General features: G+C 43.2%; 1 protein-coding gene across 2 annotated transcripts; it reads right to left on the reverse strand.

Moving 5' to 3' along the window:
- Positions 1-16525: 16525 nt before the first annotated feature.
- TBC1D19 (TBC1 domain family member 19) lies at positions 16526-89918 on the reverse strand. Of its 2 annotated transcripts, none has more exons than XR_014515371.1 (21): positions 89702-89918; positions 83410-83482; positions 81488-81533; positions 80094-80169; positions 78336-78410; positions 78104-78167; positions 75311-75357; positions 71520-71630; positions 69460-69532; positions 67603-67641; positions 62877-62989; positions 50510-50584; positions 47411-47473; positions 38791-38875; positions 35025-35069; positions 33360-33392; positions 31814-31923; positions 29107-29198; positions 26633-27122; positions 25924-26494; positions 16526-18462 (listed from the first exon to the last, which is right to left on the reverse strand). XR_014515371.1 is itself a non-coding variant. In XM_083458335.1 (21 exons), the coding sequence occupies exons 1-21, from the start codon at positions 89798-89800 to the stop codon at positions 18388-18390; spliced, it is 1581 nt and encodes a 526-aa protein (XP_083314461.1). In that variant the 5' UTR covers positions 89801-89918; the 3' UTR covers positions 16526-18387. The 2 variants fall into 2 exon arrangements, 1 of the variants encoding a protein (XP_083314461.1); XM_083458335.1 differs by having other exon boundaries at positions 25924-25994; positions 27007-27122.
- Positions 89919-114976: the final 25058 nt, after the last annotated feature.

Raw genomic sequence — 114976 nt, forward strand, 5'->3', positions numbered from 1 at the left:
CTAGTCTCCTGAACTTTCCTTCTGCCTGAAGGTCTGGAACTGGCTGCATGCTTGCTCCTGGCTCCGCCTCCTCTTTAAGCAGTCAAAACCAGAAGAAAATCCAAAGCCTCTCTTACCGCACCTACACACCTCTGTCCGCCTCTCCTCACAAACCCACAATGGACAATTGTAGTTGGTGGCTTTTAAGGGAGAAGCAGGTGATGTCACAAAGGAGGGCAGGCCATTGTTACCATGGCAACCCACCCACCTTGACCCTGGGCCCAACTCCCCCCCCCCCATGTTTCTTCAGAACTTGGAAGCAGCTGCTGTTCCGTCTGCAGGTGAATCTTCTCTTTTGGAGCTCATGTTTCTATACCGGATCTTTCTTCATTCAGCCCCATTTCCAAAGGGAGACAATCCCAACATCCCTTGAAATGCAGTAGAGGACTCCCAAGTCTAGTCTTATATTACATCAGTAATCATTCTCATATTACATTACAGGACTTACTATAATATAATTTCCAACATGTATACAAAAATTATATACAAATTTTATATACCTAGAAAGAAAATAGAAAAAAGAGAAAGAACAAAGAAAAAAACAAAAACGAATCCCCCCCAAATCATATACATACCAACACACTCGACTTCCTTTCTCCCCCGTTGTATATTCCTTTTTTACAAATGAATGTACTCTTATTATTGTATATTTTTTCAACTCCTTGTAAATTAAGCCCCAGAACACTTTGATCTTCCTACATGTCCACCACATATAATTTGTTGTTGTTGTTGTTTAGTCGTTTAGTCATGTCCAACTCTTCATGACCCCATGGACCAGAGCACGCCAGGCACTCCTGTCTTCCACTGCCTCCTGCAGTTTGGTCAAACTCATGCTGGTAGCTTCGATTACATTAGCCAACCATCTCGTCCTCTGTCGTCCCCTTCTCCTTGTGCCCTCCATCTTTCCCAACATCAGTGTCTTTTCCAGGGAGTCTTCTCTTCTCATGATGTTGCCAAAGTATTAGAGCCTCAGGATCTGTCCTTCCAGTGAGCACTCAGGGCTGATTTCCTTCAGAATGGAGAGGTTTGATCTTCTTGCAGTCCATGGGACTCTCAAGAGTCTCCTCCAGCACCATAATTCAAAAGTATCAATTCTTCTGCGATCAGCCTTCTTTACGGTCCAGCTCTCACTTCCATACATCACTACAGGGAAAACCATAGCTTTTACTATACGGACCTTTGTTGGCAAGGTGATGTCTCTACCTTTTAAAATGCTGTCTAGGTTTGTCATTGCTTTTCTCCCAAGAAGCAGGTGTCTTTTACTTTTGTGACTGCTGTCACCATCTGCAGTGATCACGGAGCCCAAGAAAGTAAAATCTCTCACTGCCTCCATTTCTTCCCCCTCTATTTGCCAGGAGGTGATGGGACCAGTGGCCATGATCTTTGTTTTTTTGATGTTGAGCTTCAGACCATATTTTGCGCTCTCATCTTTCACCCTCAGTAAAAGGTTATTTAATTCCTCCTCACTTTCTGCCATCAAGGTTGTGTCATCTGCATATCTGAGGTTGTTGATATTTTTTCCGGCAATCTTAATTCCGGCTAGGGATTCATCCAGCCCAGCCTTTTGCATGATGAATTCTGCATATAAGTTAAATAAGCAGGGAGACAATATACAGCCCTGCCGTACTCCTTTCCCAATTTTGAACCAATCAGTTGTTCCATATCCAGTTCTAACTGTAGCTTCTCGTCCCATGTAGAGATTTCTCAGGAGACAGATGAAGTGATCAGGCACTTCCATTTCTTTAAGAACTTGCCATAGTTTGCTGTGGTCGACACAGTCACAGGCTTTTGCATAGTCAAGGAAACAGAAGTAGATGTCTTTCTGGAACTCTCTAGCTTTCTCCATAATCCAGCGCATGTTTGCAATTTGGTCTTTGGTTCTCTGCCTCTTCTAAATCCAGCTTGCACTTCTGGGAGTTCTTGGTCCACATACTGCTTGAGCCTTCCTTGTAGAATTTTAAGCATAACCTTGCTAGCGTGTTGCTCAGTGATTCAGCTCTGCTCAGAGGGTGGCTGCAACTGGCTGTGCTCTGATGTCCATCGATCCCATCCTCGTCTCCAGTGTTAAGTTGTGGGCGAACATATCAGACGACACAGTGATTTCTCCAGAACAGCTCTTTATTGTAAGCTGGACAGACTGAACAGCAAACAGCTCAGCCGGCCTGCTTTTATAGGAGCTGGCTGTCAACATTGTAGCAACAACAACCCAGGGTTTCCCGCCTAAAATAACTGACGAGGACCTGAGTGAAAACTATCTACAGTATCCCCCTGCTGGCCCAGGGTGAGAACATCAGTACATAACAGTTATTTTCAAATACGATCTCTAAATCAATATGTTCTCTAGAAATAGGAAGAGGGCGCATGTATCTTAAAGACGAAAATATTTGGAAATGTATAGAAAATGCATAAAGGTAAAGGGGCCCCTGACCATTAGATCCAGTCGTGGCCGACTCTGGGGTTGCGGCACTCATCTCGCTTTATTGGCCGAGGGACCCGGCATACAGCTTCCGGGTCATGTGGCCAGCATGACTAAGCCGCTTCTGGCGAACCAGAGCAGCTCACGGAAACGCCGTTTACCTTCCTGCAGGAGGGGTGCCTATTTATCTACCTGCACTTTGACGTGCTTTCAGACTGCTAGGTTGGCAGGAGCAGGGACTGAACAATGAGAGCTCATTCTGTCGCGGGGATTAGAACCGCCGACCTTCTGATCGGCAAGTCCTAGGCTCTGTGGTTTAACCCACAGCGCCATCCGCATTCCAGAAAATGTATAGAGATACCTAAAATGTATAGAAACTTATTCATGTATCCTACTACAGCAGCAAGAATGTTACTTGCCCCAAAATGGAAAGAAGCAGAAGTCCCAGCAAAGGAAGAATGGATATAAAAACTTATGGAATATACAGAAATGGTGAAACTTACTGGAAGAATAAGAAATCAAACTTTTTATAAAAGAACGGAAATTGTTTATTGAATATTTGCAGATAAACAAATAAAAAACATTGGGAGGATAATCGTAATAACCTGCCGTTTTATAAGAGCATATATTTGTTCATTGAGTCATCTTCTTTAAATATTAAGTTTAATATTTGAATATTAAGTTAATTTGGATATGCAGAAGATATTAAAAACAAATTTAAGGAACCGCAGAAAGAGGGGGAAGGAAGTCAAGTTTTGAAATGTCTAAATTATTGTAAAATCAGTGAAATGTATAAATTTGAAAAGTATAAAAAAAAAATTCAGGGAATTCTTTCTGTGAGAATGCCATGCCTTGACCAACATCTCAGATGCTGGTTGAGAGGTAGGGTAAACCAGACAAATCTGGAGAAAAACGACGTGGAGAATTGATATCCAGCAAAACAATAAGCTCTTTCTTGCAGTTTTCAGTGTTCAAATGTTTAAAATGTTTTATGCTTTCTGTTCAGGATATACCCTGGCCCCCAAATTGCTGCAGCATCTTAGAACATGAAGAGTGGTTCTCTGTCTCTCTATCTTGCACTATCATCTCATTCAATTCCTTGTACACTATGCACTCTATCTTAACTATGGGGTTTGGCACTCTGGCTGGTTCATCTCAGCAGTTTAAAGCAGCTCACACTGTCAGCCTAGCCTTCCAGAAAGCACTCTTGAAACGGAGAAGATAAATGATGTTATAAGAATTCTTAGGTCCCAAATATAAACGTTCAGAAATGTACAAGGCAAACACATAAAGGTAAAGGTAAAGGTACCCCTGCCCATACGGGCCAGTCGTGTCCGACTCTAGGGTTGTGCGCCCATCTCACTCAAGAGGCCGGGGGCCAGCGCTGTCTGGAGACACTTCCGGGTCACGTGGCCAGCGTGACATCGCTGCTCTGGCGAGCCAGAGCCGCACACGGAAACGCTGTTTACCTTCCCGCCAGTAAGCGGTCCCTATTTATCTACTTGCACCCGGGGGTGCTTTCGAACTTCTAAGTTGGCAGGCGCTGGGACTGAGCAACGGGAGCGCACCCCACCGCGGGGATTTGAACCGCCGACCTTTCGATCGGCAAGTCCTAGGCACTGAGGCTTTTACCCACAGCGCCACCCGCACATACATAAGTATATAAACCACGTGTCTGAAATAGTACAGGATAGCAATTTTGACTCTCCGAAACCATTTTGACTCTCCCAAATTGACTTCAAATATTCCTCTGCAAGGAGGAAGGAAATGGGAAAGTCTCTCCATTGTGTTTTGCTTACCTGTCTTAAGGGCGTCTTTGTGTTTGAATAGGGTGAGCCTGTGACCTGGATTCAGGAATTAAACTATTTACCATCACAAAAGAATGGTCAGGCTGCTCAATTAAGCAATCACTGGCCATTGTCAGGTATCCTGGCAGACAGGATTTCTGCTGCAGACCACCTCCTGTGATGTATTTCTGCTGTAGACATACATCATCCTTCTGTGATGTATGTATGATGTTTTGAGGTGGTGGTCTTGGGCTACAGGGTGGGCAATTTTAAAAGTCTATATAAGGGCTTGCGCACCATTGTTCTGGGTTCCTCCACCCTCCTGCGTGTGGTGAGTGAGAACCCTGTTGCAACAGTTTAATAAAGATCAAGCTTACTAGCTGCTTTGCTTCTCAATATTCTCTGGTTGGCCTCTGTTATTTCCTACCAATAGGGAACTTAAGGACTCTATACGGGCTCTTGGGTACCCCATAAGGGAACAGGAGCAGGTTTTTCCTGTAGCAATGATGAGCTAAAAATCCAGAGAAGTTTGGACGCTAGAAAGGGAGCCTTTCTCAGCGGCCAAAGCCAATGCTGTTTGGGCACAAACATATATAGCTGCATCTTTTGCAGTGGGCTAAAAATTCAGGGACACGGGTGGCACTGTGGGTTAAACCACAGAGCCTAGGACTTGCCAATCTGAAGGTCAGCGGTTCGAGTCCCTGCGAAGGGGTGAGATCCCGTTGCTCGGTCCCTGCTCCTGCCAACCTAGCAGTTTGAAAGCACGTCAAAGTGCAAGTAGATGAATAGATACCACTCCAGCAGTAAACAGCGTTTCCGTGTGCTGCTCTGATTCCCCAGAAGCGGCTTAGTCATGCTGATCACATGACCTGGAAGCTGTAAACCAGCTCCCTCGGCCAGTAAAGCGAGATGAGCGCCACAACCCCAGAGTCGTCCGCAACTGGACCTAACGGTCGGGGGTCCCTTTGCCTTTACCTTTAAACATTCAGGAACATTGGCTCTCTGAAATCACTCGCTCCCATATGATTGTTTTGTTGCACTCATCTCCTAGATACAGGTCTAGGAATTATGGGGATGGGGTGCCACAGTAAATGATCTGGCCTTTATTCCACAATTCTTAATGAATACAGTGGTACCTTGGTTCTCAAACGCCTTGGTATTCAAACGCCGAAAACCCGGATGTAAGTGTTCCAGTTTTCAAACGTTTCTCAGAAGCTGAACGTCTGATGCAGCTGTCGGCTATTTTTTCCAGGGCGCCTGCACCAGTCAGAAGCTGCACCTTGGTTTTTGAACATTTCAAAAGTCAAACAGACTTCTGGAACTGATGAAGTTTGGTGCTTTTCTTTTTGCTATTTATTTTGCATTTTTGTTTTTGAGACTGTGTGGAACCCAGTTCAGCTACTGAGTGATTGATTGTGAGACTGCGAAAATGATTAAAATTCCCCCATCCAAACAATTACTATCATGAGGGCAGATAAGGAGAAAAAAAAAGAAATTTTTATTTTTATCATCTACAATACTGTCTTAATTATTTTATAGTAGAGTACATTGTTTATTAGGGGACACGGGTGGCGCTGTGGTCTAAACTACAGAGCCTAGGGCTTGCCGATCAGAAGGTTGGCAGTTCGAATCCCCTCAATGGGGTGAGCTCCCGTTGCTCAGTCCCAGCTCCTGCCCACCCAGCAGTTCAAAAGCACGGCAAAGTGCAAGTAGATAAATAGGTACCACTCCGGCGGGAAGGTAAACGGCGTTTCCGTGCGCTGCTCTGGTTTGCCAGAAGTGGCTTAGTCATGCTGGCCACATGACCTGGAAAAACTGTCTGTGGACAAACATCGTCTCCCTTGACCGGTAAAGTGAGATGAGCGCCGCAACCCCAGAGTCATCCACGACTGGACCTAACGGTCAGGGGTCCCTTTACCTTTACCTTACATTGTTTATTGCTTTCATTTTATGGATCAATGGTCTCGTTAGAGAGTAAAATTCATGTTAAATTGCTGTTTTAGGGATTGTTTTTAAAAGTCTGGAACGGATTAATCCGTTTTGCATTACTTTCAATGGGAAAGCACACCTTGGTGTTGGAACGCTTTGGTTTTGGAATGGATTTCCAAAATGGGTTAAGTTTGAGAACCAAGGTACCTCTGTATTGGCAACTACTGTTCCTCAAAAGAAGATCGCATAACCCTTGCAACACAATGGAATAGTTGATCCCATTTAACTCACAAATACCCTGTGTTGTATCAAGGGGAACTTAGGAGTATTCCCTGCTGACGTTATTGTGACATGAATTCTCAGAGAACTCTATGGAGGCAAAGGAACTGCTGTTGTCATGTTTCACATTATTTCTTGTTTTTAGTTTTGTCCATGTAGGAGTTAGGAAGTGCCTGACACTAATAAACTTATCACCCTCTTACATCAGGTACCTGTGAAATTATTCTGATTTTTGCTTTGTTATAAGCGTTTTTATTGCTTTTCTTATTTTGACCACTACCAGGATGAACAATAAAAACCAGAATAGAGAACAAACAGAATAATGCAACGTCTTATGCATGTGCCTTCTTAGAGTTCTTTAATTTTTTTTGCCCTCCACAATCGCACAGAGAAGACTTTAACTATTAATGGTGTTTGCTGTCCAGCTATAACTGCCAGAAGTATTGCCAAATGTGCCACGCCTGAAGTGCAGGATGTTTGAGATATGCAAGTCATGATATAAGGTCAAAAAATATTGCCAAATCATATAAAGAGAGTCCGGTGTGTCTTGACATTGACAAATCAATGACGTGGGTGGCGCTGTGGGTTAAACCACAGCGCCTAGGACTTGCCGATCAGAAGGTTGGTGGTTCGAATCCCCGTGACGGGATGAGCTTTGGTTGCTCTGTCCCTGCTGCCAATCTAGCAGTTCGAAAGCACGTCAAAATGCAAGTAGATAAATAGGTACCACTCCGGTGAGAAGGTAAACGGCGTTTCCATGCACTGCTCTGGTTCGCCAGAAGTGGCTTACTCATGCTGGCCACATGACCAGGAAGCAGTATGCCGGCTCCCTCAGCCAGTAAAGCGAGATGAGCGCCGCAACCCTAGAGTCAGTCACGACTGGACCTAATGGTCAGGTGTCCCTTTACCTTTACAATACTGTCTTATTTATTTTATAGTAGAGTACATTGTTTATTAGGTGACGTGGGTGGCGCTGTGGTCTAAACTACAGAGCCTAGGGCTTGCCAATCAGAAGGTCAGCAGTTCAAATCCCCGCGACGGGGTGAGCTCCCGTTGTTCGGTCCCAGCTCCTGCCAACCTAGCAGTTCAAAAGCACGTCAAAGTAGATAAATAGGTACTGCTCTGGCGGAAAGGTAAACGGCGTTTCCGTGTGCTGCTCTGGTTCGCTAGAAGAGGCTTAGTCATGCTGGCCACATGACCTGGAAGCTGTCTGTGGACAAACGCCGGCTCCCTCAGCCAGTAAAGCGAGATGTCATGACTTGCATATTTCAAACATCCTGCACTTCAGGTGTGGCACATTTGGCAATACTTCTGGCAGTTATAAAAGGTAAAGGGACCCCTGACCATTAGGTCCAGTCGTGACCGACTCTGGGGTTGCGGCACTCATCTCACTTTAGTGGCCGAGGGAGCCGGTGTACATGTGGCCAGCATGACTAAGCTGCTTCTGGCGAACCAGAGCAGCACAAGGAAACGCCGTTTACCTTCCCACTGGAGCGGTACCTATTTATCTACTTGCACTTTGATGTGCTTTTGAACTGCTAGGTTGGCAGGAGCAGAGACTGAGCAACGGGAGCTCACCCCGTCGCGGTGATTCGAACCGCCGACCTTCTGATCGGCAAGTCCTAGGCTCAGTGGTTTAACCCACAGCGCCACCCGCATCCCATTTCTGCAATGAAGGAACTTAAAAAGTAGGCTGCGCTAGCTGAGCTACCCTGGTGGGTTGACCCAAAAGGGTGACACCAGAGGGACATTGCCCTTTAGGAGTCATCCCTCTAGGAGTCATGATGAAAGTGAGGACACTTACGCTGAGATCTTGTTTATAGTCCACAGCCTAGAACAGTGTTTCTCCAGCTGTTTTTGGACTACATCATCGCTAGCTTGCGAGATCGGTGGTCAGGGATGATGAGGACTATAGTCCAAAAAGAAGCCAGAGACCTAAGTTTGGGAAATACTGGCCTAGACGAATGACGCTTGGTGGGAGAGCATGGAAGAAAGTTAATTGTCTGCTGCATGGGATGAGGATCATCAATAATGGTGGACATTATACCCGTCGGGGTGAGAACTGGTAGCAACGTCTGTGTTGGTCCAGGTGAGAAATGAAGCCTGGTTCGTGGATGTTGGGAGATTTGAGTCTCTGATCGATACTGGAAACTTTATGGTGTTTCGTATACCAGGCCGAGGGCCTTCTTGGTAGTGGCTCCCACCCTGTGGAATGCCCTCCCATCAGATGTCAAGGAAATAAACAACTAACTGACTTTTAGAAGACATCTGAAGGTTGTTTAGGGAAGTTTTTAGGAAGTTTAGGGAGGTTTAGGCTGTTTAGGGAAGTTTTTAATGTTTGATGTTTTATCGTGTTTTTAATATTCTGTTGGGAGCTGCCCTGAGTGGCTGGGGAAACACAGCCAGATGGGTGGGGTATAAATAATGTATTATTCTTCTTATTCTTATTCTTATTCTTATTCTTATTATAATACTATGCTTTCCTTGTGTTTGTATGTTGGTATGTACCCTTTTGAACAACATTGTATGGATTTATCTATTTATTTTGTATTCACATACTGATATTATTTCTAATTGTTTTTGATAAGTTCTTTTCATTGTTGTTGTTTGTTTGATATATTGCGAACCGCTTTGGTCACAATTTTGTGAAAAGGGGGGTCTAAAAAATAAGCAAGGTGGAAAGCATCGATGTCTTTTGGCTATAAATATTCTGCTGGACATGGGTTCTAATGTCATTTAGGAATGACAGCTGGAGCAGACAGGCCCCAACCCAATATCCTAGATTATATGCAATCATGGCTCACGAGGAAGTGTATCTCTCGTATCTAGCCAGATGGAATGGCAATTATTTCATATTAACTGGGCCTCTGCTTCCATAAAAGAGGGCGTTCTGTTTGCCCCGTGTCAACATTGCTATAGTTCTTATGGAGTACTTTAAAAATAAAATACCTACAACTACTTTTAAAATACCTTCCTTTCCCCCTTTTTGCAGTTTGATCTTTAAGGTGCCCAGCTGGGGCCTGCTGCTAATTTGTACCTCAAAATAGTATGGAACTGTACACACACAAAAAACCCTGAAATTTAGAATGAAAATAAGGAGTTCCATTTTATCATGCAATCTTTAGGCACTTGACAGCTGTAGGAATTCCATTGCCACGAGATGGGAGAGGGGCAGTTATTGGGTTGTTGTTTTTATTTTAATTATGTATTTTGTGGCTTTATATTTTTTTTTATTATGTGAACCGCCCTGAGACCTCCGGGTATAAGGTGGTATATAAATTAAATAAATATGTTCCCTTCTTTATTTTCAACTTTCTTGGGCACATGAAACTAACCACAATTACCTTGAATTTCTGCTTAGCCCTCAAGAAAGGGCATTTTCGCTGGCCAGGTTTAATTCAAATCCATCAAACCTCCTTTGGGGAAGGTTCTCCGGCAGGGTGGAAGGAGAAAGAACTTGCCCATGTGAAGACCACCTGGTGGAAACCTGAAATATACTCAGAGTCGCAAAGTGATTTCATGCTCTTTATTCAGCTCATAGTGGTGAGGAGGAATGAAAGTCCCCTCAAAGTATCTGCTTTATATACATTATTTACACAATGGGCTGCACATGATTGGCTAATTCCGGAATTCTACTGTAAGCCAATCAGGTTGTGGATTCACTTCTATCTGGAGCATGATTGGGTGGTTCCTGCCAACCAATCATACTGCTGCATTGTTCTAGGACCAATCAGACTGCTGCATTCTGAATCCTATTGTTCTAGGACCAATCAGACTGCTGCAGTTTGGATCCTATTCAACTCAGTACATAACAAAACCCTTACACATATGGTTCTTAATTGTATACTATATGCTGATCTGTGTCAGCAACTTCTAGATCAACTCTGTATCCCCAAATGGAAACCAGAGATGGAGGTCATTCGTTTTCTCTTACTGGGGAATAATCAGGAGCTCACCAAGTTAGTTCGCCGAAGAATTAACGCCTTTGAATTATGGTGCTGGAGGAGACTCTTGAGAGTCCCATGGACTGCAAGAAGATCAAACACATCCATTCTTAAGGAAATCAGCCCTGAGTGCTCACTGGAAGGACAGATCCTGAAGCTGAGGCTCCAATACTTTGGCCACCTCATGAGAAGAGAAGACTCCCTGGAAAAGACCCTGATGTTGGGAAAGATGGAGGGCACAAGGAGAAGGGGATGACAGAGGACGAGATGGTTGGACAGTGTTCTCAAAGCTACCAACATTCAAGGAAAACTGTTGCAACCGGGTCCCCACTCAACATACGCAGGAGGGAGGGAGAACCCTGAACAATGGTGCGCAAGCATCATCACTTCTGCCCTAGAAAATTTCCTCTACACTAGTCAAGTTTCCTAACCATTCCGTCCACCCCACCCCGCATTCTTGGATCGAGCATTATTTTGAAACCGAACGGTGCTACTGACATAGGTGCAAGCAGAAATTTCCAAATCATTTTAGGCCCTGTCTCTGTTTTCTCAGCCACACATACCGTGGTACCTCGGGTTACATCCGCTTCAGGTTACATCCGCTTCAGGTCTGTAACCCAAGGTACCACTGTAACCCGAGGTACCACTGTATTTTAAAATTCGTGTAGGCATATGCTAAAACAGTTTCGCTCAAATAATGCTTCTGCTCTCTAGATTTAAATAATGGGTTTGATCCTCTCAAAGCAAAGCACTTTTTAAGTCCTGCTAATTTCTTTTAAGCCTTATTGATACTAGGCAGAAGGGATGGGGGAGAGTGAATGATGCTTGGCTTTGTCATTAACTACCTGACATTTAGAATACATCTTAAGGCAGCCCTGTTCAGGGAAGTTTTTAATCTGTGATATTTTACTGTATTTTTTGTTTCTATGGAAGCCGCCCAGAGTGGCTGGGGAAACCCAGCCAGATGGGCGGGGTACAAATAATATATTATTATTATTATTATTATTATTATTATTATTATTATTATTATTGAAATCTGTCTTCACAGAAAGCTAAGGCAGGAAGGCAGTTTTGTATTGTGCTTGGCAGAATATCCTAAGATCCTCTTCTCCTTCCAGTAGAAGGTCTCAACTGATCCCCCCCAAAAAACCATGGCGTGCTCTGTTCCCCTTGATGCCCCGAGAGAAAAAGTGATGGCCCTTTAACTGAATGGGCAGCAGAGTTTTCACCACTTTTTATTCCCTTCCCTTCCTCTGCCTGATGTGACCCAGGGCATAAATGATCAGGACCTCAGACTTCCTTTCCCTGTCATAACAGCTGCATGGAACTTTAATTTGACCAGGGAAGTGGTTTGTGATTCGAAGACTCGTCCCCCGCTTGGGAATAATAAAGACACGTGGACACAGGATATTAGGTTAATGGGCTAGAAAAAGCCACAACTTTATTGATTACAGCATGTGAGAAGGTATTGGCTGAGGCATTGGACAACAGCAAATCTGACTCCACCCACTCGGAGAGGGGTGAGTCTGATGAGGGGTTAACCACCAGTAGGGGGAGCCTGTTGATGCAAATACAACTGTAAGCTCTCCCCTGATGTCACCGGGGGTCATGCCATGGCCCCCCGCCACACAGGGCATCGGACAGGATCCACGACCGCCGGATTCCTTTAACGGAATACCCATAAGTGAAGGGGTAGGCGATGGCCACACCTTGCCCTTCCACACACCAACAACACATTCCAATGCCTAACCGCCAAATACCAAGAAAGTTGTGACGATTGCTACGAGGTAGGTGAAAAAAACCAAGAGGCCGGTGCCAATTTGCCAATTGGAAAAAACTCCTACCAGGCCCCCTGCGCAACCAGGTCCAGCGAGAAACTACGCTCTAAAGGGAGTGGTGGGTGGGAGACTTGTGGAAATCAGCGGTGCAATGGCGGGGAGAGCTGGCGCGGCCGCATTTGAGCGGCCAGACCACGCCCCCGCGGTGTCACCCGATTGGGTGCCCAACTGGGGAGGCGTGGCGTGCCAGCTATGATGGCAGGACAGGGGGTAGAGCCCCCTGTGTGACGCAGGAATCGGCTCCCGCTCACAACCCCTCCCCTCCGGAAGGAGGAGAGGCTTTGCAAAGAGGGCTTAGTCCTTTTCTTCTTAGCCCTGATACATGACCTTTTCCTTCAGAAGCTCATCTGGGTGAAGAGGAGAATGGAGGCAGGTTTGGGTCCCGTATCTCCGCACCGCCCTGGAGAGAACATGCGAAAAGGAGTCGGCTTTTCCCTTCACTTAACGTTGAGCAACGGCAGGTTCAAACCCTGAGCCGCAAAGGACATGTGATGGGAAAGATCCGTGATGAGGATTTCCCAGAGACATTTTTACTCCAAAGTTGCTGCATCAGCTCCTAGTCTAACTGCGATAGTGGGTGGGATGTTTAAGTCCCTTCCCACCTCCGAAATAGATATGAAGTAGGATAATTACAGCAGGGAAATGCCATAGAAAGAAAGGGTTAAGCACCCAGTGATAGTTTGCCAGTCAAACTACCAGCCTCACACGACTGTTTTAAATTAAATCTACCTATCTGTGAGAGAACCGAACCATCAATCACATCCGCTTTGGTGCTCAGTATTTGAACTGTTGTTGCTAAATGGCAAGTGAAGTGAGAAAACCGCTCACTCACTTGGTCTGTGAGCTGCCCTGAGACCTCCAGGTACAGTGGTACCTCGGGTTACGTACACTTCAGGTTACATATGCTTCAGGTTACAGACTCCGCTAACCCAGAAATAGTACCTCGGGTTAAGAACTTTGCTTCAGGCTGAGAACAGAAATCGTGCGGCGGTAGCAGGAGGCCCCATTAGCTAAAGTGGTGCTTAAGGTTAAGAACAGTTTCAGGTTAAGAACGGACCTCCGGAACGAATTAAGTACGTAACCAGAGGTATCACTGTACTATCTTCGTATGGAAGTTGGGAGCTTGGTTTCTCATCACTTGGTTTCCTCAACACTTGATGTCTCAAAGCTGAATGTGTGAGCTGCAAAAGCTTTGTGAGATGTTATAAATGTTTGACCCGTGAGGACTCATTCGTACAAGCAAGCTATCACAAATTGTATACCACTTAATAAAAAAATTGAAGTGGCTGATGATAATAATAATAATACATAATGCACATCCATCTCTGACTTTTGTCTTCTGGGTTTCTGGGGGTTTTCCTGTTATTCTGTCTCTCACAGCTACAATAAACCTACCATTAAAATTATGGACTGGTCATTTCTTGGTCAGAGGGCCAATGGGCAAATTGAGCAGGGGTCAAATGCTCTGGTCAGACCTCACCTGGAGTACTGTGTCCAGTTCTGGGCACCACAGTTCAAGAAGGACACTGACAAACTGGAACATGTCCAGAGGAGGGCAACCAAAATGGTCAAAGGCCTGGAAACGATGCCTTATGAGGAACGGCTAAGGCAGCTGGGCATGTTTAGCCTGGAGAAGAGGAGGTTAAGGGGTGATATAATAGCCATGTTCAAATATATAAAAGGATGTCACATAGAGGAGGGAGAAAGGTTGTTTTCTGCTGCTCCAGAGAAGCGGACACGGAGCAATGGATCCAAACTACAAGAAAGAAGATTCCACCTAAACATTAGGAAGAACTTCCTGACAGTAAGAGCTGTTCGACAGTGGAATTTGCTGCCAAGGAGTGTGGTGGAGTCTCCTTCTTTGGAGGTCTTTAAGCAGAGGCTTGACAACCATATGTCAGGAGTGCTCTGATGGTGTTTCCTGCTTGGCAGGGGGTTGGACTCGATGGCCCTTGTGGTCTCTTCCAACTCTATGATTCTATGAAATACTTTCCCCCCTTAATAATAATAATATATTATTTATACCCTGTCCATCTGGCTGGGTTTCCCCAGCCACTCTGGGGGGCTCAAAGCACATTAAAAAATTGTAAAAACTTTAGATATTAAAAACTTCCCGATACAGTGGTACCTCGGGTTAAGTACTTAATTCGTTCCAGAGGTCTGTTCTTAACCTGAAACTGTTCTTAACCTGAAGCACCACTTTAGCTAATGGGGCCTTCTGCTGCCGCCGCGCCACCAGAGTACGATTTCTGTTCTCTCGCTGAAGCAAAGTTCTTAACCTGAAGCACTATTTCTGGGTTAGCGGAGTCTGTAACCTGAAGCATATGTAACCTGAAGCGTATGTAACCCGAGGTACCACTGTATTTCTATGCATGTTTATTCAGAAGCTAACCCAAGGAGGTTCAATAGAACCAGGGTTTCCAGGCTCTGGTTTCTAGCTGTTTTTGGACTGCAGTTCCCATCATCCCTGACCACTGGTCCTGCTGGCTAGGATGATGGGAGTTGTAGTTCGGGGGCAGCTGGGAGACCCGAGTTTGGGAAACTCTGAATTAGACTTACCCCAGGTTAAGTCTATATAGAATTGAAACCTATGGGGCTATTATGGGGCTACTTCATACAATGCAAACTGGCTCGATTTTTGTGGTTGTAAGTCGCTCTGAGTTGCCTTGGGCAAGATAAAGCAGCTAACAAACGTACATGAAGAAGAAGAACGTACATGAAGAAGAAGAAGAAGAAGAAGAAGAAGAAGAAGAAGAAGAAGACCTGTGCAGTCAGAAGTAAGCAAGCTGTGCTGAGTTCAGTGATGCTTACTCCTGGGGAATCATCATCATCATCTATTGGAAGCTGCCCAGAGTGGCTGGGGAAATCCAGCAAGATGGGCGGGGTATGAATTAATAATAATAATAATAATAATAATAATAATAATAATAATAATACAGTGGTACCTTGGGTTACACACGCTTCAGGTTACATACGCTTCAGGTTACAGACTCCGCTAACCCAGGAATAGTGCTTCAGGTTAAGTACTTTGCTTCAGGGAGAGAACAGAAATCGTGCTCCAGCGGCACGGCAGCAGCAGGAGGCCCCATTAGCTAAAGTGGTGCTTCAGGTTAAGAACAGTTTCAGGTTAAGTACGGACCTCCAGAACGAATTAAGTACTTAACCCAAGGTACCACTGTAATAATAAATTCATATCCCGCCCATCTGGCTGGGTTTCCCCAGCCACTTTGGGCGGCTTCCAATAGAATATTAAAAACACAATAAAACATCAAATATTACAAACTTCCTTAACCAGGGCTGCTTTCAAATGTCTTCTAAAAGTCAGGTAGTTGTTTATTTCCTTGACATCTAATGGGAGGGCGTTCCACAGGGCGGGTGCCACTACCGAGAAGGCCCTCTGCCTGGTTCCCTGTAACTTGGCTTCTAGCAGTGAGGGAACCACCAGAAGGCCCTCAGAGCTGGACCTCAGTGTCTGGGCTCAGCGATGGGGGTGTAGATGCTCCTTCGGGTACACTGGGCCGAGGCCATTTAGGGCTTTAAAGGTCGGCACCAACACTTTGAATTGTGCTTGGAAACATCCTGGGAGCTAATGTAGGTCTTTCAGGACCGGTGTTATATGGTCTTGGCGGCCACTCCCAGTCACCAGTCTAGCTGACGCATTCTGGATTAATTGCAGTTTCCGGGTCACCTTTGGGGTCTGTTGTGATAAGCTCCTGGACTTCAAACTTTGCCACTGGACCACTGGTGACATTGGCTAAAAAAAGTGCTATATGGCATATACACTTTTGGGACTGACTGCATTCTAACAGGATGTGGATGGTGTGGATCCCTACTCCCATTAGCCTTTGCTAGCATGGCCAATGGCTAGGGATGATGGATGCTGTAGTAGAACAACATCCCCATTTAAAACCTGCTTGTATGCAGAACTGTTTAGTTGTAGAGAGAGAGAATAGGGATGTATTTTCACCTCACAAACGAGGTTTTATCTATGGAAGGTGTAAAAATGGGGAATGCTTCACAGTGGTCTGTAAGTACAGTGGTACCTCAGGTTAAGTACTTAATTCGTTCCGGAGGTCCGTTCTTAACCTGAAGCTGTTCTTAACTTGAAGCACCACTTTAGCTAATGGGGCCTCCTGCTGCCACCACGCCACCGGAGCACGATTTCTGTTCTCATCCTGAAGTTCTTAACCCGAGGTACTATTTCTGGGTTAGTGGAGTCTGTAACCTGAAGCGTATGTAACCCGAGGTACCACTGTGTCCCAAAACTGAACAACAGATTCTGCAGCCAGCATATATATTATGAAAGAAAACACCATTTTTATTATTTCAGTTAACAAAAGGAGGAATTAAGCTCCAAGGTCAATGCAATGGAAGCTTCACAACAACAGAAAGGCTGTGTACAGTACAATAAATAAAATACTTTTAAAATATTCAACTCAACCTTTAAGATACACTTTCGGGAAATGGGCAAATCTTACATGCAACAGAGCATAAATTTAAATTTGGACTTGAAATCATTTTTCAGCTTTGTTGACAGCTCAAAATCTGGATGATGAGAGTGCCACACGTATCAGGTGGACAAGTGACTCTCAAGTCCCTGGTGCAAGTTTCTCTGCAGTAAGGTCTATGCTGGGGGGGACGGGGACATTTTGTGGATCTGCTCAAAAGCCATGCCGTTCTCTTTTCTACAAAGATTTGAATACTGCAAATGACAGACAACTTCTTAGAGCTGAGGAACGTTCATAAAACTTCCTTTTGATGGGAAAAAAAGTATTACAAGTTACGTCTTTAGGCCGCTGGGAATCGCGAGAGCAAAGTGGACCTCGTGAAACAAATTGGCCCAAAGTTAACGCAGCATATCAATGATACAGCTTTAGCGTGAATGAGGTCTCGACATCCAATCTTGGCCAACAGCTGTATGTGGTTAAATTAGAACAACCTGGTAATCAATTAGGATTTTAGGGAGGCTTACTGGAATCCCTGGAGAAAAGGGGGGGGGGCAAGGAATCATCATCGGTAAAAGACTGTCTGTCCCGACGGCAGCGCGACTCAAGTCACGCAGCAATACGAGCTTAGACTCAGCCAGTTGATACACAAGTTCCTGGACCAGCAGGGGCTAGGGAAATAGCAGATGAAGCACATTCAGCTCCTGAAGAGGAGGTGGGAGCTAGGGGGGAGAAAACTATTGACGTCATTCACAAGCAACTGCTTTGGCTCATGTTCAGAAAGGCTTTGATAGGTTCTGAAGAAAGCTGCGCCGAGGCATTTTTGTCTGTAATAGAAAGCTTTGCAAAGCAGAATCACCACGGACCAAGGATAAAGGGTTGAGAATAAGTTGGTAAAGGGCTGGAGGAGAAAGATTCGTTTCTTTCACGGCACGGAAGGTTCTATGATAAGGACAATTGTTGCCGGTCGGTCCTGCTGTCAGCTCCAAAACGAACAGGTTTTGGAGGTGTTTCAAAAACTTACAAGACCTGTTGGTCCAAAGAGAACAGCAGGGGAAAGGGGAAAGGGAGTATGTCACAGAAAAAAGGGTGCCTCCATCATACCACCTTCAACTCTAAACTCGGCCTCGGCCTCCAGCCAAGAACAATAAAACGAGACGCTTCTTCCATCAGGAATGATATAGAAAGGTTGCAAAGAGAGGTATTGCTGCGATTTTTTCAAAGGAAGCGTTATTATTACACTTTTAAAGTTAAATACTTTACAGAAATACTTTTTTTCAAGTATTGCAGGACTTTTAAGATGACGGATGGTGTGACTGGATAACAGATTATAACTGAAGACATCCTTTCCCCACCTTACAGCGTCAGAAAGGCAGAATTGAACTCTAGAATGATTATACGCTATTTCCTTTTTGGTGCTTTTAATTGCACATGCATTTGGGGGTTATCACTTAGGTGGATTGGCTGCTATGTGATTTGCATTACATCCAGGTACTGCAGTTTGGCTAAAATTCAGCAGCATGCAGCAGCGCTAACTTGATATGCAAAAAGCATTGGGGGGGGGGGTGTTTCCATGTCAGAAGTGCAGTTTTAACTCTTGCAGAATTCCGCCCATTAACGTTTGAGCTTGATTTTAATGAAAGCGTTGCATAGTTTATTATTAGCGTCTGATGAAAGTCTAGCAGCGCAGCACAGCAGCTCTGAGGAACATCAAGTGCCGGTGGCGAACAGAAAAATCTGAAGAAGAGGCATAACTTTCAGAGTCGAAAGATCAGCAAGTACAGCCTGGAATAAAAGGGAAAAATGTCACGTTATGTTTATAATTAAGAAATAATTGTCACTTTTAAAAAAAATTGCACCATTAACTAATGACATCTCCTTAATTTACCGTATTTTTCGCTCTATAAGACGCACCAGACCACAAGATGCACCTAGTTTTTGGAGGAGGAAAAGAAGAAAAAAAATATTCTGAATCTCAGAAGCCAGATTAGCGAGAAGGATCGCTGAGCAGTGAAAGCAGCAATCCCTCTTGCTGTTCTGGCTTCTGGGATAGCTGCGCAGCCTGCATTCGCTCCATAAGACGCACACACATTTCCCCTTACTTTTTAGGAGGGAAAAAAGTGAGTCTTATAGAGCAAAAAATACGGTACTTGCTTTTGCTTTTATCTACAGAAATTCTCTTGAATTCTGAACCGTACTATGAGAGTCCTATACATAGTGGGATCAAGTACACTGAATCCTTATTTTAGGATTTAGGCCTCATTCAAATATATGTGGTATCATGGGTGCGGAAGACAGTCTAACATTTCACCTTGTATCTAAAAATAATTGTACGTTTGGAATCCTTATCCCGCTTGTCTGGAGTAGTACTTGCGGAATAAGTCTTGATTTGTAAGAATGCTTCACAGTGAGCCTTCTCAGTGAGAGCGACATTTATTTTTTAAAAGCTTATTTTAAAGTAAGAGTGCTTAGCATAATCATGTACAGATGACCCACTTTCATAAAGGCAGCAAAATTCAAAGATCACTCTCCCCGATCCAAATATTTTGAGGGACATTTTGTTCAGATGAAAATGATCCCTGGACAGAAAAGGTTATACCATGCAATCTATACAATATCATGAAACTGTTAAGAAGTAGGACGGGCTGGGGGGTAGGGATGAATGGAAGGATCATTTATAGAAACATAATAAATCATAGTTAATCTTCTCATGGCAACAAAGGTGTTAATCTTTAAAGCTTTAGAGCCCAAGTCTTGGATATTTAAGTAACCATATCCTCTGACATTTGTCTCCCATTTTTTAAGTTTTGGAATATGGCCTTTTCGCAGGTGGCATCAACATCTGAAATAGAGATGATCACTACTGATATTAGGGACTTTTCTGTGGTGGCCCCATGGTAACGATATTTCCTTCCATTAGAAATATATGAGATCTGTATAGCCAAAAGTTGTAGGATGACCGTGGATCCCCCACAGCAGAACTTTAGATTGTCTGCCTTAGATAGGGAATTTCTGTTTCTGTATTGATAAAAGGTTAAGGTAAGGGGACCCCTGACCATTAGGTCCAGTCGTGGCCGACTCTGGCACTCATCTCGCTTTATTGGCCGAGGGAGCCGGCGTACAGCTTCTGGGTCAGGTGGCCAGCATGACTAAGCCGCTTCTAGTGAACCAGAGCAGCGCATGGAAACGCCATTTACCTTCCCGCCGGAGTGGTACCTATTTATCTACTTGTACTTTGACGTGCTTTCGAACATATAGGTTGGCAGGAGCAGGGACCGATCAACGGGAGCTCACCCCGTCACGGGGATTCGAACTGCTGACCTTCTGATCAGCAAGTTCTAGGCTCTGTGGTTTAACCCACAGCGCCACCCACGTCCTTCTGTATTGATCCATGCCATTATTATTTTTTGGGACAACAGTTTTTTCTAATCATAAAGTAAATGAAAAAAACCTGCTGTTTTAAAAAATGTTCTAATAAACCTAATCAAATGTGGGCCACTTGGGGACTAAAAGGGCTTAAAAATGTATTAGTAACAACAACAAAAAAAGCAATAGTACAAAACTAGCAAGGGGAGGGGGGAGGAAGAACCAAACACCATGAGCATCTGTGGTTTCTGAAAATATATGACGATGCAAATACTGGAAAGTGTACTCATCAGCTCAAAGTTTTAAATTGCATAAGGGCACGACTTATGTCCTGCAGAATGAGTATGGATGAACCTTTTAAATATAGCTCCCGTAATTGAGTTAGGCAAATAGCGGATGTGTGGATAACTCTTGAAGCATTGAACACAGAAAAAAGGTGATTGGTTATGAACTGTCTTTGCATTTTCTTTAATATTACCTTGCGCAGGGGTTCAGGACGATCCACTATTATTTAGTAATGTTTTAAAGAGTCTCTCTCTGTCTCTCTCTCTCTCTCTCTCTCTCTCACACACACACACACACACACAGAGGTTTTCTGGCTTATCACTGTTAACTGAGAACAAGAGCATTCCTGTGTACAGCCTGATCACTCCCATTTCATTTCCCCCCGCCTCTCAATATGAGTGGGATAAACCAGGGGTATTTCCAAAGCCCATATTGTGGGGGGTTTTTTTGCTCCTTAATAAGTCATGAACAGCAAGCCAACAACAAACCACGGCTGTGGCTTGGCTAGAAATTGTTGCCTGTTAAGAGAGCCTAGTATGATCCCTGGCTCAGAGATAACACAAAGCCAAGGTTTGTCTTGTTCTTGCCAGGGAGGAGCGAAGTTAGAGCCACCTGGCAGCCCATATAAACACAGAACTGATTCTCGGAAAAGCACAGTAGGTTAGAAATCTCCCTTGTTATGTGTGAATGGGGCTGTAGTACAGTTGTACCATGGAAGTTGAATGGAATCTGTTCCGGAAGTCCATTTGACTTCCAAAATGTTCAGAAAGCACGGCTTCTGATTGCCTTCAGTAAGCTCCTGCAGCCAATCGGAAGCCCCATCGGACATTCGGCTTCCAAAAATAGTTTGCAAGCCGGATCACTTCCAGGTTTGCGGCGTTTGGGAGTCAAAACGTCCGAGTACCAAGGTGTTTGGATCCAAGGCATGACTGTATATGAAAATTTTCTTGCTGTCATTGCTCATTAGTTCATAAGGTAAAGGTAAAGGGACCCCTGACCATTAGGTCCAGTCGTGGCCGACTCTGGGGTTGCGGCGCTCATCTTGCTTTATTGGCCGAGGGAGCCGGCGTACAGCTTCCGGGTCATGTGGCCAGCATGACTAAGCCGCTTCTGGTGAACCAGAGCAGCGCACGGAAACGCCATTTACCTTCCCGCCAGAGTGGTACCTATTTATCTACTTGCACTTTGTGCTTTCGAACTGCTAGGTTGGCAGGAGCTGGAACAGAGCAACAGGAGCTCACCCCGTCGCGGGGATTCGAACCACCAACCTTCTGATTGGCAAGTCCTAGGATCTGTGGTTTAACCCACAGCGCCACCCACGTCCCTACCTCAAGTTATATTTATTTGTTTGTAATATCACAGCCCAAAGGCAAAATGTCAAGAAGGCAGCAAAAAGTTGGACAAGATAAGCACCTGTGCACATATAAATTAAGCACAACCTACATTAAAGTTGATGTGGGTGGTGCTGTGGTCTAAACCACAGAGCATCTCCACGACTGGGTGAGCTCCCATTGTTCGGTCCCTGCTCCTGCCAACCTAGCAGTTTGAAAGCATGTCAAAGTGCAAGTAGATAAATAGGTACCACTGCGGTGGGAAGGTAAACGGCGTTTCCGTGCGCTGCTGCTCTGGTTTCACCAGAAGCGGCTTAGTCATGCTGGCCACATGGCCCGGAAGTTGTACGCCGGCTCCCTCGGCCAGTAAAGCGAAATGAGCGCCGCAACCCCAGAGTCGATCGTGACTAGACCGAACGGTCAGAGGTCCCTCTACTTTTACATTAAAGTTAAACCAGGGTTAGAACAGATTTAAGAACAAAGCCCTAAGAAGGTAATCGTGCAGCAATTTACAATTTTTTACCTCTACTCTAGCAATTAAGACAGATTAGCTACAGATAAGCCTTAACGGAAGCAAAGTCTGGAAAGAGTAAAGTTAGCATATTTGAAGTGAAAAGCTCCAAGTACAGATTTAGTTCAGCAGTAGAATATAGTTTAGCTGATTTCCTGGGAGATTTAAAAAACTGAAAACTAAAACTGTAAGTTTAGCCGAGGTGAAAGAGAGCCATGTTTCTGGGCTCTAACACGGGTGCAGTACAAACCTATGTATGTCTACTCTTAAGTCATAATCAATCAATTTATTGCATGTAGCCAAAGGCATTCACAATAAAATCTGCCCCATTCTTCCATGGGACTGAATGTGTTTGGATATGACCTTAATCATCTTTAGCTGTAATCTTGTTCATGCCTGTTGAGCTTCATAGCAGCCAAGCCACCTGAATAGCTTTGCGGCTGTAAACTAGCCAAGTAAAAGGACCCCTGACCATTAGGTCCAGTCATGATCGACTTTGGGGTTGCGGTGCTCATCTTGCTTTACTGGCCGAGGGAGCCTGTGTACAGCTTCCGGGTCATGTGGCCAGCTTGACTAAGCCGCTTCTGGCGAACCAGAGCAGTGCACGGAAACACTGTTTACCTTCCTGCCAGAGTGGTACCTATTTATCTACTTGCACTTTGACGTCCTTTTGAACTGCTAGGTTGGCAGGAGCTAGGGCTGAGCAACGGGAGCACACCCTGTCGCAGGGATTCGAACTGCTGACCTTCCGATTGGCAAGTCCTGGGCTCACAGCGCTACCCCTTTTTTGAAGGCCAGTCATTTTACCTAACTGGGGGAAAGCTAGCCATATTTAGTAAAAGTCTGGAGAGAGCTCTGCAGATGAGCTGGACCCCTAGAGATGAAGCATTGAATTAAGGAGTTGGGAAAGTTAAGAAATTTGGAAGTTTGCCAACACAGTGGGGCCAGGAAGCTTTTCAGAAAACCTCACCAAACCTCACTGGACTCAGCTTTAAAAAAAAAATCCCAGAAAGGAAAATCTGAAATTAGAATGTCACCCAGATTGCCACATGTGCAACTATCTGCCTGTTGGGTACAACTTGTGTCGACATGATGCAATAACTGAAAAACTGGCTCTTCAGGACAAAGTTCATTCCTTTGAAGGCAAGGTGACTAATACAGGTAAGATGAGAGAAACAAAAAGGGAGACCTTTAATGATACAGTAAGGAAATGCCAGTTTCCTGTTGGTAGTTCCGCTGCTCTTAGAGAGAATTAGGGTTTGGACAAATGGGGAATAAAATGGGAAAATGTGATTCAGTGCAAGTATGTATAAAGTGTCATACATTGGGGGAAAATTAATAATAATAATAATAATAGTAATAATAATAATAATAATAATAATAATAATAATAATAATAATATATTCTTATTTATACCCCGCCCATCTGGCTGGGTTTCCCCAGCCACTCTGGGCGGCTTCCAAAAAAATATTAAAATACAGTAATACATCAAACATTAAAAGCTTCCCTAAACAGGGCTGCCTTCAGATGTCTTCTAAAAGTCTGATAGCTGTTGTTCTCTTTGACATCTGGTGGGAGGGCGTTCCACAGGGAAGGCGCCACTACTGAGAAGGCCCTAACTTCATTATAAACCTTTAGGCGCCAGGGGAAAATGTTCCTTTTTAACTAGGTCTTTGGTTGATTTGATAGATATCCTATGCCAGGCATGTCCAAAGTCCGTTTGGGGGCCTAATCCGGCCTGCCAGTCAGTTTAATCCTGCCCCGGCAGTTTATTTCCTGGGGTAAAATCCCCCCCAAAACTTCAATCCTAAAAAAAGTCAACAACTTTGGTTGGCCCTCATGTATGTTCACTTCATCATATCTGGCCCTCTTTGAAAAAAGTTTGGGCACCCCTGTCCATTCAAAATGTTTGGGTTTTTTGGGGGGGCGCTATTGGGTTGTTGTTTTTATTTTGATTATAAATTTTGTGGTTTTATATTTGGATTTTGTTCTGTGAACCGCCCTGAGACCTCCAGGCATAGGGTGGTATATGAATTCAATAAATAAATAATAATAATATACAGTGAGCCAGCAGTGACTGGCAGGAATGAGATCTTGGGGTCATGTCTAATAGCTAGGTGAAAAAGTCCACACAGTATTGCAACAGCTATGAAGAAGGTGGATTCTAAACTATGGATCATCAGGAAAGCAGAAGAAAACAATGGTGTGACCAAACTTGTAATAACTATCATCAGGATATTGGAGACATGGAAACTGGCAACCGAAATGCTAAGGAAGCTGGAAAAACTCCCCTATGAGAAAAGGTTACAACATTTGCACACAATTTTGATGTGTAAAATTATGCACGGTCAATTCTGTGTTCACGGCAGCTGTCTACCAGCTCCATCTGGTACGCAGGTTGAGACCCTACCTGCTTGCGGACTGTTTCACCAGAGTGGTGCATGCTCTAGTTATCTCCCGCTTGGACTACTGTGATGGGCTACCTTTAAAGGTGGCCCGGAAACTACAACTAATCCAGAATGCAGCAGCTAGACTGGTGACTGGGAGTTGCCGCCAAGACCATATCACACCTGTTCTGAAAGATCTACATTGGCTCCCAGTACGTTTCCGAGCACAATTCAAAGTGTTGGTGCTGACTTTTAAAGCCCTAAACAGCCTCGGCCCAGTATATCTGAAGGAGCGTCGCCACCCCCATTGTTCAGTCTGGACACTGAGGTCCAGCTCTGAGGGCCTTCTGGCGGTTCCTTCACTGCGAGAAGTGAGGTTACTTCTGAGCAGGTGTTTAGAATTGTACCGTGAGAGTGTTATATTGTCTCTTGAAAACCTACACATAGCAGAAATGGTTTGTAGTAGACATATTTTTTTCCAACAAAGTTAAAAAGTAGTCATGTTGGCCCAGGAAAAGGGTTCCAAAATCCATTATTACGGCAGTACCATTTATTAAGGCAACTAACGTGTCCCAAAATAGCCTTTATCAGGCTAGATGGTAAAACAAAGCAGCAAGGGGGAAAGCCTCATTTGAACATTAGGAAGAACTTCCTGACAGTAAGAGCTGTTCGACAGTGGAATTTGCTGCCAAGGAGTGTGGTGGAGTCTCCTTCTTTGGAGGTCTTTAAGCAGAGGCTTGACAACCATATGTCAGGAGTGCTCTGGTGGTGTTTCCTGCTTGGCAGAGGGTTGGACTCGATGGCCCTTGTGGTCTCTTCCAATTCTATGATTCTATGAATACTTGCTACTTCCTCTAATATTCTGGAAGTCTCTTAGCAGATGAAGATTCAGAGCTTCACCACCAGCTAATTTCTATCCTCTCCACTTGCCTTGTTCAGCCTCTGCCCTGAATGAAGTTCAGCAGGACTCGAAAACTTCCACTCTTTGGTTGGCCTAATAAAAGTATTGCCCTAAAGTAGATTTAGGAATTTCTCTAGATATTCTATCATTCTTCTCAGAACAGTGGTGCACATTTTAAAAAGCGTACACTCAAAGTATATGAAAGGCCCTAAGTGTAATTGAAAAAAAAAATTCAATTATTTCCTAATGTTTATAACCCAGTTTAAACATTCTTCTTTGTATTTGTCATAGGAGTATCATGAGCTTCATCCATAGATTTTCATAACTTCCTTTGAATATTTAGCCGAGATAAGAATTTCAGCAGAGCCTCACATTGCATGCTATGTGCACACGAAGCTTAAATTACTGTGGTTGGCAAGATGTCACAAACTATTTCCATTTTCTCCCACTGAAACTTATCCTTACTTCAGCTGCAGCCAGTGATGTCACCTCCATTAGATTCACAGCTCGGAAAGCAAACACAGCAGCTGCCAGGACTGAAAAAGAATGCACAATATTTAGACTGGCGGCCTACTAATTAGTTGCTACAGATATTTTGGTCTAGCTATTCTTTACGTTCAATTCAGTAATCACTTAGTTTGGGAAATACTATATAGCCAGCTTAAATGCGCCATTCTAGTCAATTTGTGACAGTTTCATTTTAAAGAAAAGACGTACGAGAAAGTCATTTAAAGTGCACAACAAAATAAATATATTAAGAATTTCTTAAGTTAGACGTGATCTTTGCCTTCCTTGTAGTTCTATAAATCATGTGTCAACATGAATAGAAGTTATTAATATTGCAGCTGTTGTATAAGGGATTATTATTTTGACCAGAATACAATTGAAATGAATAAGCTTCTAAAATGCAGAAATAAAGAAAATCATCACACCATTAAATCTAGCACGCAGGGGACTACCTAAATTATATAATGCACTATTTGAATGTTTGGTATTAGTATTTGTATTATAAATGGGACACAGGTGGCATTGTGGTCTAAACCAGAGCTTCCCAAACTTCGGTCTCCAGCTGTTTTTGGACTACAATTCCCATGATCCCCAACCACTGGTCTTGCTAGCTAGGGATGATGGGAGTTGTAGTCCAAAAATAGCTGGAGACCCAAGTTTGGGAAACCCTGGTCTAAACCACAGAGCCTAGGGCTTGTTGATCAGAAGGTTGGCAGTTCGAATCCCCGCAACGGGGTGAGCTCATTCTTTGGTCCCTGCTCCTGCCAACCAAGCAGTTCAAAAGCATGTCAAAGTGCAAGTAGATAAATAGGTACCGCTCCAGTGGGAAGCTAAATGACATTTCCGTGTGCTGCTCTGGTTCGCCAGAAGCGGCTTAGTCATGCTGGCCACATGACCTGGAAGCTGAGTTGGAGGTCACACAATGAATAGCTACTGAAACCGTGCAATTGCACACGAGGAAACTGAAGCCTCTTGTGTTGATATCATTTTTCTTTATAAAGGGAGAATGTCAATACCATCAACAAAATATGTTTTCATTACCGGCAAGAATTTCCAGAGAGTTGTATCCCAGAACTCTGTCCCACAAAAGCAGAAGCTGATCTGTAGCTAAGTAGCCGGAGAATGCTCGTACCATCCATTTAAATGATATCCTTAGACTATGAGTGGAAAGAAACACACACTATTATATTTCCCCATAACATACAATCACGGTGGATTTGCCTTTTGACTTAGATGTGCTTATGTGGATTTCTGAGCCTTCAACGGAAAAGAGCACAGCTAAAGCCAAAGCCAACTAAAGAAAGTAATTCTTCTTAATGCTAAATCTGGCATGATACACTCAGTTCACTCATTCAGAATCTATTTGCTATCTGCTTCTTGAGCTTAACAGTATTTCAATATTCAAAATCGAAAAAGAAAGTACTGTTTAGCATCTATTGTAAATGCATTCTCCTTAGGGTAATAGCAAATGTTATGTGTCTCCACGCAGGTAAGCAAAGATGTCAACCTTGATTTTTGTTACTCTGAGTTTGTACCTTGAAGCAGGAGTCTTTTTCAGACCTGAAAAATCATCTTTTACCCAAAAACGTGTTTGGGGACCCGCTTCTTATTTTTTTTAACCTGTATTTGAATTGTGATATTTCTAGTGTTCCTACCCACATCTGATTCAATTGTGGATCCCAAGGGAGGAATGATATACTGTACTTTTCCGTGTAGACTAGGTTTTTTTTTTTTTTTTACTAAAAATAATGTTAAAAAGAGGGGTAGTCTTATACACAAGGGCAATCTCCCCCCATTTTCTTAATTTTAAGTCTCCAAACATAAGTCTCTTATACACTGGGGCGTGTTATACATGAAAAAATATGGTATATCGTTTTTATTTGATTTTACAAGTGTAAAGTTATAACAATACCAAATACATAGTCATATAAAGAGATTTCTCTGAATTTCGAGATTTCCCATCATCCCCTCCCTAGATCCTATTGTCAACATTCTCAATTGTTTATGACTAGTTATGTTATACAGTGGTACCTCGGTTTTCGAACAGCTTAGTCTGTGTTCCAGTTTGCAAACTTTGCTTCAAAAGTCAAACGTGCTCTGTTTTGAGTCCTGAGCTTCTGTTTCTACCGTTGCACTGCTAATTTGCGTCCCCCATTATAATTGAAACCTTCCATTTCTGTTTTTAACTGTTGCACTGCTAATTTGCGTCCCCCCATTGCAATTCAATCCATCTGTTTCCAACTGCAGTGTTCTGAGGTGATATTTGGAGCTTATATTTGGTGCTTTTGTTTTTGCTATTTATTTTGCATTTTTTGTTTTTGAGGCTTTTTCGGTTCATTTGTTTTTGTGACCATGTGGAACCAAGTTCAGCTACTGATTGATTGATTGATTGTGTGACTGCAGAAATGGATAAAAGCCCCCCCATCCAAACAATGACTAGCGTCTCCATCCCCATGGTTTTGCCCGGACGCTGAGGTCCAGCTCCGAGGGCCTTCTGGCGGTTCCCTCATTGCGAGAAGCAAAGCTACAGGGAACCAGGCAGAGGGCCTTCTCGGTAGTGGCGCCCGCCCTGTGGAACACCCTCCCATCAGATGTCAAAGAGATAAACAACTACCTGACATTCAGAAGACATCTTAAGGCAGCCCTGTTCAGGGAAGTTTTTAATGTGTGACATCTTAGTGTATTTTTGGTCTACGTGGAAGCCGCCCAGAGTGGCTGGGGAAACCCAGCCAGATGGGCGGAGTACAAATAATAAATTAGTATTATTATTATCTTCAGTGTAGGTCAGGAAAAAGTTTTTTTTTAATTTTTATCATCTATAATACTGTCTTATTTATTTTATAGTACAGCACATTGATTATTGCTTTCATTTTAGGGGTTCTTTTTAAAAGTCTGGAACGGATTAATCCATTTTGCATTACTTTCTACAGGAAAGCGTGCCTTGGTTTTGGAACGCTTTGGTTTTGGAACGGACTTCCGGAACGGATTAAGTTTGAGAACCAAGGTACCACTGTATTTGTAATTTAGTAAACCTTTTCAAGTTGTAAGCTGCCTCGAGCATGGGTTTAACTACAGAAAGTTGGCATGCAAATATAATGATGATGATGGTGTCAGTTTTTAAAGGTAAGGGAAAATACTTACGGCTGTGCTCCTATTTCTCGAAGGTGATAAAACAGCTGTGGTAGATGGGTTTGGAGAAGGGTTTCAAACAGCAAACATAATGATACAATGCCCTTTAAAAAAGAAAGAGTATAATAATTCACTTTTTTAAAAAAGCACAACTATACAACAAGTGTACCTCTTACTACTACTGAGTTTTAAATATAGATAGTGAAAAAATACCCAATGTAGTTCATGCATAGATTGAAAACATACATATAACAAGTCAAAGTAGTACAGTAAGATTTGATAAAGTGAGGTTGTGGAATTTTTCATATTAATACCTCGTCGGTTGCAGACACACACAACAGATTCTTTCCTAGATACATGCAATGAAGGGCAACAAACTGGCATTTAAGGCCAATAAAATTAATATATAAAGATAATCTTGATTTCAGCAGTTTTCAATTTTCTTAAATATAGGTTTAAACCACAAAATCAGCACTACATGCACTCCACACTAAAATAAGAAAAATTGAATTCTGTGATGGATATTAGTTTCCATTTTTTCCATTTTTTCCATTTTATTTTTCCATTTTTTCCTGTTATTTTGCCATTTTTCCTGTTTTACATAATTTATCCTGGTGTTGTTTGTCATGAGGAAGTTGGGATTCCACCCTACTTCCTAGGATTCAGTAGACATTACATCTTCCAGCATTTATTTGCAACCAAAACCATGAGAATTATGTTCTTGTTTTGTTTTTTAAAATGAAAGCTAAAAGATTCTTAGGAAGCCAAATTTAGTACCTAATGCTTTTTCTGAGTCCCTGTGAAATCACAGTATTTACATAGCCTTGCACCCTATACCTGCAGGTCTCAGGGCATCTACAACATAAAATCACAATATAAAAATGTAAAATACATAACAAAAACAAAAACAACTTAATAATCTCTTGTGCTGGAAAGTCTTCCAATGCTCCAGAGCAGATTTAGGGGTTGTGTCAACACACAAAGGGAGGGGAGAATCTTGTTCCGTGAACGCAAAAACTCATCTGAATCCCTCCCAGAGCCAGCCTAAATTAATCCCCTGGATAGAATATATCAAACTTCTCCAGAACATTTAATGCGTGGGAAACACTCTGGCCCGATTCAGACATAACACCTTTCTCCCTGCCTAGGTTTTAAGTTGCGAGCAACTCCTGTTAACCCTGGATAAAATTAACCTGGGTAATTTTGCATCAGGTAATTAAATTACAATCTCAAACTGAAGAGGATGTTGGCATTGAAGGCTCAGTACGTTAGCCGCTGTTGAACACGACCCAAGAACTGCGAGACTTCGTTTCCAAACTCACTCCCATTTCTGAAATTCTTTTGTATCCCTGTACGTATACATCTGTCAATTTTTTTACAACGCTTTACAAATCTCACAAAGTGGACCCGAGCTCAAAAAAAGCTCAGGCGGCAAGAAATGTGTTTGCCTTTTAAACCGACACATGGTAGCATAGTTTTGCATGCAAAATGACATGATAGATGGTATTTTAATATTCTGCTGAATGCCGCCCAGAGTGGCAGGGGAAACTCAGCCAGATGGGCGGGGTATAAAGGATTGGAAAAGACATCCAGCTGAGGCTTTAAACTGTTGCTTCTATAGCTCAGTTGGCTAGGGCATGGTTTACACCAAGGTTGCAGGTTCAATCTCTAAAAGGGACACCTGCATGTTGTTGTAAACAAAAATTGCCCTTTTCCCTTATGGGGTATCCAAGAGCCCATACAGAGTCCTTACATAGGTTCCCTATTCGTAGGAGAGAATAACAGAGGCCAACCAGAGAATATTGAGAAGCAAAGCAGCTAATAAGCTTGATCTTTATTGATCTGTTGCAACAGGGTGCTGCCCTCACCTGCAAGAGAGAGGAGGAACCCAGAAAAATGGCACGCAAGGCCTTATAAAGACTTTTGAAATTGCCACCCTGTAGATCAAGACCACCCCCAGAAACATCATACATACATCACAGAAGGGGTGTAACCTAAGACCACCCCTCAGATACATCATACCTACATCACGGAAAAGGCGGTCTTAAAACAGAAATTTGAATGTTGTTTTTCTCCTGTCGTTATTTATCTCCTGTCTGGCAGGTTACTTGATTGGATTGCCTGGCCATTCTTTTGTAGTGATAAATATTTAGTTTCTGGGCCTGGTCACAGGCTCACACCCTATTCAAACACAGACATACCCTTACGACAGGATTTGTGAAGGAAAAGACAATGGGGAGGCTTTTCCATTTTCCTTTGACATTGCAGAAAAAACATTTGGTCAGTTTGGGACAGTTTGAAAATCAAAATGGTCCAGGTCGGTCTTCCTGTGCTGATCTATATATGTGCTTGGTTGGTACACTTATGAATATTTAACATATATCTAAGACCTCACAATTCCTATCACAATGTTCCTGCATTGCAGGGGGTTGGTCTAGATGATCCTCAGGGTCTCTTCCAACACGTGTGATTCTATTATCCCTATGAAAAAGGCCAATAAACTGACAGTATAAAGCTGTCTTGTACATTCCTATTTAATAAGCAAGAGATTTTATCAACACAGAGGTCTACATTTTAAAATATTTTTGTACAAGTCAAACAAAGCGAAGGTTTACTTAGACAGCGTTCTTGAGTTTTTAGAACAGGCACAGTAAAAAGAGACAGGCATATTTTAGTTTGTTGCGTTTTGCATGTTCAGATTTGTTCAAAGCAAACTTACGGATGGGTGAGAAGAGATGGAATGAAGTCGGAAGAAATAGCGCACGTATATTTCGCGAAACATCTGATACAGCTTGGAAGGTTCGTTATACAGGAAACAAAGTGGAGCGACTGAAAGGATAAAAGACATTCGTTATCACAACACCACTACTTGTTAAAATCACAAGATGCATGTCAAACAAAACCTGCATATTCTGAATGAACACCAGTTCTTTGTGGAGGTAGAAATAAGAATAACACGTATGTTAATGCAGCCGCAGCTATGGAATAACCGTGTCTTTTCTTAATAGTCATTCAAGTATTGCCTTTTTATTGACAAGTGGAATAACAACAGGCCACTTTAAACATGTGATTACTTTGGGAATGACAGTCTCACAGTTAAGACATATTTGCTTGAAGGCACAATGCTGTTAATCAGGACCAAAGCATGGGTTGCACATACAAAGTCACACAAATTTATTTACAGTGGTACCTCAGGTTACATACGCTTCAGGTTACAGACTCCGCTAACCCAGAAATAGTGCTCCAGGTTAAGAACTTTGCTTCAGGATGAGAACAGAAATCGTGCGGCGGCAGCAGGAGGCCCCATTAGTTAAAGTGGTGCTTCAGGTTAAGAACAGTTTCAGGTTAAGAACAGACCTCCAGAACGAATTAAGTACTTAACCCGAGGCACCACTGTATTTATTTATTTAGTAAAATAACCAGTGAAGAAACTGGGGTAGCACATAAATACTATCCATAGGTAGGTACTTCCATGCAACCCCAACCTGGTTGCAAAATATGAACCACCCCAGAACCTGTGATCATCACCTGAAGCCCTTCTTTGTGTGCTCCCTCCATGATAGATCCCAAGGGCAGCAACACAAGAATGGACCTTTTCTGTGGTGGCTCCGTTTGTGGACAGTTCTTTCCAGGGAGGCTCGCCTGACACCATTATTATATCTCTTTATACACCAGACAAGAACTTTCTTCTACAACTAGGCCTGTGGCCTTTAACTATCTGTGGCCTTTTAGAAGTTGGTTGGGTGTTTTAAATGTATTTTTTAACCTTCATTTTAATGTATCTATGTCGTGGGGATGTTTGGTTGGTTACTTGGTCGGTTGTAGGTTGCTTTGAGTTATCTTGGGCAAAATAAAGTGACTAACATTTAATTCAGAAGAAGAAGAACAGCAACAATAGAAAAATTAATAAAAAATCAGAATTAGCCTCCTGGGCAGGGGGAGAATGGCGAAGAAGGCTCTTCTTCCTCCGACGATGAACAACAGGCCCCATTACTTGCCAAAAATTCCCCGAATCCTAAGGCTATGAGATGCAAGCCAAATATAGGAGCCTGACAGCTCAAAAAACTCCCTGGCCCCATTCTCCAGAAATCCCACCTACTGAAATGCTGGAACTAAGACCAGCAATCCAACTTAATCTCCACCAAACCTCCAGGTATGATAAACACAGACAGATATGATATTGCAACAATATAAACTGACTTACTTATTCAATTAATCAAACTTCCAATTTTTAGCTCCAGTGCTAGTATTGAAGAGCCACTTACCGTACATCGAAAAGCCATGGAAAGGGATTACACCTGCAAAACAGAGATATTCCAGTTTACTGTGAGGATTGTTCATGATTCCACAGTTCTTTATGCTTTGTAAGGGAAAAAACCCCAGACAAAAGTCTACCCAACCGATGACAAAAGCCATCAAAAAAAGCCACTGGTTAGCAATCATAAATCGGAGGCTAACCAGTGGCTCAATAAAATCTCCTTCTTCAAATGCCAAAAACAGAAAGCCTTACAAGCCTAACAACAGATGGTTGGCGAGCTGCATTCAATGTAAAGGGTCAGAAATTCTGCAGGCTTCTTTTAGTTCAGAGTTGATGGCTTTTTTGAGGCCATGGCCAAATGTAAAGTTAGCCACCCCACTAAGAGCTGCATGTCAACAATGTGCACACATTCATTGCACATGTATGTTCATCGCATACACTCGCTGCACGTGCAGACACACAGTGTTCTCTCATTGTCTTGCACTTCCCACTTCAATTAGGAGGAATAATAATAATAATTTTATTGTTTATACTCCGCCCATCTGTCTGGGTTTCCCCAGCCACTCTGGGTGGCTTCCAGAAAAAGATAAAAAATAATAAAATGTCAGACATTAGAAACTTCTCTGAACACGGCTGCATTCAGATGTAGTCTCGAAGTGGTGTAATTCTTTATCTGCCTGACATCTTATGAGAGGGCGTTCCACAGGGAGGGCGCCACCACTGAGAAGGCCCTCTGCCTGGTTCCCTACTGAAAACTCAGAAGTGGAGCCACTCATGACAGTTCAACTGTGAAGAAGTTCTAAGGATGTATTGGTGCTATTTGTCTGGGATTGTATTATACTGTCTTGCAAAGGCATCTCTTCTCCTTCTGGTGCAGCACCATCGCTAGAAGGTCTTAGCGCAGGGCTGCCGTATTCCAGACCCCGAAATACGGGTGGCCCGGTTTGCAAATTGTGCAACTCACTTGCTACTAATGCAAATTGCATGGTGAGTTGGGAAAGGGTTCAGCAAGCCCGCTCCCACAGACTTCCAACTCCAGACCATGAGCTAGTGGCAGAAAGGCCAGCTCGTGCTGTAAAAATTGTACTACAGCATATGCAAAATATGCTCAGCCAAAGACAATGGTGGGATTAAAGGTAAAGGTACCCCTGCCCGTACAGGCCAGTCTTGACAGACTCTAGGGTTGTGCGCCCATCTCACTCAAGAGGCCGGGGGCCAGCACTGTCCGGAGACACTTCCGGGTCACGTGGCCAGCGTGACATCGCTGCTCTGGCGAGCCAGAGCCGCACACGGAAACGCCGTTTACCTTCCCGCTAGTAAGCGGTCCCTATTTATCTACTTGCACCCGGGAGTGCTTTCGAACTGCTAGGTTGGCAGGCGCTGGGACCGAACAACGGGAGCGCACCCTGCTGCGGGGATTCAAACCGCCAACCTTTCAATCGGCAAGCCCTAGGCGCTGAGGCTTTTACCCACAGCGCCACCTGCGTCCCATTAATGGTGGGATTAAGCACGCCCAAACAGTGGCTAGAACATTGTCAGTTGTCTAAGAAAAGAGGGAATCTCCTTCCTGTCAAACCCTGCTGTGTTTCCAGTTGTCCGTTACATAAATTAGGAGAAATTATTGCAGTTTCCCCTTTCGCCACTAGAGGAGGCAACAAGATAACTGCTTTACCATTTGGTGGATAAAAGACAGCATATTCTTCCATGCCAAGCTTCCCTGTGAAAAGAACAGTCAATGGAAAAGAGTAAGTAACAGACGTACCGGACGAGAACACAGACTTTTCCAAATTGAAAATGTAGTTCTGATACAGTTAAGGAAGTGGGAGGTTAGGAATGATTATCGTGTAACGCTACAGAGCTGTAAAACAGACCAATCTACAAAATAATCTTCTAAAAGAACGAACAATGAATGAGATCTATGCAAATATGTGAAACATGTCTTACTCAAACTTTTAATAGCCACCTATTGGATTTCTTAATATGAATTTTGGGGAAACAATCCTGCTCTCCATTTCTGAGTTTGCACGCAGACAAGCAAGTTGGACAGGATTGATTAATTGATTGATTGATTTTATATACCACCCTATACAGTGGTACCTCAGGTTAAGTACTTAATTCGTTCCGGAGGTCCGTTCTTAACCTGAAACTGTTCTTAACCAGAAGCACCACTTTAGCTAATGGGGCCTCCTGCTGCCGCCGCGCTGCCAGAGCACGAATTCTGTTCTCATCCTGAAGCAAAGTTCTTAACCCAAGGTACTATTTCTGGGTTAGCGGAGTCTGTAACCTGAAGCGTATGTAACCTGAAGTGTACTTAACCCGAGGTACCACTGTACCTGGAGGTCTCAGGGCAGCTCACAGACCAAGTGAGTGAGTGGTTTTCTCACTTCACTTGCCATTTAACAACAACAGTTCAAATACTGAGCACCAAAGCGGATGTGATTGATGGTTCGGTTCTCTCACAGATAGGTAGATTTAATTTAAAACCGTCGTGTGAGGCTGGTAGTTTGACTGGCAAACTATCACTGGGTGCTTAACCCTTTCTTTCTATGGCATTTCCCTGCTGTAATTATCCTACTTCATATCTATTTCGGAGGTGGGAAGGGACTTAAACATCCCACCCACTATCGCAGTTAGACTAGGAGCTGATGCAGCAACTTTGGAGTAAAAATGTCTCTGGGAAATCCTCATCACGGATCTTTCCCATCACATTTCCTTTGCGGCTCAGGATTTGAACCTGCCGTTGCTCAACGTTAAGTGAAGGGAAAAGCCGACTCCTTTTGACATACTCTCTCCACGGCGGCACGGAGATACGGGACCCAAACCTACCTCCATTTTCCTCTTCAGCCAGATGAGCTTCTGAAGGAAAATGTCGTATATCAGGGCTAAGAAGGACTAGGCCCTCTTTGCAAAGCCTCTCCTCCTTCCGGAGGGGAGGGGTTGTGAGCGGGAGCCGACTCCCGCGTCACGCAGGGGGCTCTGCCCTCTGCCCTGCCATCATAGCTCGCGCGCCATGCCTCCCCAGTTGGGCACCCAATCGGGTGACACCGCGGGGGCGTGGTCTGGCCGCTCAAATGCGGCCGTGCCAGCTCTCCCGCCACTGCACCGCTGATTTCCACAAATCTCCCACCCACCACTCCCTTTAGAGCGTAGTTTCTCACTGGACCTGGTTGCCCAGGGGGCCTGGTAGGAGTTTTTTCCAATTGGCAAATTGTCACCGGCCTCTTGGTTTTTTTCGCCTACCTCGTGGCAATCGTCACAACTTTCGTGGTATTTGGCGGTTAGGCATTGGAACGTGTTGTTGGTGTATGGAAGGGCAAGGTGTGGCCATCGCCTACCCCATGGGGTATTCCGTTAAAGGAATCCGGCGGTCGTGGCTCCTGTTTGATGCCCTGTGTGGCGGGGGGCCATGGCACGACCCCCGGTGACATCAGGGGAGAGCTTACAGTTGTATTTGCATCAACAGGCTCCCAAGACTGGTGGTTAACCCCTCATCAGACTCACCCCTCTCCGAGTGGGTGGAGTCAGATTTGCTGTTGTCCAATGCCTAAGGCAATACCTTCTCACATGCTGTAATCAATAAAGTTGTGGCCTTTTCTAGCCCATTAACCTAATATCCTGTGTCCACGTGTCTTTATTATTCCCAAGCGGGGGACGAGTCTTCGAATCACAAACCACTTCCCTGGTCAAATTAAAGTTCCATGCAGCTGTTATGACCGGGAAAGGAAGTGTGAGGTCCTGATCATTTATGCCCTGGGTCACATCAGGCAGAGGAAGGGAAGGGAATAAAAAGTGGTGAAAACTCTGCTGCCCATTCAGTTAAAGGGCCATCACTTTTTCTCTCGGGGCATCAAGGGGAACAGAGCACACCATGGTTTTTTGGGGGGGATCAGCTGAGACCTTCTACTGGAAGGAGAAGAGGATCTTAGGCTGTTCTGCCCAGCACAATACAAAACTGCCTTCCTGCCTTAGCTTTCTGTGAAGACAGATTTCCATGGCCAAGCCAAGCATCATTCCCTCTCCCCCATCCCTTCTGCCTAGTATCAATAAGGCTTAAAAGAAATTAGCAGGACTTAAAAAGTGCTTTGCTTTGAGAGGATCAAACCCATTATTTCAATCTAGAGAGCAGAAGCATTATTTGAGCGAAACTGCTGTTTTAGCATATGCCTACATGAATTTTAAAATACAGTGGTACCTTGGGTTACATACACTTCAGGTTACAGACTCTGCTAACCCAGAAATAGTACCTCAGGTTAAGAACTTTGCTTCAGGGTGAGAACAGAAATCGTGCTCCGGAGGTGCGGCGGCAGCAGGAGGCCCCATTAGCTAAAGTGGTGCTTCAGGTTAAGAACAGTTTCAGGTTAAGAATGGACCTCCGGAATGAATAAAGTACTTAACCCGAGGTACCGCTGTAGGGTCATTTTCTCTCTCTGAAGTTAAGCAGGGACCTATGATGCGATCTGGAGAGAATGTAAAAGATGACAGTCATGGTTGGTTTTAGAGCCTTAGGTTTTATGGTAGATGAAAATGCTCTCTAGTTCTGCTTTTGATCTGTTTTCGTCTTTTCTGTGAACCGCCCTGAGACCTCAAGGTATGGGGTGATATATAAATTCAATAAATCAATCAATCTTTCATATATACTGTTCATGTGCAGAATGTTTAGCAGTGAAAATCCAATCCGCAACACTGAATCCTGTAGGAATTTTTTTTAAGCTGCATTATAAAACATAATTAGCATTTTTGAAATGCAGTAACAGTTGGGCACAAAGTCACAAGCATTCTGTTGGCCAGGGAATATACATTTGTAGACTTCCTACTTTTATGGCAGGGAGAGAAATCCTATTATATAGTACAGCTGTTTAAAGTATTGAACTGCCTCACATGTAGGCAACTGAAAAGAAAGCACAAACACACAGCCAGCTGCCTTTACAGTCACCATCAAAAAAAGTATGGGTACATGTTATTTTTCCCCTCCGCAGGGATAACAGTAGCAGTGGGTGAGACTTGTCAGGAGAAAAGCACTGCAAGAGGGAAAGATTAGAATGACCCCTCTTCCCCTGGTCTTCAGCTTCAAATTGCAGCCTCAGTATATAGAAGGAGGCAAAGGAAAAAGAAACACAGAACTACACATAATGTCTGGTTCTGCTCACATAATGTCTGGTTCTTGCCACACCGAATGTAGCCTACCGACTATGCTGCCAAGTGCTCAACCCCTGCAACAAAAAAGCCAACTAAAAAATCCACCTGTTTTTGCAGGCAGCACAAAAGTAGGTTATTTGTGGTGAGCAACATATACAGTTTGCATTGTAGTGTTAAGACTTGGACCAGAGAAATCTGGTTTTGAATCCTGCTCAGCCGTTGACGATCACTAGTGGAAGTCAAAGGCTGGTCACCAACAATAATCTTATATAAATACCATCAATAAATATTTGTTTCTTTACCTCGAACGTATGATTTGGGTGGAGTAGCACTATTGTACGCAAAGTGTTCCAACACTGAAGTGTCTCGTGAGAAACAAAGTAATACCTGTAAAAACAACAACAGGAATGTCAGAAACCTTTCAGTGAATAAGATCACCTTGAAGTTTGACATTAAACGGCCATTTCCTGCAAAATAAAAATACAGGCAAATAAATTGACTAGCTTAGCCTCTTCATCCTCTCAGGTTGTACTGGTCACTTTGAGAGAAAGGCAAGTTAAATCTTTGAATTTCTCTATAACATGCAAATTGTCTCGCCAATTCAGAGCAAGGTATATCTAACTCAGACAATAGATTTGTCCACACTTTTACAGCAAAACTAAATGTAATGTAAGAGATCCATGATCAGATCTCCCATTTTCTTGGTTTTCTTAAAAGCAGCTAACAGGGAACCTCAAATTGCAGAAGCGAGGGGGGGGGGGATATTTTCCATCCATGTCTCTGTATCTCTTTCTCTCTCACATACACACACCTGCTATTTGTCCAGCTGTGGAAAACACAGGTGAAAACAGAATTACATTTCCAGGAGTGCTTCCAGCTCTTCAAAATCTAAACAAAAGAACTGGTCTTTTAGACAACTAATGCAAGTTTGAGGAGGAAACAGTTTATCCTGCCTTCATTCTGAACAACAGCCAGAACTTCACTTTTCTCTTTGTATTCACCTCTGTTGTTATAAATTAGCTTTTAATTTTTCCTATTTATTAGTACTTTGAGTGTACCATGTTTTGATAGCTTAGATAGGATCAAAAGCTGGTAATGAATAATGTTGGTTGTAAAGTGTGTGTTTAAGATAAAGGCCCTTTGTCATCTGAAAAAAATGTTAATCTGCAAAATAGGAAGCTGCTCAAGGAGGTAAAAGACAGAAAATTATTATGTCCTCTGTCAGAAGCGCAGACATTTTCCCAAGACATTTTTGCTTTTGACAAATATAATTATCAAAAGGCTGTGTTTACAAAAATAATAAACAAAAAGGAGCTGAGTGGATGATGTACAGTGAAACATTACCATGGCATTCTAGGTAGAATGAAGGCAAGATAAACTGTGTTTCCTCCTCAAAATTGCATTAGTTGTCTAAAAGAACAGTTCTTTTGTTTAGATTTTGAAGAGATGGAAGCATTCCTGGAAATCTAATTCTGTTTTCACCTGTGTTTTCCCCAGCTGGACAAATAACAGGTGGGGGGGGGGGGAGAGGGAGAGACAGACGGACAGAGACATGGATGGAAAATATTAACCCCGCTTCTGCAATTTGAGGTTCCCTGCTAGCTGCTTTTAAGAAAACCAGGAAACTGGGAGATCTGATCATGGATCTCTTGCATTACATTTAATTTTGCTGTAAAAGTTTGGACAAATCTATGCAGCTGCATAGCAGATGTTGTAAATAAAAAATCTGCCCTTTTCCCTTATGGGGTATCCAAGAGCCCATATAGAGTCCTTACATAGGTTCCCTATTGGTAGGAGAAAATAACAGAGGCCAACCAGAGAATATTGAGAAGCAAAGCAGCTAGTAAGCTTGATCTTTATTGATCTGTTGCAACAGGGTGCTCCCCTCACACGCAGGAGAGGAAGAGGACCCCCAAAATTGCTGTGCAAGGGCTTATAAAGACTTTGAAATTCCCATCCTGTAGATCAAGACCACCCCCAGAAACATTATGCATACATCACAGAAGGGGTGTAACCTAAGACCACCCCTCAGATACATCCCACCTACATCACAGAAATTTAAATGTTGTTTTTCTCCTATCACAGTTTATCTCCTGTCTGGCAAGTTACTTGATTGGATTTCCTGGGGAGCCCGACCATTCTTTTGTAGTGGTAAAATACTTATTTCCTGGGCCAGGTCACAGGCTCACACCTTATTCAAATAGACATATCCTTGAGACAAGATTTGTGAGGAAAGAGACAATGGGGAGGCTTTTCCAGTTTAACCTTGCAGAGAAAGGATTTGGTCAGTTTAGGAATCAAAATGGTTCCAGGTTGGTCTTCCTGTGTTGATCTATGTATGTGCAGTTATGAACATTACCATATATCTAATACCATAAAATTCCTATCACACAGACAGGAAGGAAAGTGTATGGATCTGCATTCTACCTAGAATGCTTTCAGTGCCATGGCAATGTCTCCCTGTGCATCAGCCACTCAGACTGCTCCTTTTTGTTTAATATTTTTGTAAACACAGCCTTTCGATAATTACATTTGTCAAAAGCAAAAATGTCTTGGGAAAATGTCTGCGCTTCTGACAGAGGACATAATAATTTTCTGGCTGAGATATGGTTTTTACCTCCTTGAGCAGCTTCCTATTTTGCAGATTAACATTTTTTCAGATGACAAAGGGCCTTTATCTTAAACACACACTTTACAACCAACACTATTCATTACCAGCTTTTGATCTTATCGGAACTGTCAAAACATAGTACACTCAACAAAGTACTAATAAAAAGGAAAAATTAAAAGCTAATTTAGAACAACTGGGGTGAATACAAAGAGAAAAGTGAAGTTCTGGCTGTTGTTCAGAATGCAGATGCACACATTTTTGCTTCCTGTCCTGTTTCCTGCCATTTACATTCTCAGATTTCCCCAAGAACAGTGAAAGCCTTATATTTCTAGCAAAAAGCAAAGCTGGGATGGCCCATCCCTGGGCAGAAAGGCCTGGGCAAGCCACAAAGTCCTGCCAATTCGAGAATAGCTCTTTAGCAAGAACACTGTAACTCTTTAAACAAGAATAGTCAGGTTTTACGTCATTTTATTTATGTTTCGTGTAAATTTCATTTTACGTTAGCACTTGTTCAGATAGGGACCCATCAGAGAATACTGCCATTCACCAAGGAAATTCAAAATGTGAAGTTTGTGTTTTATTTTGGTTTGTGTCCATTGCTATTGGCTGGTAGGTTTTACACCGATATATAACTCCCTTGCTTTGTGATAGTCTGATGGCACCTATAAATAAATAAATGAATGAATCTGAACAACAGTCAACAGTGCAAAGCTACCTCTCCTGTTAAGCAATGACTTAGTTTTAAAGAAGCTGGGGAGGATATGACTTGATCAGTCCAGACGTCGCATGCAATCCATTCTCCCCAATCTTATCACTGCATTTGCTTGTATGAGACACAGAGAAACATCTGTAATGAGGCATTAAGAAAACTGGGGATGCTTCCTTTGCAGCTAAAACACGCACACAGACTTCATTATATTTGTATAGTTATTGTCAGGGAACTGCCATCAGAGCGGGAGGCGGAGAAGAGGCTCCCGGACGATGGAGGAGAGGGTCCTAGTAGAAGGAGGGATAGCCCATCCGCTGGGGAAGGTAATCAGCGTAACACCAGTGGAGAAGGGGAGGAGATAGAGGAATCGGAGAGGTGGCTCCAGGACTCTTCGCAGGAGACCAGTGGAGAGGGCACAAGTGCTCCTTTGCCCACACCCATCTTGCGCAGGAAACTTTCGCGCAGGCAACGGGGGAGGAGACTGGACGTCAAACAGCTTCTATGTTGGAAGCGGTTTAAGAAACGCCCACTGACGGATTCTGCCAGCGACTGAGGCAGCCACGGATTTTGAGGCTGTCCGGACAGAAAGGGTTCAACCATGCAACCTAGCCAGGAGTAAAGGCAACTTACGCACGAGCAACCCCTAGAACCATTACAGTTATCAAGGTGTTTGTGCTTAATCAAACCTAATGCCGTAGTACCACAAATGTCTGTATTTAGCCAAAATGAGATGGGAAAGACAAGTCCCTTCATTCTCCCCAAAGGCGTTGCTTCCAATAGAACTTATACATTAAACATGTGTCCTCTGATGCTTAAGGTGAATGTGGGAAGCAGATTTTCAAAGGAGAATCAAGTAGGCAGGAGGAAGGTACCTTGGTTCTTGAGTGGAATCCATTCCGGAAGTCCGTTTGACTTCGGAAAACATTCAAAAACCAAATCACGGGTTCTGATTGGCTGCAGGAGCTTCCTGCGCTCAATCGGAAGTCCCAGAAGACTTTCGGGTTCCAAAAAATGTCCGCAAACCGGAACCACTCACTTCCGGGTTTGCGGCGTTTGGGAGCCAAAACGTTCGAGTCACAAGGCGTTCAAGAACCAAGGTATGACTGTGCTTGCTGTGCCAGCCAATCGTTCCCTGAAAATTCCACTAGGCCGTTTTCGCCATAGGCGGGCCTGGCTAAACGAAAAAGAGCAAGAAAACAACAACATGTCTCCAAGCATAAAGTAACATTTCCAGGGGAATTTGGGAGGGGGGGGAGCATTCAGCAACCCCTCCCACCAAATGACTCTCTATTCTAAGTGATGTGTCCCTCCCCACAAGGCATATGCAGCTAGAGCCCCAGTTTTCACTATCTAATATGAATTTTTACTCTTAGATAGCTGCCTGCTATGAGGTATAGGAGTGACCACACCTACAAGAAAGTTTAATTCTGTTCATTTCCTGCCCATTCGTTTGTTCTCTGCACTGGTCAGTGTTTTCGTTGATGAATTAGATGAACAAGGAAACACACCATTTTTGCAAAATGATAACTTAGTACTGCCCTGCAGAGAGCAATTTACGGGTAACTGACTTATCTATATTTATCCCCAGGATTTTGAATGACATCAGATTATTTACTCTGACAGGAGAAGAGTTCGCACTGTCGTTGGCATTTCAGAGCTAACTGATTCAGAAAGTGGCGTTTTAGACTTCCTTCAGTCAAAACTGTCAAGCGACCACTGACTGGAAAATATTTTTCATTCTACCTGCTGCCAGTCCAGAAGCTCCTTTTGATTATGAAACAGATTTTTGGATTAATTTTGCCTGCCCAGGACTGGGCTGCGCTTCCCCTGAAATAGCAGGTCCAGAGTATGGGGGTACCTCTTGTTCCACCTTTGTCACTGGGAGCATAGGCAGCCTCAGTGGTTGAAGTGCCTTTTACCAGCTGCACTGGGTACAACAGCTACAACCAGGATAACTTGATCACAGCAGTTTAGGCATTACTGCCATGCACTCTGTGTGGGGCTTCCCTTCCACTTGACCCGGAAACTGCATTTTTTTGCAGAATACAGGTGCTGACAGCTGTGGGACTCTGTCACCATATAACACCTCTGCTCATAGATATTCACTGGTTGCCAGTTTGCTACCAAGCCAAGTTCCAGGTGTTACTGTTGGTAAAGGTTAAAAAAAGGTAAAGGACCCCTGGACGGTTAAGTCCAGTCAAAGGCAACTCTGGGGTTGCGGTGCTCATCTCGCTTTCAGGCTGAGGGAGCCGGCGTTTGTCCACAGACAGCTTTCCAGCTCATGTGGCCAGCAGGACTAAACTGCTTCTGGTGCAACGGAACACAGTGATGGAAACCAGAGTGCACGGAAATGCTGTTTACCTTCCCACTGCAGCGGTACCTATTTATCTACTTGCACTGGCGTGCTTTCAAACTGCTAGGTTGGCAGGAGCTGGGACAGAGCAATGGGAGCTCACCCTGCCATGGGGATTCGAACCACCGACCTTCCAATCAGCAAGCCCAAGAGGCTCAGTGGTTTAGATCACAGCGCCACCCACGTACCAACAGTAACGTTACTGTAGGTATATAAAACCGGTAGCCTGGGACCTGTTCAAATCTGTCTTTTAGTGTTGTGGTACCTGCACTTCGATACTCCCTGTTAACAGACATTTAGAGACGTGCTTTTGCTGTATTTTTTTGGCACATGATCAAAACATTCTTGTTTAGGGAAGCCTATCAAAACATCTATATGGGGACACACTGGGCTATTTTTGAGGTTCTTCCCCACATTAAGGTTGTTTTTAACTAACTTTTTTTTGTATTTCTGCAAACTGCAGGCTTCCCCTGAACCTGCTAATACTTGTATATAGGTGCTGCTGCTTTGACTAGATAAGGACTCGTGCTCAGATCATGAGCTTTCAATTAGTACATTAGTATTACTGGTAAGATGGATAGGGAGGTATAAATTCTGCTGTAGATTTTTAATATTAAAAAAACAGCATCATACATATCACACACAAAACAGGAGTCCTAATTTTTGTTAATTTCTAGCATTCAGAGGACTAAACAAATCAGTCTGTCCTCTAAGGAGGGATACATTCAGCCACCAATATATTTCAGCTTGTTTTATGTAGCTATAATCGACAAAATGACAAGCCCACCCTAACAGCTGTGACTAATCGAGTTGAAAGTGCCACGAAAATGTGAAGCCTCCCCCATGACATTTATGTAGACACTGCAATCAAATACACATTAGGAAATTTGCAAATGTAATAAGCTTTCATTTAAGGAGACTAAAAAGAAACAATATATGCAAGTCCATACAAATTAGTTGGCTCTCCTTTACTAGAAGCAAAGGTAATAAATTACAGATGCTTGTTTACTTAAGACTAGCACTTCCTCATCCTAAGTGTTCAAGGTCGGAAACAGTATTGTATAAATATAAGAATACAACATTTCCTGTACAGAACTTTAGGACAAGAGACTGCTTAATACTATTATATTTAAGTGGTATTTACCGTATTTTTTCCTCTATAAGACTCACTTTTTCCCTCCTAAAAAGTAAGGGGAAATGTGTGTGCGTCTTATGGAGCGAATGCAGGCTGCGCAGCTATCCCAGAAGCCAGAACAGCAAGAGGGATTGCTGCTTTCACTGAGCAGCGATCCCTCTTGCTGTTCTGGCTTCTGAGATTCAGAATATTATTTTTGTTTTCCTCCTCCAAAATCTAGGTGCGTCTTGTGGTCTGGTGCGTCTTATAGAGCGAAAAATACGGTACCTTTTAAAACTAGCATTTCTTTCTGGGAGTTCCTCCCAAAACTCTTATCTCACACCTTTCTCAAAACTCACCTTTTCTTTGCCGTTTAATCTTCATCTCCACCTGAAACATGGTTTTAGCACATCTAACTGCATTTGATTGCATTTTTTACCCTCCCATTTCCCTTCCTTCTTTCTGTTTATGATGCCGTCAGTGACAAAATCTAGGTTGCAAGGTCTTTGGGGTAGTCCATCAACCCCTTTTGCTCATGTCATTCTGTGTAGCACCATATCTGTAGCTCTCTATATAAATAATGATCAACAATACTACTTTTCTCCTGCAAGTCCCATAGGACTCCAATGTGTACATGGTTTCGGCATGCAGAATCTGCCCCAATATCTTTCAATATCTCTCCATGGTTGCTCTTAATAAGCTAGATAGCTTAGGGCTCATCCATACTGTTGTTTAATGTGGATAGGAAGCTGGGAGTGGCCGCTGAGACCATGTAACACAGGTCCTGAAAGAACTACATTGGCTCCTGGTACGTTTCTGAGCACAAATCAAAGTTTTGGTGCTGACCTCTAAAGCCCTAAATGGCCTCGGTCCAGTATACCTAAAGGAGCATCTCCACCCCCATCACTCAGCCCAGACACTGAGGTCCAGCTCTGAGGGCCTTCTGGCAGTTACCTCAATGCAAAAAGTGAGGTTGTAAGGAACCAGGCAGAGGGACTTCTTGGTAGTGGTGCCCACTTTGTGGAACGTCCTCCCATCAGATGTCAAACAGATAAACAACTATCTGACTTTTAGAAAACACCTGAAGACAGGCCTGTTTAGGGAAGTTTTTAATATTCAATGTTTTATCGTGTTCTTAATATTCTGTTGGAAGCCGCCCAAAGTGGCTGAAGAAACCCAGCCAGATGGGTGGGGTATAAATAAATTAAAATTATTATTATATTATCATTCCTGTACCTCCATTAATTCTCAGCTGCACAAATCACATTCTCTTACAAATTAGTGCCTTTCCACTTTCCTCTCCCTCAATCTGGCTTTTCTTATACCAGAGATACTCCAAGGAGGAGAGGGTATGAGAAAATTCACAGTGTTCTGAAAGAGTATGCCGTATGGCCAACGGCAAATCAATAGAGGTCCAGAATTACTGCTATAAGTATTCACCAGTGCACATCAACGGACAGTACAGAAAAATCTAGCATCTCAAAGTGTAACCCTTCCCAGGGGATTCAATTTTCAGAGAGTCTTAGATCCTTTTCAGCTAGGGCTAACTTAGTGAAACCAGTCATCCAAACATTGTGGCTGCACAAAATGACAATTTGAATAGGAGTTTGACTTAGCCTGCTAAGGATTCCGCTGCTGGTCAGCTTAAAAGGTAAAGGTAAAGGTACCCCTGTCCGTACGGGCCAGTCTTGACAGACTCTAGGGTTGTGCGCCCATCTCACTCAAAGAGGCCGAGGGCCAGCGCTGTCCGAAGACACTTCCGGGTCACGTGTCCAGCGTGACATCGCTGCTCTGGCGAGCCAGAGCCGCACACGGAAACGCCGTTTACCTTCCCACTAGTAAGCGGTCCCTATTTATCTACTTGCACCCGGGAGTGCTTTCGAACTGCTAGGTTGGCAGGCGCTGGGACCGAACGACGAGAGCACACCCCACCGCAGGGATTCGAACCGCCGACCTTTCGATCGGCAAGCCCTAGGCGCTGAGGCTTTTACCCACAGCGCCACCCGTGTCCCTTAGTGCAACTGTAATTCACTACCAGTTTTACTGGGCTTAAAAGATACCTAGAACAAATTGTACCTAATTTGCATGTCACTTTTTTCCACTGACAGGCTGCTGCAATAACAGTAATTACTTACCTGATATAAATAATCCTCAAACACGAAGTAGTAGTCATCATTGCTGGCTGTCAGCTTCACATCCTGCAAATGAAAAACCATAAAAATTTGAAGCTGAGAAGTATATTTTCCAGCTGGGAAGCTCCTGCGGTGCATTAGCATAACAAGATCTTATTGTTGTCATGCTACAGAGTTAATAACTATTCACTCCACCTGTTGTCAACTTCACATTTCCTGCACACAGAAAAAATCTATTAGTATCATCATAACACTAGGCACTGATATCCGCATGCTACATTTGATCACGTCACTTCTAATTAGTTTTCATCAATGGGAGTTTCCCCACTCTTTCAATGGGAGAGGGAATGCAAATTATCTCACAATTAAAATTTTAACTGCATTCTGCAGTCATCAAAGAACGGAAAAACTAATCATGCACCCCTTTGAGAGTTCTAGGTTTGGATTTCTCAGACAGTAAGCTTTCCTTTGCCATGACATGTGGCAAGAACTGAGGAATGGTTTTGAAGAAGTTTGAGACAATGCATGGAATCAAAGAATTTTAGAGTTGGAAGGGACCCGAGGGTCATCTAGTCCAGCCCCCTGCAATGCCATACCAAAAATGCTTGCGGATTCCAGCTGAAAAACAACAGTAAAACTATGCATTTCTAAAACAGCTTGCATTTCTATATGCCCTTCCTATCACACCTGAAACACAAAGAGGCCAAGGAATCTGTTCTTGGTGGTTTGTAAATTGTTACAGTGTCTGTGTCTTACAGTGTCTAATTTATATATATATATATATATATATATGTGTGTGTGTGTGTGTGTGTATATATATATATATATATATATGCATATGCATATGCATGTATGTATGTATATGTATGTAAATGTGTGTACAGTGGTATCTCGGGTTACATACGCTTCAGATTACATACGCTACAGGTTACAGACTCCGCTAACCCAGAAATAATACCTCAGGTTAAGAACTTTGCTTCAGGATGAGAACAGAAATTGTGCTCCAGTGCCGCAGCAGCAGCAGGAGGCCCCATTAGCTAAAGTGGTGCTTCAGGTTAAGAACAGTTTCAGGTTAAGAACAGACCTCCGGAACAAATTAAGTACTTAACCCGAGGTACCACTGTGTGTGTGTGTGTGTGTGTGTGTGTACTGAATAAAATAGCTGCACAAACCTATGATCCAGATGCCATTTCTCTGGAAACCACCTAAATAGTCTGAGCCAGTGAATTGTGAAGATACATCACAGTTTGTTCTAATGTACACTGCTGTGGCAGAATGTCACACTGGTACAACACCACCACAGACACAACAAAGGAGCATATCAGGGAGGAGTCAGACTCAGAAAATGTATATCCCATCCCAAAGTAATATAATAGAGAGCAAAAAACCATTTCCCCCCTCTATTCACCATGCCTTTCCTATCCATTCAGGACAAAATTACAGATGTCTGACTAACAGCCAAAGTAGACAATGTATAGGAGTCCATGGATGCTGTTATTGTTGGTTGTAAATTAAGGCAGGTTTTCAATTTTTAAAAAGTAGCTTCAGAAGGACTCTTTTGAATCAGGGCTGTATTGAAGGATGACATTTAAGACAGACCCTCTCTCTATTCAACCCCAAATCCACATCTGAGATCCAGCGCCGAGGGCCTTCTCGGTAGTGGCACCCACCCTGTGGAACACCCTCCCTTCAGATGTGAAGGAAATAAGCAGCTATCCTATCTTTAAAAGACATCTGAAGGCAGCCCTGTTCAGGGAAGTTTTTAATATTTAATGCTGTACTATTTTTAACATTTGACTGGGAGCCACCCAGAGTGGCTGGGAAAATTCAGTCAGATGGGAGGGGTATAAATAATAAATTTATCATCATCATCATCATCATCATAATCTTCTCACATGCTTATAGAAATCGACTCTCAACTTCTGAGCAAGCTGTGCATATAATTGTTATGCTGGAAGAGTTGAGGCAACATTTCTTTTCGGAGAAATTGTCTGAATATCTTCTCTCTGCATCAGAAAAATCCGTCCACTTTGCAGAAGTTTCTCCACCATTTATTGACGTGGCCGACCAACCCACCCACAAACGCTGTGAAACAGGACATTGTGAAGGATGCAAAATATTGGCCAGGCTGCCACCACACTTGCAAGATAACAACAACTTGCAATAGCGGCATGGGGGGGGGGGGGGCTAAGGGAAAAATGGAAGAAGCTGGGCTAATGCCACTGCTAATGGTGACCCAAAAAGGAAGCTTGCCCAACCCCCATCTGTTCTTTCTTTTCCTTTCCAAAATAATTCAACGGGGGAGGGGGGAGCAGCAGAAATATTAACTATTGCACTGAACTACTGCAGATATGCTTCAGATACATGCAATTTTAGAAGAAACCTTTCACAAACTATAACAGTTGTTTTGCATTGAAAGTACAGTGGTACCTCGGGTTAAGTACTTAATTTGCTCTGGAGATCCGTACTTAACCTGAAACTGTTCTTAACCTGAAGCACCACTTTAGGTAATGGGGCCTCCTGCTGCTGCTGTGCCGCCAGAGCACGATTTCCATTCTCATCCTGAAGCAAAGTTCTTAACCTGAAGCACTATTTCTGGGTTAGCGGAGTCTGTAACCTGAAGCGTATGTAACCCGAGGTACCACTGTAGTAAAATAGAGATTCTGACACTGTGGTCAGTCAGCAAATAGATACAGATACAGTGGTACCTCGGGTTACATACGCTTCAGGTTACAGACTCCACTAACCCAGAAATAGTACCTTGAGTTAAGAACTTTACCTCAGGATGAGAACAGAAATCACGCACCGGCAGCGGGAGGCCCCGTTAGCTAAAGTGGTGCTTCAGGTTAAGAACAGTTTCAGGTTAAGTACAGACCTCCGGAACGAATTAAGTACTTAACCTGAGGTGCCACTGTACAGAGACAGAGAGAGAAACCTTCTAAAGGGAGATCATTATCCCAGTTGGTATCTGCATTGGGCAAATTGCTTTGGGATGCCTCATGGAAAGAGACTCATTAGTAAAAAGTGATGATGATGATGATGATGATGATGATACAAACCACATCAACAACAGATAGCGATATATAAATTAGAAATACTCACTTTATAAATCAAATTGTCCACCAAAAGGTCATGCTGAATCACATTAGACTTCAGTTGCTCATAGTACAAAACATCCTAGAACGAAATAATGCTAAATATCATTCATTGTGTGAGACTTAAAAGAAATGACACACTTCATAGTCGTGTTTTGCTTATTTTAATACCATAAGATGTTGAACATGGAATAAACAGCTTAAAAAGAAGGATATCAGGACACAATCTGAAAGATACTGTTGAGTATATCCCATTGAAATAAATGGGATATAATTTGCACATAAGTCGATCAAAAACTAAAATCTTTTTCAAACATCCAAATATGATACTTCCTCAAGTCGCTTCCTTCCGCCCAACCAGGCAATGAAAACTATCAAGTCTTCATAAGCACATAAAATTGCTTCACAAAGGAAAAAAATATGGCTCCATCTTTGCAAGTTTTTAAATGGATCTTTAAAAGCATTTTTATTTCAAGATGCATTTAATTAGGATGCTATGTGTTAAGATCTATATTGTTTTAATTGCTATTGATAGTTTTGGATGAGGCTCCAATACTTTGGCCACCTCATGAGAAGAGAAGACTCCCTGGAAAAGACCCTGATGATGGGAAAGATGGAGGGCACAAAGAGAAGGGGACGACAGAGGATGAGATGGTTGGACAGTGTTCTCGAAGCTACCAGCATGAGTTTGACCAAACTGCAGGAGGCAGTGGAAGACAGGAGTGCCTGGCGTTCTCTGGTCCATGGGGTCATGAAGAGTCGGACACGACCAAACGACTAAACAACAACAATGTAATGGTTTTATATATTTTCTAAATATTCTCAGTTGAATGAATGAATGAATGAATGAATCTTTATTGCTAAAAGCTATAAGCCATCACAATTGGTCACAATGCGTAGGATACAAATAATTGATTTAAAACTGAACAACAGCGGCAGCAGCAGCAGCAAAGCAAACATGCAAAAATCATACTTGCATAAGCTCTCAACTTACTTGCAGCCGAGGCAAATTTTGCAACCCGTGTACAGTGGTAGCTCGGGTTACATACGCTTCAGGTTACATATGCTTCAGGTTACAGACTCCGCTAACCCAGAAATAGTGCTTCAGGTTAAGAACTTTGCTTCAGGATGAGAACAGAAATCGGGCTCCGGCGGAGCGGCAGCAGCAGGAGGCCCCATTAGCTAAAGTGGTGCTTCAAGTTAAGAACAGTTTCAGGTTAAGAACGGACAAATTAAGTACTTAACCGGAGGTACCACTGTAGTAATAAATACATTATTGCCAGCCAGGAAAATAGAGATTTTCTAAATAACTAATTATTATTTTTTACATGAGCCACCCTGGAGGGCTTTACTCTGAAAGTCAGCATACATTGGGGTAGCAATCAATCCATCCATCCATCAATAATATTCTAAGTATACAACAGAAGAGGGTGATTCTTAAAGAGCCTATAAAATAAAACTGCACGGGAAAAGGAATTCTGCTAAATTCATGAGGCAAGAAACTGGAGGGCAACAGTTAACAATTTTTCCCAAGAACGTCAGTGGTATTCCTCTAAATAATTTATGCAAAGCTATAGCCTCTTCACAAACATAGCTGGCTAGAAGCAGACTCTAGCCAAGCAAAACCTAGAAGCAGAGATACAGCCATAAACACCGCTCACATGGATCCTATCAGGAAGACAGAAGCCACAGCTGGAAGAATACAATTAATGACTTGGCATACAAATGTCATGATGGCTAACATAGTTTTGGAGGTGGTCACTGCCTGCACTTTGGCATAAAGAGGGGGGGAAAGAGAAAGATAATAGTAACTTGGTTCTCCTTTTAAGGCAGCATATGAAAATATAATAGTTGTACAATATACACATCACAACTGTGTTTATTGTATTAAATTATCTGCTTTTTCCATAAACACATTTTGTTCTATTTTAGGATTTTGAAGTTGATGATAGGCAATTGCACATCATTCCACAGATGGAAGAAGATGTAAAAAATTCAACAGTGCAAAGGGCAAGACTTAATGATGAAAAGGAATGTGAACTAGATACATTCAGAATATATATAAATACTTATCAGGTATACAAGCCTTTCTGCCAAACACAGTATCCTGTCCATAGAATGGGGGTTTGTATAAGTAGAATACAAGTTACGTATGTTGAGCTATGAAGAACTGATCTCCTGTTTTTGAAATTTAAAAAGTTTTCACATGAATGTGAAAGTGGATTTGTTATTTATATAGCATATCACATGAATAAGCAACACTATGTCGGTGCCCTCTAGACATGGCTTAATTTACAAGTTTTTTAAAAAATAAAGGTCCAAGAATGTGTGGCGGTGAGTCGTTGGATGTTACGGCAACCCTGCATTAACGGGAAAGAGCCAAGATCCAAAATATGAACCTGACCATGGGGATGAAAAAAATACAAGCTTCATAATTAAGAACAATATATACATACTACATTGCTAGGAATGTTTGTGGCATCTCTCAGCATAGCGTCCAAAACTAGGGGCATTTATTTTGTGCACTGGGGGGCTATTACGACAGCTTCCGAGGCGCTATTCCATGACACTGGCCATATTTGGTTTGCAAAGTCCACTTTGCTTACTAGAAACCCCAAACCCACCAACTGGAGTCAGGTGCAGAATAGTGGATGGGTAGAGGAAAAGCAAAATGCTAGATATTGGGTTAGGGGGCAGAACCAATTATCAACTGCTGATGAAATCACACAAGTGAAATACTTCAGATAAGGTCTGATGTATGTGCACTTTTAACTAGTCAATATACTAAGCTGCCTTATATGAGTCTAAACTACTGAGCCTCTTGGCCTTGCCGATCAGAAGGTCGGCGGTTCGAATCCCCATGATGGGGTGAGCTCCTATTGTTCTGTCCCAGCTCCTGCCAATCTAGCAGTTTGAAATCACGCCAGTGCAACTAGATAAATACATACCTCTGTGGCGGGAAGGTAAATGGCATTTCCATGCGCTCTGGTTTGCATCAAGGTGTTCCACCAGAAGCGGTTTAGTCCTGCTGGCCACATAACCCGGAAATCTGTGGACAAACTTCAGCTGAAAGCGAGCTGAATGCAGCAACCCCATAGTCACCTTTGACTGGACTTAACTGTCCAGGTGGGTCCTTTAAAAGGTAAAGGTAAAGGACCCCTGAAAGTTAAGTCCAGTCGGAGATGACTCTGGGGTTGTGCCCCTCATCTTGCATTACAGGCCGAGGGAGCCGGTGTTTGTCCACAGTTTTTCCGGGTCATGTGGCCAGCATGACTAAGCCACTACTGGCGCAACAGAACACCGAAACCAGAGCAGTGCATGGAAATGCCATTTACCTTCCCGCCAGACCAGTACCTATTTATCTACTTGTACTTTTGGTGTGCTTTCAAATTGCGGGAGCTGGGACCGAGCAACGGGAGCTCACTCCGTCACAGGGATTCGAACAGCCGACCTTCTTATCAGCAAGCCCAAGAGGCTCAGTGGTTTAGGCACAGTGCCACCCATGTCGCAGCCCCATAGTCACCTTTGACTGGACGTAACTGTCCAGAGGTCCTTTATCTTTACCTATATGAGTTACATCATTGGTCCATTTAATTCATCACTGACTGACCACAGTTCTCTAAAGCAAGCCATTCCAATAACAACTATAACATAATTTCCTTCCTGGACTCATAAGCTTTCAATTCTTGATATATTAATTTTTTAAAAAATTGAATAGGCTGTCCCACTTTTCAGTGGAATTAACATGGAATCACTGGAGAGCTTTACTCATGCAATGGTACTGTTGTTCAAAAGGAATGCTGGCCAAAAAACTACAGCTTTCCCCTGAAACCTTTAAAAACCCCAAACACACATCTTACTTTGTTCCCCAAAAATAACATAAAATAATGCCAGGAGTTTCACAGTTTCAATGTCACTTTTGGTGGCATCATGTGGCAAAAGGCAAACAAAAAAGTTATATAAATATTTATTATCTGCTTATCACATGAAGGACAGCTTTTATTATTAATTTCAAACTGAAGAAGCACAGCAAACACAATTATAAATAAATTACGGTATAGATAACAACCCAAAGAAGTCCTTCATGGTGACTAGTCAGTCTATAGTACAGTAGAAATACAAATCTAATCTCATCAGGTTTCCAGAAACTAAATTTGAATTATTCATTACCATGACAAATATCTTGTTATACTGTGTGTGTTTTCAATAATTTAAAGCTCCGTGAAATGCAGTTATAGCAGATCCATAGCTCCTTCGCTTGAATTCTACTTTTCACTGAAACTAAAATAAAAATAAAAACAGGGGCATCCTCTCAGAAAATAAAATAGATATTCTTAATGAAAGCACATGCAATGATATTACCATTGCTCAACAGCTTCCCTTACTGGGCTGGCTGAGGTATCCCAAATGTGGTGTTGGAGGAATCCCGAACAATAACTCTGGGTGATTTCAACATCCATGCCAAGCTGAGGCTGCTGTTGGATTAGCTCGGGATTTCATGGCTCCATGGCAACCATAGGACCATCTCAGGTTGTTCCCGGCTGAATGCACAGAGCACGACATACCCATGATTTGGTCTTTGCTTCAAGTGGGACGGGAGGTAATCTGGAAATAGAGGGGTCTCTGGGGATCCACTGTCATGGTCAGACCACTCCTGGCCACAGAGGTCACGTGGGGCTCTGGTGACAGAGGCAGATCAAGGAGGGTGCCAGACTGTGTACCTGCTCCTTTGGAGAATACAGCTCCAACCAGTTGATCTATCTCCTAGACACAGGAACCACATACCCGCAAGGCCATTGCTATTTGTCTTCTGAAAACAAGATGAAGTTATCTTTTTAAGCAACTGGCATGTATTGATGTTTTTAATTATGTGTTATGGATATTTATGGGCTGATATTCTACAGCGAGGGACGCGGGTGGTGCTGTGGGTTAAACCACAGAGCCTAGGACTTGCCGATCAGAAGGTCGGCGGTTCGAATCCCCGTGACGGGGTGAGCTCCCGTTGCTCAGTCCCTGCTCCTGCCAACCTAGCAGTTCAAAAGCACGTCAAAGTGCAAGTAGATAAATAGGTCCAGCGGGAAGGTAAACAGCGTTTCCATGCACTGCTCTGGTTCTGGTTCGCCAGAAGCGGCTTAGTCATGCTGGCCACATGACCCGGAAGCTGTCTGTGGACAAATGCCGGCTCCCTCAGCCAATAAAGCGAGATGAGCGCCGCAACCCCAGAGTCGGTCATGACTGGACCTAATGGTCAGGGGTCCCTTTACCTTTTATTCTACAGCCATACCTTGCCTTACATTTGCTTCACGTTGTGGCTTTTCAGGTTACGAATGCGGTAAACCCGAAGTACACTTCCGGGTTCACCGCAAGCACAGAAGCGATCTGCACACTTCACGCATGCGCAGAAGTGATCTGCACACTTTTTGCATGCGCAGAAGCACCCTATCGCGCTTCACACATGCACAGTAGCGGCGCTCTACTTACGGACTTTTCGGGCTGCGAAGAGCACCCCAAAATGGATCGCATTCGTAAGTAGAGGTACCACTGTATTTTGTATTATGTAAGCCAAATTGATACACTTTATGTGTGGCTTGTAAATATTTATAAAATAAAGTGGTACCTCAGGTTAAGTACTTAATTCGTTCCGGAGGTCCGTACTTAACCTGAAACTGTTCTTAACCTGAAGCACCACTTTAGCTAATGGGGCCTCCTGCTGCTGCCGCGCTGCTGGAACCCAATTTCTGTTCTCATCCTGAAGCAAAGTTCTTAACCTGAACCACTGTTTCTAGGTTAGCGGAGTCTTTACCTGAAGCATATGTAACCTGAAGTGTATGTAACCTGAGGTACCACTGTAGATACATCTGGGAAATTTGGTAAGGGGTATGACTGGATAAATGGTTGCTTCTAGCAAATAAATCATCCTGACTATTGTACAAAAATGATACATAATGAATTGAAAAGGATGTTTAAAATAACGTTTGTAAAACAACAACAACAACAACCCAGAAGCTTTTCTTTTGGGAATTATAGGGACAGAACGACCTAAAATGTATAGAAACTTATTCATGTATGCGACTACAGCCACAATAACGTTACTCACCCCAAATTGGAAAGAAGCAGAAGTCCCAGCAAAGGAAGAATGGATACAAAAAAATATGGAATATGCACAAATGGCAAAACTTACCAGAAGAATAAGAAAACAAGGTAACAAACTTTTTTAAAAAAGAATGCAAATGGTTTATTGAATATTTACAGATAAACTGTAAACAGATAAGAACACTGGCAGGATTACTGAAATAACCTGCAGTTTTATAAGAATATATATTTAACGTAGATGAATAAATGAAAAAATTAAGTTAATTGGGATATGCAGAAGGTATTAAAGATAAATTTAAGGAACTGCAGAAAGAGGGGGAAGGAAGTCAAGTTTTGAAATGTTCAAAATGATTGTTAAATTGGTGAAATGTATAAATCTGAAAAGCATAAATAAAATTTTAAAATAAAATAAATAAAATAAAATGTGTATATTTTAACAACACACAATTTGTTGTGATTATTTATATCTCATAATAGCCACAGAAGGGGAGACTGCTTTCAACCAGCCTGCCTCAAAGCTGCCCTAGTGAGCATCGATTCTTCAAGAGACAGTATGACATGAAATCTGAAAGGAACAAACCAGAGAGTGCTCCTTATTCTAGGCATTCAGTCATACCTAACAACATAATATGCACTTTTAGTGTTTTCCTATCAGGCTAAGACTTACAATACTGCCAGCAGGTGTACATGCACCAACTCCCTGAAATGCTATAATTCTTTGAGAACAATACATCTGGCGCTTTCAGTGTTCTGTTGTTAATTTCAGTGACAAACTGACTGGTTCAACTGAATATTCAGCTTCTTGGAACGTGGACACATTTTCTATTATTAGACATAGAGAAAAACCCTAATAGATTCTAGAGCTCCATGTGATTTTAATATACATACGGTACTTCCTGCTTTTCAAATACATCATGTCCTATGAACTTGTGTTCATATATCCAAAGAAGTCTGTAGCACGAGTAAGTTAGCCTTTTTGCTTATTTTTATATTTGTGCCCCTGTAAACAACCTATTTGTATAATGTTGTTCTAAACTGCAAATTGGCATCTGTACCTAAACTTCGTGGAACACAAATTGGTTCAAATTAGATGTTCTCCTCTGAAATGAGTGCATTTGAATGTTCACACAATTCTCCCAAAAAGCTTCTGCTGTACCTTTCAGTGTCTTAACAAAATCTATTTCTCTAAATAAGATTTAGAGGTTCAAAAAGTCTTCAGTTTATAAATATGGAGAAGGATAAATGGAAACTGACATACATTAACAAAGAAAAAGTAGCTCAGCCATTTAGTCAGTTACAAATGGCACAAGGGAGAATTCTAGGACCAAAACTTAACAGCACGGCTGAATTAGAAAGACAGACTTTCTGATTTAACTGCTTCTAAAAATTACACTATAAATATATATTTATAATTGCTGTGCAATAAATATACATCTCTATGACAGTCAAAATTATCATACTAAAATATACTTGATATCCATAGCTAGTGTGATTGGAATTTTTTAGGATGGGGAGGGGAGATGAGTAAGTGAAAGAGTTTTGTAAAATTATGCAAGGAATGACTCACCCTTTCTCATAATACTAGAATCCAGGTCAGTCGATAAAGAGGAATGGTGGAAGATTCAGGACAGATTAAACAAAATATTTATTTCTCTGGGTCCCTCAAGATGTGGTGACACAGTTTAGGAGGCTTTCAAGGGGCATTAGAAAAAGTCATGGAGGATAAGTCAATTAGGTCATGGTAGCTATATGCTTCTGCGAGGATCACAGATCCTCTGATTGCCAATTGCTGGAAAACACAAGCAGGAGTCTACTGCTACCCCCATGTCTTGATTTTGAGGTTCCCATTGGCTTCTGGTTATCTCCTGTGGGAAACAGACTGATGGGATTAGAAAGGGTTTAGGTCTTAATCCAAAGAGATTCTTCTTGTGTTATCAGATTAGGCATGCCAGAAGTTCTCAAACTATGGACCACTGGAGGTATGCAAGTTCCATTCAGTAGTCTGTGAAAAGGCTTCACAGTACAGTCGTACCTTGGAAGTCGAACGGAATCCGTTCCGGAAGCCCATTCGACTTCAAAAACATTTGGAAACCAAAGTACGGCTTCTGATTGGCTGCAGGAAGCTCCTGCAGCCAATCAGAAGCAGTGGAAGCCCCGTTGGACGTTCGGCTTCCAAAAATAGTTCACAAACCGGAACAGTCACTTCTGGGTTTGCGGCATTCACGAGCCAAAACGTTTGAGAACTAAGCTGTTCAAAAACCTAGGTACGACTGTAGTTGAGAATATCTTAATCCCATCTGACACAATTTATTTTTTAAAATCAGAGCAAGATTATCAAACAGCCTAAGGAGGCTTTAGTCTTGGGGAAACCTTTAGTCAAAAACCTAGGTACGACTGTAGTTGAGAATATCTTCATCCCATCTGACACAATTTATTTTTTAAAATCAGAGCCAGATTATCAAACAGGCTAAGTAAGGCGGCTTTAGTCTTGGGGCAATGATCTTCATAATATAAATGCTGGAACAGTTGACTTATTTCCCCTAAAAGACTATGGTAACCTAGATGTGTACTTTAATATGTTCAAGAAAAAAATATATGACATGGCCTGAAACTCTGGCAATTTTCAGTTGGTCCACAGAAAAAACATTTTGCGAGCTGACATATTGGGTTTTAGGTGTTTCACATTGACTTACAATGACTCCACCATAATCATTAGCTCCCCACCCCGTAACATTTCTTGCTCTGGGCTAGGTTTATACTTGGTTGCTTGTCTGCACAACACTGTAAACAGCTTCTAGCTATGATTGGCAAGATTAAGGACAGATCATCTGATAAGACAGAACTGCATGGCAGTGAGCTAGGGCACTGTTGGAGCAGTTTCAAGTAGTTGCTGTGTGGCAGTTCGAACTGACCATTTCTTTAGATATTTTACTTGACAAATTAAGACAAAAATACCACAAATATGGTATCACTACTGTGGTATGTAGTGAAGTCAGCCAATTACAATTAATCTCTCTCATCTGTTTACTATTAGAAAAGAGGAAATAAGCAAGGCTTTAACTGTCAGAATAATTTGGAACAATTCAGAGTTAATTAGCCATCACAACATTGGTACAATGTTTTTCATTATGACAAAAGCAGTGCTTTCTCTTTCAACAATGTATAATTTGTTACTTCTTAGATTATTTATTCTTGATGGTCTGATTTAAGTATATGCACCTAAAAGCCAAACATTTTCCCCTAAGCTTAGCAAAACGTTTCCAATAGTGCTTTTAAAATACTGAAATCTGTTTTCATCGTTAGATACAGCTATCATCTTATTGTCAATCCACTCCCAAGCATGTACTGTATAACAAGGAATAATATAAATTCTTTCTCTCTCTCATGCACCCATGCATGCCACTTATTCATCATCTGTCCATCCCTTACAGTACTCTTAATTTCAATTAACTGAAAATAATATCTTCATATCTACAGTATCAAGCATGTAGCACGATACTCTGCCTCTATTAAAAGGAAGACTAATAAAGTCATGATCTCTTTAGCTAGGATGTGTTGGGCATTTTAAAGAAAAATTAAGGCAACGTTTACTGCAGCGGAGAGGTAGAGCAACACATTAACCAAATAGTAAACATAAAGCAAAATGAGCAAGTATGAAGTAAAATGAGGAAATCAATTAAATATATGGTCATGCTGTGCGGATGCCTGATTATCGTCTTCCAAAGTAACTACTCTATTCCGAACTTAAAAATGGAAAGTGTAATGCTGGTGGTCAACAAAAGAAGTTTAAAGACTCTCTCCAGTCAAATCTTAAAAACTGTAGTATAAACACCGACAACTGGGAAACACTGGCCCGGGAGCGCTCCAATTGGAGAACAACCTTTACCAAAGTGTCATTGGTTTTGAAGACGCTTGAACTCAGGATGAAAGGGAGAAACGTGCTAAGAGGAAGGCATGCTTGGCAAACCCTCACAGTGATCAACTCCCGCCCGAAAACCTCTGTCCCCACTGTGGAAGGACGTGTGGATCCAGAATTGGCCTCCACAGTCACTTACAGACTCACTGTTAAAACCGTGTTTATGGAAGACAATCTTACTAGGCTACGAGTGATCACCAAAGAAGAAGAAGAAGAAGAAGAAGAAGACACACACACACACGAAACAGAATATGCAAGAAGGGGAGTTGTGTGGCTTATCAGTAATGATGTCACAGGCCCTACCAGATAGCTGAATGGCATACCTATGCCACTGCCTAATCTGTGCAGGTAGGCCGCATGAGTACAGGGACACATGAGGAAGACCTGCACATATTCAAAAGCAGAAGGAAGCAGCTACCCCACAGTGCTGTAGAAAGAAAGGAGAGAAGACCTATGGAGAAGCCCATTTCCAATAGGAAGAAGGCGTGATGTGGCAAGAAGGCTCGGGAAATTATCTGGAGCAGTAGAGGAAGAAAACAAGGCAAATGAATAGAAGCACAGGCTAGGTGGCATGTTCAGAAAAAATACTGAAGCAAAAAGTTGGGCAGCAGAGACAAGAACAGAAGTTGAAAAAGTATTGAGGAGGCAAGAAAAGTGGTTTTACTCCAGAGGGGAGGTCATTTATGTCATTCCATGGCATGCTATCACTAGCCAGTTTTTCACAGCAAGGAATAGGTTTCTCTTATTTGAAAGGTTCAACTTACACAGTTCTACATACAGACAGACATAATTTTATTTGTATGCTGCCTTTCCACAGTTCAAACTATGCTCAAGATGGCTTACAACATGAAAACAATACAGTGGTACCTCAGGTTACAGACGCTTCAGGTTACAGACTCTGTTAACCCTGAAATAGTACCTCGGCTTAAGAACTTTGCTTCAGGATGAGAACAGAAATTGCGCGGCAGCCCCACTGGCTAAAGTGGTGCTTCAGGTTAAGAACGGTTTCAGGTTAAGAACGGACCTCCACAATGAATTAAGTTCTAAACCTGAGGTACCACTGCACATAAAAACAATACGACCAAAGAAGTCATAAACACTAAATAAAACATTAAAAAAATACAAAACCAAACTGAATAATTTCTATGCGATCGCAACAAAATCTAAAATAAATATACAAAAAAACAAAACAAAAAAAACCCCAGCAGCAAGTTCTTCGACGTTGTAGAGACAGGACACACACGGAAAGTGTAACACAGCAGCCGTGGCCTATGGGGAGCGAGGCGTGGGGGCAGCGAAAGCAGCCTCAGCATCCTTGCAGAGCCTCTGCACTTGTGAGGATGGGAATGAGGCAGGGCAAAGTCATGGGAGCTCTAGGAAGTGGATGAGCACCTGCAGGGCTGCCATGCCAACTTCACAGTACAGTAATATGTGGTCCGAACGTCTTCCATGCTTGCAATGGCAGGGTGCCCTTAAACCTTCCAGACTGAACTACGCGGTGGTAAAAATCAACCGGGCCGTCCGCTCTGCGATTATATGTCTTGGCAGCCAAGTGGTTCACCATGAGGACATCAAACCCAGCAAGGTAGAATTATTCAGACCTGACGGGGTGCACCTGACCACCTTAGGGAATGAACTCTAGTTGGACGGTATCAGGTGTTGCCTGCAGGATTGGTTGTCAGGATGCTGAGGGGTTTTTTTCAGCTATAGGTTGTCTTGGCAGCGAGACCGCGATTTTGTGGTTTCGGGTGGTGGTTTTAGGCCTTGGGCGGAATCTTTTCATCTATCATTCCTAAAGGGAGGTCACACACACACACCCGCAGTGGCATTTCAGGGTTCCCTGTTAAAGCGTTTTGTGTGAAGGGCGTCACTGGCCGTACGGTGATAGGTTGTCAATAAACCAGTTCTGCAGGGCGCAGGGCTTGCTGTGTAAATATGTGTTTTGCAGTGCCCCCTCCGATCCGATTAACCCTGCTGTGCCTCAGTCCCCCAGGCTGGAGGTCTGAGAGGGATACACACCCAATGCCTAAGCCAAGGTTTCATAAATTTGAAACTGATAATAAAGTTGTGGCCATTTTAAATCCCCAAACACGTTGTCATGTGTATTCCATTGCTCTCAGGCTGTCTCTTGGGGGCGCAGGGGTCTCTACCTGGGCACGCAAAATAAACTAGGGAAAGAGGGGTTCAGATAAAAAAAGGTCAGAAAAACACTGTTAAATGAGCACAAACACCCTTGTGTGACCTTGTGTACAATAAACCAAAACTAGCATCACGCTTAATAACGCAGCCAAATGTTGTTTATAATTTAGCTATTGGGTATGTAGCTGCTGCAAGTCTACATTTTTACTACACTTTTGCTACTTACCTCGGGTTGACTGGAAACATTCAGAATCAGTGCCCACAACTCGGCTCGTAGCAAATTTGGACATCCCTGCCGGACATATTGTTGAGCCGCTGCACTATCCTGCTCCATTAAAACTACAAGAAATGCAGGTGTTAATAACACACACAAAAGACATACAAACACATTTCAGCTTTATATTTTATTAGCATTTCACTTAAGTGTTCCCCCGAGACAATTTAAGATGGCGGGGGGGGGGGACCTATCATTTTTTTTGGCTATTCCACAGATATAAATATGAAGCCTGTGCAGAATTGGAGGCTGAATCACACAAAGCAAGTTTTCAAAATTAAGGGGATTTTAAAGCTAAGAATACCATATTTGGTTAGAAGTCACATTTACAGCACGGTTCTATATACATCTACTCAGAAGTAAATCACACTGCATTTTGGGAGGCTTACTATGGCTAATATGTAGGACTGTACTCTCAGTTAAGGTAACGATAATAAATGTCTTGAATCACCAAGCTGATTGCCATGGATTAGTAATACTAGTTTCAGATATTATTTAGTATTTCTAAAAATAAATTCTGTGTGTTCTCTTCACTTCTGGCACGTTCTCATTATTTTTCAAACCTTTTCCAACAGTGGAACTACAGCTATAGAATCTGTTGCCAACTGTGGTACATAGTGCCTCGTTACAGCTCGCCTTTAGAAAATGCTTTAAAAACCTATTTGGGGGCTGTAGAACTGAATTTGATTTAGTTTTATTTATCTATTGGAGTTTGCTATTTTACTGGGCTGAATGCTTTTTAGTATTACGGCTGGTTCTATTATTGTTTATTTTAGTGCTATGTTTTACTGTTTTGAGGTTTTTGTTACTTCCACCCTGAAAAAGGTAAAGGTAAAGGTACCCCGACTGTTAGGTCCAATCACGGATGACTCTGGGGTTGCGTGCTCATCTCGCTCTATAAGCCGAGGGAGCCGGCGTTTGTCCGCAGACAGCTTCCAGGCCAGCATGACTCACCTGCTTCTGGCAAACCAGAGCAGCGCATGGAAATGCCGTTTACCTTCGCGCCAGAGTGGTACCTATTTATCTACTTGCACCTGACGTGCTTTCAAGCTGCTAGGTGGGCAGGAGCTGGGACCGAGCAACGGGAGCTCACCCCATCATGGGGATTCGAACCGCGACCTTCCGATCGGCAAGCCCTAGGCTCTGTAGTTTAGACCATAGTGCCACCCGCGTCCCTCCACCCTGAAAAGAGACCTATAAATATTTCAAATTAAATACTACTCTTATCCATTTCTTTTGTACAAATATTCCATTGTGTGAATGGCAGGTATTTCTGCAGCTCACCAATTCTCTACCATCTGCAAGTACCTGAACCCTCTGAAAAGTCACTTGCAAGAATCTCCAAATCTTCCATATCCATAGTGTCTGAGGTGTGTTAGGCTGCAGATGGTATGTGTGAAAAACTGGCAAGGCAACTGATTGTGCAATTTAGGATTCAAGCCATTGATCATAAGATTTCTGAAATACTTATTGGGTCTGGTGGGCTAATTAAAGTTTGGAAGTGCTTTCGTCCTTTATGTTAGGCCAAAGGAGTTTTAAGTAGAGGTGTGGAGTTTTATTAATGCCACCTTTCAAAAGCATGTGCCATATACACCAAAACAGATGTGCATGGAGTCATCACGTGTATGCCCAGTTTGCATATTATCTCCTAAACTGAGGGGCTCCGCTCACTCTCACTCTCCAGGCTTCAGGAATCTATCCGCAAGCCTTCGGAGTGCAGGAGTGTCCGCCGCGCTCCGAAGGCTTGCGGATAGCAGCCTGCAGCCCGAAGCCTGGGGAGCGCTGTGCAGGGTTTCAGGTAGATATTCGCCGGGCTCCCAAGGCTTGCGGATAGCAGCCTTCAAACCCGACCTGGTTTGGAGGCTGGCGGCGGCGGAAAGCAGCCCTTCTCCCCACCACCAGCCCCACAAGCTCGGGGGACAGCGGGGAGGCGGAGCGCCGCCTTCCCGCCATTCCCTGACCTGGTCTTTGGGGCTGGCGGTGGGGGAAAGCAGCGCTCCCCCTCCCGCCAGCCCCAAAGAGCAGGTCGAAAGGAACCCAAAGCCTCCAGAGCCCAGTGGGAACTCTCACTGGTTTCCGGAGGCTTCGGGTGAATGCACCTTGAACGCACAGAAGGCACCTTGTTTTAGAGGGGGAGAACAAGAAAAAATATTCCTGTTCTCCCCTCCAATGGTCCAGCGTGTCCTATGGTCCGGTGCGTTCAATAGAGCGAAAAATACAGTAATTTATACCCAGAACAAGAAGAGCAGACTGTGGGTTCTTGTGCAGAGCAAACTGCTGTCCCTTAAGGTCAAAAAGGTGGCAGAGCAGCTTTAAATTTTCTTTCTAGGGGGAAGACAAAAGGAACTGGGGGCCATTCAATTCAATGTGCTTAAAGTCCACTAAATGGGAACAGAGCAGCACTTGACAACAAGCTTACAGTAAGACATGACAGGCAATTAAAGAAACCGAGGGCATTAAGGAAATTGAACATACTAAAGGACTTTGGGGCAAGCGCCGAAATTCAGTGGCAGAGAACGTCCTGTCTGAAACCTTAGATAGCCACTGCAAGTTATGGCAGACAATACTGTACTGAGCTACATAGACCAAAAAATTAACTCAATGTAAGACAGCTTGCTACAAGAGGAATGCAACACACTGATGCTTATATCATTTAGTTTGGTTTTGCAGATCTCTACTCCGGAAGGTACCTTTGAGCCAATTAACTTGTTTCTTCCTAACATTTGGATTGCAAAAGGGAAACCGAGTATTGACCCACAAAGTAAAGGTTTGAAAGAGACAATGCTACACCTGGCAGTAGATAGGGATAGCACTGGTGAAAATGCTAACACGGGTATGTTTATGCTTTTCTGCTTCTTGGCAAGGTATACACAAACCAGAAATAATTTCCTGGGGCTGTCGGCCAAGATAATACATGGCACTTCCTGGCTAAGCAAGTGGCATGAATATTAAGGCTACCCAATTAGCAGCAAGTCAAAGATAACTCTGTTAGTAACAGATGCCTGCTTAAAGGCTATCTGGGTCCATGGAAGAGCTTCTGTTCAGTATGAACTTTGATGCCAGCCCCCAGTAATTAGGACATTGCTGGAAAAACAAAACAAAACAGAAGGCCTGTTTGAGAAGTTTAAAAGTGAAGATTAACACCTTTGATGACTAGTTTGGTCAAGCTTGCAGTGCATGAGTCACACAGTGAGATTATGACTCAACACAAATCACACTTCCTATTTTTCTGCTACCAGGTACCTCCTGCATCCACACATTTCATTCCATTCCCCTTCCCTTTTTTGCATTTTATATTCAGTGAAAAGTGATGATCCAATATTTGTAAAAAAAGGTAAAGGGACCCCTAACCATTAGGTCCAGTCATGGCCGACTCTGGGGTTGCGGCACTCACCTCACTTTATTGGCCGAGGGAGCTGGCATACAGCTTCTGGGTCATGTGGCCAGCATGACTAAGCCGCTTCTGGCGAACCAGAACAGTGCACAGAAACACTGTTTACCTTCCCGCCGGAGCGGTACCTATTTATCTACTTGCACTTTGACGTGCTTTCGAACTGCTAGGCTGGCAGGAGCAGGGACCGAACAACGGGAGATCACTCCGTTGCGGGGATTCGAACCGCCGACCTTCTGAGCGGCAAGCCCTAGGCTCTGTGGTTTAACCAACAGCGCCACCCGCCAATATTTGTATCATGTCCAAATTCAGTTTTTTGAGGAATTGAAACCATTTTTTTTTTAATGGCTTTGTACAGATCTGAAATGATGCTATTAAATCAAGGTCACGGATGTCTAGGTTACTTTCATTATCATCATCTACTATTATTTATACCCCACCCAGCTGGCCGGTTTTCCCCAGCCACTCTGGGCGGCTCCCAACATAATATTAATAATATTCTATTAATTTAAGTGGTTGCCAGATCAGAAGCATGTCATTTTGGGTTTTCTCCCCTCCCACTCCAAATTATCATAGTTGTCATGCTGTCTTTTAATATAATTTAGAAGAGGAGAATGTGACACGGGCATGGCCTAATTCCTTTCACAGTCACTCTTGTGAAAGGAAAGGCAGAGAAAAAATAATTTGTTCCATGTGAGTTTGATTTCTTTTAATTAAGGCGTAGGGTTGATTTCCTTTCAACTGGTAGAATAATGACCTTATTTGAAAGGGCATAACCATCCTGCAAGCTGACTTAGTGCTACGTGTTTCATTAGGTTTTGCACTAGCAACTAACCACCTGGAAGAATTAAAGTTATATTCTTATCTGATGCAGGGACATAAACTCCATTAACACTAATGAGAGTTCTTTGTGCACAGAAGCAACTCCGGTGATTTTAAAATAGAATTCAAACCAGGAATTCAGCAATTTGGAATAAAGCTGTCATAAACACACACACACACACTTTGTTTTTAATCTGCCAGCTGTGACACTCTTTATCTAGAACCTATAAATCTCTAGCAGTTCCATCACGTTAAAAAGGTACAAGTTACATTTTATTTTACATCATTTACAGTGCAGTTCTATGGATGTTTACTCTGAAGGAAATCCCAATGCATCCAGTGGAACTTAATTTTTAGTATTTAGAATTGCAGCCTTATTATGCTTCACACCAGACAAAACAAAGAAAACCCACAGAAAAACCTAAAACACTTGCAATTTGTTTACAGTCAGTATCCAATTCTTACCTTTCTGACCAATACGTACATGTTCATTTTCAAAGAGTTCTAAAACAGTAAAGCAAGAAAAGAGTGCAAACAGTTCAAAACTATTTAAACTTTACAGAAGGACGTTTGATTTAACTATCAAAACATCTTATCTGAAAGCACGGCACCATACGTGCACCAGAATTCCAAAGAACATGCATTCATAATCCACATGTGCAACATTTCTCTCCGAAAAATGGCACCCGTTTGCCTCCAAACTACTTTTTAAACCCTTACCCTTTTCGTTCGAAATGTAATTTGAAGCAAGAGTTTGGTTTTTTTTAAAGGAAAACAATGCTGGTCCTCTCTCTCTACTCTAAAAGGATTAGAGGGCAGTTTGAGGATACGGTGATCAGAACGCTGTATGAGATGGAAATTCAGAAGATGGGTTTGTGCATGTCCTTATCTTAGCTTCCCTGTTAGTGCACTATTTTAAAGTATCATCTTATTTCATTCTCTCCTTTTGTAAACCACCTTAGGGGGGGACAATTAAGGTTCCAAAAAAATTTGTCTAAAATAAACAATGTTCTTCAAATGTGCTATTTCTCATTCATGAGACAGATGCTTCAACTATAGTTATAGAACATCAGCAGTGTTATTAATTTCCACCCATTTAAATTTTGATGGCTATCTGCTCATTCCCATCATGAGACAGGTATTATTTCCAAGTGGTGAATGCATTACCAGCAAGGAGAGCTTCCTGTAATTTAGAAATGGAGCTGAAGAGGGCATATGCTAATCTAGTTAGATAATAAATAGAACACAAAAAGATGCCTTGAGGCTCTAACTACTTTGCTGTAGCACAAGCTTTGTCCTTCATCAGTTGAATAAAGATAAATCAAGATAATGTTAGGTATACAGAGTATTCTATACACAGTGTGAATGCTGCTGGAGATAAAAGCCCTAGCCGCAATAACATTGTTCATCTCTAATGCATTGCAACACTTTTCCTCTTGCTGTTCTGGATTAATCTGTAGTTCTAAACTACTAGAACCATTCTGCCTGACAGCTGGTTTTCAATATGCAGGGATTTTGTCTGAAGAAATTGCTAGTCATGTGATCCCACACCTGCACTCTGAAGTGCAGACCAAAGCTTTGTTGTTGTTGTTTAGTCATGTCCGACTCTTCGTGACCCCATGGACCAGAGCACGCCAGGCACTCCTGTCTTCCACTGCCTCCCGCAGTTTGGTCCAACTCATGCTGGTAGCTTCGAGAACACTATCCAACCATCTCGTCCTCTGTCATCCCCTTCTCCTTGTGCCCTCCATCTTTCCCAACATCAGGGTCTTTTCCAGGGAGTCTTCTCTTCTCATGAGGTGGCCAAAGTACTGGAGCCTCAGCTTCAGGATCTGTCCTTCCAGGGAGCACTCAGGGCTGATTTCCTTCAGAATGGAGAGGTTTGATCTTCTTGCAGTCCATGGGACTCTCAAGAATCTCCTCCAGCACCAGAATTCAAAGTAATAATTCAAGGTAGTAAGCCAAAGCTTACTACCTCAGTAACAATTAGTTCTAACTTTTTTGGACTAAAATATTTACACTCAGTCTAGGATCTGCTATTTTCCAAATCAGGCTTCTCACATTTGCTTTAATAAAAGCAGTGTTTTAAATTTTGCCAAATTCCGACCAAGAGAGGGCTCCAGGAATGAAGATACTGTACTCGGTAAGTTTTGGCTTTTCCTGCTATCATTACCATACAAGTTATACTTGCCAAATCTCTTCCTACCACAGTGCAAATAAAGACACAAGAATTGTCACTGGAACAGACGTTAGCATCTATATCTCACACGAATCCTTGTAAGAACCAAGAACAATTTTACTACTTTAAACAAAGGCACTAACCTGGAGGCACATGTGCAGAATCATCAATATCCAGCTGGCCTGTGTTCAAGTCTAGCTCATTGAAATATTCTTTCTTGAGAAAAAATGTACAAAAAGCCCACAAATATTTTATCAGCAAAGGATATTTCTTTAAATTTTAATTAGTTATCAACAAAACTCCAAATTGCTATCAATTAGAAATATGATTTATACTACAATTGTCATCTAGCCCCGTCCTCTGACATAGGTATGAGACAAGAATTGGCAGTGGTTGCCAATTAGGGGTAATATCACAAATGTTATGGTCTGTTTTAGTGCTGTGCAATTTTTCAATATATTGGCCAAATTCGGTTTTGAAATCACACCGCAATAACAATTTTGACCCAGTGTCAGGCTTTGGGGAATCAGCTCCCTCCCCTGTGGCCGTAGATAAGCAGAACAAAGGAAAAGGAGTCTTCTTACCCCTTAGAAACTTTAATAATCACAGCGAGAGAACAAAGAACACATCTTCTACTAATGGCGGTGCTCCCAATTAAAGAGCCCACCCGCTTCGGTCCCTATGAACCTACATCACTTCTACGTCTCGTAATCTGAGCTTGTCCCCTCTGTGGTTTCTGTTCTGCCACTTTCTGAGCCCTTCACGACTTTGGGGAAGGTGGTGGAGGAATGCTGTCTGTGAATCTGTTAACCTTCTCCCTTCCAGTGTTTTCTCCCCTAGCTGTTCCCCATCCAGTATATCCCAGCTTCTGCCTTCTGAACTATGTCCCTCTGCAAACCACTGTTCCAAATCTATATTGTCCTTCTGCTCCTGGGGAGATTCAGGAGCAGGAGCAGGAGCAGGGGGAGGCTCCCACTATTCCTCCTCAGTGCAGCCCTCTGCAACACAGTCCCTGACACCCAGCGATACGCAGCAGTATGTAGCTCCTTGCGCGAGGGGAGAGCAGGGCAGCCGATTTCATGGCACCACCAATGATCTCTGCTGATGACGCTGCCGATCTGAGCTGTCTTCCCTCACATTGAAGGAGACCAGGGTAGCCAATTGCAAGGCGCTGCCTTCCCCTCATGCTGATGGAGACCAGGGCAGCTGATCATCCTCATTTCAAGGCATCGTGGCACTGCCTTCCCTTGGCACTGAGGCGGACCAGCTCTTCTCAGTTGGGAGGAAAGCAGCGGCAGCCGCAGTGGACATGCTCTTTGCTAGCTGCTCCGCTGACGGTGGCTATCCCCATCCCCTCCCACTCAAACCATGCAGTGAGGTGACCCCACTTCCTCTCCTCCCCCCAACCATCCAATATCCGCGGTTGCCCCTTCTCTTATTCCCACGCCTGAGCTGCACGTACCCCCCCATCCGATCTCCATGACTGCTCCTCCCCTCATGCCCACGCCTGATCTCCCATTTCAGACATCGTGATATATTGGAATATTGCGATGTTTAGCTACTGATATATCACGATGCTGAAAACCAGATATCGCTCAGCTCAGCCCTAGTTTGCTTTTTAGCATACCTAAAATCCTTTGCACATTTTGGGTTACCCCACATTTTGTTCAAAAAAATTGCTTTGCAGAGGTCACAACCATAAAGTTATCAACATTTCAAAAAGTAGGGGGTCCGTGGCTTGGCTTTTGAAAAACAGGGGGTCCTCAGTAATTAGCTGATTGGGAACTGCTGCTGTAGGGCATTACTTAAACATATAAAGTAGTGGGGAAATTTCCACCAGGAAACTCACATTACCCCTGATGTAAATTGCTCACTTTGCTTCTTTCTTCAACACAAGGACTTGGGTCCTTTGCTCGGCAGCTCAGTAAACTCAAATTCTTCCCCAACCCTCCAATTGTCCTTTCCACATTCTCCCCTCCAAAATGTTGTTCAGAGCACTAAGCAGGCAGTAGTCACAATAAAACAAATGACAAGAACACCCACTGAAAACAATGCAACCTATCTGAAGGCCCAAACAGGAACTGTGAATGTTCAGTATCTCACAGTTAAGAAAATCTAGCTCTTTTGTTCATATACACTTATTTCTACTATTTTAGAAATGCCTTTGAATGAATGAATGATATTTAAAGATAATTATTATTACCAGTTCAGGGATGTCCTTCACTTTCAGTGGCACCTGAATTAATCCCAGGTGGTTTCTAAAACTAGGCTGCTCACTGTTTTCATAATTCGGATTGCGAAGGTTCATCAATACCTTTAAGAAAAGCAATACAAGTTAGGGTTTTCTATTGGCCTGATCAAGCAGGCTGTTCTTATGTTCTCATGTTCAATCATCACAGTAAGCCACTGTCAAATATTTCTGATTGCATGCTATGGTCCTAGGAAGCTTAGTGTTCATGCATCCCTAGATTTGTACTGTGTAAAGACAAGGTTAAAGAGACAGTTAGAGTCTGCTGTAGGTTTTTCATCTGGTCTCTTTTGTTTATATGAGACACTCCAGCTTGTACATGAATAATTTCTCCGAGTTAATACAGGATTATGGGCTGAATATAAATTTGTAGATGCAGGCCAAGCACTAAAAGGTTAACATTCAAAGAATGTCAAGAGATGTCAAGAAAACAATAGAAAACACAAGAGACATAACAAAACACTGTTTACTTATGCAAAGTGTTTTCATAAGGTTAAACTGAGACAGATTTAATTAGCCTTAATTGCAGATAAATGTTATAGTTACATTATAATTCAAGCCATCAGCAAAATAAAGAAACAACAACCCAAGAACATTTAAAGTTCAATAGTTCAGGCTCGAAACGTAAGCCTTCTATCTACATTTGCATGAGTGCAATAGAATGTTCATTAATATATGCAAATTAAGCTATGATAGAGTCAACCAAACTAATGGCATTTGCAATGCTAAAGTGGAAAGAAATTCCTATTTACACAAGGGAATTTTTCAAACATGAGACTTTCATTTACCTTCACAAACGACATATCCATTTGCTTGCTTTCTGTTCTGCTGTTTTTATTAGGCAAGCTAATACAGATTTGCACTGCCTTACGGAAATAGATCTTGGAAAATAAGATACCATACTATTTTCATGTTCAAAAGCTCTATCAATCAATTTTGTAGCCACTGGTTCAGGTTTCTTCTGCTCATGCTTTTCATTTTGGGTTTTATTTTTATTTTTTTGAAATAATTTTTATTAACAGGCCAATCATATCACATTGTTCAAATCACATTAATTCCAGATTATACAGCCAAATTTTAAATTTTTTTGGGGGGTACCCATATATCAAGCTCCGCACGGGTCCAAATTCCAGATGACTCCAGACATCACTTATTTGCTGCTTTTGTTCGACAGTTCCATCCAGTTCGATTCGGATAGACGTTTATTACCTTCTTTCTCTTCTTGTTGTTATCATTTATTCCTTTCTTTGCGATCTCTGATAATTTTCACAAACAGATTGAAAGATTTGGTGTCACTGTGTGGGTTTTGTAGTCTTCCAAACTCATATTATTCAGGAACAGCCTCTGTTAGATACTTCCATAAACAAAATTAATCTTCGGTCTGTCCATTATTATTCCTCAGGCTGGCCGGTAAATCAAATAAATTAATTAGGGGGCTCTGTCAGGTCAAACTTGCATTCCAGCATTCACACCGTCCTGATACTCCTCCCCCTCATCTTCTTCTCTGGCCGGCCTGTCTTGGCGAGACGCCATTTCTTTTTAACTGCGTCATAGAAATTCCTCCTTCTCACCGTTTGATCTTCTCTTGTTGTATTGTATTTCCTCCCACACAAATCTTAAAGTTCTGTTTATGCATTGTTAGAACGTAACGATCTTATTTCATTTTGGGTTTTAGTAGTTGTTTCCTTCTCTTCTCATTAAAATATGTCGCGCTCTTCCTTGTACAACTGGATTTAGACCTCTCTCACATGGTAAAACAAGCACATAAGACCTTAAATATGGGGGCAGGGCAAGCACACAGGAGGGGTCCCGCCAAAGGGGCACTCTTGTGTTATCCTTTAGCTAGACCAAAAGATTGAGGACATGGATTGTCAAACTGTTCTGGGAGCCATGAAAGTCCCTTGGAAACTTTAAGTGTTAACCACTAATAAGATTCGTAATGACAGGGAAGCTTTCATGAAAAGCATTTCCACTAATCACCACTATTGATCTTCTCCCTGCAGTGCGTAGCTACAATGTACAACAATGCAATCTATGCAGTGTTATGGTGCAATCCAGAAAGCTTGGCCACTACTACGCATGAGCTGAATGTTGTTTGGGAATTTGCCTTGGCAATACGAATGGGGTTTAATGAACAGAGAATGTGTGAAACTACTGACCTAGGATACAAAGAAGTAACACAAGTGAGAACAGAGATACAAGACGCAGTGGGTGGGATCCAGTGGTGACTGTCCTCAGAAAGGAATCTGTTGGCCATACAGGGGAAAAATTGCCCATACAGTGGTACCTCGGGTTAAAAACTTAATTCGTTCTGGAGATCCATTTTTAACCTGAAACTTCTCTTATCCTGAGGTACCACTTTAGCTAATGGGGCCTCCCACTGCTGCTGCGCCACCATTGCGCGATTTCTGTTCTCATCCTGAAGCAAAGTTTTTAACCTGGGGTACTATTTCTGGGTTAGCGGAGTCGGTAACCTGAAGCGTCTGTAACCTGAAGCATCTGTAACCTGAGGTACCACTGTATTCCATCTCAATCTGCTTCAGGGGTTTGGGGAAGATTTGGGGGATGTTGCAGAAGGGGTTCAGGGCACTGGAGGGGCAAGAAGGGTCATCAAAAATGGCCTCTGTTCATGTTCTGCAGCCAACTTTCCCATCTGATGAAATGCAGTCCTATATTGACAGACTACTGTGCAACATGGGACATGGGTGGCGCTGTGGGTTAAACCACAGAGCCTAGGACTTGCCGATCAGAAGGTCGGCAGTTTGAATCCCCGCGGCGGAGTGAGCTCCCATTGCTCGGTCCCTGCTCCTGCCAACCTAGCAGTTCTAAAGCATGTAAAAGTGCAAGTAGATAAATAGGTACTGCTCTGGCGGGAAGGTAAACAGTGTTTCCGTGTGCTGTTCTGGTTCGCCAGAAGCAGCTTAGTCATGCTTGCCGCATGACCCGGAAGCTGTACGCCGGCTCCCTTGGCCAATAAAGCGAGATGAGCGCCACAACCCCAGAGTCAGCCACGACTTTACCTTTACCTTTACCGTGCAACAGACTCTTGAATTGCGATTCTTACAGTTGTGCAGAATTTGAACGCCAACAGACCAGCTAAATTGCTAAACGTTTGTTTCATTTCTTTAGTCTGTGCCCAAATTACGAGTTGAAGCTTACTGGGTGGAATTCAACTTTGCACTAATTTGATTGTTCCAGCAGTGCAAGCGTTTCTGCTTGCCAGAGGAAACAATCTCCCCTCTCCCCTCCCCCCCCCCCATTCTGAGGGTTTTCCTGGCCCACCCAGAGCAGATCTGGCGGAGCTATTTTTTGCAGGGCGGGAAAGGAGAAGGGGAGGAGTAAGCCCATTGCACTAGCAGGAAGCCTTGCACTGTCTTCCACTAGCATGCCAGGTTAGCTGAATCCGGCCCAGTTTATGGAATTTATGGCAAAAATGCTCAAGGAGGTTATGAAACAGGGATGTTGAAGGAAGTAACCTGGCGAGAATGCTGAGGCCAGTCAGAGAGGAAATTCAGCCTCCAAGCCTGTGTTTCCCTACACCTGCCATAGAGGAACACCACAAACCTTTTCAGCTTTTAGAGATTTCCCAGTCCTTGTTTCCCCATTTTACCCCCATAACCATGCCTGTAGTTTAAGCCGTCGCTTTGAACTGGCAAAGTCTATATGAACTCCATAACTCCAATAAGACCCTTCATATTTTATTGTATAAATACATAATTGAAGATCTAACTTTATTTTTTTATTACCTCAAGAAAATCTTTAGGTGCGTAAACGGGCCTGAAGAGACTTAGATCTGAAATTAATAAGATACATAAAGTTATTTGATTAAAAAGAATTGTCTTTGTGGGGGGAAATATCGGGAGTGGTCCACAGCTTTCATCAGATTCTCAAAGGGGTCCAATTGGCCTAATACTAATTAAAGCAATATGTGTTCATATCGACATAAATTTTGAATATACATTCAAAGCAAGTTCTGAAGCATACAATCTTATCATCAAGTATCAACTGAAGTGCGCAGACAGCTGTTAAAAGCTAACTAAAGGCCAGATGTTATCCACATCTACATGAGATATTGCTGCTTCCTTCTAGAATTCTGCCAGTACCAAGGAGACACTAATTTAAGCAGTCTGCAGTCTCAATCTTAGGGTGCAGAACTAAATACAGATATAATGGATTTAACTACAGCTTAATCTCCACCCTGTTTTAGAAAATCTAGTCTAATGAAGTGTTCTGAAAAACTCAAAAGCTCGCTCACTGTTTTATGATGTTTTGGTAATGCTCAATGGTGAACTCTGGAATCCCTAATAAATTTCATCTCACCAAGAAAATATAAAAGAGCCTTGGCCCAGTATACCTGAAGGAGAGTCTCCACCCCCATCATTCAGCCCAGACACTGAGGTCCAGCTCCAAGGGCCTTCGGGCGGTTCCCTCACTGAGAGAAGTGAGGTTACAGGGAACCAGGCAAAGGGCCTTCTTGGTAGTGGCGCCCGCCCTGTGGAATGCCCTCCCCTCAGGTGTCAAGGAAATAAACAACTATCTGACTTTTAGAAGACCTCTGAAGGCAGCCCTGTTTAGGGAAGTTTGTAATGTTTGCTGTTTTATCGAGTTTTTAATATTTTGTTGGGAGCCGCCCAGAGTGGCTGGGGAAACCCAGCCAGATGGGCAGGGTATAAATAATAAATTATTATTATTATGATAATAAGATCCAGAGGCTTTTGAAATTAAGCTGAAAGCCACATGTGGCTGTAGGGCTGCCAAGCTGGACCTTCAGCAGACTGCTTTCCAGTCTGAGTTTGAGATTTGAAGCAACTTTCTCACCCTTGTAGGGTAACCTGCACACAAAGATGGAAAATGGAAGTGCAATTCCATTAGCTGAGCTGGACCTCTCAGCAACTTTAGATGCCATGGTACCTTCTGGGCTGTCTCCTGGGAGTGGATCAGGAGGCAATGAGCTTCGATGGCCCGAGCACTTCTTTATTATTTTTATTATAACATTTGTTAGGCTTCCACATGCACATTGACACTACACTGTTGAAGTACAAAGTACTGAATGATATCAATGAGATGTATTAATTTGTGTCCCTTCACTGTCAGGCAGCAGAGGAACCAACCCCCAGGAACGGACAATACAAGGGAAAGTCCTTACCATCCGCTTTTATTCAATATTCACAGAGAGAAGCTTGGGAATGCAGCCTCTTGGAATAACGGCGTTGTCCCAAGTGAATCTCCACCCTCTCTGTCTCTCACTTCCTCATGCATCATCACTATGGGTGCGCTCTGCCTTTGAGCTCTTTGCTCTCCTACTTTCAAGGCCCGCCAGGTTCTGGGAAGGGGGGGGGGTCTAGAATGCTTTCTAAAGACACTGAGTTTGTCAGCTGTCGCCCCCCTTCTGCTGCTGCTGCTTCCTCCTCCTCCTCTCCCATCATTTCCCAGCTTTTCCCCTCATCTGCCTCTGAGCTGTGACCTCCCTCAAACCCCTGTTGTAATTCTGAACTGTCTTCTTCTTCCCTGGAAGGGTCAGGCTGGAGAGGCGGTCTCCACCATTCCTCCTTTGCCCAGTCCCTGACATTCACTGACAGAAGGCTTTGTGAACTGGTGGAGGCTTCCATGAGCAGAAATGGGAAAGGTGGGGTAATTTTATACCAACCCTTTGGTAATCCTCACAGAACTCTAGCCCAATGGTTGCCATTAATTTGATTTTGAACTGATTTTAGAATGAATTGATTTTAGAATGCTGTATTACTTTACTGTTGTTAGCCGCTCTGAGCCCGGCTTCAGCTGGGGAGGGCGGGATATAAATAAAATTATTATTATTATTATTTTCACTCTTTCCCCTTCCCTCTGTGCCCCATCACCTACAAAGAGTTGTGGAACCTTTGGAAAAGGATGGGGAGTGGCTCGGGGGATGCAGGGGGAAAAGGAGGAATTTTGTTTCCCCTCCCTTTCTACTTACAGAAGCCTCCATCGTCTATGCCACTATGGAGCCAGGGCAGGTCCCTGGGTTTCTCAGAGAGCAAGAAAGCAAGGGCAGATGATAACTAGAATGCAGGAGGTGGAAATCTTACAGTGAATATGACAGAGTGTGGGTGCAAGCACATAATCGCGCCCACCAGATGGCATTGGCAGCGGCAAAGAAAGCTCTTGAGCTGCACTTTCTAGAAGGCTGGTTGGTTCCAACCTTTCTTCAGGGTCAATGGAACCCTAAGACCAACCACAATAGATTCACAGGAGGTTAATCCAGTTATGTTAGTACCTTTGTAATCTGGCCTTCAGGTCTTCTTGAAATCGCTGTTAAACCAAGCACAGGGAGCCTTTCCAGGAATGTTTTATCTTGCTGCTGATTTAACATTGCAATGATTTTTATATTTTAATTTTGTTATGTGATTCTGTATTTTATATTACTATTTGTGAACCATTCTGGCATTTTCTAAATTAAGAGTGTTATGTAAATGGATCAGATAAATGATTAAAAAGCCTCTCTATCAGCATTGGGGCACAACTAAATAAAGTCAAATTTGTATAAAGTAGGATTCACATACCTGGCTCATCTGTTCCCATTTCATTCCATTTACTTAGAAGTTCCTTTTGCTCATTGATTGATCTCTGTAAATCATAAAAAAATGCATTTTGCAATAAGCCAACCAAGAACAAAAAGCAAAAGTTTCTGTTAGCATTTAATAACATGGATTAAAAATCCACCTCCACCCCATTAAATTAGGACTAGCTTTGCCTAAGTGCAGCATTCACAGTAAAATAAATTAACAAAGCTACCTTTTGTGCTAATGGAATGCCGAGTTCTGTACACATACTATTGAGGCTCTTCAGAATGCGTTTTTCCCAGTTTCCCTGCAACAGATGACACAAATCAATATAACCTTTCCATCTGTTTTTAATTTTTAATTGGTGTTTTGCTTTTTAGCTTAACTTTTTAATAAATAAAAAAGACAATAATAATTTCATTTATTTGACATTTTATATAAAAAAATTGCACTGACTTGCAGCACCATGAAATATGAAAGTTAGAGTCAATTAACACCAAACACCAAGAAAAACTAAATATATGATATGATATATGCCGTACTTCCTCGAACAGGCAAAGCACCCACTGAATAGCTGCCACCAAACTGTCTTGCAGGGGGAACATGCAGGCTGACAGCAAGTTGGCTTGGCCTAGTTACTGTTCCCAACTGCCACTGATATGGTTTACCATGGTGTTCACCAAAGCCATTGAGTAATTTGTGGAGGAGATTGGAATTTTTTTCTATATAAACAATAGCTTTTTAAAAAACGCCATAGCTTAGATCAGGGGAGTTAAGAAGACTATAGCCTTGATCAGAGCAGGAGAAAGATGCTCCATCCCTCTGATCAACATTAAAGATAAAGGTAAAGGGACCCCTGACCATTAGGTCCAGTCATGACCAACTCTGGGGTTGCGGAGCTCATCTCGCTTTATTGGCCGAGGGAGCCGGTGTCCAGCTTCCGGGTCGTGTGGCCAGTATGATTAAGCCGCTTCTGGTGAACCAGAGCAGCACACCGAAACACCGTTTACCTTCCCATCGGAGCGGTACCTATTGATCTACTTGCACTTTGATGGGCTTTCGAACTGCTAGGTGGGCAGGAGCAGGAACCGAGCAACGGGAGCTCACCCCGTAGCGGGGATTCGAACCACCGACCTTCTGATCGGCAAGCCCAAGGCTCTGTGGTTTAACCCACAGTGCCACCTGCGTCCCCTGATCAACATTACAGCCTTCTAAAAACTTTTTTTTTTTTTAAGGAGAAGTCACAGAACACATGCATACAGCTGCATGTTACATATAGTTTCAGCCCCAGAACCATCACTTTAAAACAGAGAGGTGCAATCGTGCTAGCTTGGCAGCACTACTCTGGGGCTTTTTCCTCTAAAAATCCAGAACTGGAGTACTCCATATTGCAATATATTGCTTATAGGTCCCACTCTGAGGACATATAGCAGAGGTGGGCAACCGATGGCCCTCCAACTTCCATCAGGCCCAGCCAGCTTGGCCAATGCTCAGTAGTGATAGAAGCTGCAATCCACAGGTTTCCCACCCCTGACATACAGAGACACTTCCATTAAAAAGGTAAAGGACCCCTGGACGCTTAAGTCCAGTCAAAGGAGACTATGGGGTTGCGGTGCTCATCTCGCTTTCAAGCCAAGGGAGCCGGCGTTTGACATGTGGCCAGATTGACTAAACCACCTCTGGCGCAACAGGGCACCATGGCGGAAACCAGAGCACATGAAAATGCTGTTTACCTTCCCGCCATAGCGGTACCTATTTATCTACTTGCACTTTGACGTGCTTTTAAACTGCTAGGTTGGCAGGAGCTGGGACAGAGCAAAGGGAGCTCGCCCCATCGTGGGGATTTGAACCGCCGACCTTCTGATTGGCAAACCCAAGAGGCTCAGTGGTTTAGACCACAGCGCCACCCACATCCCTGTTAAAACTGTATACAAATACAGTATGTATGACAATACTTAAATACAAATAATAAAATTAAATCACAGCAAACCTGGGCTTTCCTCATGTAAGCCAAAGATTCTTTGGTGTGTTCAGGAGGGGCTGATGGGTGGCATGGTAAAGGGAACCTTGAGGAAGAAATCAACAACAGGTTTTGTTTTTACTCCATTTATTACTTTGATTCTCTCTTCAGAGTTAATGCTAAAAGATTGAGTGCATCACCACCACAATCATTTTCAGAGACACTAATGAGATAACAAGCAATCATCCTCAATTCACGGCCACCAGCCTTGTGAAACATTACTACATCCCATTACTTAACTCTGCGTTGAGCAAAATATAATAATTTACTGGAAAAACAAACCCACAATGGGCCACTCAGACACATGCACAGTCATAATACCAGATAATTCCAGCCTTTTTTGGATTGCATAGCCATTAAAAAAAACTTAAAACAGCAAAACATACCGTACTTGAAAGGGGAGGCAGGGAGTGGATTTATTTCTTACTCCATCACTAAAAGATTCTCCTGGTACTCTGTCAGAATTATGTTCAAACAAAGCAAGTCTAATACCATGGTTCAAGTCAGGCATATGCAAACTCGGCCCTCCAATGTTTTGAGACTACAATTCCCATCATCCCTGACCACTGGTCCTGTTAACTAGGGATGATGGGAGTTGTAGTCCCAAAAACATCTGGAGGTCCGAGTTTGCCTATGGCTGGTTCGAGTCATGACTATTCAGTATATATTTCCTAACACATCAAGCCATAGTACCAGGCCACTAGACATCTGAGATTGCCAGGTTGTTTGACTTGGGAAACATATCCCCCCCCCCCCCGCTAAGATGTTAGGGTGCAATTGTCCTTTTCTCCCCACAACAACTGTAACATTGCTTACACCCAACTCTCAGCTAGCCCCACCCCTCCCTCAAGGCTGAAAAACTCTTCCAGCATTAAGTGAAAGATAACTCCAAAACCTCTGCGGTATCCTCTCACTTAATACTGAGAACATTTCAAGCTTCAGAGTGAAGCTTGTGGTGCTATAATTGGGCTACATAAATAAAAGCTATAGAGTGACAAAATAGGAGCCATTTAATAGGGAATAAATTGGCTAAACAAAGTCTGATTGGACACTACTATTACAGCCAGACTTCATCAAAATACACTGAATTAGAGACCAACCTTTCATCCGCCAGCAAAACCATCTCTACTTTTATTAAGATGGATAAAACAAAAAAGCAGTATGTCTCTTTTGTACCATTTCCCTATTCATTTCTGTGGCATTCTCTACACAAAGCAAAAATTATAATCCATTGCAGATCGAAAAAGTATCTGGAGGGCCTTCTTTGATGTACACATTAAGTGATATTACAAATAATGCATGCAAATAGGAAGACAAGAAAGACTATGCCCCATCTCTAAAAATGCAGACAAAAACAAACTCACACACTGAGTTCACTATAAACAGCATTTTGCAGCTTCTTTTCCCATCCTGGTAAAATAAGAGGTTAGAAAATGAAAGTTAGAGGAACACATATTATAAAAAAATACCATCAAACTACTATGTGCACTTGGGAGTAAAAATCTTTGAAGTGAAGTAAGCATACAGAGCTTCCACTACCAAAAGCACTCTAAAAGCACAAGCCCCCTGCTCATTTATTCCAAAATTGTTTAACAGTACTACCCCATAGTATTTGTTTTATAGATTGCAGACTAAAACCCCAATCCTAAACACATTTGCTCAGCAGATAAGCTCCCTTGCACCCACAGAATTTACCGTATTTTTCGCTGTATAAGACGCACCTTTTCCCCTTCAAAAATTAAGGGGAAATGTGTGTGCGTCTTATGGAGCGAATGCAGGCTCCTTGGCTTCAGCGATAGCAACGCGAAGCCTCCGAAGCGCAGAGGGAGAGCTCCCCCTGCGCTCCTTGGCTTCGCGTTGATTTTGCCTAAGCCGCCTGAAGCCCCCAGAGCGCAGCGGGAACTCCAGCTGCGCTCTGGGGGCTTCAGGCAGCTATCCGCAAGCCTTTGGAGCGCAGCAGGAGTTCCCGCTGTGCTCCAAAGGCTTGCGGATAGCCACCTGAACCCTGGAGAGAGAGAGGGGTCGGTGCACACTGATCCCTCTTGCTCTCCAGGCTTCGCTTCGCTGGAGAGGTGCTGCACAGTTTTCCCTCTCTGCGCAGCACCCCTTCAGCGAAGCGGGAGGAGAAATGGAAGGGGCTCCATTTCTCCTCCCGCTTTGCTGAAGGGGCGTTGCACAGAGAGGGAGAGCTGCGCAGCGCCCCTTCAGTGAAGCGGGAGGAGAAATGGAAGGGGCTCCGTTTCTCCTGCCGCTTCGCTGAAGGGGTGCTGAGCAGAGAGGGGGAGAATTCCCCCCCCCCGTTCTCCCCCTCCTATGGTCCGGTGCGTCCTATGGTCCGGTACGTCCTATAGAGCGAAAAATACGGTACTTCTAAGTAAATGAATGGGATTCCAACTCAAGGTTGTGGCCCTCACTGCACATGACATCAGCGCATACTGTTAGCATGCAAACCATCTGCCTCAGCACAAAGCTACATGGCTAAAAGACTGTACAAGTGAGCAGGCAGGCAGAGGAGCTCCAGAGTCGGATTTAGGGGCGAGTGACTGGTTTGGTCGCACTGGGCACAGAGCCTTGAGGGCGCCACAACTATGAAGTAGACTGGAAGATGAGAGGCTGCCGCTAAAATCTGAGACCCCAAGGTCTGCCACTGGCAGCTTGGAAACTGGAAAAAACCTGGCTGTTTGTTTTTCCTTTCAGGTGTTTAAAGGTAAAGGTAAAGGTACCCCTGCCCGTACAGGCCAGTCTTGACAGACTCACTCAAGAGGCCGGGGGCCAGCGCTGTCCGAAGACACTTCCGGGTCACGTGGCCAGTGTGACATCGCTGCTCTGGCGAGCCAGAGCCGCACACGGAAACACCGTTTACCTTCCCGCTAGTAAGCAGTCCCTATTTATCTACTTGCACCCGGGAGTGCTTTCGAACTGCTAGGTTGGCAGGCGCTGGGACCGAACAACGGGAGCGCACCCCGCTGCGGGGATTCAAACTGCCGACCTTTCGATCGGCAAGCCCTAGGCGCTGAGGCTTTTACCCACAGCGCCACCCGCGTCCCTAGTTCAGGTGTTTACTCTTGCTGTAAGTGAGTAGTCAAGATTTGTGTGCCAGTAACACTGGCAAATTTATTTACAATACAGGGGTAAAGCAAGCTGCAAGTACGTGGATGCTGCCCCAATATTCAGCAGTGAGTCAGGCTATATTATTATTATTATTATTATTATTATTATTTATACCCCGCCCGTCTGGCTATGTTTCCTTAAAAGACTTTAAAAGGTAACAAACTAAAGAACAAACCTGATGTCTTCAGAAATTCCTTAATATCTTCCTTCAAAGATTCTAGCTTAATTTCTGGATTGTGTAGACTGAGCTAACATAAAAGATTAAAAAAAAAAAGTCAGAAGTGTAAGCATTCTTTAGAAAAATTAAAAAAATAAAATTTTAATAGAAACAGCTATAGATATATTGGGAAACAATACCCTAAATATTCTTAAGGCATAGCAAATGTTGAACTTGCAAAATGTATTGTGCTGCATCATAAACGACTCCACAAGATGTCACAAGCCTAGGCATGAGGTTTGTAAACGTCTGTACAGCTATGGCTAGGAGCAAGGTAAGAGTGAAGCAGGGACTTCTGAGCATCATGAATGTGCACCAGCACACAGCTCATTCACATTAAATTATAGTTAAATATCAATTATGGCTTAACATGACATGCTAACACAGCCACCATGAGCAAAGTCAAAGGAATGTTTTGACTTTGATCAAATGGAAGGTGTGAAGGGGAACCGGCAATGAAAGGCTCCTATGAAATTATGGCCATAATTTTTTCTGTCTGTATCTTTGTGACCATTTGAAGTTAAGTGATCAAATGTCTGAAATATCTAAACAGTTTCCTTTCCGGACTTTTCCTTCTAATTTTGCAATCCACAATTTTTTACCAAACAAAATTGTTTCTAAGTAGGTAAGCTACTAAAACAAAGTGCAGGACAGTAAATGTTGTGAACCATCATATATTAGATATTATAAAGGACTGAATGTCCTGGACATCTGATTTCACTTGTCAATTAAATTATGCATCCTAGCTGTGGAAAGAATGATGTGCCAGAAGGGAGCACTTTTCATGTTTAAGAAAAACATCTAAGTTGATGAAATGGAAAATAGCTTGATTTTTTTTTTAAAAGCTAGCTCTCTCACTCATACATAAATAATTTTGAGTATCAGAAAACTGAAATAAATTCAAAGATTATCTGAAGTGTCTGGAGTCCTTCATGTTGCTAGCTATCAATAAGGAAACAAATATATAAAGTATTTCACATATACATTACTAATAGCCATCTCTTATACATACTTATACATACATACACAAATTGGTACTCAACTTAGTGTTACTTGTTTTGTGCTGTAAACATATAGCATCTATCAGCTGGCAACTAACTAATAATGACAACAATTTTACTTTATTTCTTAATTTATCAGGTATTATGCTTCAGGGTGTGTTATTTCCTATAAATTTCAACATAAAGGTGTATTGTAAATATTATCATTTTCTACACTGCAGATTTCATCTGAGAAAAAGATTATTCTTCTAATAGCAGATGCTTCAGGAGACAAATGAGGGAGAGCAGGGAATGACTGTAAATAGTTACTGCTGTAGTAATGGAAAGCAATAACAGGTATTTATTGCAACTCATGTAAATAAATACCCCCTGACTTAAAATTGGTAGCAGGTAGCACTCTAAACTAAAAGAAGGAAGTAGTGAACTATAGCAAACAAAATTGCAGGGACATCAGCAAAAGGTTTACCATCTGTAAGTTACAATGTTTATGAAACATTAATAACAAGTAAGCTAAGAAGAAACACATTAAAGGAAGAATTGGGTCCAGCTACTATAACTAGACAAATTCTTCAGTAAGAACAGTATCTCCTAATTTTAACATAAGGGAAAATTTTCACAAATTAATCAATGGCCTTAATTGAAGGAAGAATATAAAACATACATAAAACAGAATATATAACATGTATAAAACAGGTCAGAAAATGCATTGGAGGTACCATTAGCAGATGAAGGCTCATTACTCAGGGATAATCCAGTAATGTCCACCTTCTTGAAAAAAAGAAATCTGCTTGTGCAAAGGGACTTATCGTCTTCCTGCTCCAGCCTGTGTACCTCCTGAATCTGCTTGAGGGCCCCCCAACCCTTCCCAACAGATTTTAGGGGTGCACAGGGGACTAGAGGATGGTGGAGAGTCCCACTGCGTGAATGGGAGCCCACTCAAACTACATTAGATCTCAACCTTCGTAATTTTATTAGGTTGCTTAGATTCATCAGTGACATCGGGGACTAGTGATAATGTTTCCAAACATATTCTCTCAACTTCAAAAAGGTTACCCTGTATTTACATGTCTCAGATTAAAAGAAGAAGAAACCCTATGACTATAAAGCTGAACACAAAAGAAAACCTGTTTTTTCTGCTTGAGGCATCCGAGAACAAATACATATCAAGCAAAACTGACTTTTAAGGCTTCTCCAGTCGTATATGTTTACAACAATTTCTTGGACCAAAGATATATACCGTATTGGCCCAAATATAAGCCGCACCTTTAAAATTCAAGGGTGGGGGGAGACAATACAGTGATACCTCGGGTTAAGAATTTAATTCGTTCCGGAGGGCCGTTCTTAACCTGAAACTGTTCTTATCCTGAAGCACCACTTTAGTTAATGGGGCCTCCCACTGTGTGATTTCTGTTCTCATCCTGAAGCAAAGTTCTTAACCTGAAGCACTATTTCTAGGCTACCTGAAGCGTCTGTAACCCGAGGTACACTGTACCCGAATATAAGCTGCTCCCTTAAAATTCTGCAGGCACTCACACCCGTTCCGTTTTACCGTATGTCTGTTTCAGCAGCAGTATTGTAAAAGCCCATTTTTGTAAGGTTGCGAATTTAAGCCGCACTTTAACTTTTCACGGTTGGAATTTGGGGAAAAAGTGAGGCTTATATTCAGGCCAATATGGTACTAGGCTGGGAGCCTGAAGCTTTGTGAGGATCTGCTGGCATTGTTTGATGCCCTTTTCCCATGAATGCACTGACATGGCATTGCCGAGTGGAGACATTACATTTCATTATCTCCTGTATTCCTTAATCCACACATGCATATTAGTTAATTAATTAATATCCCACCCAATATGCTTGGAAATCCTCTAGCCAGGTAGCTTAGAACTGGGGCCTAAAGCCAGCAGGTTCAAAATCCATCAATATCACAATAAGCTTACCTAGAAACTTCTTTACAATAGGGATAGCAATTAATATTCTGCAGCTCTGAGTCCAAAATTCCCAATAGAAAAATCATTATAATTGAAGATCAAACTAGGCATGGCATTGAGCAGTATTCAACTAACTTGTCCTATCAGTTGAGAAGCAGCAACATGTCATCCAAACCCTCTCAAGCTATTAACACTGGGGTGTTAAGAGTTGTGCTCTTATTGTGAGGATAACATAAGAAGATAGGATTTGGGATATAAGTTGCAGGAGAATCACTGTGACTTACTTTAGCGTAAACACTGTTAGGATTAACGGTAAAGGGACCCCTGACCATTAGGTCCAGTCATGACAGACTCTGGGGTTGCGGCGCTCATCTCACTTTATTGGCCGAGGGAGCCGGCGTACAGGTTGTGGGTCATGTGGCCAGCATGAATAAGCCGCTTCTGGCGAACCAGAGCAGCTCACAGAAATGCCGTTTACCCTCCCACCGGAGCGGTACCTATTTATCTACTTGCACTTTGACGTGCTTTTGAACTGCTAGGTTGGCAGGAGCAGGGACCGAGCAACGGGAGCTCACCCCGTTGCGGGGATTCAAACCGCCAACCTTCTGATTGGCAAATCCTAGGCTCTGTGGTTTAACCCACAGCGCCACCTGTGTCCCTTATTGTTAGGATTAGTATACAGGCAACTCTCAACTTAGGTTCCAGGGATAGTCCATAAAGCCAAAATCGTGTATGGGCAAAACACATTGGGTTCAATGGCGAGTGGGATTGCCAAAGTTCTTTTTCCGTAGACACCTCCTCCCTCCTTCTTTAAAAAAAAGAAAAAAGAGGCAAGCGTGTAAAGTTGAATGTATGCAAGTTAAGTGTGCATAATTTTCGAGTTACCTGTACAGTACTGAAAGAATCTTTGCACATTAAAAGGAATTATTACCATCCTTCACAGCAAAAATAAAGGTAAAGGTACCCCTGCCCGTACGGGCCAGTCTTGACAGACTCTAGGGTTGTGCGCCCATCTCACTCAAAGAGGCCAAGGGCCAGCGCTGTCCGAAGACACTTCCGGGTCACGTGGCCAGCGTGACATCGCTGCTCTGGCGAGCCAGAGCCGCACACGGAAACGCCGTTTACCTTCCCACTAGTAAGCGGTCCCTACTTATCTACTTGCACCCGAGAGTGCTTTCGAACTGCTAGGTTGGCAGGCGCTGGGACCGACCAGCGGGAGCGCACCCCGCCGCGGGGATTCGAACCGCCGACCTTTCGATCGGCAAGCCCTAGGCGCTGAGGCTTTAACCCACAGCGCCACCCGCGTCCCCACAGCAAAAATACTTAAGTTTTATATTTTTTCAGCACTAACCAGCTAGATTTTTCTGAAGAACTTACAAACAATAACCCTGTTCACTTCTTTGTTCCCAAAATCTGCTGTTCAGACATACACTGCCTCTGACAATGGAACATCCATGCTGCTGATGGACCTTCCTCCATGCTATCGTATTTTCCAGCATTCTATCTCTGCCCTCCAAGTTAAAGTATTTAAAGCAAATTCCAGCACTGTATCTTTCATTTAAACAGAAACGACACCTTTATAACAAGGATTTTTTTATAATAAAAAAAAATAGCAAAATGAACTTCATTTGGGAGGGAGGGATTGCATAAATTCGAGGGGCCAAACTAAAGTGTGATTTTTCAGCATCTTTATCAACAAAACTAACATTAAATAAATGATGCCAAAAGGTGATAAAATAAATTTGGGGAGGAGAAATGAATTGCTGTATCCTTGCAAAAAGAAAAAAAAGACATGGTTATTACGCAAAACAGAATCGTCTTTTGGCACCATGAGCATGTCAAGGAAGGCAATTAACAGTTCTGCATAGTAGATGGGGGGGGGGAGATTTGGCATCAAGTTAGAAAAAAAGGAAAGAGGCAAGACAAAGGAAGGAAGGACAAAGAAAACTAATGCCATCTACACTTGTGGGGTAAACCAGGGAACTCCTAGATCAAACCTCACCTCTGTGCCAAGACAGATCTCTATCAGCCTCAGTCCACCAGCTCCAATATGGCACAATGATACATAATACAATGCAAGAATGACTGAAGCATGAAAGAGATGTGAAATAGAAGATCCATGCTAAGATCCCTTACAGTTTGCCCACCACCACTCTGACACAAACTTAAAGAAGCTGTAAGGGGCCTCAGCATGATTTTAAGGTAGGGTGGTTAACTCAACCCCCCCCCCCCCTTTCCATTTTACTGTTCTAAATGCCTTCCACAAAGCTGCTATGAACCTTCACGCCGGGCCAAAAAGTCAGGTACCTTCGTGACTGCATTTATTTATGTTAGGTTAGAGAGTACCCCTAAATGTGTTTTTTTAAGAAAAAAAGCACTGGAGATATAGATATAGATGCAATAATGGACTACTGAATGGTATAGTTTTTGTAAAATATGCAGGGATTTACGATATGTAAAATGAAATATAAAGAAGAGACCATTACAGTTCAAGGATTATGAAAATTTTATTATTTCTCTATGTAAGGTGCAACTGATGGTACTTTCACTATGGTTAATTTTGTCTTTTTTTACTGTGTGTTGGGCAAATAAAATAAAATAAAATAAACATGTAAAATTAACCACATGTAAAGAAGACTGGAAAATGTTTACGGATTATCGGGGTGAAAATTGTGTACACTTAAAAATGCTGGTAGCGTTAAGATAAATTCAACAGTGTAAATAAGTTTCAATGGATGTAATAATGGGATGCTGAATGGTATCGTTTTTGTAAAATATGCAGGGATTTATAATAAGTAAAATGAACCATGGAAAGAGAAGAATGGAAGTCATCAATATCTCATGGACGTAAAAATTAGTAACTTTAGAGTGTAAAACAGGAAATTCAATAAAAATTATATACAAAGAAAGAACAGTAATTTCATTTACATATGGTTGTGTTGGAATGACAGTGGGGGTTTTCCCCAATAATTTCATTTACATACTGTTGTGTTGGAATGACAGTGGTTCCCCCCCCCCCCAATAATTTCATTTACAGACTGTTGTGTTGGAATGACAGTGGTTTCCCCCCCAATAATTTCATTTACAGACTGTTGTGTTGGAATGACAGTGGGGGTTTTTCCCCCAAGCTGCCTTTTGTTTCTTTCTTCTTTTATTTCCTTCTCACTTTTATTTTAACTGAAATACTTTCAATAGAGAATTGATATTATTTAAAAAAAGAGCTAGAGGGGAGGAAGAGGAGAAGGGCGAGGAAGGGGCAGGGCGTGAGGGGACCGAGGAGGCAGGAAGGATGCTGAGAGAGAAGAAAGGAGGCAGCCAGCTCACCCGGGCCTGTCGCTCCAGCTGGGCGTGGAGTCCGGAGCCCTTCAGCCTCTGCACGATCTGGGCGATGGTCAGCGAGAGGCCGCCGTCCTGGCCGAGCATGGTTCCCCTTCCCGGGAGCCGGGGACGGGGCTCCGCTCTCCTCGACGCCCCACGAGCCGCCGCAGGTGGGGTTGGCGCAGCGGGCGGACGGGTTTCAGCGACGCACACGCGCCTCGCCCCGTCTCAAGCCGAGGCGTTGCCGAGCAACGGAGGAGAGCCGGGGGCGCGGGCGGAAAGAGGTTCCGTGGGAAACGCCGCCTCCGGAAAGAAACGTTCCGATGGCAAAAGTCCACGGACGCAAAAATCACTGGCCTTCTGATATGTACAGGCTTACAATCCGAAGCATCCATGTATATATCTCCATATATACATACATATATACCATGTATATATACACACACATATATATCCATAGCCATATAATATATATAATTTCCAAATATATATATATATATATATATATATATGGAAATAGCACATATATATGCTTTTTCTTTTTTCACGTATTAACTCCGTTCCTCCCTTGCGGATTAACTGCATGAGATTTCCCTCAGTTAAAGTGCACTACATCTCATTGCACTTTTAGGCAGATGTTTGTCAGGCAGGTGCCTTTTAGGATTTCGTTATAGTTTTTCATTTATATATATGACCTGTCCTTGTAAAATGTTTTATGGAGGAATAGAGTATGTGTATGCGCGCGCACACACACACACAATATTTTTAAAGCTACTATATATTATTTTTAATGCTACTATAGCCAATATAGCTAAAAGGGGAAGAAATGGAGGCAGTGAGAGATTTTACTTTCTTGGCCTCCATGATCACTGCAGATGGTGACAGCAGTCACGAAATTAAAAGACGCCTGCTCCTTGGGAGAAAAGCAATGACAAACCTAGACAGCATCTTAAAAAGTAGAGACATCACCTTGCCAACAAAGGTCCGTATAGTAAAAGCTATGGTTTTCCCAGTAGTGATGTACGGAAGTGAGAGCTGGACCATAAAGAAGGCTGATTGCCAAAGAATTGATGCTTTTGAATTATGGTGCTGGAGGAGACTCTTGAGAGTCCCATGGACTGCAAGAAGATCAAACCTATCTGTTATGTACTGAAGTTCTCACCCTGGGCCAGCAGGGGGATACTGTAGATAGTTATGCAAATGAAGGATCATAGAATCATAGAGTTGGAAGAGACCACAAGGGCCATCGAGTCCAACCCCCTGCCAAGCAGGAAACACCATCAGAGCACTCCTGACATATGGTTGTCAAGCCTCTGCTTAAAGACCTCCAAAGAAGGAGACTCCACCACACTCCTTGGCAGCAAATTCCACTGTCGAACAGCTCTAACTGTCAGGAAGTTCTTCCTAATGTTTAGGTGGAATCTTCTTTCTTGTAGTTTGGATCCATTGCTCCGTGTCCGCTTCTCTGGAGCAGCAGAAAACAACCTTTCTCCCTCCTCTATGTGACATCCTTTTATATATTTGAACATGGCTATCATATCACCCCTTAACCTCCTCTTCTCCAGACTAAACATGCCCAGCTCCCTTAGCCGTTCCTCATAAGGCATCGTTTCCAGGCCTTTGACCATTTTGGTTGCCCTCCTCTGGACACGTTCCAGTTTGTCAGTGTCCTTCTTGAACTGTGGTGCCCAGAACTGGACACAGTACTCCAGGTGAGGTCTGACCAGAGCAGAATACAGTGGCACTATTACTTCCCTTGATCTAGATGCTATACTCCTATTGATGCAGCCCAGAATTGCATTGGCTTTTTTAGCTGCTGCGTCACACTGTTGGCTCATGTCAAGTTTGTGGTCAACCAAGACTCCTAGATCCTTTTCACATGTACTGCTCTCAAGCCAGGTGTCACCCATCTTGTATTTGTGCCTCTCATTTTTTTTGCCCAAGTGCAATACTTTACATTTCTCCCTGTTAAAATTCATCTTGTTTGTTTTGGCCCAGTTCTCTAATCTGTCAAGGTGGTTTTGAAGTGTGATCCTGTCCTCTGGGGTGTTAGCCACCCCTCCCAGTTTGGTGTCATCTGCAAATTTGATCAGGATGCCCTTGAGTCCATCATCCAAGTCATTGATAAAGATGTTGAATAAGACCGGGCCCAAGACAGAACCCTGTGGCACCCCACTAGTCACTCTTCTCCAGGATGAAGAGGAACCATTGATGAGCACCCTTTGGGTTCGGTCAGTCAGCCAGTTACAAATCCACTGAGCGGTAGCATAGTCAAGACCGCATTTTACCAGCTTCTTTACAAGAATATCATGGGGCACCTTGTCAAATGCCTTGCTGAAATCAAGGTAGGCTACATCCACTGCGTTCCCTTCATCTACCAGGCTTGTAATTCTGTCAAAAAACGAGATCAAGTTAGTCTGACATGACTTATTTTTCAGAAATCCATGCTAACTATTGGTGATCACAGCATTCCTTTCTAGGTGCTCACAGACTGTTCGCTTAATGATCTGCTCCAGAATCTTCCCTGGTATTGATGTCAGACTGACTGGGCAGTAATTATTTGGGTCCTCTCTTTTCCCCTTTTTGAAAATAGGGACAACATTTGCCCTCCTCCAGTCTGCCGGGACTTCGCCTGTTCTCCAGGAATTCTCAAAGATGACTGCCAGTGGTTCTGAGATCACATCTGCCAGTTCTTTTAATACTCTTGGATGCAGTTCATATGGCCCTGGAGACTTGAATACATCTAAACTAGCCAAGTATTCTTGTACTATCTCCTTAGTTATTCTGGGCTGTGTTTTCTCTGCTGAATCATTTGCTCCAAATTCTTCAGGTCGGGCATTGTTTTCTTTATCGGAGAAGACTGAGGCAAAGAAGGCATTGAGGAGTTCAGCCCTTTCTGTGTCCCCTGTTTGCATTTCACCATCTTCTCCTCTGAGTGACCCCACTGTTTCTTTGTTCTTCCTTTTGCTCGAAAGTGACGTTCAGTGATTGGATAGTTTGTATGAAAATGAAGGATCAAAAGTGACGTTCAGTGTTTGGCTATTTACAGAAAATGGTTACTGTTGCAGTCTAGTGGAGCTCTATATAAGCAGGCTGACTGAGCTCCTCAGTTCAGTTCTGCTCCAGCTTACAAATAAAGAGCTGCTTTGGAAGAATCGCTGTGTCGTCTGATATGTTCCCCACAACTTAACACTATCCATTCGTAAGGAAATGAGCCCTGAGTGCTTACTGGAAGGACAATTCCTGAAGCTGAGGCTCCAATACTTTGGCCACCTCATGAGAAGAGAAGACTCCCTGGAAAAGACCCTGATGGAGGGCACAAGGAGAAGGGGATGGCAGAGGATGAGATGGTTGGACAGTGTTCTTGAAGCTACCAGCATGAGTTTGACCAAACTGCGGGAGGCAGTGGAAGACAGGAGTGCCTGGCGTGCTCTGGTCCATGGGGTCACGAAGAGTCGGATACGACTAAACAACTAAACAATAACAACAAGAGATGGGAGGTATAACTGATCTTGACCCAATTGTTTTAATTACCTTTTAAAAACTGTTGGGTTGCGATGTGGCAGTGGCTGTAAGGTGGAAGAATGACGTGGGTTAGGAGGACCTGGTGCCTCGTAGGACACTTAATCCTGTTTTCTAGATATAAATTGCCCTCACCGAAGTTGCTGTTTTTTATTTTAGGGAAAGTGTTCAGTGAATTGAAGACCTCACCAGGAAGATACTGGGAAATCATGCTAATATTTATTTACAACAACTTTCTGCTCAAGCGAGCTGCCCTCCCCCCCCCCCCCCCGCTTGATTTTGGGTGATTTCTCCTCCTTCTGCAATCCCTTCCATGTAACATCCCGGGAGTTTCCTGGGTCCCCAAAAACCTCATAGAGGCTTTTCTGGGGTCATAAGGGGCTGCACTGGCGAGGAAGGAACTGTAAAGCAGCTTTGTGTAAGAAGACTTGTTGACACAAAGTTAGATATTGCTACCTGATCTGTTCAGGCACCAGTGCACAGGTGCCTATGAACCTATATCTTACACTTATACAGTTGTACCTCGGTTTATGAACATAATCCGTTCCGGAAGTCTGTTCTTAAACCGAAACCGTTCTTAAACCGAGGTGCGCTTTCCCTAATGGGGCCTCCCGCCGCCGTTACCCTTCCACCGTTTGGATTCCATTCTTAGACTGAGGTAAAGTTCGCAAACCATGGCACTGCTTTTGGTTTTGTGGAGTTCGTAAACCGAATCGTTCATAAACAGGACTGTTCTTAATCCGAGGTGCCACTGTAGTCCTATAAACATTGATTTAGAGGGAATTAGCAATCCTACTCTTGAGAACTTTACTGGTGATGACTTTAGCAATGACCCATAAAAGCCAATGTGACTACGGTTTGATTCAGGGAGTTAGCAATAATAACACCATTGTTAGAATATTTATTCACAAAATGACTTTAAAGGGAATAAAACTCCGTAGCTTGAACTGTGAGTGCGAACCGGAGAAGAGTACAATTAAAGGTTGCACGGGCTATTATATCACTATTGCGGAGACAGGAAGTAGAGTCTATATAGCTATTTAGTACAGTACTGGAATATGAGGCACAGTATTGAAGGCCAACCTTAGCAATGGAGAAATAAAACTAGGAAGTGGAAGAGTTCACATGCAAAACACTAGATTTCAGGCCTCACAGGATTTGCAACCAGGGACCTTTCTTTTGACCTATAGGAACACTCACATGATGAATCACCTAATTCCAACCAAGTGTGATTTTATTTGGAAGAAATATTGAATTTATTTAGCCCTTTGTCTCCTCCTTGTGTCCTTCAAACTTTCCTTTCTTTTCCTCTTTTCTGTTCTGTTCTGTCCTGTCTCACTAGTATTAGTGGTTGGTACTCTTTCAGTACCGGTACTTTTGCTTCTTAATGATTTTGCATTCTATGTTTCTGTATGGTTATTTTTGTGTGCTGATGCCCTTTTTGTACATACTGTACATGTTATACGAATGAAGTAGACCAAAAAAGGTCTGCAAGCAGACAAGATGCACAAAACAAGAAAGGCAGAGAGATGTAGAAATGTTAAAACAGGGGAATATGTTGACGAATTATGTACCAATACTAAGGAATCCAGCTTACCATAGCAAAGCAGCTTGTGCTCCAACATTGGAAAGGCAGAACAGTACCACCAATTATGCAGTGGGCTGCAAGTCTTAATGAGTTAGCAGCATTTGAGAAAGTGGCCTGTTACAAGCTTCATCAATAGGAAGACAAATATTTAGACATCTGGACTCTGTATATGGGCTTGTTTCCATGATGTGCTGTTGGAGTATGGACTGCAATGGTGGCAGGTGTTGTTTTTTTTTAAAAAAAAGGACTAGCGGGTTCTAGATCTTCAATCTCATCTTGTACCCCCCCCCCCAGATCTGTCCTTGCTGAAAGAGGGGGACTTATATTGTTCAAGAAAGACAGAAGAATGAATTTGATGTAATCAAGGCATGATATGCTTGCTGGAGGAAATCCACTGACTCGAAAAGGGATGAATAGTTCCTGGATTGTAATCATTGTCTGAATCAGATATGGTACAGTGGTACCTCAGGTTACATACGCTTCAGGTTACAGACTCCGCTAACCCAGAAATAGTGCTTCAGGTTAAGAACTTTGCTTCAGGATGAGAACAGAAATTGTGCTTCGGCGGCGCAGCAGCAGCAGGAGGCTCCATTACCTAAAGTGGTGCTTCAGGTTAAGAACAGTTTCAGGTTAAGTACAGACCTCCAGAACGAATTAAGTACTTAACCTGAGGTACCACTGTACTGGGTTTAAGGGATTCAGTTAGGCCAGAGGATCCCAACTGTTGCGGGCACATTCAGAAAAGCATTGTGTTGGTGGTCAACAAAAGAGGTCTAAGGACTCTCTCAAGGCAAATCTAAAAAAAGTAGTATAAACACTGACAACTGGGAAAGACTGGCCTATGAGTGCTCCAATTGGAGAACAGCCTTTGCCAAAGGTGCCACAGGCATTGAAGATGATGGAACACAGGATGAAAGGGAGGAATGGACTAAGAGGAAGGCATGCTTGGCAAACCCTCACCATGATCAACTCCTGCGCGGAAACCTATGTCCCCACTGTGGAAGGACATGTGGATCCAGAATTGGCCTCCACAGTCACTTACGGACTCATTGTTAAAACCGTGTTTATGGAAGACAATCTTACTCGGCTACGAGTGATCACCAAAGAAGAAGATTCACAAAATGGCTGCTGTGGTAGGTGCAGCCGACAAAGCAGATATTTCACAGAGAGGAAACCACTGTGCCTGAAATACATCAAACTTGGCCAAAAAACTAAATGCAAGATAGCCATGGGGGAATGTCGTCCCAATGCAAAATATGTGCTTGACCCTCCAGATTTCTGCTCCAACAACCTCTAGAGATGCATGTGAAAACAGATGGGAGGAACGGGGATGATTAAAGGAGAAGGGGTAGTGTTAAGTTGTGGGTGAACATATGAGACGACACAGCGATTCTTCAAACAGCTCTTGTTTATTCACAGGCCAGAACAGAACTGAACTGAAGGGTTCAGCCAGCCTGCTTATATAGAGCTCCACTAGAACGCAACAGTAACCATTTTCTGTAACTATCCAATCACTGAACGTCACTTTCGATCCCTTATTTGCATATGTGGACCTGAACTATCTATAGTATCCCCCTGCTGGCCCAGGGTGAGAACTTCAGTACATAACACCCCTCCCCACCGAGATAAGGCGTTAGTTACAATCGTAATGGTTTCCTTATATACAGCACTACACGTAATGGTTCAATTAGGCACAAAAGCATATCGGTTACATTTCACCTACTTCCATTAGACCGACAGTATTACATGTCCAACAACATAGTCCTTTAAATAAGTTGGGCGCTTGGAAACTCTGCCAGACCGCCGGGGAGCGGTACCTAGTGTGAGAACTTCAGTACATAACAGGTAGAGTTATGAGGCCAAGACCAACACAACCAAGAAGAAAATGTCACAGGGCTGGCCTAGCACATTCCACACCCCAGTTCAGTTTGCATTGTGCTACAACCTTTATTTACATCCACAAGCCAGTAAATTACTACTAGTGTTACACCAGCTCAGTGTATAATGGAAATCACCTGCACCGAGGCTATCATTAGAGCCTTAAACTTCACATCAGGCTGACAACTGCAGCCCTAATCTTATTTGTCACTGCAAAGCTTTATTGATTTGTTTGTATGGAGCCACAGACATGTCCTATAATATCTATGTATCTCGTTGCAGAAAGCACAGCATCACATCTTCCTAAATTTTAATACCTTCTTTATAAAAAATAACCAGTTCAGGGGTATCAACGTAATGAGATTTTTATCCCTGTGCTACAGACATAATCTTCAGAGTATAGTAGGGGATGGATAATGCATGTTGACATATCACAGAAGAAAATATATGCCATTCCTGGTATTTCTTTGTGAAGAGCACCAGTTTTTATTAATCAATGAATGAATCTGTAGACTAAATTTCACTCTCAAAGCCTTCAAAACTCAGCGCTTGCATTCATAGAATTATATGGCTTTAGTTCTAGATTTTAGCGATATTATTGTATTAATTTCGTATTTGAAATAGGATAAGGATGTGGCTTTCTGACAGAAGTAATCTTGTGACTGCAGCTGTCAGTCTGCTTACTTGTTCTAAAAAACGTAATATGGACTTCAATTGGATTACACAGGTTGCAGATCAAATAGGTTAGATATTGTGCACCAAGTGTCATCGATTGGAGTCAGGATGGAGATGGCCCAACTGCATTCCTAGGTTCAAATCCCCACTAAGCCATGAAGCTCACTGAGTTAGCTTGAGCCAGTCACAACCTAGCCGTGTAGAGTTGGTGGGAGGATAAATGGCAGGGGGGAGGAAGGCGAAAACAATGCCCACTACCAAGCTACTTGGAGGAAAAGTGGAACGTAAATAAATAAAATTTGGATCCTTTATTCTATCAATATTATTGCATGCCATTAAACAGTCTACATCATGTTTTCAGATTTTCTACTAAATAATAAACATTAGAAGAATCATCATTTTCTCATGTCCCTGATTTAGTTGTTATTGTAATGTTACCACAATTTAAGCAAACATTAAAATGGTAGGTACTTGTTTATTTATATTTTTTTATAGGGATGCGGGTGGCACTGTGGGTTAAACCACAGAGCCTAGGACTTGTTGATCAGAAGGTCGGCGGTTCAAATCCCCGGGACGGGATAAGCTCCCTTTGCTCTGTCCCTGCTCCTGCCAACCTAGCAGTTCGAAAGCACGTCAAAGTGCAAGTAGATAGATAGGTACCACTCCGGTGGGAAGGTAAACGACATTTCCATGCGCTGCTATGGTTCGCCAGAAGCGGCTTAGTCATGCTGGCCACATGACCTGGAAGTTGTACACCGGCTCCCTCGGCCAATAAAGCGAGATGAGCGCTGCAACCCCCGAGTCATCCGTGACTGGACCTAATGGTCAGGGGTCCCTTTACCTTACTTGTTTATTACAACTCTTAATTTTTCACCTCATAAAATATGGGGCTGGCTTGGGGGCATGATATTTGCCCCAGGTGTCATTCTGGCTAGTTCTGGCCTGCAATGATAGCTTAGCTCCTGTTCACAACTCGTAGGCTAAGAATCTGACTAGGACAAATTTCAATGGATTCTAGTCATTTAATGTCAAATTATAATTGAATGCACGGGCTAGAAGAAACACGGGGAAACATTCTTAATTGCCTAATTGCGTAGCCTAGCAACCGGTTGTTGGATTTTCTCACGTAGAATTTTTTATCTGAAGGGTTCAGTACTGTTTCCCTCATGAGCTGTTCAGATGTGGGAGCATCCCTGGTATTCACTTCCAGGTCCCTGCCTTGATATTGTGGGATCTGGAGGAATGGATAATGCTAGCTCACCCCCTGCGCAACCGCCAGCCCCCTAGATGCTTAATTTCACTCCCCCCCCACCCCCCGCATGGCTACTGTACTAAATAACCAGAGTGACAATGTTCCAATAACATGTTCTATAACTAAAAAGGCAATGCATGGTACAACAAGGGCAGCAGACCAAAGTTAGCAATGCGTTGGGTATCTAGCCTGCTAAACATATTTCTTAACGGACTATCTACTGACACTAATATCTGCAAAGCCAGCCAGCGGAGCATTCCAGACTAACAGAAAGGCATGCCACGATTCATTTCAGTTTTCCCCTTCGCTGTGTTAACAGATGCTTGAACCATTGCGCATACACGGGTCCATAAATTTCACCCAGTTTGTCCAAAAGAGGAAAGCATCCAGCATCTAGGCAGTGAAGAAGTCTGCTGATCTTAATTAGCAATTAACGAGTTATCCCGGTGAAAGTTGATTTTGAGAAGGAAAGGAAAGGTCTCTCCTAAGAGAAAGAGGTGGGGAAATGTGCAGGAAAAGGTACCCCTTTAACGTTAGCACAAAATGGTAACCAATCCTGGGGCTACCATTTACTTATCTGAACAGGCATTATATGGAAAACTTCCAGTTTTTTAGAAACTCTCACAAATAAATTAGTACTTTATAAGCAGAAATGCATGTAACGTATTTAGTCTGAGGAGTGGGATCTTCACTTCTCTGGAAGTTAGTTAAAGGTAAAGGGATCCCTGACCAATAGGTCCAGTCGTGACCGACTCTGGGGTTGCGGTGCTCATCTTGCTTTATTGGCCAAGGGAGCCGGCGTACAGTTTCCAAGTCATGTAGCCAGCATGACTAAGCCACTTCTGGCGAACCAGAGCAGCACACGGAAACACCATTTACCTTCCCGCCAGAGCGGTACCTATTTATCTACTTGCACTTTGACATGCTTTCGAACTGTTAGGTTGGCAGGAGCTGGGACCGAGCAAGGGGAGCTCACCCCGTTGTGGGGATTCGAACCGCCAACCTTCTGATCAGCAAGTCCTAGGCTCTGTGGTTTAACCCACAGCGCCACCCGCGTCCCTTCTCTGGAAGTTAACATTCACTATATATATTATAACTCAAGATTATCCAAGTGACCATGGTTAAGCCAAATGTCAATTATGAATCTTTTGAGTAGCCTTGTCCCTATTACACACCTTCAGCCTAGGCTTGTTGCAATGATCAAACCTGGCAGGCAAGAATAGTGTACAGTGCTTTGAGCTCTTAGGAGGCAAAGTGGCATAAAAAAGCAATTTATAAATATATAAAACACTGCAATTCTCTGCCTGCATAAGCAAGAATTGTTCATTCAGAGTAACAACCTTGGCTCAACAAAGGCTGAAACAGCATTGAGCTTCTTTCTTTCTTTCTTTCTTTCTTTCTTTCTTTCTTTCTTTCTTTCTTCCTTCCTTCCTTCCTTCCTTCCTTCCTTCCTTCCTTTGTTTCTTTCTTTCTTTTCTGTAATTCTTATCACACAGAGAGAAAGCAATTTGGAGAGTGCAATTCTTAGCAGGTAAGCAACAAGAACAAGAAAGGGTTAAGCAGACCTTAGTTGTCATCATCGATGTTGCTCATTTAAGAAAAAAATCTCCAGAGAGAAGAGAGAACAGAACTGCCTGTTACGTCTAGTCTGGACCTCAGAATAAGAACAGAGAATGAATTATAGCTCTAGGTATCAATAGGCTAAAAGGTAAAGGTACCCCTGACCGTTAGGTCCAGTCATGGCCGACTCCGGAGTTGCTGTGCTCATCTCGCTCTATAGGTCAAGGGAGCCGGTGTTTGTCCACAGACAGCATTTGGGTCATGTGGCCAGCATGACTAAGCCGCTTCTGGCAAACCAGAGCAGCGCATGGAAGCGCCGTTTACCTTCCCGCCGGAGCGGTACCTATTTATCTTCTTGCACTTTGACATGCTTTCGAATTGGTAGGTGGGCAGGAGCTGGGACCAAAAGACGGGAGCTTAACCCATCATGGGGATTCAAACTGCCGACCTTCCAATCAGCTAGCCCTAGGCTCTGTGGTTTAGACCGCAGCGCCACCTGCATCCCACAGTGGTCAAAACCACAAAGCCTACGGTTTGCCGATCGGAAGTTCGGCGGTTCGAATCCCCGTGATGCGGTGAGCTCCCATTGCTTGGTCCCTGCTCCTGCCAACCTAGCAGTTCAAAAGCACATCAAAGTACAAGTAGATAAATAGGTACCGTTCCGGAGGGAAGATAAACAGCATTTCCGTGCGCAGCTCTTGTTCACCAGAAGTAGCATAGTCATGCTGACCACATGACCTGGAAGCTGTGCTCCGGCTCCCTCGGCCAGTAAAGGGAGATGAACCCCACAACCCCGGATTCGTTCACAACTGGACCTAATGGTGAGGGGGTACCTTTACCTTTAAGGCACCAAGGGCTGATTTTTTTTTTTTTTTTTTTGCCTGCGATAAAAGGTACTTTTTACACTGCCAAACCTTTCAGGGGAGAATTTGCAACCGTTTGGCACCATTTTTGAGTGAATTGGATAAAGTCATATTTGTTAAGAAATTGTGACCCCACGGGTTAGGGAATATTTTTAAAAAAAGTATTTCCACAGGTTAAAACACCAAGGGCTGATTTTTTTTTGCATATGATAAAAGGTGCTTTTCCCATGGCCAAACCTTACACAGGAGAATTTGCTACAGTTTGGTACCATTTTTGAGTGAATTGGAGAATGTCAGATTTTTGCTGAAATCGAAGACCTAAGTATTATGGTAAAGGCTAAGAGCAAAAAAGAACACATCATCTAGAAGCCTACCTTTTATAAGAATTATGTACGCAAAACATCATTCTGAGCAATAGTTAAATTTATGGATCCCTCCACGTAATCTCTGTCGTAGAATACAGACACTCAGAAGCTAGGTAAAAGCCTAGTACGTACCTAACTTTTAAGTGCTTTACCAGCAATCTGCCATTGTCACTTTGCATCTAAATGCCACCTTTATGATTTGCTTAGATGCTTTACACAAATCTTGTTTGTTCCTTTGTCTGCTTTGAGTGTAGCAGAAATATATTCAGGAATAATTACGGGATTGTGCAGCAGCTTTTATCCAATAGAGAAATCAACGAAACTTTAGCATATTTAGTGCAAGAAGGACACACTATTTCTAATGTTTGGGCTATTTGAGTTCTGGTGTGACAATATAACAGGGCATTTTAAAAATTACCTTTTTGTTTATTACGTTGTATGTTCTCCCAATTCTTCAATATCTCAAAAACTGAGGGATTTGATAACTAAATGTGCATGCTAAGTGCTTTAAACTAAATATAAGTGATTAATCAGCTACACATTTATTGCAAACCTACTTAGCGCAGAAGCTGAGCACCAGGTTCCCCTGCATAAGTTTTCATCCCGCATGCATGAGGACTTGGATGAGTTGATGGCAGCTCTCCCTGGACTCAAAATATTTTCGTTGCAACTGCTTCAGCGCAGTGGCGTAGCGTGGGGGGTGCAGGGGGGGCCGGCCGCACCAGGCGCAACATCTGGGGGGCGCGCGCTTGCACTCGCAGCTCTCTGCCCCTACCTGGCTCACTCACTCTCTCTCACTGCAGTGCTGGCTGTGCGAATCCGATCCGAGCCGCCGGGTCGCCGCCCACTGTGGAGGGGAGGGTGCCAGGCGTGCGGTGTGGTGCGGTGCGGAGAGAGAGCGAGGGACTATCTGGGGGAGGGACAGTGCAGCGGAGGGGGGGCAAATTACTTGCCTTGCCCTGGGTGCTGACAACCCACACTACGCCACTGCTTCAGCGACGTGCGTGGCGCAGTAGCCACTGCCCAGCTGCCACCGAGAAGGCCAGAAAGCGCGTGCATAGCACAGTGGCCAAGAAGGTCCTTATCTTGGGAGGTGCAGTTATCCGCCTTGCAGGCCAGGAAGCACACTAATAATCCTGTGGCTAAGGTGGTTTAGCCTGGGGGGGGGTGCCTTGATTTTGCACCCTGACATTACCATCAAAGCTTCTCCCTTTTACAGGGGTGATGGAGTGCACCTCTCTTCAGCTGGGATTGACCTCTGGTTGAGTGCTGTGTCCTTGGGGTTGAGGAATTGGTTGCAGTTGTGAATGGTTTGGCGGCAAGCTCTCGGGGCTCATTTTGGCGGTTAAAGTAAAGGTGAAGGTACCCCTGCCCGTATGGGCCAGTCTTGACAGACTCTAGGGTTGTGTGCCCATCTCACTCAAGAGGCCGGGGGCCAGCGCTGTCCGGAGACACTTCCGGGTCACGTGGCCAGCGTGACATCGCTGATCTGGAGAGCCAGAGCCGCACACGGAAACGCCGTTTACCTTCCCGCTAGTAAGCGGTCCCTATTTATCTACTTGCACCCGGGAGTGCTTTCGAACTGCTAGGTTGGCAGGCGCTGGGACCGGACAACAGGAGCACACCCCGCCGCGGGGATTCGAACCAACGACCTTTCGATCGGCAAGCCCTAGGCGCTGAGGCTTTTACCCACAGCGCCACCCGCGTCCCGCAGTTAGGCATTGGTTAATTTTGGTTGGTGGAGGGAATGTGGTTGGCTGTGCCTGCCCCTCCAATGCTGCTGCTGCAAGGGTATTCCGTTAAAGGAATCCAGGCGCTCGCCATGCTTTTGTCCGAATCCCTGGCAAGGGGCTAGGACCATGCAAGAGCCCCAGGGAGCATTTGGGGAGAGGTGAGAGCCTGACACCCAGCTTTATTCTCTCCCCAAAAATGTTTACACTTACGGACTTCCGCAGGCTTGCGGTTGTCAGTTCTGTTCCTACCTCTAAGTGGGAACAGATAGTCGCTAGCCAATGCGTAAGCAACCACTCACAGTCAATAAAGTTGTGGCCAAAATTATCCCCAAAACCAAAACAAAAATGTTGTGTGAACTGTAACTGTGTCTTTATTAGGGGGTGTCCTGGCAGGCCTCGACACACAACTAAATGTGCATGCTAAGTGCTATAAACTAAATATAAGTGATTCATCAGCTGCACATTTATTGCAACCCTACTTAGTGCAGAAGCTGAGCCCCAGGTTATGGCAAAAATAGTTCAGTTCTGGATGCAGGGAGGAAATTGTATAATCTCTCCAAGTTATAAATACTTATTTAGAACACAGATGTTTAATTTAGTAAGAGACTCACTTGCCAAAGTTAATATAACCTCTACAGGTGCACTGTCTGATATTGCACAAAAAAACCTCCAGTAGAATAGCACGGAAAGAAACAGAAATAATGTCACCGTGACACAGACTTGAAATGTAATTACTCTTAGTATCAGGTGTCATCTTATTATGCCTCCACACAGAACTGCTTTGGACTCATTCCACAAGACCTGTGCCTGCAGCTAGGGACTGGAATCACTTGTTATTTGAAATATGTATATCAAACCACTCTACCTTCACTTTCAAGGTACCTTTCGACAAAATTTAAAAAATGTATAAAATAAGTAAAACCAATAAAACAAAAGGATGTTTTCTGTAAATGCTGGAAGCTGCCCAGAGTGGCTGGGGAAACCCAGTCATATGGTTGGGGTACAAATAATAAAATCATCATCATTGTTATCAGTGCTATTTTTCTGCGGGGATGCATATCCCTAAACATTTTGTGAATCTTTGTACTTTGGTCCATTTACTGTACTTATTTTCCCCGATTTGAATGAGAAAATGGTGATTTTCTTGAGTCCAAATGAGAGTACCCCTAAACATTCTTTTTTGGGGGGAGCACTGGTGTTATTATTATTGCTAAACTACCCTAAATAATAGGGACGCGGGTGGCACTGTGGGTTAAACCACAGAGCCTAGGACTTGCCGATCAGAAGGTCGGTGGTTCGAATCCCCGCGATGGGGTGAGCTCCCGTTGCTCGGTCCCTGCTCTTGCCAACCTAGCAGTTCGAAAACAAGTCAAAGTGCAAGTAGATAAATAGGTACCGTTCCGGCGGGAAGGTAAACAGCGTTTCCGTGCGCTGCTCTGGTTCGCCAGAAGCGGCTTAGTCATGCTGGCCACATGACCCGGAAGGTGTATGCCGGCTCCCTCGGCCAATAAAGCGAGATGAGCGCCGCAACCCCAGAGTCGGCCATGGCTGGACCTAATGGTCAGGGGTCCTTTACCTTTACCTTTACCCTAAATAATAACAGAACAAAACCAGATGCTGCATACTTCAAAACCTTAAGATGCATCAAATCCTGTAAGTGAATGCCTAAAAAACCTCAGATTCCTTAAAAGCTTAAATAAACTATGGATTTAACTGTTGCAGATAGACTATGAAGGAAATGCTGAATGAATGGGGCAGAGGAAGGATGCTCCTCAGCAGGAACAATTAAGCCCTTCTGGCTGGAAGACAGTTGGCTAAGCAGGTGAGAAGGAAGCACTATATATATACCATATATATAGAGAGAGAGAGAGCAACAAAGTAAGCTGAGGAACCTCCTGGCCATAGAGCATCACAGGCCAAATAAGCAGCTTATTCATATCTTGTAAAAATGTTTTTCTGTCCTTTTTGTTGTTTAGTCGTGTCCGACTCTTCGTGACCCCATGGACCAGAGCACGCCAGGCACTCCTGTCTTCCACTGCCTCCCGCAGCTTGCTCAAACTCACATTCGTAGCTTCAAGAACACTGTCCAGCCATCTCGTCCTCTGTCGTCCCCTTCTCCTTGTGCCCTCCATCTTTCCCAACATCAGGGTCTTTTCAAGGGAGTCTTCTCTTCTCATGAGGTGGCCAAAGTATTGGAGCCTCAGCTTCACAATCTGTCCTTCCAGTGAGCACTCAGGGCTTAAGAATGGAGAGGTTTGATCTTCTTGCAGTCCATGGGACTCTCAAGAGTCTCCTCCAGCAGCATAATTCAAAAGCATCGATTCTTCGGTGATCAGCTTTCTTTATGGTCCAGCTCTCACTTCCATATATCACTACTGGGGAAACCATAGCTTTAACTATACAGACCTTTGTTGGCAAGGTGATGTCTCTGCTTTTTAAGATGCTGTCTAGGTTTGTCATTGCTTTTCTCCGAAGAAGCAGGCGTCTTTTAATTTCGTGGCTTCTGTCACCATCTGCAGTGATCATGGAGCCCAAGAAAGTAAAATCTCTCACTGCCTCCATTTCTTCCCCTTCTATTTGCCAGGAGGTGATGGGACCAGTGGCCATGATCATTCAAACCATATATTGCGCTCTCCTCTTTCACCCTCATTAAAAGGTTCTTTTACCACCCTATAAATTGGATTTACCTACATGAATTCAAATTGACCTTTTTATTATAATCCAGTAGCTTCCGTCCTCTCATACTAAGTCCACCCAAGCCCACTTTTGTAAACATGCCACTAGAATGCTTGACAAAGAATCAAGGGGGGTGTATTAGTTTTCCAAATTTTAACAAATCCATCCAAATTATTTAATTTTAATACATTTTTTAAAAATAATAATTAGGTTTCCTACTCCAGTTACAAACATATGTCCATTACATTCCTGATGTTACACATTCATTCTTCTTTAATCACCTTCTCAACCTTCTACTAATTTTAATCAATTTTCATAGCCAGCCGATCTTGTTACCTCACAATCAGCACCATTGTTGTTTCCAAAAATAATCAAGGTTTTAATAAGGTGAATTCTAGCTACCTGTTTAAATCCTGCAGTGATGGCAGCTAATTGAATTTCGTTTGCAGGTTCCATGACAGCTCAGAAAACCATTGACAATTAAGCAGGAAATTAAGAGGAATAACCCTGCTCCCCAAGTTTATCACACACAAACACTGATTTTTAGTTCCAAAATCTTCTCTGACCAAGCAGGGCTTTCAAAATGTGGCAGAAACTCTAGTGGAATAAGTTTTGGGTCTCCTTTTAAGATGATTAGCAGAATCTTTTGCACAAGAATAAATGTGCTGTCACAATAACAGAATCAGAGAGCGAAAGACTCTCAGGTTTTTAAATTTCCAAATAGCATCAGCTCATAGGCTTTTGGTATGTTGCGCTATGGCTATGGAGCTTTCTCCCTCCTGAGACCTAGTTGCCCCACAGTTGGCCATCTTTCAATGCCAATTAAAAACACTATTATTCCCCCAGGCTTTTTCTACAGATTGATTTGTTACAAGCTGTATACACTGGCTGCAGTTTTGGTCGGAGACGGACTGATGTTGAATGATTGAACTGGCTGCTTTTATTGGCTTCCCCACCCCCAATTTTAATTCCCGTTGTTTTATACATCTTACCATTTCGCAACCCAACCGATCACAGGCAGGGTAATAAGTAATTAATTAATTAATAAACTAATATCAGAATAGAGGGGGAAAGGTGATCCTTTCTTTCCTGGCTGCAGTTGTGAGGAACATCCCTTCTCTGAAGCTGCTGTTTGTTTTGGGAGAAATTCCCCATTGACATTGTGATAGGAATTTTGAGGTCTTAGCTATATGGAAATGTTCAAAAATGTACTAACCAAGCACGTACATAGATCAGCACAGGAAGACCAACCTGGAACCATTTTGATTCCTAAACTGAGCAAATGTTTTCTCTGCCAGGTCAAAGTGGAAAACCTCCCCATTGTCTCTTTCCTCACAAGTCCTGTCTTAAGGACACATTTAAGATATGAATAGGGTGTGAGCCTGTGACATGGCCCAGGAACTAAGTATTTATCATTACAAAAGACTGGCCAGGCTCCCCAGGCAATCCATTCAAATAACCTGCCAGACAGGAGATAAACAATGACAGGAGAAAAACAACATTCAAATTTCTGTTTAGATCGCCTTTTCTGTGATGTAGGTGTGATGTATCTGAGGGGTGGTCTTAGGTTACACCCCTTCTGTGATGTATGTATGATGTTTCTGGGGGTGGTCTTGATCCACAGGGTGGGAATTTCAAAAGCCTTTATAAGGCCTTGCGCGCCATTTTTCGGGGTTCCTCCTCTCTCCTGCGGGTGAGGGGAGCACCCTGTTGCAACAGATCAATAAAGATCAAGCTTACTAGCTGCTTTGCTTCTCAATATTCTCTGGTTGTATAGCCTTATTGGAGTTCACCGATTGGGTCTGTGTTGCTTCCGGACAGGAGGAAGGAAGTCAAATGACACTGAGGGTTGGTTCAGAGAAAGAGTTCTTTATTTCTGCTCTCTGGAACAGCAGAAAGGCACTTGCGTGGTCAGTCCACAGCAAGTCCAAAGAAATGAGAAATTTCATGCAGTATATATATCCTCCAGGCACCCTCTCCCCCTTCCCCAGGAATCCAGCCAGTCAGCTTGTTACACGCAGGTTGACATCACAGATGTTCCTGCTCCGGCACTCTTAACCATAAAAGGATATTCCTTCCTATACTTCTGACCATAAAAGGATTTTCCTGTTCCTACTCTTATCTTGGAGCAAGAGGTCACCATCTCCAAGAACACCCTCTGGCGCTGTTCTCAGACTAGGTCTGTGCGTCTTTGTGGTCAGGATATAAGATAAGGCACAGACGTGTCTTCCCTGTTCTACTGGTACAGTCAAGGCCATCCTTGCTGTCACAAACTGATAAAGGAGAGGGCTCTGAGCACTTGTTTATACAGCTGGGTTTTGGCTCAAGAGCTCAAGTTAAAGCATTTTAGCTAAGGAAAAATAGGGATTTTGGTGCAGTTTCAAACTACCTGCACAGTCAGTTTTGGGTTTGGGAAACCCATTCCTTCAGTTGGCCTTTGTTATTTTCTCCTACCAATAGGGAACCTATGTAAGGAATCTATATGGGCTCTTGGATACCCAATAAGGGAAAAGGGCAATTTTTGTTTACAACAACATCAATAATAGCAGGGGAGGAAAGAGTTAAATTACCCCTTTGCCTCTCCTGCAGCTGAAGCTATTTGCATTTTTTTTTTAACAACACAGCTGTACAAACATACACTAATGTACATACATACATTAATGTAACATTAATCACAAAGATGCATTTACTGTTGTGTCTAGCTTGACCCTGTGAATGTCACACCAGGACTCAATGGGACAAGGGGTCTGCCTTCTTTCCATTTTTACTGAATAAAAATGTTATGTACTAAGCTTGGATTCTAGAACAATAGGCAAGTAGGATCCTAGAATGCAACAACCGATTGGCTTGCAAGAAAAGACCAATCAGGCTCCAGGAAGAAGTTAATCAGCCTATTAGGCTGGTAGGATCGTAGAATGCAACAACTGATTGGCCTGCAGGAAAAGACCAATCAGGCTCCAGGAGGGAAGCAGAATCAGCCAATCAGACAGGACTCATGGTGTAAATAATGTATATAAAAGCCTGATGTTTGGGAGGGGGGCAATTCAATCACTGTTTTACAAGCTGCAATAAAGAGCATGAAATCACTACAGGACTCTGAGTATATTTCAAAAAATCTACCAAAATATTTGCCAAGCACTCGATTTCTAATGCTCCTTTGGCGGACGAGAAAGGAACCTTGATTGATTCTCTAGGTAGTTCCAATTTCCACACTGCAGTTTGGAGAATGACCAGCTTCCATAAACGTCTGAAAGGTCATATAACACTGACAAAAACAAAAATAATTGTTCCTGCAATCAAAATTTCCCAGACATCCTCTGCTGTAAATCTAGGGCTACACTTGATCTTTTAAAGGGGAATTAGGATTGCTTCAAAGGTAAAACTTAATAACAGAAATATAACTAAATAGAGTAGTCCTCCATGAAGGCGCTCTCCTTCCCTTATTGGGGAAAATGCTTCAGTGCTGGGCAACAAATGCAGTAACTCATCATTGAGGGAAGCCAGTGAGCTGTTCGGCTTGTTTTGGAGGCTGCTGTAGCTTGCCTCCTGCACAAATGAGAACAAAAGTAGAATTAGTTGGCGCTGCCTATCATGGGCTCTACCTCCCAGGGCTATCTTTACCCGGGAGTGCAAGGGGAGTGGGGCACCTGGGCACCGAATTCTGGGGGGCGCCAGGTGCCCACCACTGAAGCTGCCTAAGCTCTTAACTATCTACCTGTCATGAAATAATAAGTGATTTTGCTCAAGCTAGAAAAACAAAATACATATATACCTAGTGTTATGTACTGAAGTTCTCACCCGGGGCCAGCATGGAGATACTGTAGATAGTTTTCACTCAGGTCCACAGATGCAAATAAGGAATTGAAAGTGACGTTCAGTGATTGGATAGTTACAGAAAGTTGTTACTGTTGCCTTGTAGTTGAGCTCTATATAAGTAGGTTGGCTGAACCCTTCAGTTCAGTTCTGTTCTGGCCTGTGAATAAACAAGAGCTGTCTGAAGAATCGCTGTGTCGTCTGATACGTTCACCCACAACTTAACACCTAGGTATTACCAAAATGTATATCTATTGTTTCACTAAAGGACTTTTGACTTTGTGTGCTCATTTACCAAAGACGTGCTGCGCCAGCAGCAGCAGTTGCGTGTTGAGGTCCCCAAGCCACCCCCTAAATAAATCACAATTCACACCAACATTTTTGTTTAAGGTTTTTGGCATAATTTTGGCCACAACTTTATTAAAATACATAATGTGAGTCGTTGCTTAGGCATTGGTTACGACTATCTGTCCCCGCCCAGGGACAGAACTGACATCCGCACGCCTGCGGAAGTCAGTAAGGGAAAACATTTCTGGAAGAGAATGGAGCTGGGCACCAGACCCTCACCTCTCCCTGAATGCTCCCAGGGGCCCTTGCATGGCCTTAGCCCCATGCCAGGGGTTCAGACAAAAGCATGGCGAGCCCATAGCTGTCAACTTACAGATTTGAAAATAAGGGACCAGCAGCCTTGAAAATAAGGGATCAACAGCCAAAATAAGGGATTTTCTGGGCACAGGTATGTTCAGCTTCTGAGCCCCTCCGAGCCAAAGGCAGAAAGCCCAGCCAGCAGCCAAACGAAGCCTCATGCGGTGGTTCCCACAGCGCAGCAACCCAGCAAAGGGGATGCAGCAAGGAAAACCACCGTCACCTCTCCACTGGGAAGCACTGAGCAAAGGCGAGTCCCCAGGCAACGTGGCCGATTTGATCAGCACAAGGCATGCAAGCTCCACCCTCCAGTCGTTCTTAGACTCCTTATTGGGTGAGCAACGCAGCCAAGCAACACAGTTGGAGCCTCCCTGCTCCCTGGCCGGCAGGGAGGGAGGGAGAGGAGCTGCTTCCTTTGAAACCCGGGAAATTTAAGGGACATCATCAATAAGGGACAGCAGCGGGACACGGCACTGGGATAAGGGAGTTTCCCCCCAAATAAGGGACGGTTGACAGCTATGGGCGAGCCCCTGAATTCCCTTAATGGAATACCCTTGCAGCAGCAGCATTGGAGGGGCAGGCACAGCCAATCCTAACCCCTCCACCAACCAATTTTTAACCAATGCCTAACCGCAACCTTACAAGTTGTGACGATTTGCTATGCGGTAGGCAAAAACCAAATGGCACCAGCCAATCAGCCAAGTGGGGAACATTCCTACCAGGCCCCTGCCCCCAAAGCAGGCAACCCCATGACAGGCATAGCAAGGTCAAATGCACAAGCCCTAAATTAGGGAGGGTGGGTGGGTGATCCGATGAACGCAGCGAAAAGGGATGCTCAACGCTGCAATACCTTTATTCCAGGAAGGTAGCTCAGTCAACAGAGCATGAAGCTCTTAATCTCAGCATCATGAGTTTGAGCCCCACATTGGGCAAAAAGATTCCTGAATCGCAGAGGGTCAGACTGATGACCCTCATGGCTGTTTTTGACTCTACAATTCTATGATTCTGTGTAGCATTTGGCCTGCTAGACTGATAACTTTCAGGTGATTAACTCTCAAACTAAAAAGGATGTTCTCTTCTCAGCCTGTCTTCATTTTCAAACATTCACGGCTGTTTTGTTTTATTGTGTTTAGCTGTTCGATAGAGGAAAAGAAAAGGAAGAATTGGGGCTGGCGGCACCATGAAGTAATCTTCTGGGAGCGCCCAGATACAGCCAGAATCATGCAGAGGCACCAACTGTATGAACCGGTGCCCTCCAAGGGATAATAACAGGCATGCAGTTGGTGTGATTTATAGTTTTGTGGCGACTCTTCTTTATTTAGTGACATAATTTATTTCCCTCAGCTTTGACATCGATTTAGGTTTTCAGCATTGCTTTGCAGAAACAGAAAAAAAACCACCTTGGACTCATTGGCAGGATTTAAATAAACATTTACAACTTTATTTACAGAGAACAAGAAATATAACAGGTGATAACAGAACATTATGTATAAACAGCAGAATGTAACGTTTGGTGTAACAAACCAGAAATGGAAGTTGGGGGAAGTCAACAGGCAGGGGAAAAACTGGAAAACGAATGCTAAGTGATGATATTGGATATTTGTTCTGAGGAAAGAAAATCAATAAAAATTATTTTTTTAAAAAAAGTTTCCAGCACTGCTAAGTACAGTCATACCTCGGGATGAATACGCTTCAGCTTAAATGTTTTCGGGTTGCGCTCCGCGGCAACCCAGAAATAACGGAGCGCGTTACTTCCGGGTTTTGCTGCTCACGCATGTGCAGACGCTCAAAATGACATCATGCACGTGCGCGGAAGCGGCAAAACACGACCCACACAGTCGTGTCTTGCGTTCGCTTCAGGATGCAAACGGGGCTCCGGAACGGATCCCATTCACATCCAGAGGTACCACTGTATTAAGAAACAATAAGAGCACAATTTAAAAACAACAACAACAGCAACAACAGGAAATGACAGTGCAAGGCATAAGATGTAAAACTAAAACAGCAACTCCATTCAGCTACAGGGTAAAACCAGGTTTGAAAAAAACAAAAGTTAGCAGCTCTTAAAAGCCTGGGAAAAAGAGATGTTTTTGTTGGCAGCCATGAGGGTGCAACCAGCTGGGCCTCCTAGGAAGGAACCACCATCAAGAAGGTTCTATCTCTCTCTCACCCTGGGCCAGCAGGGGGATACTGTAGAAAGTTAAGCAAATGAAGGATCGAAAAGTGACGTTCAGTGATTGGATAGTTTAGAAAATGGCAACAGTTGCATTGTTCTGGAGCTCTATATAAGCAGGCTGACTGAGCTCCTCAGCCTAGTTCTGTTCTGGCATCTGAATAAAGAAGAGCTGTTAAAAGAATCGCTGTGTCGTCTGACATGTTCGCCCACAACTTAACAGTAGGTTTAAGTTAAGTCTGCTGCAACTGGATTTCTTATGGACGGTGCCAGTGCTTTTTTTTCTGGGGGGACGCATACCCCTAAACATTTTGTGAATCTAAATTTGGCCTCATTGAGGGGCAGTATTTCAATATGACTAGGAAAATGAAAGTACCCCTAAACATTTCTTAAGATAAAAAAATCACTGATCAATCCTGATTGTATTGGATTTGTGACCGTAATGCTGATTTGCCTTCAGTAGCAGTAAAGCTCTGCTGGATGAAATGCAATTGCCTGTGGTCTATTTTTGGGGAATCCTGCAAAGCGTGTTCTCCTTCATGGAGAGCACGTGTTGTGGTGGGGGCAACCAGGACACTCCAAAGCTGGGGACGGGCTAATTGATCGTTGGCCACTGATGCGATTGGGGCTTCCCTTGTTGTTGGGAAGAAGTTAATGTTGCCATTTGTTGATTGACAGCCAGAAATACTAAAACTCCTTGCATGAGGCTAGGGCTTCCTCTTTTCACCCGTGTATCGGATTGCCCGTCCCCCCCTCCCTAGAATTAGGGTTGTTCGCTTTGATCTCCTCAGGAAGTCTTGCCTGGGCACCTTTGTTTCATATCTTTAGGTGACGGGCATAAATGTTTGGCTGATTAAAATTTCATGGCATTTTTAATATGTTAAAGATGCAGCACAGATGGTACCTCACTCCTTCAAGGCTATCAAAGATGTATAAAAATTAGCAAATACTTGTTGGAGGTGTGGTGGGAGTAATGGCGACATGTATCATATGTGGTCCCCTTCATGGATCACTGCCTTGCTGTGGCGAAGGGGCTTTAATAACTCAGAGAAGCTATGAACTATGCCGAGCAGGGCACCCAAAATGAACAGGTCATAGTGGAGAGTTTTGACCAAACGTGATCCACCTGGAGGAGGAACCGGCAATCCACTCCAGTATCCCTGCCAAGAAAACTCCATGGACAAAGACAACAGGCATATAAAAGTTATGACACTGGAAGATGAGCCCCTCAGGTCGGAAGGCGTCCAAAATGCTACTGAGGAAGAGCGGAGGACAAGTTCAAGTAGATCCAGAGCTGATGAAGCGGCTGGGCCAACGCCGAAAGGGCGCTCAGTTGCGAATATGCCTGGAAGCGAAAGGAAAGTCCAATGCTGTAAAGAAAAATATTGCATAGGAACCTGGAATGTAAGAACCATGAACCTGGGTAAGTTGGATGTGGTCAAAAATGAGATGGCAAGAATAAATATTGACATCCTGGGCATCAGTGAACTAAAATGGACGGGAATGGGCGAATTCAGTTCGGATGACCATCATATCTACTACTGTGGGCAAGAAACCCGTAAAAGAAATGGAGTGGCCATCATAGTCAACAAAAGAGTGGTGAAAGCTGTAATGGGATGCAATCTCAAAAATGATAGAATGATCTCGATACGAATCCAAGGCAGACCTTTTAACATCACAGTAATCCACGTTTATGCACCAACTACTGGTGCTAAAGAAACTGAAATTGACCAGTTCTATGAAGACTTACAAGACTTTATAGAAGTGACACCAAAGAAGGATGTCCTTCTCATTATAGGGGATTGGAATGCTAAAGTAGGGAGTCAAGAGATAAAAGGAACAACTGGCAAGTTTGGCCTTGGAGATCAAAACGAAGCAGGGCAAAGGCTAATAGAGTTCTGTCAAGAGAACAAGCTGGTCATTACAAACACGCTTTTCCAACAACACAAGAGACGACTCTACACATGGACATCACCAGATGGGCAGCATCGAAATCAGATTGATTATATTCTCTGCAGCCAAAGATGGAGAAGCTCTATACAGTCAGCAAAAACAAGACGTGGAGCTGACTGTAGCTCAGATCATCAGCTTCATATAGCAAAATTAAAGCTTAAACTGAAGAAAGTAGGAAAAACCACTGGGCCGGTAAGATACAGTCTAAGTCAAATCCCTTATGAATACACAGTGGAAGTGAGGAACAGGTTTAAGGCTTTAGATTTGCTGGACAGAGTGCCTGAAGAACTATGGGTGGAGTCTGGCAACATTATACAGGAGGCAGCAACAAAAACTATCCCAATGAAAAGGAAATGCAAGAAAGCAAAGTGGCTGTCCAACGAGGCCTTACAAATAGCGGGGGAGAGAAGGCAAGCAAAATGTGAGGGAGATAGTGAAAGATACAGGAAATTGAATGCAGAATTCCAAAAAATAGCAAGGAGAGACAAGAAGGCCTTCTTAAATGAGCAATGCAAAGAAATAGAGGAAAACAACAGAATGGGAAGAACCAGAGATCTGTTCAAGAAAATTGGAGATATGAAAGGA

The sequence above is a fragment of the Podarcis tiliguerta genome (assembly GCF_965153285.1).
Source record: "Podarcis tiliguerta genome assembly, chromosome: 9".
Lineage (NCBI taxonomy): Eukaryota > Metazoa > Chordata > Lepidosauria > Squamata > Lacertidae > Podarcis > Podarcis tiliguerta.

Excerpts from the sequence above, each read along its gene's own strand:
- TBC1D19 (XM_083458335.1), bottom strand. The coding sequence starts at position 89,800 with ATGCTCGGCCAGGACGGCGGCCTCTCGCTGACCATCGCCCAGATCGTG. Across the intron at positions 78,411-80,093 it reads CTTACATGAGGAAAGCCCAG|GGAAACTGGGAAAAACGCAT; the intron begins GTTTGCTGTGAT and ends CATCTGTTGCAG. Across the intron at positions 69,533-71,519 it reads TGAAGGACATCCCTGAACTG|AAAGAATATTTCAATGAGCT; the intron begins GTAATAATAATT and ends TTTTTTCTCAAG.